Source organism: Microcebus murinus, chromosome 25, assembly GCF_040939455.1.
Source record: "Microcebus murinus isolate Inina chromosome 25, M.murinus_Inina_mat1.0, whole genome shotgun sequence".
Taxonomy (NCBI): Eukaryota; Metazoa; Chordata; class Mammalia; order Primates; family Cheirogaleidae; genus Microcebus; species Microcebus murinus.
Window position 1 is genome coordinate 6,308,614 of NC_134128.1, and position 144,179 is coordinate 6,452,792.

At 43.2% G+C, this 144,179-nt stretch overlaps 1 protein-coding gene and 1 pseudogene across 2 annotated transcripts; both read left to right on the forward strand.

Annotated features, from left to right (window-relative positions):
- Window positions 1–26,422: 26,422 nt before the first annotated feature.
- Window positions 26,423–112,314, forward strand: PRTFDC1 (phosphoribosyl transferase domain containing 1). Of its 2 annotated transcripts, none has more exons than XM_075997708.1 (9): window positions 26,423–26,560; window positions 36,607–36,713; window positions 40,942–41,125; window positions 93,127–93,192; window positions 103,829–103,846; window positions 106,298–106,380; window positions 106,793–106,839; window positions 109,733–109,809; window positions 111,030–112,314. In XM_075997708.1, exons 2-9 carry the CDS (start codon window positions 36,610–36,612, stop codon window positions 111,075–111,077), a joined length of 627 nt encoding a protein of 208 aa, XP_075853823.1. In that variant the 5' UTR covers window positions 26,423–26,560; window positions 36,607–36,609; the 3' UTR covers window positions 111,078–112,314. The 2 variants fall into 2 exon arrangements, with proteins under 2 accessions (XP_075853823.1, XP_075853824.1); XM_075997709.1 differs by lacking the exon at window positions 26,423–26,560 and adding an exon at window positions 26,802–26,933.
- Window positions 112,315–119,864: 7,550 nt separating this feature from the next.
- On the forward strand, window positions 119,865–119,983 carry LOC142864449 (uncharacterized; annotated as a pseudogene).
- Window positions 119,984–144,179: the final 24,196 nt, after the last annotated feature.

Consider the following 144,179-nt stretch of genomic DNA (forward strand, 5'->3'; position numbering starts at 1 on the left):
TACCCAGAGTTGGGGTCGGCATGTAAGAAATCGTGCACAGGCCGGGCGCTGTGGCTCACGCCTGTAATCCTAGCTCTTGGGAGGCCGAGGCGGGCGGATTGCTCAAGGTCAGGAGTTCAAAACCAGCCTGAGCGAGACCCTGTCTCTACTATAAATAGAAAGAAATTAATTGGCCAACTGATATATATATATATAAAAAAATTAGCCGGGCATGGTGGCGCATGCCTGTAGTCCCAGCTACCTGGGAGGCTGAGGCAGAAGGATCACTCGAGCCCAGGAGTTTGAGGTTGCTGTGAGCTAGGCTGACGCCACGGCACTCACTCTAGCCCGGGCAACAAAGTGAGACTCTGTCTCAAAAAAAAAAAAAAAAAAGAAAAAAAAAAAAAGAAATCGTGCACATGGTTCCCACTTGCATTCTCTAAGTAAGCAACTTTAGTTGCTTTAAGAAAGTAACTCCAGATTTGAGTTGCCTGATAAAATAAAGATAAATTTCTCATTTACATCCCCATCTGCTATGATGGGGGTGGGGGTATACTCCGTTCCATGCAGTCATTCAGGGACCCAGTCTTTTTTTGTCTAGTGGCTCTCCTGGTACAGCCAGCCCTTCTCTGCCACAGTTAAGGATAAGATGTTTAGCATTTTATTTGTGAGATGATTGCTATACATACTCATTTTAAAATAATTAAAAATCAGTAGCAATGCAAACATATTCAAATTACTCCAGCCTTCTAGATGTTATGCTTTGGAGTCATGAGTGGGAGTTGCCTTAAATGATACGATGATAACTTTGTGGGTTTCATGGATACTTCTTCTTTTGCTTTCTATATATGTTTACTAAAGGGTCCAGTCTTTTCTCCATGGCCTACAGTGTTCTGCTACATGGACTTTATTGCCTCTCTCTCATACAACTTCCCTGAGGAAACTTTCCCATTCATTGTTCCCACCAGGGATAACCCTACCATGGGATCCCAACCTTGGAACCCTGCAGTGCAACCTCCTCGAATACACACACACACACACACACACACACACACACACTTGTGTCATCCTATCAGAGGAGCGACAGACACCTGAGTCAGGCTGCTAGCCAATGACTGATCAGATTCTCTCCCCTTGAGAGCACGAATTAAGAGACGCAGAGACTGCAGTCACTTGTGGGTAGACACCTTAACCTGAAAGGTCAAGTCATGAATGTTACCCAAACTTGTGTTTTAATGACCCATCAGCATTATTACCAATCAGACTGGGAGGACAGGGAATTCAGGTACTAAACAGACCAGCTGATACCACACCAATCAGCTGACACGTGGTCAAGTCAGGAGGATGCAATTTCATGTCCTGCTTAAGCGCTCAGGTGGCAGATGGTCAGGCAGACTCAGGTTCACATCCCAGCTCAGCCACTTAGTCAATGATCCTACAAAAGCTTTCCAAGCCATGTTTTCCTGTCCTGTAAGATGAGGCTGCTAACCCATGACCATGCTTTGTAGAGTCATGATGAGAATAAATGAGCCTGTATGTGTGTAACAGCTTAGTCCCTGGCACGTAGAAAACAATGAACTTATTGTTAAGGTTTATGATTAAGAACCCTCTTTCCAATCTGTAGTCTTCTGTCCAGTTGGTGCCAGGCCCATCAACAAACTGGCAACAGAATATTCCAGGCCCATAACATCTGGCTGCAGAAGGGACCTGAGATTGGCCTGGCCTGCTTCATCTCCTCGGTGGCACACACAGGTGATAACAACTAAATCTGGTAACTTTTATCTTTAGTACCTGGCAATAATTTGGCAAGACTTCCTAAGTTACTCATGCAGACATTCCCAAAAGAAAGATGAGCTTACGTCGGTAATGATGCCAAGGCCACTGAGGGGAAAGGTCTGCAAGGTCACGCACAACGAAGCCTCATGGGTGATATTTCCTAGTGGATGAATGTGGCCCAGGACCTGACCTCAGGTCTGAGAGCCCACAGCTGACCGTTCCCAGGGCCCCAGAGACAGACGCACATGAATTAAAATCCACGTGAGCCCCAGTGATCGCTCAAACATCAATCTTCAAATTAAGAAACACTTCTGACCTCCATAAATCCTCACAATCAGTGTGTTCTGCCCCAGCTGTCCAGCTACATGGGAAGTTAAGTCATAATCACAAGGGCACTTTGGCTGGAACTGAGTCCAAAGGAAAAAGAAATTTAGATTATCTTCCAAAAATCCTCTCAGCTGATGTGGCTCCCTTGCCATTCAGCAAATATTGACTGCCTCCTGCATGCTAGGAACTGTTCTAGTTGCTGGGCAGTAGAGTGGTGAACAAAATAGCTATGTTGGGAAGGCAGAAATAGTCACACAAATGCATTTATAATTAGAAACTGAAATTGGTGTTTTGAAAGAAAAAAAAAATAGGACACTATGTGAGAGATTATCACGGGGATCCTAAATCAGATTTTGTAGGATCTGACATTTAAAACTAGATGGAAGAATTAGCAGATGCTGGGAGAAGTGGGGAAGGGAAGGGTTGTGACGGGAAAAGAATTCCAGGCAGAGAGAACAAAATGTGGGAAGGACATGGGCCAGGAAGCCCTCCACCTGTAGGAGGAAGGCAGCCACTGGGGCTGGAGTGTATTTAGAAAACGGGAGAAAGGTACAGGCTGAAGATGAAGAGGGAAGCAGAAGCCGCTGATGTTTTAAACAGAGAGAAGGCATGAGACAATAAGTATTTTATTTTAGTTTTTGTAGAGATGGGGTCTTGCTATACTGTCCAGTGTAGTCTCAAATTCCTGGCCTCAAGCCATCCTCCTGCCTTGGTGTCCCAAAGTGCTCTATTGCAGGTGTGCACCACTGTGCAGCTCAGTCAGTATTTTAAAATGATGACTCACTAAATGGATTGAAGTGGAGGAATGGATGAGTGTGGGGAGACTAGTTAGGATATCATCACTGTTGTCCAGGTAAGGAAGATAGCAGCACAGACCAAGGTTGTGGCAGTGAAGACAGAGAGTAGCCATTGGCCACAAGAAATATTTAGGAGGTCAAAATATGATGATGGATTGAAAGGGGAGAAAGAAGGAGGTTTCAAGTTTGACAACCAAATTCTGATTTGAGCAAGCAGGTGTGTGTGGGGGGTGCCATTTTCTGAGTTGGGGAAATTTAGGGGAGGGGCACGTTTGGGGAGGATGTGGTGAAGAGACCAAGAACACAATTCTAGACATGCCATGCTTATGCTCATCTTGTGACATCTAGTTGGAAATTTGGCTTGATAGATCCAGAGATAGAGCAAAAGATAGACAGAAAGAGAGAGAGATTTGGGTCAGAAAAGAGATCTGGGCTAGATCTCATGTTGGGAGTCATCAGTGTGAATTAGATCACGTTGGGACAGAGTGAGAAGGCAACGAATGAGCTCTCAGCAACTCTACCATTTAGAGGTCCCAGGGGAACAGCAGGAATTAGTAGATCAAAGACAGGTCAGTGGCCGGAGAAGCTAAAAGAAAACCAGGAAGCCAAGAAAATTCCAGGAAAGAGCACCCTAAAATCCTCAACACCTTGGCCAAGACTTCCTTGTCCCCTGCTCTGAGGGGGATACAGACCAACGTCTATACTGGCGCCCCTGGTCCTGTTTCATCTTTGCAGTCCAAACTCTCACATTCAAATCCTTTCTCTCTCTAGTATGCTAATGCCTCTGGCCAATGCCACACTTAGCATGTGACTCACCGCACCCATTAATACAGTTCACACTGATACAGTTTGGACGTCCAAGTGAAGGAAACTTCTCAACAGGTCAAAAAAAACGTTCCAGCAGTTAAGGACGCCAGTGTTGGTCAATATCATAATTAATTCCCAAGAGGACAATCGAATTTGTCTCATTTTCAAGTTCTTAGTAAACCTCAGAAGGTGATTTATTCATAAACGCTGTTTACTCCAAGTAAGAGACAAACATAGATAAGGGGGAAGAAAAGAGCAAGATCATTTTTCTGGAGGGTTAGTTTCTTTCTGCTGAAATATGCTACAGTTAAAAAAAAAAATCAGCAGCTTTGTCTCTGACAGTAAGTTATACGACTTTTGGAAAATCACTTAGTGGCCCCTAACCTTAATTCCCTCATCTATAAAACAAAAAAACCTGAACTAGATTTTGTCCAACCCTCCTTCCAAGTCTAGTGGCCCATAACTATAAAACTATATGAGGATTTCAACTTAGCTCAAACAAAAGTTGTGTCTCCAAACGGAACAGAATGCAGGAAAGTGCTGGTGGACCCAGAGCCATGATTTGCACCAAGGCTTACCAACCCCAAGCCATCATTTGACACACTGGGAAGAATGTTAAGTAAAGCAAAAACTGTCGCTTAATTTTTAGGTCTTTTTAGATGCAAACTTAATAACAGGCATTTGAGATTCTCAACCACAGGTTGTTCCTCACTCTAAGGATTTTACATGGTTGCTCTAGGAAACTCATGTTAAAAAGAAGAAGAAAGGAAGAGAGAACAGGAGAGAGAGAAGGGGAGGGGAGGGAGAGAGAGATGGGAAGGTAAAAAAAAATTAAACAATGAAATGGGATACGTTCTTTTCTAGAACAACTGGTTCCAAAGAGAGAAGAGCATGCTCTCTGATCATACCACAGCCTCTGTACTCTTAGGACAATGTCCGAAGCTCCCAACAAAAGAACCATGTCTGCATAATCAAAAATTGTTGAGTGAGGTTGGAGGTGGCAGCATTTTTTTCTTTGCACATAATGTGCTTGATGAAAAAGAACTGAAACTAGCAAAAGAGCAAGTGAATGCCAATTACACCTGCAAACTGGAAGATACTGTTTCGCAGGATTGGTGTACAAAGGCCATGCACTTATTAAGTTTTTAAACTGCACGTGCAGATATGGCCTTTGGGTACAGATTTTTAATTGTAAAGGATCTGTCTATATAGGAGACAAGACTGGATGGGTGATATATTTTTGTTCAAATTGCCTTAGCTTAAACAGCCAAGCGAGTGATCTTTATGAAGCAAGAACATAAACTTATCTAAATGATGCTGCTCATGTGGAAAACATCTGTATAATTCTTTGGGAATGAAAAACATCCATCCTAGCCCTGAACCTCTGCCACCAAGTCTCCTGTCCTGAGACAACCAATGCTATCAGTTCTTATGTAACTTTTCAGAAATACATTATAAAAACAAATGCATACACATACATATATATTAATATAACACTTATACACATAAATATATTCCTCTCACTTTTAAAAAAAATTTTAATGAGAACATGCAAGAACTTCTGCCTTTTTCAGTTAGTAATATTGTGCAGATCTTTTTAAAATAAATACATAATGTTCTTTATTCCTTTTTGTGGATGTGTAGTATCGTATTGTATTTAATATATTTCACCAGTGCCCTATTGATGGACATTTCATTTGTTTTCAGTATTTGCCATTAAAGCAATGTTGCAGTAAATGAGCTTGAAAAATATATCATTTCACACATTTGGGCATATTTGTAAGAAATCATTCCCAGGAGAGAAATAACTAGGTCAAAAGGTATGTGTACTTGTAATTTTATTAGGAACTATTTTTTATTTTGCTCTTTTTGCATGTGTGTGATTAGGTAATGTATGCACATGCTCCCAAATTTATAACTTACCCAAAGGTGAGCAGGGATGATAAATCTCTCTCATGTCCTTTTCCTACGCTATGGCCCACTGCTTGTGTATCTTTCCAAACAATATCCTATGCATGGGCGTATCTAGAATATCAAAGTGATCACATGTGTATCTATAGAAGAATTAAATGTATTTGACAGATACTTGGTTTTCTTCTGTCACTGTCTACAGGGGTCGGAAGACTTTTGCCAAGAGAGGTGTCATATATCAGCACGATATACATGTTAAGAGTAGCTTTTTTATCGTCTCATTCTTTCTCGGCCACACGCCATCAATATTGTGGATGTCATTAAGCAAGCAACGGTTCCGTGGACTTTCACTGCGTCTATGCTTTCATTCTAGATGAATGAGAGGCCACGACATGGGACCCTGCGCTGTCCTTGGCCACACCATGCTGAACTTTCCAATCTGGATTCACTGCAATCATCCCAGTGGTAGGGTCTCATTGGGTCTACTGCCTCCTGCGTGTTGTTTTTTCATTGCCTTTTCCAGCACTGGGAGTGCACCCATGAACTAACTTTAGATTGCAGGCTGCTCACAGAGAGAAGCTCCCTTAACACACAATAGAATCCCCTCTGTCCACTCTCATTTCTCTGTGCAAACTGCACGCTTCTTGCCCGAGCCCTTCCCTTTCATACTGTCTTGTTAAAAACAATAAGGAGTAGTCTACCTGACCCGACACAGTTTTCTGAGTTTTTCCAACCAGTTCCCCTGGAGTGGGTAGATAGGCTGGTGGCTTCCCTTCCCTGGCAGGGCAAGTGACAGTTTTACCAAATGTTTTGCTACAAAATAACAACAGACACCAGCTCTCCGGCCTGCCCAGCAGTCTTTCCTATTCCTCTGCCCCACCCAATTCAATGACTAGTCTGAGGAATGGATCCTTCCTCAGATACAGAAATCCACAAGCCTCACCTTCCACGGGATTGTGTTCCGAGGATGCAATGTGGCTACTTTGTCACCTAAGTAGACGTCATGACCACGGCTTGTGTGCTCAAGGCCCTTTCACCAATAGAGGTCATCAAGGCAAAGCGAACTGTCCAGTCCACAGTTTTTCGTTAGCAAGCCAAACAAAACACAGAGGGACCCAGCAGCTGTCTACTTTCTTCTCTATTCCCTGGCTTTTCTGAGGCCAAGACAGAAGACAAACTCGATCTTGTGCAATTCCCACCCATGAGCTGTGCTGTTTTGGACTTAATGCAGGGTTCTTTTATCTGTATTGGCTTTGAGGATACAGTCAATTTTTTTTTCTCTTCTGGATAAGCTCAGTGGCTCAGCACAGCCAGCAGGCTTAGGGTTTAGGCCCAGAGCTCCCTGGAGGCCACATGTGGTTTAATCTGGACAAATGCTTTAAAACAAATTCCCTGGCTTTTTTTTTTTTTTTTTTTTTTTGAGAATTATTGAGATGATGAGCAGCTGCCACCCAGGTAGTAAGATGAAGTTCAGCACTGACTAGCAAGAGTGTCTTATAGGTACAGATGGTATGAACAGCGAGATGGATGAGTCAGGCCTCAAATTATAATATTATTTTAGAATCTGGATCACCATGTTACTGTAGTTCTTTTGTAATGCACCCAAAGCTTTTTAAAAGATGGCTTCGGCACACCCTTGAGGGAATTAAAATGCACTAATAAATCCTAAAAGACTGTTTCTTCTAAGTATATTTTATAACATAAAAAATAAACTAAAGAATGTGCCAAGATTCTAAATCCTCAAAATTTCTAGTTATTTCAGTTTTAGCCAAACTGATGATAATTATTATACTTTTTTAAAAGTTAAAAAAAATTCTCAAAAAATGAAAATATAAGCGAAGTGCCTTAACTTAACCACAATAATCCTCTTTATAAAAGATACATGATTTTATCATCATTTAGTCTATGTTCCTGGTATGATCTCACAAGGTATATTTTAAGTATTATCCAGTATTGAGTCCTCATATGATATTTCCCTTTTTTAAAAAAAAGAACTATGGTATTTTTCATGTCAATAGGATTAAATTATAGTGAGTGAGTTTTCAGACTAACATTTTATCGTTATAATCCTTTTAATATATACATTAAGGCTAATTTTCTTCAAAAAGATTTTTAAACTATTTTTAAATTGTTAGATTCTTTTAAAAGTCACATTAGAATTCAAGTGTTCTGGACAGTTTATTCAAATGTTTAAAAGAAAACTAATTCTAAAATTATTACGTGTACTAACTAATATTTTTCTGGAGATCTTATAGTCTGATTTCTGTCCCTCCTCCACCCCACATATGGAATTTCTGCTCATATATCACGTGTTCCAAGATCATACTTTGCTTATTCATCTTTTTTTTGCGTGTCTGTATATTATTAAACCTAAAATGTCACCATAAAATTCTATCATTATGTTTACATACCGCTAAGAGAAAATAACCTCTGACAATTAAACTCTCACAATGCTTTCGTATCACTTAGAATTTTTGTTTTATACTTGTTGAAAGAGGCCTTTTCAACTAAGATACAATTTTTTTTATATTCTTATGTACATAAAAAGATTAAGGGTAAGGTACAGTAGCCCCCTCATCAGTGGTCATTTTCCAGTCAACTGATGTTTGAAATTATTAAATGGAAAATTCCAGAAATAAATAATCCGTAAGTTTTAAACAGCACTCGGTTCCAAGTAGCATGACGAAATCTCGCACCGTCTTGCTCCATCCCGCTGAGAAGTGAATCCTCCCTTTGGTCCCTTTGTTAGTTGATCCACACTGTCTACACTGCCCACCTGTCAGTCGCTTAGTTATCAGATCTCAGTAATTAGATGGGCTGTTGAAAGATCACAGTCCCTATGTTCAACTCACCCTTATTTTACTTCCCAGTGGCCCTAAAGTGCAAGGGAGGTGACGCTGGCGATTTGGATATGCCAAAGACAAGCTTCCTTTAAGTGAAATGGTGAAAGTTCTTGGCTTAATAAGGAAAGAAAAGAATTGCATGCTGAATCTGCTAAGCTCTATGGTTAAGAACAAACCTTCTATCCATGAAATTGTGTACTGTCTATTGTTATAACTGTTCTATTTTATTATTAGTTATTTTTGTTCATCTCTGATGTGCCTAATTTATAAATATTAATTAAACATTATCGCAGATATGTATATAAGTGCAGGAAAAATCATAACATACGTAGGATTCGATACTATCTGTGGTTTCAAGCATCCACCAGTCATCTTGGAACATACCCCTGCAGGAAAGGAAGGATCACCACAATCTACAATGTCTTTACATTCACAGCTGGACTTGTCTTTATCATTTTTCTACTCAGAATTTTTGGTGCCCATATCTTACCATATTTCTGTGCCATCAGGAGTGTTGGGGATATAACTTCTCTCTTACAAAAGGACTCCAACATTGTCTCTGGGATTTTATTCCAAGCTACTGACCCCTAGTCTGCCCTTTGATGACACTGTTCTTTCCTCCTATGACAACCACTTCATTCAACAGTAAGCAAATATTGCCACTCTGTGTCATTTCCACACCTTTCTGCATACACAAAATTTTCATTTCAAGGACAAATAGTAGTATAATCTTTTGTAAGATATTTTAAATGTCAGTTAAACCCAACATATGTATAGCCAACAATGGACAAAACTTGGTTGAACTGACAATGACCAAGTCTGTACCTGTGGGTACAATGTTACTCACATCACAACTGTCACCTCGTTTGTAATGACTGTGAGACACATTTCCTTATTAATTTTAAGCCAGTGGATTGCAGAGATGTTCAAATATGGACACTGTGCATCTTAAGATAAATGGAATGTGGTACTGGCTCTTCGACCAAAACACACCATTGCTTCCTAGATGTTACCTCTTCTTTTAAAAGCTAGCTCAGGACAGTAGTTGCGGCTCACGCCTGTAATCCTGGCACTCTGGGAGGCCAAGGTGGGGGGATCACTCAAAGTCAGGAGTTCGAAACCAGCCTGAGCAAGAGCGAGACCCCGTCTCTACTAAAACTAGAAAGAAATTAATTGGCCAAATAAAAATATATAGAAAAAATTAGCCGGGCATGGTGGCACATGCCTGTAGTCTCAGCTACTCGGGAGGCTGAGGCAGGAGGATTGCCTGAGCCCAGGAGTTTGAGGTTGCTGTGAGCTAGGCTGACGCCACGGCACTCTAGCCTGGGCAACAGAGCATGACTCTGTCTCAAAAAAAAAAAAAAAAAAAAAAAAACCTAGCTCAGACCCAGCTCATTGTGCCAACCTTCCATCGTTATAATCTCACTTAACACTTTGTATCGCTCACAGAATCCTACCTATGCATTCGTGTAGAGGTGTGTTACATTTGCTCTCTTCTTCAGGATAAATTCTTAAGAATAAGGCTGTAAGAATTCATTTTGAGGCCAAGAGTGGTGGCTCATGCCTGTAATCCCAACTCTGGGAGGTTGAGGCAGGAGGATTGCTTGAGGCCAGGAGTTGGGGGCTGTAGTAAGCTATGATTACGCCACTGCACTCCAGCCTGGGGACAGAGTGAGACCCTGTCTCTAAAAAAAGAGAGAATCTTTCCTTTTGCTTAGCAAGGCTTTCAGCTGAGAGCATGGATAATGTCATCCTAGGAAGTTAGAGATGAATAAAAAAAAAAGCAGTGGGCATCAAAGTACCCTCTTTGATGACTTGCTTAGTAAACTTATAGTTTGCTTGTTGGATGTGCAAACTTCTTGAAGGAAACATTTTTCCCATAGCTTCTTCCCATCTAACACTTGCTTATTTAAGAGAGCATTTAAATATGCAGCCAGTTGGATTTGATTCCCAACCGATGCTTAATTCGTGTAGCTTAGATATTTCTGTGAAAATTTACTGCAGTGATTATCCTTCCATTTAATGGGAAAAAAGTTTTGTTCCTATGGCAACTGTTTTCGGACAGCACATACTTACTATACTTCTAAAATATGCAGCACATCCTACGGGAGTACACATCATCTTGAAAGGATTCTTTTCCCCCTTCAATAAACATTGATTCTTTTTTCCTTTTCACCTGATTTCAGAATAAAATAAAACTTTGTTTGTAAGAATTGCTAAGGAAGAGCTGCAGGAAATGAGAACCATGAATGGGTCTGGCCCCTGCAGCTGTCATGAGAGCAACAATATCGTCCTCAAGTGGTTTCTGGTAACGCAAGCCCAGTCCCTCTATGGCTGTATTTCTCTCAGACTTTTTGTATTTTCCATGCATCACGATGCTTGCTGTGTTTGGGATGTTGCTATGCAAAATGATATAAAAGAGTGAGTTTGGTTTTTTTTTCCTAAGGCAATCAAGCTTAGCAGATGCAAGTTTAAGATGATGCAAAAGTTTCTTAGAAAAGTTTTAGAATTCCTTGGGGAATGGTATAAGAAATGTTCATGATAAGAAAGCATAAATGTTGACAAAGGCCTAAAATGTCATTGCACATGATAAAATTTATCACTTCCAGGGGCTTTGTAACTATTGACAGCACTTAAGTAGCAGTCTTCGAAAAATGCTGTTATTTCTATTTTTGCAAACAAAAAGTCCTCTTCAACTTTTTTCTTCAAATTCACTGGTCTCTATGATTTTTTTTCCTTTAAAAATTACATGCTACAATCTTATTAAAGCAAATAAATAAATACATCAAAACTACAACTTGTAGTATTTGTTAGAAAAGTTAACATCATGGTCTCCTTGTTCACTTTTTCTTTTTTTGGTATGAGTTTTTCTTTAGCGCTTGCTTACAGAAAGAGATCTATGGATTCTCTAGTTCCGTGATAGATATGTAGAAGAAGAGTTATGAAACATGTTCGTAATACCTTAAGCATATACCTGCCATCCTCAGCAAACATGACTTATAGCCTCTAAAACTGTGAGTCTTCATAACCAAAGGAATAGCATGGCCTTACTTAAGGACTGGAAGCATCCATCCATCTTGCTACCTATAAAGAAGCCAAATGCAAGGGTTGGGGAAGTAGAGAGAGAGTGAATGATCATATATGGTTCAACTTCTGTGTCTCCAAAGCTAGCAAGCTCTGTGTACAGGAGGGCCGTGGGTAAGACACAGGATACCTAGGTGAAATTATGGGTTTTTCAAATATCCTGCCTGTCTTTATCATCTTGCTACAAAGTCTGAAATTCTATCATTAAGTCTTACCAGTTACTGCTGAATTGGCTCATCCGAACACGATGAGGGTGGAGGAGTCCCAGCACATAAGGAAGTATGGGCTGAGTAAGGGACTGGGAAAAGTCGTGGGTGTGCAGTTATACTGAGCAAGGCGGGTCTGGTGGAGGGGGCTCCTTGGTGAGTTAGACAAGCAAGGATGCTATGGAAAGATGTTATCTCCTCGATGTGTGGGGGGGTGTCGGCACCTGGGAGAAGGAGCTTGGTTGAAGGCATTCAAGGCTTTCCTCCTTCTCAAGTTTACTTTCAAATCTGTGCCTTCTCAGACCCCATGGGCAGGAGCACCTCAGAATTGCTAGGCTTACACTTTGTTTTCCTTGCGCGTCAGCCCTGGAAAAGGATTGGCATCAGAGACGAAGGAAAAGAAAAACAGAAAGAGTTATCCCTGCCAAGCCTGGGGAAACTCTGCTCCCTATATCAGAATCGAAGACGCGAGAAGGAATGACAGCCTAAGATCTTACGCGCAGATAGGTCTTGAAAAATCTACCAGGTCACATTTTCCAGCAATATTTTGCATTCTTTGCAGCGGCCCAGGGATGATGTAGCTGATGACCAGAACTACCAAGCCTGGTCTGTGGGAGTCTGTTCAAATATTTAAACAAAGAAGTATTGCTTTCCTACATTTCCTTGTATTTTTAGGCTCTGGTTCATTTATTTCAGTCATAGGAGTGTTGAGCCATAATTATTTGTCCAGCCAATATATACATATATATATGAAATATACATTATATATGAATATACATATATACATATATATCATGTACACACGCATGCACACACACAAAGGTGTCACTGCTATCCATGTAAGGTCATAAAGGGTAAAAAGGAGGGTTGGGATCAGGATGAGACTGCTGAAAAATCTCTTGTAAAATTTGTTCAAAGAGCTAAATATAGAATTAAGCAAAGAGTAACACAATGAGAACGAGAAGGCAAGAAGGCAAGAAAGAAGGCAAGAAAGAAAGAAAGAAAGAAAGAAAGAAAGAAAGAAAGAAAGAAAGAAAGAAAGAAAGAAAGAAAGAAAGAAAGAAAGAAAGAAAGAAGCAAGGAAAGAAAGAAAGAAAGAAAGAGAAAAAAAGAAAGAAAAGAAAAGAGAAAAGAAAAGAAAAGAGAAAAGAAAAGAAAAAAAAGAAAAGAAAGAGCTAAAATTCATAATCTTTCCTGCCCCACCTTCGTGGTGAGCATTCAGCTCATTTGGAGGGACTTTCTCATTTGTAAAAGCCAAAGCCTTTCATCATTTCTGGGCATAGCATCCATTAAAGGCAGACCAGGTGGTACCAGCTGCACACGATGAAAGAAATCACACGGTTTCATTATGTAGAGTAATGACAGAAGAATGGGCAGTCCAGACCAGCTGGATCTGTCTCTGCCACTCTTTGGTGCATTCACACACACACACACACACACACACACACACACACACACACACACCCCAGAGAAAGAAGACTCAGAAACTCTGAATTTGTGGAAGCAGAAATTGAACCTGGTACCCATGGAATCTATAACCTTCCTTGCCTATTATAATGAGGAAAGCAGTGGGGCTTGCTCATAATTGACAGTAAATCTGCTTACTAAACTAGGTAAAAATAAATAAACTAAATTATTATGACTTTTCAAAGCCACGAACAGCCAATAAAATGAAAAACAGAGACATTGCCACATTTTCTCTTCTATAATAGTAATAACAGCAAGCACACCTAGTACTTAGTAGGATCTATGTTGTCCTGGGTGCTTAACCTAAATTAATGCACTTAGTCCTCATAATAACCCTATGATGTAAGTATGGTTATCATCCTCTTTTACTGATAGGGAAACTGAGGCCCAGAGAGGTTAGGTAATTGTCCAAGATCTCACCACTAATGCTTGGCAGAAGTGTCCATAAATAAAGGTATATACTCAGGCACTGGAGGGGTCCCTGAAGTACACCTTAATAGGATTTCACTTAATCTCTAGCATCTTTCTTGCACCATTTCCCGTCCACTTTAATCCCTATGAACATGGAGTGGTGCATTCTAACACAGCAAGGTCGCATAAGGGAACAACGGAAAGGATCTTGGGGAACCAGGCTGGTAGCCCAGGCTGTTCAATCAACGCTGGAAAGTGTCTCAGAGGAAAGGTGCTGCTAGTGACCAGAAAAAGGCCCGCAGCACTGGGAGAAAGGACTGGAGGAAACCAGAGGATGTTACATACAGTCCAGGAGAAAGTCAGTATTGCTTTCAAAGTTAATGAGAAAGTTGCACATACCACTCAACAGGGGCCCTCCTTTATTAGCCACTTTATTATTAAGGACTTTGCATGTATTCCATTTTTCTTCTTGAAATATGAAGGTGGCATAGATGTCAGAGTGGCAACTTGCATGACTGATATAGTCAATTTCTGTTTTCTGGACATACCAGGGAGGTTCCAATTCATACTCTTCTTGCAGTGTGTTTGAGATTTATTCTTGTGGAGGAAGGTGGTGAATCTGGATGTATTCTTGGCAGAGCATTCTTGTGGGCATCCTCCATCAGGTCAGTATCTCAATACTATTGCTGTATCCAAATACTAAGAACAAATGTAACTCTTTGTCTCTGCCAGTTAGATCTCTTAATTCTGAAATTTTAATGTTCACATCCATTGCACATCTTTTAACTGAGGGTTCAGCTCACCGGGAGTTCTGTAGCATTCCAATTTATACAACCTCCATTAAATGCAAGAAATGAGACCAGGTTTCAGGTGGTTGTGTGGCCGTGGAATCAGTTTCATTATTTTGTATTTGATGTAGTCACATATAAAGTCTCTAGATGCAGCAACTTCATAGGTCCATGACTTGTCAATAGCTCATTAGTGAACAAGGAAGGAGGTGCAACCAGTGTTCTTCCAGAAGAAAAACCAAAAGGGCAGAATCAGAGCTTTTTGATAATTACAATGGCTCAAAAATGAAATGGGGTACCTTGCCAAGGACTGAGTATGCATCAGTAAAAGTAATCCTTGCTCAGCTAGGTGACCTCTAGCATTCCTCCTGCCCCAACTCTAAGATGTTTCTGATTATTTTCACAGATAACTTAATTTTTCATAGCCATAGACATCTAAGCACTTAGACATGTAAAGAAATCATTTCAAGTAGCAAGAAATTTCATGATGAAGCATGTGTCAACTGAAGAAAATGATGAAGTTCACAAACTTGGAAAGGAGAGTTTTATTTCTCATGCAGGGTTGCAGCCTGCAGGGCGGCCATTCTTACAGGCTGGGAAAAAATAGCCTCGGGCAGAAGCCAAGAATCTGTACTTCACTGCAGAGACAATAGGAATAGGAATTTTTGCTGAGCAAGGTGGCCAAATATACATATTTAGCAAGCTATAGGAGGAGTTTTGAACATTTGTGAAACAAGAAACATAAGCACTTGCAATCAGGTTTTATGCAGCTTCATGGGATCCGTGTTCAGAAAGTGGCATCCTTAGCATGATTTGAGAGTAGAGTTCTCAGCCCTCTGATATCTGAAGATGAAGACAAGGACAAGAAAAATTCTTCAATGTATCCTCCATAGACTGGCCGTGGTCACTGGCCCATTATCCGGAAGGAATGCTGGTCGCTTGTGCCAAAACTGCAAATAGGGAGGAGTAGCATTGGGCAGTTGGCTGAAAACAGCAGCGGGGCAAGTCTTTGCAAAGGCTGGATCTGTTCAACCCTCATGGAAGAAAGCCCAATAGCACTTCATCAGGGAGGGGGTGTAATGAGGCGTGTCTGACTTACCATCCTATCATGGGCAGGAACTCAGTCTTAAGGTTTCTCTGGGGTCTCCTTGGCCAAGAGGAGGGTCTGTTCAGTCAGTTGGAGGGCTTCAGATTTTATTTTTGCTCACACATGTGAATTTTCTAAAAACACTGCAGAGGTGTTGGTGACCACTCTGCAGGGCTGGGACTCAGAATCGGGGCTGATCACATCAACAGGGGTCAACAAGGACTATGCCCCCCAGGGCCTGCCCGGGTGTGACAAGGAGCAGACACACATGGAGAGAAAGGAAGGGAGAGGGGGAAGAGTGGGATAAGGTGGGTGACGGTGATAATGACACTAACGTAATCATCAGAACAGTCACATCAATCAATTATGGTTGTTCTCATTTTTCACACGGAGGAGCTGAGTTGTGAGTTGTGAGTCCCAAGACTGCACAGTAAGTGACACAGGCAGGACACGGCAGACTTTGGTGTTGGTCTGCTCATTCTGGGTTTTCCCACAGTCCCAGGCTGGCCCCCCTGTACAATGACTTGCTCACCTTAGCCTGGATGGCTCGACTTTAAAGGCAGGTCTAAGAAGAGAAGCTCATTTCTGAATCCTGCTGTAAGCCTCATGGATTTAAAATATTATTACTGTGGGCAGCCTTAAGTATGGTGCTTAATCTCCCAGGGACTCACCTTTCTTTATAGGAAATGGAAATAATATTCATGAACCTTAGAGGTCTATTAATATTATAAACTCCAAATTCCCATTTGGAAGGACTAGGGGAAAATGGGAAATGATTGAATGCATATTAAAAAGAAAGTGCAGAGCCCAAACTTCAGTTCTACTTTTTGACTTGAACTTTGTTTGATTTATGTTTCAAACATAATCTATGTTTTCTTTGTGCTTGTATTTCTCTATTCTAGGATGCATGAAAGAAAGAAAACCCTCCCACAAGCTTTTCTCACATTATTCCCATATCCAAGAGAGCTACAGACCTATTTTCTACGGGTCTATCAGCTATGGGCCCAACATTTTCCTTCACCTCCTAAAGACAGAGTAGAAAACAGTCCAGGCCAGTGTAAGAGCTATTACTCTTGTAGATAGTGGATCTTTTGCACTCCCCTGTCCCACCCGCCCCCCAGGGACATTTGGCACTTTCTGAAGGCATTTTTGATGATCACAACTGGAGGTGCTCCTGGCTTGTAAAGGGAAAAAGAAGCCAAGGATGTTGATAAACAGCCTACAATACACAAGGCAGCCCCACAACAAAGAATTACACAGCTCCAAGTGCCAATATTGCAGATATCAAGAAACCCTGGTCTAAAACCAGGTAAAATGCATGAGAGTCTACCTGGGCACCCTCATTGGCAAAATCTTCCAAGCCTCCAAACCTAGAGAATGGCAGCGTCATGGAGCTGCCTACGGCTTCAACAACCCTCAGGATAGACTTCCCTGTGCTTTCCACCCATCATCGTGCTATGCCAGACGGAGAAGTGTTTCATAGATCATTATTTCCTCCATCCCCTTTATTTTTATCTAGGAAAAAGCAAATTAGCTTTTGGGAATTTCCAGTTGTCTGTCATGTTACATCATTTTTCAAGGTTTTTTTTTTTTAATGTAAGAGTTTCCCTTTTTATTTTTCTTTTATAAGCAGCACAAGAAAGTGTGGAAGGAAATTTGGAAAAAACTTTTAAAAAAAATGGTCTAACGTCTCTAAGAATAAGAACAATCACTGGAAATCTATGTTTCAGGTTTTCCAAACCAACTCCAAGAGGTTTCTGGATAACTACCCAGATGACAACTTCAGTAACCATTTTCAGTCTCTACTGTTTTTAAAAGTCTGCTGCTTTTAAAAATTCAATCCGGTTGATTAGACAACTGGACTGAACCCAAGAAGAATGCCTAAAGGAAGAACTCAGAAGCACAGACTAGTTTTAAGACTTGTTAAAAAAAAATGTTGGAAGGTATGCAGAAAGGTTACAGGTAACACCACACATACAAAAATCAGAATATAAAACATAATATGACTTGACTATCAAGGTGAAAAGGCAGTAAATGCAAAGTCCAGGTATGACTTTTACACTTTTTAAGGCAGTCTGCCCATAGCACTTAAGCTTTGGCAAAATGCCCAGCCTCACGGGGAGGCCTGAGTCACCCACCTCATTCCTTCGTTCTCTGTAAAAGGTGACCTGGGTGTGTCTGCTCTGTGACTCATTGTGCTGAACATGTGGAGGAACCTGAGAATGGAAAGCCGGCGACATCAATCTTGGAGTTAGAAATAAATTATATTCTGTCTTGGATCACCATTGGGCCTTACCAAGCAAGCTAGAATTTTCTGGTCTCCTAGTCCTTTGGCCTTAATTTTAAAGTGTGTTGAAAAGTTCTCACCTGTGTGCGTGACTCCTAGGGTTGTTTGCTATTTGTGGGTTTGGTATGAACCCAAGAGAATCTGAAGGTCCTTTCGCAAGCCAACAGACAAAAGTCAGATAATGACAGTGTTGGCCTGGGCTTCAGGTTCACAAGGATCGTGATAGTTTAGCTGGGCTGAGAAAGAATGAAGAATCTAAGGTAAAGTGAGTGCTAAAGCAAGAAAACCACCGACCACAGTAAGCGCATCTAAATGGCTTCTGGAAACAGAAAACTGCTTCAAACCAAATATCGAATTCAATGCCCACTTTTGCATCAAGAGACAACTTTTTGATATGTATAACACTTTCCCTAATCCTTTTTTATAGACATTTAGACCAACGTTAAGTGATTTTTTTATTTGATCCATTTATACTTGCCCCTTAAAAATAAACTATAAATATTGAGATTAAAGTCAAATTTCTGTTTCATATAGCTTATTTGAAGCATATTCATTGATTTTTGAAGTTAACTTTTATTGTTGCCCTTTATATTCCAAACATTAAGAGCATTAAATCAAGCTAATTTTTTCTTTCTAAGGTAAAATAAAAATAAAGCAATAATTTAAAAAAAAGGCCTCCTTCCATTTTCCAGGCCTGAGTAAAAAAAAAAAATAAATAAAAAAATAAATAAATAAAAAAAAAATAAAAAAGGCCTCTTAATTCAGAATTCATCACTATACTAATTAGACAAGAGTTTTGCTTTACGAGTTATTACATATTCATATTCACACACATAAAACATATAATATATATAAAATAAGCTGATAGCACAACAAATAAACATAATTTCATGGGAAAAATGTTAGCTCATTTCCATGAAGAAGCTTTTAAAGATTGCAGGTTTATTTTCTTAAATTATTCGACTGATGTGTATATTAACACAGAACTTCTAACTGACCAGGAATCCCATTTCAAATTATTCTATTTTAATACGAGATCAAATGTATTGAGTGCTTCTTAGGTACTCAGCACCCTGAACACGTTCTCTTATTTCAGCCTCACGATAACCCTAAGAAACAGGAACTGACATGGTCTGCATTGAACAGATGTAGAAAATAAAGCAAAGAAGTTAAGAAACTTGTCCAAGGTCAGGTGGTAGGTGGTGAAGTTTGGTTTTAAAGCTGAGTCTGCCAGAGTTGGGGCCACAAGCCTGAGACACAGCACCATAAACTTTTCATTAGTCTGGGTATTACTTTATGGACTGCAACAATAAAACCACATGGGTTTAAAGTAGTGTAGCGTGAAGAATTAATCACAAATTCAAACTGACTTTTCTTATTATTTCCAATTACTAAGCTTTTAACATATGTTAGCTAATATTCTTTTCCCTCTAAGCTCAAAGTGTTTTCACAGTAAAATTTTATTCACTGTGAGTTAAAAATCCTGTAAGATTTACTATCTTTTTCCATTAAGAAAGATCCTGATATTGTACGCTAAAGTTAGCCATAAATATCTAGAGCCTTAAAATATTTAAACCCTGTAACTTAGAAATTCTGTTTCTGGGGAATTTATTGTTCAGAAATAGTTAATATGCATATAAATGTTTTATTGCAAACATATTTATTTCTATATTTATAAAATAAAAATGTGGAAATAATATAAATATATTGGGGACTGGGTAAATAAATGATGGCATTGCTATTTCAAATAATGTTTATAAACAGTTTATTACACCATAGAAAAACACTTGGGTGAGATATTTATTTTACTTAGGGTGTGAAACAGAGAAGGGAAATATAGAGCTACAGTGAAAGCATGTAGTCACAACTATGTTAGACAAACTTTACAGAATTACAAAACTGGAAAAAGACACAAAACCATGTTTAAAATTCTTTTATATTTTACTTCTGTTCTTTTATACTTTCCAGTTTAAAACAACTTACATGCGCTAATTTAAAATAGAAAGTATAGTTACATTTTTTTTTTTTTTAAGTTCTAAACAGAATGGCTAAAACTTAGCAAATTTGACCCTCTATGAGTCAGGCTCAACTTGCCATGAATCCTACAGGTACAACTGAAGGAGGGAGTGTGTAGTTACGTGATCCGTAGTTAGAAAATACAAAGAACTCTGTTTCTTTCAAGTACAAACCATGGGATTATTAATGTGGGCACTGCAAAAGATTCCCATTGTCCTAGATGTAACAGAACCATGAGGTCCTTGCAAAGAACCGTGAGCCCAATATGCCACGCCTTTGCATGACTTTTGATACCACCCCCCAGCTCTGCTTCCTGGTTCACTAGGATTGCAATTGCCTTTGCAAGCCACTGCATTGCCACTGAGAGAGACAAAAAGGAATTTCCACAACGAGATGGCTTTCAGCACTCTTGATACTTAGAAGGCTGAATTTGTTCCCACCTGGAAGGAGAGACGGCAAAAATGAGGATTGGGAGGGGGCTGGGGCTTGGAAATCAGTTCCTTGTCTTCTAGGTCAATACAAAGTTTCATACCAATTCGAAGGGTGACCCAAATTGCAAAGCCAGGACTTTCTGGAGGTTGAAAAAGACCTTAACCATGTCCATTTAAGCTCCTATTGCATATTAAAAAAAAAGAAAAAAACCTGTGCACAGTTTGAAAACAATGTTATACTTAAAATATTCAGTCTTTCAGAAAGTCAGATACCTAGACAGATGGGAAAAAAAAGAAAAGAAAAGAAAAATTAAGAATAAAAAGAAAATATTCAGTGCTTTTACTGTATCTTTAAGAACATTTAAACCCTCTTACTTGGAAATAACATTAAAAGCATAAATTTCAATATTTCATAATAATGCAATTTTTAAAAACCTTTATAAAACATCCCCTAAAAAAGTTTCCATGGTCAAAAACGTTTGGGAAACATTTGCATTGCATTTTGCAACAGTCTTCTCGAATATTGGCAGAGCGTATTGCCATATTAAAGGCTCCTAGAAGTTCTACAAATTAGAAGTCTGTTTCACTTGGCTTATCTCATTGTTTCTCAAACCTAATGAATCAAAACACCATCTTCTTCAAATATAAAGAAAAGTGGATCTAAACATTCTTTGGGAAGTGTTGCTCTAGGTAAATCAGTGTCCAGTCTCTTTTACTTTCTCTGTCTCTCCCGCCCTCAAGCCACATCTTCGACCCTCTTTCCCAGGCTCCCCGCCCTTAACTCTAAGATGCAACCAAGATCCTGGCAACAACTGGATCAGTCCTTGGGCTGTTGCCAGTGGGTGTTACACATCAGCTCTGATCTGAAGAGGATCCATGGACAGCTAAGAGAATAAACAGCTCCATCCCCATCCCAGCTGGTCCTTCGCCTCCCTAGGATACCAGCTAAAGTTGTTGTGATTAAGGTGGCCCCCTGTTTCCTATGTAGTCTTTTTTTTTTTTTAAGTGGACATCTTTCCGTTTGAAATTCAGCACTGGCTGAGGCTCCAATTAATTTTGCTTCAGCTGGTATAGCACCATGAGATGCTAATCCATTCATTCATAACCACAGAGTATTGCTTTAGGGTCATGTATGTAACTTCTGCCTCCAGCCCCGTGGATTTATTTACTGCTTAGTCCCGAGTTTCTGCAGCTGTGTCCTTTCAATGACTGCTTTACAGTGGCCAAGAGAGTTGAGGTCGGCTGCCAGGATTCTGAGATCTGGAGGAACACATGGACACATTATTCTTTTTATTCTGAAGCTATCCAATTCCTGTTCCGGTCAGATGGGGAGATAGTGGGAGGATATCTCTGAAGCTGCCCAGCACATACTGCTGATGATATTATTGCAAGAGAACAGGCTTATATCTCCCCTTAGTAAGTTCTTCAGTGGAAGGTTAATTGCTAACAAAAGTGTAATAATACAAAACATAATTCTGAGCATAGCTCCTGGCTTTATTTGTAAGAACTACTCTGGAGCCATTATTTTCTTTACTCTAAGTCTACACATTGGCTCCAATCTGCTCCAAACAAGAGGCCAGGAAAGACAGGTTCCTATGCTAATTGAATACTAATAAGGCTTTTGCTTAAGTTTCTGTTCATTATAATTATTTGCAACTACATTTCTTTTGTATTTATGTAGAGTGGGGGGAATACCTCAAAGGTAGAAAGATTCTTACTTAGCCTGAATATTTGCAGGAAAATATCTTGCCACTCTTTCTTTTGTACTTGTACCATTTGTAAAGTGTTTTGTTCAGCACTATGGAAAAGCAAAATATCATCATAATTATTACTGGCTCTTTGTCCACAGTGGATTTCATCCAGATTCTAGCCAGTGACTCTGTGACTAACAATCTGAGTCACTAAGTTTCAGATGTTTATGTATTTCAACACAATTCCCAGGCTGAAAGTTTTTAAAAATTTTTTCATGTTTCAGAACTCAAAATTAAATGCCCTTCTGTATTTCCAATCTAGTGGCATTGAGTGACTGCTAGGAACAACTCAGTGGACAGATTGAATTGCTCCTTTAATAACAGATTAATATTGGCAAAAAGTCAAAGATTTGCCAAAATGTCAAAGAGATGTCTGCACTTGTAGGACAAAAGTCTCCATACTGGCAGAGAATTCAGTTAATTATAAATATTTGTGTTTTCGCCATGGTAGTGGCACAAGATAATTTCAGAATTTAAAATGCAGAGAATTGTGGTGCTGAGAAAACTGGATAGCCACATGCAGAAGAAGAAAACTAGATCCTTATCTGTTGCCACTTATAAAAATAAACTCAAAATAAAGACTGAAATATAAGGCCTGAAACAATGAAACTACCAGAAGAAAACATAGTAGGAATGCTTCATGACATTGATCTAGATAAGCATTTTTTTTCCAAAAGCACAGGCAACAAAAGCAAAAATAAACAAGTGGGATTATATCAAACTAAGGCTTCTACACAGAAAAAGAAACAACCAACAGAGTGAAGAGACAACCTACAGAATGGGAGAAAATATTTGCAAAACATGCATCTGACAAGGGACTAATATCCAGAATATATAAAGAACTCAAACAACTCAATCACAAAAAATAAACAATTCAACTAAAAAAGACTCAAACAGACATTTCCCAAAAGAAGACCAATGGCCAACAGGTAAATGAAAAAAATGCTCAACATTACTAATCATCAGGGAAATGCAAATCAAAATCACAATGAGATATCATCTCATCCCAGTTAGAATGATCATTATCAAAAAGACAAAAAATAACAAGCACTAGTGAAGATGTGGAGAAAGGGGAACTCTTATACATTGCTGGTGGGAATGTAAATTAGTACAGCCATTAAGGAGAACAACATGAACGTTCCTCAAAAAATTAAAAATAGAACTACCATGTGATCCAGCAATCCCATTACCAGGTATATATCCAAAGGAATTAAAATTAGTATGGTAAAGAGATATCTGCACACCTATGTTTCTTGAAGCACTATTCATAATAGCCAAGAGATGGAATCAACCTAAGTCTCCATCAATGGATGAATGGATTTTAAAAATGTGATTTAGATATACAATGGAATACTATTATTGAGCCATTAAAAAGAATGAAGTCCTGTCATTTGCAATAACATGGATGAACCTGGAGAACATTATGTTAAATGAAATAAGCCAGGCACAGAAGGACAAATACCATGTGATCTCACTCATATATGGAATCTACAAAAGTTCATCTCATAAAAATAGAGAGTAGAATACTGGTTACCAGAGGCTGAAAAAGGTAGGGAGGAGGAGGAAGAGGGAGAAGTTGGTCAATGGGTACTATGTCATAGTTAGGAGGAATAAGTTCTGGTACTGTATCTCAGGGCACAGTAGGATGATAAACAGTAATGTGTTGCATATTTCAAAATAGCTAGAAGAAAGGATTTTGAATGTCCTCACCACAAAGAAATGATAAATGCTCGAAATGATGGATATACCACTTACACTGATTTGATCACTATACAATGTACATATGTATTGAAACATCACACTATACCCTATGAATATGTGCGATTATTACGTCAATTAAAAATAAAATAGGCTGGCTGTGGTGGTTCACACCTGTAATCCTAGCACTCTGGGAGCCCAAGGCAGGAGGATTGCCTGAGGTTAGGAATTCAAGACCAGCCTGAGTAAGAGCAAGACTCCATCTCTACTAAAAATAGAAAAATAAGCCAGGCATGGTGGCTCATGCCTGTAGTCCCTGCTACTTGGGAAGTTGAAGCAGGAGGATCACTTGAGCCCAGGAGTTTTAGGTTGCAGTGAGCTATGATGACACCACTACACTCTAGCCTGGTGACAGAGCAAGACTCTGTCTCAAAAATAAATAAAATAAAACCTAAAAAAGAAATCTGAGTAAACACAACTGAAACATTTATAACAATAACATGAGGAGAATCTACATCTAAATGGTATAAAGAGAATGACAGAAAAATGCAAATGTATTTACTAGTATTTAACTTTGCAAAGATGCACATCTTTATTCTTACAGCTCCTTCAAAGGATATTAGAAAATCCTTTGAAGATTTTCTAATATCTTAGATGTTAGATTTTGGATGGACAATTTTGAGCTAAAACATCCTTTTTTATGGAAAATCCCATTTTAGTAATTTTATCATTTTTCTGTATCCATTCTCATACCAGTCCCAGATTTTCCCTAAACTATAACTATCCTGGATTAGTCCCCTTTCATCGATCTTAAAGGGTAATTTCCTGACATTTTCACATGGCATGATTTTACAAATATTTGGTCATACATTTTCATAGCATCTCAGATTAGTAATAACTTACAGTTTTATAGCATTTTTCAAAGGATTCTCTTGCATGTTACTTCATGTAAATTACATAATCATATGTAGTAGATAAGAAATGTATTGCCCCTTTTACAGTGGGGTACCTGTGGCCTCAAGGCCACATGTGGCCCTTGGGATCCCCAAATGCAGCCTGTTGACTGAATCCAAGTTTTACAGAACAAATCCTTCTTTTAAAAGGCTGCACAAAAGGATCCAGAAGGCCACATGGTGAACCCAAGGCTGCAGGCTCCCCACTCCAAGGAAAAATTGGAATCCTAGTCCAAAGCTATTTCACTAGACATGTAGCAGAAAGTTGAGGTTTAGAAATAATTTTTGCCTCTAAATCCTTATAATGCAAGAATAAGAATAAAATCTGGACAGATGAGCTGTTACTCATGGATATTGGTCTTTGTAAATACTATTTGTGATATCAAATATTATATTGTATTACAGAACACTGGCCAAAGTATTGAGGTATAATCAGACCGCACAAAATGTTACCAAAATATACAAAGATAACAAAATGAATTAGATTTTTAAAAAAGTATTCATTCATCATTCTTTGGTTTTATAGGATGCCCTATATAGGTTCTTGAGCATGCATTTATAAGATTCCTATTGTCTTTCAAGCAAGTTACATTTTTTTCCACTCTGAACCTATTGGGTTTTATGTTTAAACTAATGGCCTTTCTAAGGGAAAAAGATTAATTTACCATTTTCCTTACCATTTCTTTCCATTAAAAGATTAATCTACCATATTCCGTATGCCAGGGCTGGGATCAAAGTTGTTGCTTTTTGACTTCTGTGTAACAACTACTTCTGTGACATATTTTGAAGTCTCTCGCGCCCGGTCTGGCCCCTGCACCCACACTGAGCCTTTTAAATGGCTACATTTGACATCGAAGCAGTGAGATCATCAAGTGGGCTCCTCAAAGCAGGGCTCCTGCACCCACCAGTCACACTCATCTGAGCGTCTCTGCACGTGCTGCATTCGCAGTGCCACCGCAGGTCTCCTCCCGCCCCTGGGGCGGCGCTCACCAGCTCCCCCAGAGCGTCTTACGAACTCTGAAGTTTGATCACCGCCACAATCACAGCACTTTTCAGTTCCTGGACATTTTAGTGGCATTGAATTGTGAGCACGGTTTCTGGGCCTGGTCTTTGAGAATGAAAACAGAACACGGTCCCTTATGTTTGGGAACAGAGGTGAGAGGCAGACCACAAAAGGGCTCAAAACAAGAACCCGTGACAGCTGCTGAGAGGAAACGTCTACCTGAGCACGGGGAACGGGTGGCCCATTGCTGAGAGCCGGGACAAGCAGGGCGCCCGGTCTTGGGGCCCCCTGAGCCGCCCCTCCGCGCCGGCCTTTAGGGGGGACGTTAACAGCCAGCGGCCTGGGCTCGCCAGGGCGCCACGTCTGAATGACTGATGTCTTTCAAACCCAGAGCGACAGGAACTGATTGATAACTATTTTCCCCTCGGTCCAGGCAAAATGAGCACTCCTCTCCCAGCCGTGGGCCAGAATCCGGAGACTTTTAACACAAGAGTCTTTCGGAGAGGCCTGAGTCGGGAGAACTTTGTTCGGTCAGGGCCTCGAACTCGGACGGCGCCGCGGGAGGACTGCGGCGACGCGCCGGGGACCGGGACACGAGCACCGCACGGGACAGCAGGGCGCGGAGCGAGGGCCAGAGAACCGGGACACGCGGCTGGGAAGCCGGACAGGCCGCGAAAGGGACGTGCGGCCGAGGAGACCCACCGCTGTCCCAGAGCTGCAGCCGGAAACGGCTGACACTGGGCCGCGCGTCTCCACAACGTCGGGAGGCGGAGGGCCGGCCCGGCCACGCAGCCGACACGGGCCCTGCTCAGGGCCCAGGCCCGTCGCCGGGCGCGGCGCCCTAAAGGCAGCCAGGAGCGCTTCTCCGGCCCGCCCGCGGCGACGGTTCGAGAACACGCGGCGGGGGGCGGGGCGGGCGCCGTCACGCCTTTGCTCGGGTAATCGGGCGCGCCGAGACGGGCAGCGGGAGGGACGAGACCTAGCCCGAGGCTGGGACGCCGGACCCAGGGAGGCCGGGGACAGGGCTCACTTCCCGCGCAGGCCGCACCGCCCCGCGGGCCGCCCCCGCTCGGGTCCCAGGGCGGCGGGGGCGCGCTCGGGGGCGGGGAGCTCCGCAGCTGCGCCCGGCCGCTTCCCGCCGGCCGCGGGGGGCGGGGCGACCCCTGCGCCGCCCGGCCCCGCCCCGCCCCCACGCCGCCCGCCGGATCCGTCCCGCGCGTCGCCCCTGCGCGCGTCGCCCCTGCCCGCGTCCCCGCGAGAAACATGGCCGGGAGCGGCGACCAGGCGCCGGACTTCGGGCGCGGCGTCGTGGTAAATGCGAACCTCGCGACCGCGCCGAGCCGTGCGCCCGCGCGCCCCTGCCCGGCGCCCCGTGTGCAGGCGCCACCCCACCTCGTTCTCCTCCGCCCGGCCTCCTCCCCCGCCCCAGCGGACGAAACCCCACCACGGCCCCTCGCCCCGCGTCCTCGGGCCCCGCCGCCCCGGCCGGGAACCGCCCCGCGGCGCCCGCGCCCAGCGAGTCCCGGCTGCGGGGAGCCCGCGGCGGCGGTGGCGCCCCCTCTCTGTGTGCGGCCGCCGCGCGGGCTCTGCGCTTTCCTCGAGGACACCGAGGCTGCCGGGCGGCGGGAAGGGAAGGCGCGCCCGCGGGGCCAGCTGGAGCGCGGGGCCGCGCTGGGGCGCCGGGCGCCCTGGGACGGGCGAGGGGCCCCGAGTGTCCCCTGCCTGGGCTGGGAAGGGAGGACGCGCGGGCTGCGCTGTCGAGAGGATGGGGGGCGTGTAAATGCCTCGTGGTGTGTCCGCGTGGGAGGATGTGGGGTGCGGCCCGGGTCTGAGCCTCCTGAAACCTTATGAGGGGTCCGTCAGAGGGTCCCCATAGCCCAGTGTCCCGGACCAAATCCGCTCCTTCCTTGCGTCACCAGCTCCCACGAGTGGTTTTCGTTGAAGGTGGTGGTTATGGTTTGTGTCAAGTTCAGTGTAAAGTGGTGATGAGGGTGGTGGGGAACTTGCCTAATATTAAGGTTCTGTTTTCCCCTAGCACTCTGGGAGGCTGAGGCGGGAGAATCCCTTGAGGTCAGGAGTTCGAGACCAGCCTGAGCAAGAGCTAGACCCCCGTCTCTACTAAAAATAGTAAAAAAAAAAAAAAATTAGCCGGGCATGGTGGCGCATGCCTGTAGTTCCAGCTATCCGGGAGGCTGAGGCAGGAGGATAGCCTGAGCCCAGGAGTTGGAGGTTGCTGTGAGCTAGGCTGACGCCACAGCATTCTAGCCGGGGGCGACAGAGTGAGACTCTGTCTCAACAACAGCAAAAAAAGATTCTGTTTTCAGAGATGAGTTTGTAGTTCACAGCTAATCTGTGTATGAATATGAATGGTCCCGACAGAGTAAGTGGGCTGTGCAGGTTGGCATGTGCGGTTGAGTTCTCATTTAACAGCCAGAGGATGAGGAGTGCACTTATTTATTCAGGCCACACGTGCTCACTGTCCTGCTGGGTTCCAGGAGGTGTTCTAGGCTCTGAGGCGACAGGGAACTAGACAAAGGCCCTGCCTTCATGAACTTGCACCCCAGGGGAGGAATACAGGCACTGCAGTTTGTAGGCAAATAAAGAAGATATTTTCAGATAGTGGCATGTGCAACTGGAAGAGAGTAGCAGGATAGTCGGAGGAGGGATGGGGAGCCATGCTTTTGCTCAGGTGGTCAGAACAGCCTGTCCGTGGTGACATTTGAGCCGAGATCGAAGGGTACACAAACAGGAGGCAGCCAAGGGAGGACTCCGGGACAGAGGGCTGTGTAGCAAGTGCAAAGGAATCGGGGCATCTGATTTATGCTTTTACAGGAATCACCCCAGTGGCCCTGGGAAGAGGGATAGACCTAGGGACGGGATGACAGTGTAAAAAGGGAAATCATTTAGTCCATTCTGGACAGATTAACTTAGTAGTTGCTGTGGAGCCCACAGATCAGGATGTACTGCAGGCAATTTGATACTCTTACTTAGAATTTGGGAGGGGGATTGGAAAGATTTGGAAATTACCAGCAGCAAGAATAATATTTAATGGTTGGGAGTGGACAAAGATGCCCAGTAAAAATGGAAACAAATTGGGAACAACTGCCAAGGACAGAAGCCCGGAAAGCCACAAATGTAAGAGACAAACTGTGGGGGAGAGGCCAGCTAAAGGGACCAAGAAAGAACAGTGAGGTTCGGGGGCAGGCAAGCTGGTGGGCACCTGGGGAATAGAATCTGGGGTGGGGGCGTCAGGAGGTCGGCAAGAGCATCAGATGCTACAGAAATAGCAAGGAAGATAAAGATGGAAAAGAGGCCATCGTATTTAACAATTACAAAGCCATTAGGAGTAAGAATCTTTTCAACAACCATCCCATCCGTGCAGTGGTTACTCTGTGGTACAAGGGAATACTCAACCTGTGCTACCATTCTTAAAAAAGAATGAGGTAAATCCAGATGCAATAATAGCATAGGCGGGTTGTTAACGCCTAAAAAACAAATTAGAAGTGTAAAAAACCTAATCTGTTAGTGTCAACAGAGGCGCCTTTGGAAGCAGCATGATTGTGTGAAAGATGCAGGACATAGTGAGAGGGGTATAGAGAGAGTAGAGACTGCACCGCTGCCTGGGGCTTGGGCGTGGTACACAGTTGCAAAGCTGCACGAGGGCCCAGAAAGGCTGGGCATAAGCCATGTATAATGGAGACAGTCCCTGCATGCATTTCATTTTCCCCAGCAGAACTTGGGATAGTTAGATTAACATCAAGATGCTTATAAGCAGTCAAGGCAAGTTCAGAGTGAATTCAAGGCACCGATAGAAGGAAGCTCATGGTATCAAGGGTAGGGAGGGAAAGAAAAGCTGGAGAGGATAAGACTGCTGGGAAAATAGAAAGCCCTCAAGGATGAGGTGTGAAAAATCAAAGGGAAGTTTCAGTACCAGTGAAAAAAATGGGGCAGGTGATAATGGCAAGCATTTACTGAGCACTTCCTATGTGCTTTTGCTGTATTATTCATTGCATCCTTGCACATCTCTGAGGTTAAGTCTATTATACTTCCCATTTTACAGAGGAAGAAACTGAGGCACTGGGAGAATTAGTAAATCATCCAGGTCACAGGACTAGCAAGTGGCGGAAGCAGGATTTGAACCAGCTTTCAGTCACTGTGCTCCATAGGAAGCTGCGATTCCAGGGCAGAAAGTCAGAGGTGGGCCGTGCTGGAGGACTGGGGCAGCTGCGTGAATGTTGCTAAAGTGCAGTAAAGATGTAGCTTGAGTTAAGGCAGGTGAAGGAGCCGCAAGGTTGGAAGGATCACCAAGGTTGGCATTGACCTTGATCCAGAAATGAGGTCCAGACATGAGGTGGAAAAGGAAATGCTAAGTTGGTAGAAATTTGGTGCTAAAGATGGCAAGGGAGTAGAACCCGATGATTTAAGCATGAAACAAGAAGTGGAGTTTGTGCAAGAGAAGGGAATATGAAGAGATTTAAGATGCCTCTTGCCTGCAGGTGGCTTTCAGTTGAATTGAGAGGCAGGACATTAGATTATGAACAGTAATCTGGTCATGCCACTGCACTACAGCTTGGGCGACTGTCTCAGAAAGAACAAGAAAGAGAGCAGGAGAGAGGGGGGAGACTGGGTTGGCGCCTCGTCATTACTTGTCAGGGAGCGATAAAGATCTCTACTCACCTGGGTTTTTGGAATTGGGTTATTAGACATGTTTTTTGTTGTTGTTGTTGTTTGGTTTGTTTTTAACCAAAGCATTATCAAAAGAGCCATAGTTAGTGCCTACGCACATGAGTTTGGTAGGAATAAGAAGAGAAAAATCTGAAATGATTGTGGTGTGTGTTGTGGTTGGCTTCCCCCGGTCCCCTGGTGCAAACATGTCACATCCGAGATAAGTCATCCATCTAAAGCATAGCTTCGCTAGGTCGGGACGAGTTTCACCTTCTGAGGGCCAAACCCACCGCGACAGAGGAAGGTATGTGGATACAAGATGTCATTTGGCCCGTTGTGCCTCCTGCATTCCTCTGCTAGCAGAAGTGGGAACCTTTCAGCAAACCATGTCTACCCACTGTTTCAAATGTGTGGTTCTCAGGTGGGACTGTACCTCCTGCTCTGCGGCAAGACCAGTGGATGTTCCCTTCTGGGATTCTTTGAATCAGAGCTAAGGGATGAGACTCCCTTCCTCTTTGCTTGTATGGACAGACGGGAACCTGCAAACTAGCAGCCAGGAGGCCAAATGTGTGCAGCTCAGCAGGAGAGAGAAGCAGAGATTAGCTGTTTATATGTGTTTCCAAATGATTTTTCTCCCTGGGACCGAAAAAAAACAAAACCAAAAAAAACCACCCTGGAAAATCATGCAAGAAATAGGCTAAGCAAAAAATATATATGTTTTTAATGACTTAGAAGATTTTCAATATATCTCCAATAAAGAAAAGAGAATCAGAATTGGTTCTGGGATTTGGATGTTGTATAAAATGACTCAGATAAAGTGTTCGTCATTTCTCCAGCTTGGTGACGTTTTGACTCTTTGAACAGAGAAAGCATTGTGCTGGATAAACTTAGAGCATATTATCTGTGATACTGAAACTATTTAAAGACTTCTTGTTTTGATTTTTTAAAAAGCAAGTGAATAACATAATTATCTACAGTTCCCAGCAAGCCCCATTCCTCCAGGTTTGGACTTACTGGCAGCACGATTTGCACGCACCATTTAGGATAACAAAGCATAAACCAGTAGTTTCATCATCTCTAATTGGCTTTTATCTCAACTGTGAAAACTCACTACTTCAGATTAACTGGAAATAATGGCCAATTTGGAGTGTAGAACAGTTTTAGAGAAATACATTTCTTTCCTTTTAAATGTATAGCTTTTACTAAGGTGAAAAGACTTTAGCAAATAGGTTTGGGGCCCTTCTTTAGATGAATTAAAGCATATAATTTGTAATTAAATGACTGATGTTTCAGTACATCTAAGTGGTAAACACTTATTGCAGAAGTACTGTAGACCAGATGCTGATACGAGTCTCATATCCATTCTCTCTCTTATTTAACGCTCACCATAGCCGTGTGAGACAGGCACTTAAAATGTAAAATGAATAATACACTGTCACTTAGAGAACCTAAGTTGCCCAAGGTCCCACGGCTGGCAAGCTGGCCCCAAGTGTGTCAGACTTCCAAGTATGTGCGCTTAACCACGGTTCCATGCTGCCTCTGCACTGCACATTGTTTTTATGGTTTGTTTTATTTGTCATTGTCTTATCATCTTTCCCCCCTTTTTTTAGCATTCATTTTTGGCATTCTTGTCACCTTTGCTTTTTTGGTCATCATTTATTAAGCACTTCCCATCACCAGATAGTGTGCTAGGGACTCTTAGTCCATTATCTGTTTTATCTCTTTTAATCCTCACAGCAACCCTGTTCTTAGGTTTTATTGTGTCTTATTTAAAGGAGAGGGAAACTGAGTCTCAGGGTAAATCATTTCCCTAACATCACAGTACTAGGTGTCAGAGCCAAACTCTTGAACATGGAGGAGAGAGAGTAGTCGCTGAGATTCGACCAGAATGGGAGACGGTGGTGGGTTTGCATGGTTGGCGGGATGAGCTCAGAAGACCACTGGTTAATGGTGCCACCCGTGGAGGGCTCCAGGAAGTGGAGTGGGCAGTGGGCGTGATCTGGAGGGCAGCTCGAAAGGGCTGTACATTTGGATGATCTCCCTGGGGCCTGGTGTTGGTCAGGGTTCTCCTTGCGTGGTCTTGGCCATGCCCTGCCAAAGACTGTCCCGGAAGTCCCAGCTCTGGCCAGCCTGTAGTGTTAGAGGTTATAGTGGCCCCCAGGAGTTCTCAGGGTGAGAGCCAGGGTATCTCGGTGTCAGTTCAGCAGTGCAACCACCCAATTTGCTGGTGGAGGTAGAGCAAATGCGATACTTTCCAAATACGCAGTTGACACACCCCATTCGGCCATCAGCTGGTCAATGGACATGACAGATACAAATCTCTAGAGCCTTGGGCAGTGACGCTCTTTATCCCAAGGAGATGAACTGAGAGTTGAGGCTGGAGTTCAGGCAGTCGGGTAGCTCATGAATGGAGATGGCCATTCATTTATTTCACATTTTTGAGCAACTACCATATTCCAGGTCAGCGTTCTGGAAGGTAAAGTCTGTGTCAGCAGGAGCTAACATTCCTGTGGGTGGAGACAAGACAAAACACACACATGCACATGCACACACGTCACGTGCAGTGGTAGAACATGCTACAAGGATAAGGGAAGGCCCCTCTGCGGAAATGGCATTGCATGGGGACTTGAAAGAAGCAAAGGACAGCCCCGTGAGCATCTGGAGGGAGAGTATGGCCGGCATAAGGCAGGTGCAACGGTCAGGAGCAGGAACGATGCTTGGCAGGTTGGAGGCTGAGGCAGAGCAGGAGGAGTGCCAGGGATGAGTAGGACAGGTAGACCCTGGTGGGTTTCACTCCGAGCAAAATGACAAGCCTCGAAAAAATGTGAGATGGTTGCCATGGCATGATGTATGGCTTTTTAAAATTTTTTGTTTTTAATTATTATGGCTACATAATAGTTGTATATCTTTATAGGGTGTGTGTGATGTTTTGATATAGGCATACAATGTGAATGAATCAAATCAGGGTAACTGGGGTGTCCATCACCTCAGGCATGTAACATTTCTTTGTATTAGGAACATTCCACTTCCACTCTTTTAGTTATTTTTGAAGTATAGTCCTAACTTATTGTTGATTATAGTTCTTTGTTGTGCTATCAAATATTGTTCATTCTATCTAATTACCTGACTTTATATTTGTACCCATTAACCATCCCCACTTTTTCCTCCACTACCCACTACCCTTCCCAGCCTCTGGTAACTGTCACTCTACTCTCTGTCTCCATGAGATCAATTGTTTTAAATATTTAGCGCTCACATATGAGTGAGAACATGCAAGAGTTGTCTTTCCGGGCTTGGCTCATTTCACTTAACATAATGTTCTCCAATTCCATCCATGTTGTTGCAAATGGCAGAATTTCATTTTTGTGGCTATATAATATTCCATTGTGTATATGTACCACAATTTCTTTATCCATTCATCTGCTGTTAGACACTTAGGGTGATTCCATAGTTTGGCTGTTGTGAATAGTGCTGCAGTAAACATGGGAGTGCAGATATCTCTTCAATGAACTCAATCCCATCCTTTGGATATATACCCAGCAGTGGGATTTCTGCGTCATATTGTAGTTCTATTTTTAGTTTTATGAGGAACCTTCATACTGTTCTCCATAGTGGTTGCACTAATTTACATTTATATGTCTTTTTGATAAAAGCCATTTTAACTGGGGTGAGACGATGTATCATTGCAGTTTTGATTTGCATTTCTCTGATGACTGATGGTGTTGAGCATTTTTTCATATACTGGTTGGCCATTTGAATGTCTTTTGAGAAATGTCTATTCAGATCTTTGCCCTTTTTTTTTTATCAGATTATTTGATTTTTTTCCTATTGAGTTGTTGGAGCTCCTAATATGCTCTAGTTATTAATCCCTTGTCAGATGGGTAGTTTGCACATATTTTCTCCCATTCTGTGGGTGTCTCTTCCCTTTATTGATTGTTTCATTTGCTGTGCAGAAGCTTTTTAGCTTGATGTGATCCCATTTGTCCAATTTTGCTTTGGTTGCCTGTGCTTTGGGGGTATTAATCAGGAAGTTCTTGCCTAGACCAATGTCCTGAAGCATTTCCCCAATGTTTTCTTTTGGTAGTTTCATAGTCTCGTGTCTTAGATTTAAGTCTTTAATCCATTTTGATTTGATTTTTGTATATGGTGAGAGATAAGGGTTTAGTTTCATTCTTCTGCATATGGAAACCCAGTTTTCCCAGCACCATTTACTGAAGAGACTGTCCTTTCCCTACTGTATGTTCTTGGCACCTTTGATGAAGATAAGTTCACTTCTGATGTCTGAGTTTGTTTCTGGGCTCTCTGTTCTGTTCCATTGCTCTAATGCATTTGTTTTTATGCCAGTACTATGTTGTTTTGGTGACTGCAGCTCTGTAGTATAATTCGAAGTCAGGTAATATGATTCTTCCAGTTTTGTTCTTTTTGCTCAGAATAGCTTTGACTATTCTGGGTCTTTTGTGGTTCCATGTAAATTTTAGGATTATTTTTTCCACTTCTGTGAAAAATGTCATTGGTATTTTAATGGGAATTGCATCAAATCTGTAGATTGCTTTGGGTAGTACAGACATTTTCACAATATTGATTCTTCCAATCCATAAGCATGGGGTATCTTTCCATGATGTATATTTTTAAAGGAGCACTCTAGCTGCCATGTATAGGGGCTGCAAAAATCGAAGCAAGGAGAGTAGGGTAGGCCAGGGAGAAATGATGGTGGCATGGACTGGCAGCAGCAGACAGTGGTGGAGATGCTGAGAGGTGTCCTGGCTAAAATTTTGAGGGAATCAAAGATAGAATTAACTAATGGGTTGCATGAGGAGGATGAAAGAAAGGCGTCAGTGACAACTCCAAGGTTTTGGTCTAAGCAACTGGAGCAATGAGTTGCCTTTTACTGAGACCGGGAAGGGATAAGTTTGGGGAGAAGTAGCATGAGTTGGTTTGGCTGGCATTCCAGAACCCAGAACCGGGATGGGGGTGAGTGGGGCTAGACCATAAGCTCCCCTTCCAGTACCTGAGCAAAGGGGAACTGGTTTTGAGCCCTGCATGAGGAGGGCGGAAGCAGGGAGTGCTGCCACGCCAAGTGGAGCATGACTGGGTTCTAAAACAGCAACAAATGGGTCGGACTGAAGGGCCAGGCGTCTTCCCAGGGAGCCTGAAGTGGAGCCTTTGGTGGAACAGAGAGCTGCAAGGGGGCACTGGGAATTTGGGAAAGAAGCTGAGAGGGCGGGAATCGTCTGCAAGGCCTCAAAGAAAAGTGGGATCTGAGCTGAGCTTCTGAACAGGGAGCCAAGTTTGTCATACTCAAGAAGTGGATGGGGAAAGAGGGGCAGGGGTGCAGGATGCACACAGACAAATGAACGGAACCTGGAGCTGGGAAAGATCGTGACTTGACTACAGACCACTCGGAGGGCCAGGAAGGGAGGGTGCTGGGAGTTTGGCTGGAAACTTAGGATGGGTCTGCCTTTTGAAAGGCCTGGGAAGCTCAAAGCTGGACGGAGGAGTTTGATGAAAGTGTGCAGGAGTGACTAAAGAATAGGAAGCTAGCATTCAGCTACAGTATGCTTTGAATGTGCATAAAAATATGCATTGGTGCATATTTCCTGGATGATCTGAAAGTGAAAGCAAGCAACTCAAACTTCACCTTCATTTTCTTCCCTGTTCCACTTTACTGCTCTACCCATAAAACTTGCAGGAGGAAGACTTGCTATCGGGCTAGGCATTATATGAATAGGCCAATTTTCTGGACCGTCAGTTTCCAATAGAACTGGCTTAAGTTTCTGCCATAGTACATCCTTTTAAAGACTATAATGACTGGATCACTCAAAAGTTTGGGTCTACTCTAATCCCAGGAGATATGTACTTTTAGTAGGTCGTTCTTTCCCAGGCAGATGAGGCATTTACAATGAATAGAATATATAATAGTATATATGTATAGTATATATAGTATATATGTAATAGTATATATAATACATTATATTAATGATACTGTATATATTATAAAATTACAAATATTTATTGTAACATAGTCATGATATTTATATAATTTAGCTGGAAGTTATATATTACACATATGCACTCTTATAAACAAACTGTCAAATTAGCTATAACACATTAACTTTTTACTTTTATCATATGATGTTAGGAATGCAGCACTCTGTTTATTTTAATAAGCCTTTTACCAGGTTACAATAAACAAATAACCTTGCCCCAATGAGCTTTTCAGAGAGACAGTTGTTTTTCACATGATACTTTGTTATTTATTTATGTTTTAAAAATCAATTTCCAATGAAAAGTACCGTAACCAAAGTACTTTGATTTACAGATTATGGATGACTGGCCAGGGTATGACTTGAATTTATTCACATACCCACAGCACTATTATGGAGATTTGGAATATGTCCTTATACCTCATGGCATCATTGTGGACAGGTGAGTGTGATTTCCTGTGTCAGTCTTGGTCCTGTGCTAGGCTGGCCCAGTCTTATGTGAATCCTATAAAATATGCTTTACGTTCCTTATTTCCTTCTTATAGAAGTAGAGAGAACTTTTATAGGGCAGTGAATTTGAAATAAAATGAATTTATGCTTTAAGTAAATGGTTTACCTGGACATTTGTTCACGGGGAATTGTAAGATGCATATCCATACATAAGCTATTATAAGTAGCAGCCTCAAAATAACAATGTCCTAAGATGGCTTTTTCAGGGAATACAAGGCTCATCTTTAGAGGGGAGGAAAGTTCTATGATAAAATAAATTTGGGGAAAATGTCCATTTCCCAAAATGCTAAATCTGACAATTGGCAGTTCAAAACAAACATTAGCGTGTTAAAGGCACTGAAATAATGGCAAAGAAAGAAAGATGGAAAGAAAAAAGAAAAAAAGAGAAAAAGAAAAATTAATTTGACTTTAACAATTAAATCAACTGTTTTTTGTGCAAAGAGAGACTTTGTTCTCTGTTCACCTCCTCATAACTCTTGGAAGAAATTTCCTTTAGCACCAATTTGGGAAGCCCCTCGTTTAAACAAATCCCTGCTTTTCTTACCTGGATTTTATGATTTAAATTGATTGCATCCTGATCTAAAACATGGTTGAGTCCCAGTTAAGGTTACTCTAATTTTTTTCTCTGTGTAGAAGAAATACCTAGTGAAATCATGAAAATTCATATTATTGAATTTTGTGTCTAGATTCTGAATCAGTGGTCTTGAGTAGGGCCAGGAATATCCATCCTTACCATTAAAATAAATTTATTAAGATGTAATTTACATACTACTGTGCAAAATTCACCCACTGTAAGCAAATGATTCAATGGCTTTTAGTAAATTTTTACAGTTGGGCAACCATCACCACAATCCAGTATTTATCATCCTAGAAAGTTTGTTTGCAGTCGTTTTCTGCTCTCACCCCCAGCGTCAGGCAGCCACTAATCTGCTTTATTTCTCTATAAATTTGTCTTTCTTGGACATTTCATATAAACAAGATCATACAATATCTAAGAATTGATTCACCAGTTGATAGACATTTGCTTTCTAATTTTTGGCTACTATGAAGAATGCTTCTGTCAATATTCACATGTAAGTCTTTGTGTGGACATATCTTTTCATTTCTTTTGGATGGATTTCTTGGAGTAGAATTCTGAGTTTTCTGGTAAGGTTAAGAAACTATCAATTATTTTCCAAAGTGGTTGCATCATTTTATATTCCCACCAGTAATGTATGAGGATTCTAGTTTCTCCACATACTTGCCAACATTTAGTATTGTCTGTCCTTTTGATTTCAGGCATTCGAGTGGTGTGTATTGGTATCTCACTGTAGTTTTAATTTGTATTTTCCTATTCATTAGTGTACTTATTAGCTATTCATATGTCTTCTTTGGAAAGATGTCTATTCAAGTCTTTTGCCAATTAAAAGACAGAGACTGTCAGAGGGGATTAAAAAAAAAAAAAAGACCTAACTATATGTTGCCTACACGGAACCCACTGTAAATATAAAGACACGGACAGATTAAAAGTAAAGGGACAAAGACATGCCTTGCTAACACTAATCAAAACAAAGCTGGGGTAGCTATATTAATTTCAGACAGAGCAGACTTCAGGATAGTGAAAATTATTAGGAATAAAGAGGATTCCTTTCAGTGATTGGTGGTCTTATTGAGTTGTAAGAGTTCTTTATAGATTTTGGGTACAAGTCCTTTATCAGATGTACGATTTGTAAATATTTCTCCCTAGTCTTTGGCTTGTCTTTTCATTTTCTTGTTGGTATCTCTTGAGAAGATTGTATTCTGCTGTTGTTGGGTGAAGTAGTCTATACACATGAGTGAGATTCAGTTGGTTGATGGTGCTGCTCAGTTCAGCTGTGTCCTCACTTATTTTCTGACTGTTGAATCTGTCAGTTACTGATGGTGGGGTTGTCTAAGTCTCCAAATGCAATAGGAGATTTGTTTATTTCTCCTTGCAGTTCTATCAGTTTTTTGGCACTCTGTTGTTAGGAACATATACATTAAAGGTTGTTATGTCTTCTTGGAGAATTGACCTCTTTATCATTATGTAACATCCCTCCTTATTCCTAATAATTTTCCCTACCCTGAAGTCAGCTCTGTCTGAAATTAATGTAGCTACTCCAGTTTTGTAGCACTTTGATTAGTGTTAGCATGGCATGTCTTTGTTTAATCCCTTTACTTTTAATCTATCTGTGTCTTTATATTTACAATGGGCTCCTTGCAGGTGACATATAATTAGGTCTTTTTTTAAATCGCCTCTGACAGTCTCTGTCTTTTAATTGGTGTATTTAGACCATTCATATTTAAAGTGATTATTGATATAATGATTTAGCATCTATCATGTTCATTCATTTCTATTCATTGCTATTGTTCTTTGTTTCTTTTTTGTCTTTTGCTCTGTGAAATGTGTCTTCCCCTCAATGTATGGCCTCTGATGACTGTGTAGTTTATTTTTCTTGTTTTTATTTTTAAACCTTACTTACTGGCATTCACACTGTGTCTGAATAGCTTAGTGTTCAGCTCACGATTGGTTAGATGTTGTGCGCAAACTCTTTGAGCCAGTAAAGCTTCTACTCTCTGCTGATGGACGTGTGTATGGGCTGGCAAACATATTCAAATTTCCAGCCTTTTTCAAGTCTTCTGGGTTTTTACTTTCCCTAGGCTCTCTTGTGTGTCCTCTGCACACGCATACAGCCTCATTGTCCAAGGACCTGTGGGTGGCTTGGGTTCACTCTCGTCTCTGCTGTGCATATGCACAGCCTCTGGTCAACTTGAGACATACAAAGAACTTATTGTATACCCCAGCTCTATGACTGTCAAAGCCCCCAAACTTCCTATTAAATCGCCAACTAGCCTGCCAGTGCATTACTCAAAGGAGATCGCACCTCAGGATAATTGAGCTGAGCTACTGAGATGGCCACTTCAGCTTACAGTGTTCCCAATCAAGGGAGCTCCCCTGGGCAGTGCCACAGGTGGGGGTGACAGGAGCACCCTCAAGCAAGAATACCACAGACGCGTGCTGTTTCTACGTGTTCATGTGTCCGTGATTAAATGCTTCTCCATTTGTTGCACGCCTTTGGTTGATTTCCAGAGTGCTGACATGGTTGTTTTTGATGTTTTCATCCTGATCTTTGGTTTTTTGCAGAGAGGATGTGCTGACCTCCTTACTCCACCATGCTGAAAACAAACAGTCGTTTTTAAGGAGCATGCCAGATATTCTGATATACATTTTTTGATGATCATATTTTGAAAAACATTGCCTGAAACCATGGCTACCATTCTGTGTGTGTGTGTGTATGTATACAAACACACATAAAATATATTATGTATATTCTATATATTACATATGTAGAATATATAATATCATATATATAATTCCTTTAATCTATTTTAGATCTAATTCTATTTGAAGTGCCAGTGGGGACTTTTTTTAAAGTATGTGCCTTAGATCCTATCTCCATTGAAGGTTTTGGTGTTGTATGGTATATGGGCAGTGGACTTACAGACATGAAACAATTGGAAAACAATACTGGGGCACTTCCAAATGAGGTATCAGGAGGCAGGGCTGCTTCGAGATCACATTGCACAACTCCAGGGGGCGTCCTTTTCCTGGCCTTCCATGGAAATGCTGCCTGCTGCCAGGGTGCTCTGGGGCAGCTTTCACACAGGCAGTGTGCTACCTTTGTTAAGTACAAGATACCTGTTATTCTTTCGGTAGTTACCACGGGTGTGACTTTTCCTCCAGTGTCCTATAATGTCGTAAGGTGGGTGAGTCACCTCCATTTCCTTTGTCTCTACTGTAAAATGAGCATAATATCACCAAATACTATCATACCATTGTTAAGGGTAACAGCCAGGCTTTGTAGTGATAAAATAATAGCAGTCATGATTTTTGACATTATGTTTTACACCTTAATAATTTTTGTGACATAGAGGAACAAGAATATACCATTGATGATGTGGCTATCAGAAGTATGTTTTGAACACCCTCTCTGTGTCCAACCCTAACAAAGCTTTTCTATCTGTAGGTTTCTGTTTCCTATGCTTTTCTCTACCTCCCCCTGAGTAATCTACTATGTATAATACGTCATGCATTTTTATTAAAGCAATAATAATATCCAGAACAGGTTGTGCTTTAATATATCTTGCATCCCTTCTTTCAGAATCGAGCGGCTGGCTAAGGATATTATGAAAGACATAGGATATAGTGATATCATGGTCCTGTGTGTGCTTAAAGGAGGTTACAAATTCTGTGCCGATCTCGTAGAGCACCTTAAGAACATCAGCCGAAATTCAGATCGATTTATCTCCATGAAGGTTGATTTCATCAGACTAAAAAGTTACCGGGTAAGTTGTTCCAAGTTCTATTTTTATTGCATGATGTTTCGATTTAACAGTGCTTCTCCTTAGTTTACCTGATCTTAAAAAAAAAAAAAAAAAAAAAAAAAAAAAGATTTAACAGTGCTTTAGCATAAAAGAATCAATAATGGCCGGGCGCGGTGGCTCACGCCTGTAATCCTAGCTCTCTGGGAGGCCCAGGCGGGCAGATTGCTCGAGGTCAGGAGTTCGAAACCAGCCTGAGCAAGAGCGAGACCCTGTCTCTACTATAAATAGAAAGAAATTAATTGGCCAACTAATATATATAGAAAAAATTAGCCGGGCATGGTGGCGCATGCCTGTAGTCCCAGCCACTTGGGAGGCTGAGGCAGAAGGATTGCTTGAGCCCAGGAGTTTGAGGTTGCTGTGAGCTAGGCTGATGCCACGGCACTCATTCTAGCCTAGGCAACAAAGCGAGACTCTGTCTCAAAAAAAAAAAAAAAATCAATAATGTTAATGAAAATGAAGAGTGCAATTTTTTTTAATTTGCAAGAATGCTACAACCTACTATAAGAATTCAAATAATATTCTTTGGGGAGTAGGAGGATCTTCTATTTTCACATATATAGAAAGACTCTTCAGGAATGATTCGTGCATTCTTTTATGGTGATACAGCAGAGTGGTTATTCCTGGTGCCCAGCCTCACAAATGAGTGTGGCCAGTGTGTGAACACGGATGTGTTTCTGTACTGGATGTCACTGTTGGGCCCGGAGACCCAACCTGTGGCAAGGTGTCCAGCCCAGAGAGGAGACTTAGTACTCAGGTGGCTGCAGTCATGGCCTGGAATTAGAAAAGGGAAGCTTTGTGATGCTTTTTGATTTAATGTACAGTGAATTATCAAAACTAACTTACTTTGGGGTGAGAAACTCTTGGGGTCAAACCATGAACATATATTCTCACTGACTAAACTAGCTTGACACATTTTAATTCATTAATCACTGTTGGAATTGGCTTTCTATTGCTGTGTGACAAAATCGCCTAAGGTTGGTGGCTGTAAACCAACCCACATTGATCATCTTATGGTTTCTGCAGGTCAGAAACCTGGGCAAGACATAGCTGGGTTTTCTGCTCAGAGTCTTATCAGGCTGAAATTGAAGTATTGGCTGGGGTTCTGATATCCTCTGAGGTTTGGGGTCCTCGTCCAAGATCACTAGCTGTTGGCAGGATTCGGTCCCTATTTCCTTGCGGGCTTCAGGCTGGAGACCACTCTCTGCTCCTAGAGCTGCCCTCAGCTGCTCTCTTTAGGTTCCTTTCATCTTGAATTAAATTCCTGTGCTTTCTTCTTACAAGATTTTTCTCAGTCACTTGCCTCTGATCCTTGTCGTATTTGTCCCTGGTTAATAGCTTTTAAAAAACCTTTTAAAATCTTTCGAATATTAAAGTCAGGTTTATTGAGGTATCGTTTACATGCAGTAGCACTCATCCCTTTTAGTTTACAGTTCTGTGAGTTTCAACAAATGCGTACGTCACATAAATCACCACAGTCAAGATATACAGCATTTCCTTACCACAAAAAAATGCCCTTGTGTCTTTTGCAGTCAACCTTCCCCAACCCCAGACCCTAGCAACCACTGCTGTGTTTTCCTAAAGGTTTGATTTTTCCAGAATGTCATCTAAATGTAATCATATACCATATAGCCTTAGTCAATCTGTAAATCTTAACATAATGCATTTGAATTCATCTGTATTGTGTGTGTCAGTAGCTCCTTTCTTATTAATGTTATATAGGATTCCATAACATGGATATGGCAGTTTTTTAATCCGTTCATCAGCTAAAGGATATTTGAGGTGTTTCCATTTTGGGGTGACCATGAGTAAAGCTGCTTTTGTATGTACTTATGTCTTCATTTCCCTTGAGTAAACACTTAGGGGTAAGATGGTCGTCATATGATAAGTGTGTATAAGACATTACCAAACTGAGTTCCAGAGTGATTGAATCACTTTGCATCCCACCAGCAATACGTGAGAGTCCCAGTTGCTCCACATTTTAGACAGCATTTGATATTATCGGTTTTTCTTTATTTTTTCTTTATCTTACCTATTTGAATAGGTATCTCATTGTGGTTTTAATTTGCATTTCCTCAGGGAATAATGATATTGAACATATTTTCATTTGTTTATTTGCTATTCATATAGTTTTTTAGATGAAGTGTTTGTTCAGATATCTTGCTCATTTTTTAAATTGGGTTGTTTTCTTATTATTGAGTTTTGAGAATTCTTTATATATTTTGGCCATGAATCCTTTATTAGATATGTATTTCAAATATGTTTTCCAGTCAATGAGTTGTTTTTTCATTTTCATACCAGTGCTTTTTTTTTTCAAAGAGCAGAATATTGTTTTTTTTCTTTTGATGTATCTAAGAAATCTTTCTCTAACTTAAGGTCACAAAGATTTTCTTTCTGTTTTTAAAGGAGAAGTTTCATAGTTTTAAATTTAAATTTATGTCTCTGAGCCATGTTGTGTTAATTTTTTAACGTGGTATAAGGGTCAAGAATATTTGGTAGCATTCACCAGTAAAACTGTTAATATCTTGGCCTGGAATTTTATCAGAGGTTTTTAACTAGGAATTCAATTTCTTTAGTAGATGTAGGAGTATTCAGGTTATTTTTCTTCTTGAGTAAATTTTAAAGGTTGTGTCTTTTAAGGCATTTATCCATTTTACCTTAGTTTTCACATTTCTGGGCATAAAGTTGTTTATAATCTTTCCTTATTATCTTTTATTGTCTGTAGGGTCTGTAGTGATAGCCTCTATTTCATTCCTAATATTATTAAATTTTATCTTCTATCTTTTTCTTCACCATTGTACGTAGAGGTTTGTCAGTTTTTTGATTCTTTCAAAGAATCTGTGGCTTTCTTAATGTTTCTCAGTGTCTTCCTGTTTTCAGTTCTATTGGCTTATGCTTTTATCTTTATTGTTTCTTTCCTTCTGTTTGCTTTGGGTTTAATTTGCTTTTATCTTCCTAGATTTATAATATGGAAATTGAGATCACAGATTTGATTTTTCTTGTTTTCTAACATAAACATGTAACGCTATACATTTTCCTTTAAGTATTTCTTTAGCTACATTCCACAAATGTTGATATATCATGTTCATTTTCACTCAATTCATACTATCTTCTAATTTCTCTTGTGACATCCTCTTTCCCTCTGGTTATTTCATGTTGTTTAATTTTCAAACATTTGGGGGATTTTCTGGATATATTTCTGAATTGTTTCTAGTTTAATTGTGTTGCAGGAACTACACTTTGAATGATTTCCATTCTTTTAAATTTGTTGAGGGCTGGTTCTATGGCCCAGAATTTAGTCAGATCTTGCTGAAACTAACACCATTGTAATTTTATGTCAAATTAAACTATACTGCTGTCTCCTTCTAATTTCTCATTCAATTTCTTTGTCTATTTCTCTAAGCAACCTCTCTTTATATTACTCAGGTTTTCCCCAAGAGGTACACATTCTAACACTTACATACCCTGTTAACTCATGTTTATGTCATATTAGTTCAGAACAGAGATTTGCATTTCTAAAACTCCAGTGACACTATGATCATTAGCACTTCACCAGACAGATATTTTCAAATTAACATATTTTTCCTGGGGATGGGGAAGTGGGAGTTCCTACCCAGGGTTCCAGTGGAGGTGGAGGGCTGTAGTTGACATCAAGTCTTCACCACCTCACCCCATCCAGTCTCTTGCATTGCGCATCTTAGCTTGGGTCCCACACCTTAAGTCCTGTAGGACCCAAGGATGGCAGTGGTGTCTTTTCCCTTCCCTTCTTACCAATGGTCCTCCTCTTGTACATTACCAAGGCGACACAGATCCTCTCCTGGGAGATTACTGCATGTGAAAGCCAGCCCGCTCGCTCGAGCCAGCTTTCCTCCTAATTGAACATCCTCAGAAGGGGGTGGAAAACCCATACACATGGTCCTGGGTATGGCGTGGACAGCTCCCACCCACGGCCCATGAGCTGTCCCCATCCAGAGACGAATGCATCGCTGTGTCCGTAGATTCGCTCTGACCGTCCCTTTACACACTCGAGCTCTTTCGTCATCCCTGAGAGCAGAGACCAATTAAAAAAACCCAACTAATAAACACCACCAAATAAGGGGCCCCGGCCCAGCTCGCTCTCCTCTGAGGGCGTCGGTGCTCCTGCGTTCCTCCCAACTTGCTCATGGGTGCAGGCATCTCACACCATCTCGGCAGAAACAACAGCCGCTGGAGCCTTCTGTTTGTTCCCGTGGAAGGTTCTGGTGGTGGTGGGTGCAGATCGGGGCTCTGTGTGCCGTTGTGCGTGCTGGTCAAAAGCATTGTGTAGCTGTGCTCCTTGCTCCCCTGTTGCCTGGTGATTCTTTTCAGATTTCTTTTTTGAGGAAAAAAAGAAGAAAGTTCATTTTACTGAGCGGCGAGGCTTCTCCCTATCTCAGCCCTCAGCATTCATAAGTTACTAATTTAGGAGCTTTGTCACAGAAAGGTCTCAGTGGCCTGGTGCCTGCCACAGGGACCTTCCTGAGGGACGGATGGCTGCAAACATCTCGGGGCTCTAGACAGTCTGACTTGCCTTTGTTGTTATATTAAACTTTCCAAAAGATATGAAATTAATTTGCGTGCGTGGTAGCAATGTAGACAAGGATTACTTTGAAATGAGCATTCGACTAATTTATTGAATGGCGTGACTAACATACTCCTGTTCTTCAATGAACTGAGGGATGCTGGCAGCCTGAATTCCTTAACATTTCAAGTTTTTCTTTCTCCCTTCCTTCCTTTTTTTCTTTCTCTCCTTCTATCCTTCCTTCTGCATTTCTATTTATGTTCAATCAGCACTTGCTAGATGAATTCATTATCTCATTTAATCTTGACTGCAACCATGCCGGGTGTTTCTCAGCTCTTCTTTTACCCTTGAGGAAATGGAGACTCAGAGAGGTTAATTAACTCACCTAATGTCACACAGCCAATAAATAGTAGAAAATGCATCAGAGGCCAGACCTATCTATCTCTCAAGCCTCTGTACTTTGCAGCACAGCATTTCCCATGGCATTTTCAAAGGTTTTCCACAAAACTTTACTGTTCCCTAAGATAGTACTAGATTTCCAAACATTTATAAAGGAGTTGGTTATATTTTTCTCCTAAAATATATGTAGGAGAAATATTAAGTACATTTATATGTATTATTATTATTATGCAACAATTTGCCTTTTACATATGGTGGTCTTACTTGAGAAAGTCTGGAATTTGCCTGAAAGAGAACTTATTACACATATGACATTCCACATGCACACAAGTGGCAACCTTAGTAGCTCGTCTTATAATAGCAACAAAATCTGTGTATCCAGTGTGTATTTTATTTAACAAAGCATTAAATAGCAATTATTTCTCATAAAAGTTTACTCACCCAGACGGCTTCATTTTCCAACTATTCTAATCCCAAAATACACATATTTCATGAGCACCTATTTGTGTTTCACCACTGCATGACATATTTTTATTTATTGATTTATTTAATAATTTATTAACATTTATTGATTTATTTAATATAACTTCCCAGCCAGCAGAGAAAATGAAAAGGAATAAAGAAAACTGAAAACTCAATTGATTTAATAGTAGACACAAATTAAGAAACAACCTAGTTAGCCTTATTATATTCATTTTACAGGTGAGGAAACTGAGGCCTGAGATGTTAAGTGACATGACCAACGTTAGACAGCTCGCAGGTGGTGGATCTAGTATTCAAATCTAAGTTCGTGACTCCAGAGCCCAAGATTGTGACCCTTAAAAACATCCTGCCTCCCTAGAGATGTGTTGAGATATATTAGGCTAAAAGGAGGGAAATTTCACCAAATGGATCAGCATCATTTTTTCCCGAGCTTCATTTTGACATTGACTAACCAGTGGTTAAGCAGCTTTTACAGTTGCTAAAAGAATAGTGATGTCTGTGAATGGACAATTACCTGGTTTTTTTGTTTTTTTTTTTCCTGAAATGTCTTCTATGTTGTGTTACTAAACTATGAAGAAGTACCCTCTACGAAAATGAATAATAAGGCCGGGCGCGGTGGCTCACGCCTGTAATCCTAGCACTCTGGGTAGCCGAGGCGGGCGGATTGCTCGAGGTTAGGAGTTCAGAACCAGCCTGAGCAAGAGCAAGACCCCGTCTCTACTATAAATAGAAAGAAATTAATTGGCCAACTAATATATACAGAAAAAATTAGCCGGGCATGGTGGCGCATGCCTGTAGTCCCAGCTACTCGGGAGGCTGAGGCAGCAGGATTGCTTGAGCCCAGGAGTTTGAGGTTGCTGTGAGCTAGGCTGACGCCACGGCACTCACTCTAGCCTGGGCAACAAGGAGAGACTCTGTCTCAAAAAAAAAAAAAAAAAGAAAGAAAGAAAATGAATAATAAAGATTCACAGTAAGTTTTCCTACAAACTATGGGAAGTTATGATTTTCTTTTCATCTTTCTCCCCTAATACCATGGAGATATTCCACAAGATGGGAACGTTGGCTACACCTGCTTGCTTCTGGAGTCACTCAAAGCTTGCTGGTCTTGGAAGCCAAATCCAGAAGGGCTGGGAAGGGTCCTGGAGCTTCAAGCTGCTTACCAACGCCCGAGTGTGAGAAACAGGCATAACTGAGCTGCCCCTTGAGGTGCCCAATCTAGTGTGTTGTAAGAAAGCTCTATCCGCGTGGAGGCGGGTGGCCCTTTGAAATAACTGTTCTAAGGGACTCAGAGTGGAGAAACATAGGATTTGAGAGAAGTTGGTGGAGAATATTATTAGGTGCCAGCAAGTGCCTTTTCAGCCAGCTTTTTGCATGTGGATGTATTATTTGCCAAGCTTTTTTTTCTTTATTCTTTCTTAAATGTTGCTGTGGTTTAAGGGTTCATTAATTTATATATAAGCCAATATGAGGATAAAAATGCAATTCAGGGTGCAACACTCTGATCTCTTTATTTCCAACCAATTTGGTTAGCTAACCTGGGAGCAAAAAGGAAAAAGTTCTTCAAACTTCAAGGCTTTAAAAATTGGGGAGGAATTTTATTTTACACTTAATTTTACACTGTATTTTACACTTACACTACGCAGTAGTTACACTAGCTCCCTCCCCCACGTTGTTTGAATGTGTGCTGCTCTGTATTAATTAATAATTCCTGCATGCTGGCAGCACCAAGAGAAAGTTTTTAGGAGCTAAAGTACAACTTGGCGGGTAACCACAGTAGAATGGGAGCTTTTCCACACAGGGACGTGGGCCCCTGGGGAAGCTGGCATGCGTATTAAAGAGGCTCATTAGGGTTAGCCACAAACCTAGTCCTACGAGGAGAGAGATGCTAAAAGACATTTTTTTCTCTCTCTCTCTCATTGCCAGAGTTCAGAACAATGGGGTTAAGTCAGGCCTTGGTTATGCATGCTGGTGGGAACGGGAACAGAATGGTTAAACCAAATCCAGCTCCTTAGTTGTAGTGAGTAGTTTTTACTTCATCCTATATCGGCCTTTTGCTGAACTGTGATCTTGTAATCAGGGTGCCTGGGGTTGAATGCCTTCTTTTCTTTTAGAAATAGGAAATCAGTCATTAGCAGACTTGGGCTTGGGGTGAGAAAAAAGACTCCAGTTCTTTGTAGATAGGAGAAGAGTTCCCCAGTTTGGGGCAGGTCCCAAGTTGAGTCCAAGGCACGTGTACAGGTACTTATACACAGGCACACACATACGTATATATTTTTAAGTGAAAATAGAGAAGAAAACTAATGGAATCAGAATTAGAGGAAAACAAAGGAATAGAAAATGAAGGACGAGAGACAAAAGAAATCCTAAAAACTTATATTTCATTAAATCTAAGACATCATAGATTGTTACTTTATGTGCCACTAAGAAAGAAAAAAATGCTGTAAATTATGCCACGCCATGACATGGATTGTAAGATGCACCTTGATTTAGGAGATATTAAAATGTGAAAAAGAATGTACAATTTGGAATGGATGAACATCGGTAGTTTCCCACCTTTCAGCAGTATTATTTGCAAGTGTTCAAATAGCTGAAATATAACAGAAGACATTATCTTTACCCACTGGTCATTTAAAAATCTTGGATCCTGTAATATCACCCCAATACTCTTTTGCAAGTGATGGGGTATTTCCTTTGAGGCTGCAGATTTTTTTCACCTTAGTATCTAAAATATTTTTGAACATCCTCAAAACATTTTTATGAATTTCAAAGGGAGAGCTATTAACTAAAGAATAAATCACTCATAGACCTGGGTGATTTGAATCAATCCACATAAACTCTTAAAAATTAATGAAAAGTATTTATGAACACCAGGACATGATTTCTTTGTGACCTCTGGCTAGAGATGCTGAAGTGCTCGTCATGTTCCTGGGTGTACCAAAACAAAGAATATTGACATACCAGGAAGCAAATGTCTAGTTTGGCCTAAACTATTGTTGGTCAACTATTGTGCTGAGTGCTTTGTGTGTATTATCTCATTAGACCCTCACAAGACCTGTGAAGTTGGCACCACTGAAATCCCATTTCAAGCATCAAGACAGGTGAAGACCTTGAGGCCAAAGAATTTAGTTGGATTCCCAAGGACACACAGCTAGGAAGTGGAGCTTTGTCTGACTCCCATACCAGGGCTTTTAACCACGGTACCACGGCCGTCTCTTGGATCTGTGGGAGAAGAAAAGGACTCCGGTCCCTAGGAGGTGGACCCATGAGAGATGGAAGCCCCCTATTTCTGTAGGTGGGTTGGACAAGCTTCCAAGAAAGGACTTGGGCACAGAAAACAGGACAAGGCACAGATCCAGAGCACATGGTGGGTACTAGATCTTGTGAACAAAACAGAAAGGCCAATGCCAGCATGGGGGACACATTACTGAATCATGGGCGTTGGGCTCTGGTTGTCTGCCTAGAGTTCTGAAAAGCTCCAATCCCAGCTAAGGTCAAGTTTCTTTCGCTAGAGGTTCCACGTCTGTTGATCATAGCACATGGCTCAGGGTTCCAGCTGTATTTTGTGTGATCTGCATTTCCTGTGCTAATCATTCCAAAGCTTGCTGGTCCCATGGAACTTAGGCATGCCACACACACACACACACACACACACACACACACACACACACAAAGAGTGCTGTTAATTAAGTTAACTTATTTGTATTTGATCTTTTCCAAAAAGGATATAATAATGCATTTTATTAATTATGCCCAGATAATTTCTAATTTTCTGCAGAAAAATAATTGCAGGCAGCAAAATAATTGCCCTTATTTTATGTTAGGCTGTTTTATCAACACTTTGTAGCTGATGTAGAGTGTAAAACTTAGCATCCAGACCGTAACAGTCTTTATAAAATTACATAGTCCATTATGTATTTTATAAAACACATGGACTTTGTATGCTAGAGAGTTAACAGGAAATAATTTGGATTTGGAAGGGGGAAAAATCAGTTTGATATACAATAAAATGGCTTGGAGAAAATATTTATGGGAAAATGACCTTTAAAAATCATTTATGATGATCATTGTATTATACTACAATTTGAATTTAAAGTTTCTATTCTCATTTTAGACTATAGTGTGTATTCCCTTATGGCGTGAGTTTGCCGTTATTAAACACATTTTTAACAACTCAGATAATGTCAACACATATTAAAATGTTTGGAATCCATAGCTTTCAAGGACAGGAATTATTTAATTTTCTACTTACTCGTTTGGTATTCATTTGCAGGACAGTTGGGGAAATTTTTTCTTGTTGTTTGCCTAGCATTTTTTTTTCTCCTGGAGAACAGAAATGGAATTCCTGCAGACGCTGACAAATTAGAGTGACACCATAAAAACAGGATGGCTCTCAGTGAGGAAAGGACACAACACTGCGTCAGGGCCGCATAGCTCATGCCACAGCGAGAAGTGACTAGGCAGGAATGCCTCAGACACAGGACGGGCAGTCACGGTGGCGGGAGTGGTGATGAGTCACAGTGCCTTTGCCAAACGTGCTCATCCGAGACGGTGGTGGGAAGCGTCGGCGGGCACCTGATGGTAGAAGCCTGGAGTCACTCCTTCCTCTCTGTGGCTCTCTCGGTCCCTGCCTGCCAAGGGACCGGGATGGGCTGTGGGCCCTGCAGAGCTCTGTGTGTCGTTTTGGGGGTACAGCCTCTTCTGATGAGGAAAGGCAGCTGGAAAGGAGGCTCAGAAGTTGCCCCAACTTACTATCCTGGTAAGCTTGCACTTCTGAAGTTCATCTCGGCCTCTGTCGAAGAGATCTCAGAAATGAAAATGTACAGTGTTTATCCCTCCTCCTCATATTATGATAATTTCCTAAAATGAAAATAGAGTTTTAAACACATCCTTTATTCCACCAATTCCTGAGCCCAGATCACTCACGAAGCGTTAATTTTTTTATTTCTTTAAATCGCTTGTAACTGTTTTGTTATAGACAGGAAATACTGAACTGGGAAAGAAGCATATTCTAGTTTTATTCCTCTATTTAAAGCAAAATCCACTCATTTTAAGTACAGATCAATTTGGACCTACAAAAAAGAATATTGTAGGTAGTGTTCTTGTAAGAATTAGAATTGTTAGTAATTTTAGAAGATTAGTGAAATATTTCATTTTGAAAGCCATTATGTAATTCCATGCTCGTTTCTTCTATTGGATAAATTTAAACATATATCAAATGGATGGATTAATGTAGACTTCTTCAGGGGTAGTCATTTTTCTCTGTCAGTAGTGTTGTTAGAATACTCCCTATATGCAGAACACATTTACTAGAGTAAATTATTACTAATATTTCTTAAATTAAGATACCTTTCTAGTATAATAGAATACATATAGGTTTGTTTTAAGTCGAGTTAGATTTATTTAAACTAATAATAGCCAGATGTGATGGCTCGCACCTGTAGTCCCAGCTACTAGGGAGGCTGAGGCAGGAGGATTACTTGAGGCCAAGAGTTCAAGACCAGCCTGGGCAACATGTGAGATCCCATCATTAAAACAATAATAACTATTATTATAAATATATTGATTGATTGCTATGTGAAAGCACTATTTTAAGCACTTCACAAATATTAATCCATTAGTGCCTACCACAACCTGATGAGTTAGGTAACTTCTATTATCCCCATTTTACATGTGAGGAAAGTGAGCCCCAGAGATTTTAAGAAACTGTTCCAAGATCACAGAGCTGGTTGAGAGTGGGGCTAAGATGCAAAATCAGGCAGCCTGGTTCAAGAGTTTGAAGACCATATAGTCTTTCTACTGCCTCCCAGAAGAAGGGCCCCATCACCATGGTTCACTTTGGCAAGGAACTCATTTTTCTGGGCTTTCCTTTATTTTGTAAAATGGTAAGGTTGGATTTTAAATTCTATAAGGTCTCTGACATTTGAATTTATATAATCCTTAAAGTCCTAGAATGTCTGTATAAAAATGACACATTGACCATACATGTTCGATTTGCATTTTCCACTAAAATGACATTAATACATAATATAACATCATATAATTTAACATGGATGACCTCAATGACAAACAGAACAAGAGAGGAGACAATAGGGCCAGAGATCACAGACCTAATGCTGTGGAGGTTAAGTTGGATTCAAGTGCCTACGGAGAATGACGCCAAAGAAGAGCCAGTTCAACAGAGACTCAGCATTCTGGAGGCGTCAGGGGCAGTAAACGGGGGTGATGTCATTTAACAGGATATTGGGCCTCCCACTGCTGGGAGTCAACCGACTGTTCCCTTCCTCTCCCACTGTTGTAGGAAGCTAAAGCTTAATTTTTTAGAAAAATGAACCAAAGAGGCACCAAAAATGTGGACACCAAGTAAACAGAGGCCTGGGGAAATACAGCTGAACTTTCTATATGAGATTCTAGGACCATCAGTGCCCTCCTCAGCCGTCAGGCATGGGACCAACTCCGGACCCCACCAGTGAATGTTCTCAGAAGAAACGGGATGGTTCTAAAGAAAAGACCTCCACATGTTGTATTTGGGAATCCCCCACTGAAAAGGACACTTCTCCCCCGGGAACCAGCTAATAAATTCATCTGTCATCATTATCTGCCCCTGATGGACACACAGCTCTGTCCAATCAACTCTGTGGGGTCTCACTTTTAAATATGAAAAGACAAACCAGGAGAGAAGTCTCTAACATGAAAGACCACACAAAACAAAACAAAAGACACATTTTAAAAAATGTAAAAAGGGAACCCCAAGAAAATAGAAATAAACGAAGGAACAGAAGAAAACGTCAAAGTATTATGTTTAACATTCCCATGGAAACAGAATAATAAAATACTGGTATCTCTAAAGCAAGAACAACTCTGTAACAGAATAAGAGAAGACAAATAGGAGAAGAAAAATATCTTGGAAGTTAAAAATATGTGCACTGCCGCAGGCACTGTTGCTGTCCTATCCCACAACCGCTCCTGCCACCCGATACTTTTCTGTGTCTCAGTACAGAGGCTGGTCACACCAGCAACTTGCTTTCCCAGCCTCCCTTGTACTTAAGAAATGGACATTTGGCACAGTAAAGGCAGCCTGCTGACAGCCTTCCCAGAGGGAATGGTTTGTTTTCCTAATGAAAAATAGACCATAGGAAGAAAACTCTCTCTCTTTTTTTTATATCATCATATTATGGGGGTACACATGTTTGGGTTACCTATGTTGCCCTTCCCCCCTAGAGTCAGAGCTTCAAGTGTGCCCATCCCCCAGAAGTTGCACATCACACTCATTATGTATGTACATAGCCATCCCCTCCCCCCTCCCATCTGCCCGACGCCTGATAAATGTTATGTCCACTTAGGTGTTGATCAGTGAAACTAATTTGCTGGTGAGTACATGTGGTGCTTATTTTTCCATTCTTGGGATACTTCACTTTGTAGAATGGGTTCCAGCTCTATCTAGGAAAATACAAGAGGTGCTAGATCACCATTGAAAAGCTCTCTTTTTAGCAAGATCTTATTTTGTCTTTAAGTGACCCCTGGAACTGTAGCATTCTTCTTAGGACCACAAAAAGGCAAGCATATGGACTCAGCTAATTAGTGAGGATGGCAGAAAGAAAAGGGAGATAGAGCCTGAGTCCTCAGTGGCACCACTGAGCCAAGGCTCTGTAGGGCAGCGGGATAACATGACTATATGGTAATTGGGCCATAGGTCTAAAGTCTAGGGAGAAGAGATAGCCTTGTCAGGACAGAGATGATGCTATTGGGTGTTCCAATTAGCACAAAATTGCATAGCCCATTTGTGCTGGGTGCTAGGGATATAGGAGTGAATAAGACAAATTTCTTACCATTTGGGGGTTTATATTCCAGGTAAAATAGAAAATGGAAAATAAAGCAAGAAAATATGATATGTGTCAAATAGTGAAAAACACTATGGAGAAAAATAATGCTGGTTGGAGAGAGAGGGTGGGCTGAGAGGGGGTTGTGTAGGGGCCGTTTGAAGCAGAGACTTGAGGAAGGAAGGGAGCAAACTGTGCACAGGGCAAGTTGGTTCTAGGAAGAGGAAATAGCAAGTGCAGTGGCTCTTAGTTGGGAATGTACTTGGGATGTCTGAAGAAAAGCAAAGGAGCCCAGAGATGAGTAGGTTAGCAGAAATTAGTAGGAGAGGACTCCCGGAAGGAATGGGAGGTGAAATCTCATACAGTCTGGCAGGTCATTGTATGGACTTGGCCTTCTGCTCTGAATAAATGGGAAGACTTTCATGGGTTTTGAGCAGGGTGGCACTATCTGACTTATGTTGTAAAGAATGAGTCTTTGTTGTGTTGAGAATAGAATGAAGAGGGTAAAGGTCAAAGCAGGGAGATGGTTGGGAAGCTACTGCAGTAATTGCAGTAACAGGTGATAGTGGCTTGAACGGAGATGGCCACAGAGCAGCCTGTGAGATGTGTTTGGATTCTGCATGTATCTTATAGGTACAAACAAAGCCATCACTCAGATTTGCTGATGAATTTGACATTGGTAGGCCGGGCACAGTGGCTCACGCCTGTAATCCTAGCATTCTGGGAGGCCGAGGTGGCCAGATCGCTCAAGGTCAGGAGTTCGAAACCAGCCTGAGCAAGATTGAGACCCCCGTCTCTACTATAAATAGAAAGAAATTAATCGGCCAACTAAAAGTATATATAGAAAAAGTTAGCCAGGCATGGTGACGCATGCCTGTAGTCCTACCTACTCGGGAAGCTGAGGCAGGAGGATTGCTTGAGCCCAGAGTTTGAGGTTGCTGTGAGTTAGGCTGCCACCTAGCACTCTAGCCCTGGCTACATAGAGAGACTGTCTCAAAAAAAAATTTATATAAAAAAAAGGAATTTGACATTGGTGGACATTCATGTGACTCTAAGATTTTTGGCCTGAGCAACAGTATGAACCGAGTTGCCATTTACTGAAGTGGGGAAATGTGTGAAAAAAAGAGTTTTGGAAGAGGAAACCAGGAGTATAGTTTTGGACTATTTTTCCTCTTAAACATCCAAGATGAGCAGGCAGTAGGATACACCAGTCTGGAATTCAGGGAAGAGGCTGAGGATGAAGATACGAGTTTAAAAGTTGTCAAGCTCCACCCTCGAGGACACGACGGTGTCCACACCAAGGCAGCGTGCGGGACAGCTGTCCATGCCCTCTGGAGGCCGGGCTCCCACCCCTACAGACCCCTCCTGCCGCCGCCTGGCACCCTCTCTAGCAGAGGAGCCAAGTGGCTAAGAGCTCAGGCTTCGGAGCCAAACAGACAGAAGCCAGATCCTGCCTCCATTTCCCTCTCCCCCATGGCCTTGGGTGAGTCACATCAGCTCCCAGTTCCTCCTCTGTAAACCAGAGCAAGTAAGAGAGCCTGCCTCGTAGGGCGAGTGGAGAATGCAGAGTTAGAGGCATGTACTGCATATGCCCTGGCATACAGCAAGTGCTCAATAAACAGGAGTTAGGATTCTCCGTTAGTCTTGGCCCCTAAGTAGATACCGTCCTCTCTTCACCTCTTTTTCCCAGAAACAACCGCCAGGTCTCGGCCCCAAGACACCGTCTCCCATTGGCACCTGCAGGCATCACCTGGCACGAGCCTCAGGAAACAACGGCGGCAGCTTAGGAACCATGAGATGTGTGACTGACTTCTGTGTCTTTTAAATACATTGAGCCCCAAACTCAGATCCATGATGATGGAGCATTCGTCTTAACTACTGTCATACCCTCAGCTCCTAGAATAGTGCCTGGCACATAGCAGACACTCAATAAATATCTGTTGACTAATGGAAAAAGAAAAATAAAATTGGTCAATGTGTAGAAGGGATTTAAAGCTGTGATAAAGAATGGGTCACCCAGGGAATGAGAGTAGATGGAGAAGATCTCTAAGGACCGAGCCCTGGGACTTACCCTACTATTTAGAAACTAGTAGGACAAGAAGAAACCAGTAAAGGGGTCTGAGGAGGAACAGTCAGGAATCATGTCCCAGAAGCCAAGTGAAGGAGGAACTGATCAACCAACAAATGGAACTTGTTGGAGACCTTGGTAAGGACTCAGGTGTCTTTGGGAACAAAGAGGGAAGGACAGGTTCCGCGGATGCTGGCATGTCGCCACACAGCATCTCTGGACAGCCAGTCGTAAGAAGTGGAGTCAGACATTGAAAATGACGCCTCACCTAGCACGTGTGCCCAAGAAATAATTTTTTGAGAGTATGTTATGACTTTCCTTTTATTTTCAAACCTAGGAGGTGTGTGCAGTTCTAACATCACCTACAGGGATTTGAAAACCAGATTTGGGAAAGAAAGGGTCGCAAAAAGGAAAATCAGAAGCTCTGGTTTTACCATTTCAGTGGAGTGGTTGTACACTTTGAAGCTGTTATTTATTTGGAAGTATATTCAAGGAAGCTAGATGACCCATTTCACTGTCCGAATGTCAGCAGTCTTTGAAAAGGCAAGCGTGATAAACAGGAACATGGGATCCATAAGCCCAAATCTTAGAAACAAGATGCTTCTGGTGCAAATTCCAATATCTCCTACTAATTTTTGGTACCAAGTTACTGAACCATTCTGAATCTTAGCATTCTCCTCTGTAAAACAAGGCTAACCACGTGTATCTCAGGATAGGATTCTTTTATGAGTAATACTTTGGATAGCATATAGAAGGCTCCTGTAGATCCAAAGAGGTGATCAATAAAAAACAACTATTATTATTCAGTAAGGCCTGTGGTAGAGGCTATTTGCTTTGATGTAGCCCAAGAGGAAGCATTTGTTGACATGAGCCTACTTGGAGAAGGGTTTGGCTAGAGCTGTAGTTTTAATGAAATTCTTTGAAAGGCATTTATTATGGCCTAGAACTTGTAAGAAGCAGAGCAGAGGTCTCAAGGCCGTATTTTCCTGATATATTCCAAAATAAATCTCACTGACTTCTCTTAAACTCTGCTCTTCAAGCAGATTGTAGGCTGTGTAAGGTTAAGATAATATCACACGTCTGGGGTTCCGAGGGCAAGAAGAACACCTTGCTGCCTGAGAATGTTGCCAGACCAAGAAGTACGTCTTTGTGAGGCACAAGATGGCCTTAAGCTCACCTTCCTTCCATGTTTTCTTTCTCACTCTTACGTATTTTTGCTTTAGAGCACTATGTACACATGGGTGTTGGTTTTATTCACACTGGTTCACAAAAAAGAAAGCAGATAGCACATGTACCCAAGATATAATTTTTTGAGAGTACATTATGACTTTTATTTTCATAGTAACTCAGACCAGATTGGAATCCTTCTAGTAGAAATAGTCACATTCCTCACTCTTGAATAAAATATTTAGACATTTAGCAAAGTGTTTCTATGCCCTAAAACAATGTTGACTTCTAGCTATGATGAACTTCATTTTCTTACTTAAATATAGAATTTTGAGTCCTGGTTCTACAATTGATTTTTTTCCTATCTGCCATGACATAAAATTTGATGACATTAAATAAAGCAGTTGGGCCGAGAGATTCACAGGACAGTATTAGTTTTGGATTTCAGTTCATGGTCATTCACTTTATCAACATAAAAAAATTCAAAACAATAGATAGTTTTTAGAAGTTAAGTCATTCTCCCAGAGGGAAAATAAAATTTCATTAGTCTCTGAATTAAATAATTGTGGAAATCCTGTTTCTTCACATGGGACCCAAAGAAAGATAAATGTATGTGCCTCATGAAGCCACAACTACTTTGTGTGTTCCGGGCCTTCCCTTATGTGAGTTCTAGTCCCTTTTAGCAGTAAATCCTAAAATTTGCTTTAAAAATCATTGCCCCAAGTGGCCTTATTCTTATTAGCACCTGCCTATGTAATCTGATTGAGAATGTATTTTAATAGGGACACTAAAATCAGTTAGACTAACTTGAAAGTGTTATTTCTGGCAGAAGCTACAATTTCTAAACAGTCATTAAGCCTGTCTTGATTCTAACCTCCCTTTCTTGTCATGGTCAGACTGGAACTTTGCTTCTCTAAATTTCTGGGCATGAAGAATTGTCCGCTTGGACCTGAAAGAGGAGTCACAGTAACAGGCATGTCAACGATAAGAGCTAACAGAGAACTTTATTACAACTAGAACCTGCACAATTAATCTTCTCATAAACCTTATAAACACACGTGCAGTTACTGAAAGAGTCAAGTGCAGAGAAACAGTGAGAACCCCAACATTGCTTGACCTTTCCCTGACAATAATCCCTTCTCCTCTCTTAGCTAACCTGACTTTGAACCAAGAAGGGGGCGCTAATTACAGGGCCATCTCTGTTTCAGCGTAGAGTCATTCCACTGTGACACTGCTTCGAAAGCAGGGCAGCCCTAGCAGAATTAGTGTTTTCTCCAGGAAGTGGCTGAATTTTTAATGGCAAATGGGATTAGAACTTTTAGATGCCATGCTTGACATCCTTTATATTTGATTCAGTAAAAACATTTTTCTTATACTGTATTGCCGAATCTGATTTCAAAAATTTGTAAATGGAATTTTCTCTATTTTTCTAACTGTCTGTAGCCTTTGACTTAGTAAAGGGAAGCCTTCGGAAGGTTTTGAGTGGGAAGGTGCCACAATCTGATCTCTGGTTTAAAAGGATCACTCAGGACGCTATGTTTAGGACACAGGGAGGGACAAGGGCAGAAATCAGGAAGACCAGGTGAGAGGTCACTGCGGTGGCCCAGGTGAGAGCTGAGGGACCAGGTTGGAGCAGAGGAGGTGTTGAGGAGTGTCAGAGTCTGGGTGCATTTTCAGGTAGAACCAGGAGGACTGGACATGAGACCTTATGATAAAGGTCTTAACTGATAAAGGTCTTGCACCTAGCTATATAAAGAGTTCTTGCAACTCATTAATAAGAAGACAATAACCCAATTGTTTAGAACAGGCAAAGGATTTGAATAGGCATTCCACCAAAAAAGATATATGAGTGGCAAACAAAAACATGGGAAGATTTTCAACATCAGATATCACTTCATGCCCATGGGCCATATCCCTGTAATTAAGAAGTCAGATAGTGACTGTCCTTGGTAAGAGAGGGAGAAGTTGGAACTCTCATACACTGCTGGTGGGAATGTAAAATGGCACAGCCACTTTGAAAAACTCTTTGGTAGTTTCTTAGAAAGTAAATCTACACGTATCATGTGACCCACAATCCTACTCTACCAAGTATTTAAGTGAAAGGAAAAAAATTTTTACACAAAGACTAGTATGCAAATAAATGTTCATAGCAATTTCACTCTTAATAACTCTAATTAGAAACATTCCAACTGCACATCAACTGGTGAAGGGATAAGCAAATGGGAGCACATCCATAGATAACATACGACTCAGCAATACAAAGGTGTGAACTGCACGCGGGGATGATACCAGCAACAGCACGGGCGAATCGCGGATGCATTACGCTAAGTATTAATGAAAGAGCCAGACCAGAAAGGCTACATTCTGTATGACTTCATTTAAATGAAACTCTAGAAAAAACAAAATCTTTGTAATAGAAAGCAGAACAATGTTTGCCGGTGGCAACAAGTGGAGAGAAGGAAGAAAAAAAAGTGTGGGGGGGCACACTGGAACATTTTGGGGTGATGGGAGTGTTATTAATATATATCATGATTGCAGTGATGGATACATACATAACTCATTGAATCATATACTCAAAACTGTTATATGTAATTATACCTCAAAAGAGATGACTTTTTAAAGGTGATTCTAAACATTACTATGTTTTTATTTTTGACGTCAGCACATTTTAATTTAGTAATTTAGATTTGATAAAGAAATACACATCTTAAGCAGTCTTGGGGAAAAAATTGCTAAACTCTCTAAGCATCTGTCTCCTCGGCAGTAAAATGGAGATCATAGTTCCCGATTCAGTGATTTTTTTTTTATATCTGGAAAGTCATGTATAATAGCTATTTTTGTAAATTGTATTGAATTTTAATTGCCTCAAGTTCAACTTTTATTTAATGGAATGTATTGGTGCTTCATTTTGTAAAGTATCCTTTTGTAGTAAAAAAAAAAAGTGGGCTTGAATTATTTTATAGGCTTATATTTTTGTATACTAGGTTTTATTAAAGCTGAATGAATTTATAATTACATATTTGCTCTCATACCGATAGCCAGAAAGTCTAGGCTTTTAGTTAATTTACACCCAACTAGGCGACTTCCGGGGCCCCGCTCTTGGGGCCCCAGAACCTCGTCCACGAGTGTATAATAAAGCCACGTGGTTTGGCCCCCCACTCTTTCTCTTTCTGTGTCTCTTTAAAAAAAAAAAAAAAAAATTTACACCCAACTAACATTGATTATGGTGTTTGCTGAGATCATACACTGCGTATTGCTGTACATGGTCTTAATCTTCCAGCAGTCTTTTGAGATAAGTATCATTATCTCCCCTATACAGAGAATGAGGTAAAAATTTATGAGTTGTTAGATGACTTGTTTGTGGTCGCCCAGCTTGTAAAACAAGAATTAAATCTTGGGTTTCCTGGCTTTGAATGCAGTGCCCTTTCCTCAGCCAAAGCCACCGTCTTCCCCTAGTCTTTAAAATGTATGTGATTGTCAAGGTTATGATTGTCCTTAAATTGCTGAATCCCCAGCTTCTCTGATCGCTCGGCTTATTGGTCAAGTTTATGTATTTTATTGGAATATGTCAGTGAGGCCTGGCCTGGGCCATTGAGGAAGGCCTTTGTACTGCTAAATTAGACCACCTGTTACTGAGGTGCTGAGGGTTTCGTGGACTTTCAGTAAGAGGTGAGACGAAGCCAAGCGGCATTTTTCAACATAGAGGACAAAATATGGAATGAGAACATTTGGAATCCAAATTTAGTGCCAGGTGTAGCAATTAGTCTTTCTCTATTGGAAGAAAGTGATTTTTCCCTATACAGAGCTATAACAATTAGGAAATACATGCAATATTTTAAAACCCACCCATTCAACTAACATTTGCCTATAGTCTGTGAATCAGTGATTCTGCCAGATCCCGTGAATTGGGGGGGAAAAAAAGCTATATATAATCCTTGTCCTTAAAGGGACCCATAGTTCAGTAAGGGAAGCCAAGGTGTGAATGAATGAATGAATGCGAGATAATGAGTAATGGATATTTTTATAATAAAACGATAGCATGCATACACGTACATATTAAAAGTCCTGCAATTTCTCTTTCTAATCTTTAAGGTAGATTTTTTAAATCTCTACTTAGTGTATGAGATAATGGAAGCCCAGAACGGTTGGATGCCCTGTTCGAGGTTGATCGTCCCAGGATGGGAGTTTATGTTTAAAATCGTGGCTCTCTTTCCTGCGTACTCACCCAGCCAGAGATCTCGTTTTTCTCAAAGTAGCTGGAATGGAAGGGGCTATGTGGAAGAGGGGTTAGCTCCAAGTGTTCATCGCCTGTTCCCACATCTGGTCTCCCTGTCCCAGGGCCAGAGCAGAGGGAGGTCCCACGTCCAGTGAGGCACACAGTGGCACGTGGGCAGGTCTGGGGCTCGGCCCTTTCAAACCCTGGGCTGTGCCAGAAGTCCTCAGGAAAAAAACCAGACGGTGTCTCTGCTTGCTAATTTCTTCTTGACTGAGATTCTGAAAAGCGTCAAAAGAAGTAAAGAAACATTGTTGGATAAAAATATTGCCTTGAAACACAGTATGGTCGTTTCCAATTCTTTATGCCATAAAAGATACAGGGCATGTTCAGTTAAATGCAGTGCAACAGAAACGGACTGCGGGTCTTCTGTGCCACAGTGGTGGGGACACAACAGTCAGATGTGGCCCTGGGCCTTGCGGGACTTTGTTGTGGATCTGGCAACACTCAGTGAAGCTCCATTATAAGAGGCCCTATTCAACATTCGTTTTAATGTCTTGGACCATATCCTAGAAAGCAGTGTTGCCCTCAAGTGAAATTTTCCCACATTTTGTGTTCCAAACACTTGGTTGCTAGAAAATTCTATAAAGAAATTTTACTGAAAATCAAATTCACAGGACAAAGGTCATGACATTTTGTTTCCTGACCCCAGAATGAAACAGTCTTTCATTCTGTGTTCTCTGTTTATACTGAGTTAGAATACTTCAGTTTGAAATGAATTTGAGTTTTAATATAAAAAGGAACAGAAAGAAAAAGAAAATGATCACTCTAAATATTATGTTTGTTGCTAAACATTACATTTGAAAGAATATCACTTCTTCAATGGTGTTGGCGATATATTCAGGCGAGGTATTCAGAACTCAAGCGAAACGTAATACCTCCAAAAGCAATTATGTTGCTATTTTCATAGAGATGATTTTTTTTGAAGAATTTGCCTTGAAGTGATTTAAGATGAATACTTTTACTCTGCAGAAATTCTAACTCCTACAGCTCACCATCTCACAGTCCCCATTTCCTGAGTAATTTTCTGTTTTTACACGTACCTACTCTATCCCATTGTTCCGTGCTGTGCTTGTATGGCTTTTATATTCAGGAGAGTGCAACGCAAGCTGCTTTCTGTGCTAAGTGGCTATAACTACGTGCCTGTTTTCGAAACATTTAAGGAAGGATGAGTTAGCAGCAAAACCGAGAAGGGTGCTCCTGACATCTTGTACCTTTCTCTGCCCCTTGGTCCCCGTGATTCTCTGGTGGGAGCCGGCAGCTCGGAGCCCTGCGGCCAGCTCTCGGGGGCAGCTACGGAAACCTCCTACGCGAGGCTTCGCCGTCACAGCCGCTCCCGTCAGATGAGGTCAGGTAGCAGTCTCCTTTTTACTTCCTTGATAAATAAAAATGTTCCAGTTAACTGGGCCCTTCGCAGAAATGCCAAGTGCATCAAGCAATTCAGGACAGGCTTTTGCTCTCTGTCTGTGTGATCTGTCTTCTCTCTTTTTATCAAGGGAGATCTTGTCTTTGTTCCACGTGGTTAAGACGCTTTCATTCATTTATACAAGTCATTTGGTCCAGGCCTCGGCACGCACCATCTGTGTATGGGCATGCGTGTGTGTGTGTGTGTGTGTGTGTGTGTGGTGTAAGCATTCAGATTACACCACACTTTTGTAAGTCTTAATATTTCTTCATATCCAGTAGATCAGTGCCCTCATAAGATGGGTGGCCCAGGCCTCGCCTGACGTCAGAGAGCGGCTGGCAGCTGCAGCGTGGTGGGGACGGCAGTGGGGAGTATGCGCCAGGCGTGAAGCATGTGGGATCGGCGAGGCTAAATCAACTGAGTCACGAATGCCACGTAGGGCTCTTCGTGCAGCCAGGGGACATGGGGACCGGGAGCTGAGAAAGCACACGTACAGCTGCGCAGGGACAGGAGGCAGCCGATCTGGGCTGGACAGAGCGCTGCGCGCGTGTGGCGTGGCCGGGAAGACCTGCACGGTGAGCCCGGTGTGGCTCCTAGCCGTCAGCCAGACCGTCGGGTCCAGGTGCTGGGAAGCCGGGCAAGGACGAGCAGGGACTTGATACGATCGGCTTGTCGCGGAAAGCCATGCTGGGGCTTCTCGGAGCTGTGGGGGCGGAAGAGTGTAAGGATGGGCAGAGCGGTGGGAATCCGTTGCTGTAGTCCGAGCAAGACACGCAGGGGGTCTGACGGAGGCAAAGATGGCAGGAAAGCAGACGGATGCGACAGACCTTGCTCGAGACTATGGAAATGCTTTGAAGCCAAATGGGCAAAGAATTTAATCTTTTTGAGCCTCAGATTTCTTGTCTGCAAACTGGGTATAGTTACACCCACTTTGAAAAATTATAATCAGGATGAAATGAGATCATGACCTGCACCAGTGAACCCTCCCTCTCCTGACTCCTCATGCTGGCACCCCAGCCTCCCGGGGTTCCCTTACAGGCTCCTGTGTCTGGCACTCCAAGCCACCGTGTCCTCTGCCCCTGTTCCCGCATCGATGCTTACCCTCCTGTCCTCAGGTTGCTTCTTAAGTGTCACCTTAACAGAGACAGTATTTCTGACTGCTCTGTCTAAAACAGCAGCCTCCTTTGTGCCCCTGTCCTGCCTTAATGGGATTTCATGACTGCATGATGTCTTATTTGTTTGTGTATTACATTTCTGCCTGTCTCTCCTCACTCAAATATTAATAGAAGGTCCATGAGAGCAGGGACTCTGTTTCATTCACTACAGTGTCCCAAGAACCTAGAAGAGTGTCTGGCACATTGTAGAAATATGTTTGAATGAATGAATAATGACTATAAAGTGCCAGATACACAAGTCCTATCATTCTATGTATCTATCTGTCTACTTACCTGTCTGCCTCTGTGTCTGTCCATCCGTCTGTCTGATCAAAGCAGCTATGGTAGTATTAATAGTAGCACTGCTGGGACTAATAACAGTGATTCATTTACTATTACTAACTAACTATTACTAGTAATAGTGACATTACTATTAGTAATTGTTATTACTAATAGTAATTAAACTATAAATAGTAATTAAACTATAAAACATAACTATTACTAGTAATAGTAACATTACTATTACTAACAGTGACATTTACTATTCAGGCACCATGTACGTGATTTACATGGACTTTCTCATTTAACTCTCAGAATATTATGAAATTAATCGGTAACTACTGGGTCCTCTGGGTGATTACATGAATAGAAAACTGATCAAATGTGGTTGATGAAAGGAAAATAAGACCTTGTTTTTCCATTCATGGGGGAGAATTTGTGTCAAACAATCTACCTGGTGTTTTAAGGTCTTATAATCAGCAGCTGTTGGTCAAAAGAACAAATGAATGAGCATCTAAGCCAACAATTATGTCAGAGTACCAAGACAATGAGGAAAAAAGAAATCTAACTGAGATTACAGTTAGACTGTTTTGTTCACTTTCTCCCGTTGGCCTGTTGCGTATGACGTTGTCACTGTGTGGTGAGACAGGAAAGCTCTCCAAGCTTCTGTCATTCTCTTTGGTCTAGGTGTAAAGAAAAATATGAAAGTCAGCTTTCTGTGGAGTGCCTAGGGGGAAAAATAATCTCCTTTCCTAAGATAGACAGTTTGCACTTGATTGGAATTTATGAGATTCTAGTCTTGGTTCTGATGTGACCTACCAAACCGCAAGGCCTGGGCAGAAGTTGACCGGACCTCTCATCTATGGAAGGTCAGACCCGGATAATTGCTAGGATTCTTTCCTGCACTAAGGTTCCAGTGGCACGCGCTTTTTCAAGATGGCCGGCTGTAGCGAAGGGTGCAGTCTGTGGCCATGGCGCAGATCAGAATAAGCCAGGGCCCCTTAGTGGCGAGCCGTTGGCATCGGTCCACAGCTCTGAGTTGGCCAATCAGACTAACCAGGCAGAGATTAATGCCTAACCCGAATGGGGATTGTTGCTTTGCAAAAGAGCAATTTAAAGATTAAAAAAAAAAGAAGAAATTCCTGGGCAATCATGTCCCTCCACCATCCAGCAAACTGGCAGCTTTGATGAGTAATCCCGCTGTTGCTCTGAGCCATTATCAGTTTTCCTCTTTCTGCCCCTTCACTGCAACAGAGTTCTCACTGCCAGTGGCAGCTCCAGCTGTGTGGGGACCGTCACCAGGACACACCCCTCCTCTGCCTCCCGCCAGTCACCCAGTCCACAGACAAACAGTGCAGGAATTGCAGTGGATATCTGTGACAAGTCACCGTGCCTTTAGACCATCTGCGGGTGGAGAGTTGTAATGCATACACCTTCAGGAAGAGAAATTCACCGCAAATGCAGAGTGACTAAGTGCAGCCCTGACAGCTTCCCCGGGTGACTGGTACAACGTGTGAAAGATTAGAAATGAAATCATTCTGTTTCGGCCTTTTTAAAATACATTTTAGAGTGTATTAGTGAAGTGAGACTGGGGTGGTCGTTTCTCTTTAAAAGCAACTCTCCGCCTGTAACTTCTATTTTTGTCACACTCTCTCACACTCACTGGTTTCCTTTACTCTTTTAATTGCTGACTTTCTGCCAGCAAAGAAACACCCATGTAGTTTCTTTCTTAGATAGCTGCAGGTTCCTTTTTTCTTATGGACTTGATGTCACTCTGCTTGGCCATCCAGGAAATAAGAAATAAGAGCCTGATGTGGCCGCCTGGGCAGTAGAGGAACTTTCATTGTGGCTTTGTGATACATACATACATAGAAGAGCTAAGATACAATTTTCTGTTAAATTTGTGATGAAGCCTGAGGCATATGATTCTGGAGAATTTTTGATTAGACACATTTCCAGTGCTAGAATACAATTTCCGATTTGTGATTATTTTGTACTTTGATAGTTTAAGCTTCAACGTTCAGACCACAGATTTCAAACTCTCATTTCAAACACCTGTTACTGACAAGTTGCTATGAAACAAATCTTTCTTAGGGACATGCACAGGAAACAGGGTTCTTCATTTTTAAATGCAGTCTTTATACATAGGTTTTATTTATATGAAATGCTTATCCTGAGTCTTTGTAAACAGCACCTACTCAGGTTATTTATTTTTTTAGTTCTAAAAATAAACATGTATAAAAGTGAGGAACTAAAATTTCTACACTAACTGGCTTGTAAGTAATATTTTATAGATTTGCTGATTTGGTTTGGAATTTTTTTTTATTCAGTGAATGTTGTTTTGTTGAATAAACTGATTCAGTGAATCAATTTGATGAAAATATTTAAAAGAATAAAGAGCTGTGTATCTCAAAGATCATATTATTTTTTACCAGGTTATTCTTCCACAAAATTAGTTGGCTCATTCCTTCTCTCTGTCTCTGCTCAAGATTCTAGAAGAGTCTGCACTGTTGCCTTACTGTTTGCTGGAGTTAGAATATAACTTCATGCAACTGCAGAAGTTAATGGAAAAAATTCACCTGCAAAAATTCTGAGATTCCCAAGGCTAGAATAGCAGCCACAGAGCAGCAGATCAGAGTTCTGGTTTCTGTGCCCCTTTAGGCCTGGGCGTGAGACAGCGTGTAAATGACACACGCAGGGCAAACAGGCTTGGAAGGAAACCAGTGCAATTGCTCCATTTCCACATCTCCTCAGTATTGGTTTGGGTTTTCTCAAGAATTTATATTTGGAAGAAAACTCTGTTGGGACCAAATCCTAAGTTCTCCCAGCCTAACAATATGGGAAATAATATCAAATAAAAAAAATAGGGCACTTTTCAAAGCAGAGAGGTTGCATCAATAAATTAGGTGAGCCGTGGAATTATGCTTATTGATGGGCAGTATGGAATAACTAAAGTTTTTTTAATCGACTTTTAAACTGTCCTCAGCTATTAGTCTCTACATATCTACTTCTCTCCTCATAAATCTGTGTGTTCTGTTTCCCATCTGTCTTCTACCAACTCCCTGAATCCCCTAATACCAGTAGATATCCACAGATATGTGTGTCTGTGTGATAAAGAAAATCCATAAGAGCAGCATTATTGTTTAATTCAGAATTCTTTCTGCAACATTCTTGGCTATTTTCTAACTGAATTAGAGCATTTCACAGTTATGGTAACTCGTTTAAAATGACCATCATTTGTCATGGTCATCTGCCTCTATTGTCTCAGACATTTAGATTTTAAAGAATTTTAAAGAGCCACGTTGTGTTTTTTTTTCCTTTGTCTCTAAAGTATATGGTTCAGATGTGGCATCTCTAATGATAACATGGTAGAGTCCACTTTCTGTTTAGTTGCAAATGAGTATGTTTTAGAAATGCTCTGCTAGATTTCTACGTAATGGGTAAATTGTTGTCTCCCCAAATCAGTTCCTACCCCGTAAGTTTCGCAGGGGATGGGAAATCTTTTGGCAGGGGTGGCAGCTTGTCCTGTCTGGTCCTGCTCAAACCACGTGGCCGGGAATGGTCGTGGGCAGCTCCAGGAGCATAAGGCCTGTCCAGTGGATCCCAGAGCACTTCCCAACCACGTGGTCACAGAGGAACCCTTCCCTTGCAATAGAGTAAGACACAGGAACACAAAATGACTAAGTCCAGCTATCGTGGGAAGAAGCACTGACAAATATTAAATAATATTGTCAACCAAAGTTGTGGGAGACGCAAATTGTGGTGTCTCCCCAGGTCTCAGCAGGTGCCCAAGTGGCCCTGACTGAGCTGTTCTGTCCACTGCACAGCTCCCACGGGTCCACGTGGCCCCCTCGGGTCACCGCAGTTGATGGAAGGGCGGATACCTGTTTTAGTCCATTTGGGCTGCTGTCACAAAGTACCACAGTCTGACTGACATGTAAACAATAGAAATCTATTTCTCACAGTTCATGGTCGGGTTCTGGTGAGGGCTTCCAGTTGCACACAGCTGACTTCCTGTGTCCTCACATGGAGGAGACATGGCTAGAGAGCATTCTGGAGTCTCTTCCCCACCTCCTTATAGCTCACAGTGGGGATGAGGATTGCAACGTATGAATATTGGGGGGATGCACTCGGTCCATAACAATATCTGGTACAAAGCAGGCTAATCCTTACAACTCACATATATCTGGCCACAGTAACTGGTCCCACGCGGAGAGGCGTGATCCAAGACAGACCAATCAACTCTCCCTTGAAACTCTCCACAACAAAGTTTGCAGGGAGAACCCCTTTCCTCTTGCGTGGTGAGGTGAGAATGTGAGCCTACATACAGAGGAGAAGTAGACACAAGAAGAGAGAGATCCGAAGTCATCTGGAACCCTGGTTCCAGAGTGTCACTGTAACTCAAACTGCCTTGTGTTCTGCCTTCCTAAGCTTGCTTGTTCAACTCCTACATTCAGTCAATCACCTTTCTGTTGAAATTAGTTCAGATGGGGTTCTTGTCACGTGCACTCTAGAAAATCCTGAGCTGGACATACAACAAAATAGTACTTGGCAGTATCACTTGTTGATGGCTGGTAAGCATCCCATTATATGCAGATATTTACAGATTTTTCAAGTATTCCTCTATTACAAGGCATTGAGATTGCTTTAAGTTTTTCTACATCACCACAATGCTGTGATAGACATCCTTATTCATAACATGTTGTGCACATGTCTGATTATTTCATTAGACTTGCTCCTAAAACCACATGTGCTCTGAAAGCTTTTGATACATCATGACCAGATTCCCTGCCAAACAGTTGTATTTAATGTATATTTCCAACAGCAGCTCATGAAAGTTGTTTGTTTTTTCATGTTATCAGCACCTCTAGACATTATCACTCTACTGCTTTGATATGTTTCTTAATTTTGAAGGCAAAAAGTGCTAACTCATTGGGTTTTTAGTTTGCAGTTCTTGGGAAAAACAGGTCATTCTTACAAAGAAGCCTGGATTCCCGTCAAGTTCAAGAGTGTCATGCTGGAGGCTCTTATCATTCCCCTGAGTGCGCCCATGGCTGGCTGACTCACCCTATCGAAATGCTAACAGGGTTTCCTGCCATCCAAGGGTTTTGTCAAAAGGCCACGTTGCTTAATTTCGATCCCAAATACCAACGAGCTTCTTCATGCCGAGGGAAGGTGAAAAGAAGCCATAGATAAACATCCTAAGAGATGACAGCAGGTAGAAGGAGTACTTTTGCTTTATTTTGTTCAGTTTTTGTTAAGTTTAGACTTAGTGAATGAAAAGGGATAGGGAAGACCTTTAACTGACTCTGAGGAAGAGACTTTCTTTTGACTCAGCAGTGCTCTCAATTTTTTTTTTTTAATTCACTCATTGGTATGTCCCTTTTTTTGTTTGTTTGAGGTTGGAATGGCCTTAGATTTCACACAGTGCTTTTCAGAACTTTTCCCTTTTCCAGTGAGTTTTCAATACTTGACCACCCAGTTCTCCTCACACAGACTGAATGGCACACTTTCTGTCTTCCTCTGTGGCGGCTCCAAGCGGGGGTGTTTGCTCATCAGTTTGTCCCTCTCGTTAGGGGACTAAAGCCAGCACTGCATTGTCAGCAGTTGAACCGAGAGAATTCTGGGATTCTCACGAGGGGGTTCCCAGTGAAGAGAGGCCATGTCTGTGATTAAAGACCAAGCATGCTCTAGAGCTGCAGACCAACCCCCGGGCGTGGACCAGAACCAGTCTGTGGCCTGTTAGGATATGGCCACACAGCGGGAGGTGAGCAGTGGGCCAGATCGCAAAGCCTCATCTGTATCTGCAGCTGCTCCCCGTAGCTCGCATCACCGCCTGAGCCCCGCCTCCGGTCAGATCAGCAGTGGCCTTAGATTCTCACAGGAGCTCCATCCGTACTGTAAACTGCGCATGCGAGGGATCCAGTTTGTGCTCCTTATGAGACCTTAATGCCTGATGATCCGATGTGGAGCCGAGGCGGTGATGCTAGCGCTGGGGAGCGGCTGCAAATACAGCATCATTAGAGAGGTCTGACTGCACAGTAAACGTGATGTGCTTGCATCGTCCCCAAACCGTCCCCCTCCTCCCAGCTCCAGGTCCATGGAAAAACTGTCTTCCATGAAACCCATTCCTGGTGGCAAAAAGGTTGGGGACCGCTGCTATAGAGCACCCACTATCAACTTCTGTGCCCCTCTTTCCCGGAAACAAAGCCCTTCCTCCCGTGTGCAGTATGAGCACCCTGTGGCCAGACAGGTGGCTGAGGCTGGAGCTTTTTCGCTGTGTCAGTGCAGCAAAAGAAAGAAGGGCAAGGGACTAGTTTTGTTTTAGTTTTACATTAAATACGTGTTGACTTAACTTCCAGTGGTCTTAAGATTATTATGTGAAAAAAATTTTAACATAGTAGGGTCTGTACTAATATTATTGTAATTAAAAATTGCATGGAGGGAGATTGATTTCCGTTTTTTTTTAATCCCTTCCTCCCTCCCTCCCCCCTCTCTCTTTCTCTCTCTGTCTCTCCTATATCCATATATATGTGGATACAGCTAACTCCAGCTGTGCCTGTCCCTGCTGGGTGTTTAGGTTTCCTTTCACGTCATCCCAGTCCTGTACCCCTAAGCTCACCCCAGCCCCGCCCCACGTACTCTGGCAAAAGCATGGAAAACTACTTTATTTATTTGAATAAGAAAGTTTAGAGATTTCCAAAAGAAAGAAAAAGTTCTGCACAGATACGGAAACAAATGTCTCGTAGGATACAGTTTTCTAATGGAAACTTGGCACAAGGCACGACTTCCCCAGACCCCAGTTTTCACTTTCTAGTAGTGAGAGGAAACTACCTTTTCTCATTTATGCTCTTAGGAGATACTGGCTGGTGTGACAGAGGTAAACCTCCCTTCTCTACTTCACACCTGTCTGGGGAGGAAGGCCCAGGTCTTGCTTTTACACCTGTCTGGGGAGGAAGGCCCAGGTCTTGCTTTCATGGATCACCAGGCATTTTCCTTGTCTTCCTGAATTTAACAGGAAGACTCTCCCCTAAGCTCATGGGAATCACAGATGGAGCCAGACGTGAGTGTGAGTCGCCGCCACTGCCTGGTGTGAGCCTGGCTGCATTTGTGGCCCAGGGTTCATTTGCCCAATGCACACAGCCCAGGAGTAGCAGAGGCTGGATTTGAACCTGGGTTGTCAAGTTCCAAAGCCACGATCTTAACCGCTATACTGTGCTGTCTCCTAGTAGGTGGGTTCAGACTTTTTAAGTGGTATCTTCCATAAAACCTCAAAAGTGGAGCTGCTCTGGGTAAAGCAGAACGGGAACCCGGGTGTCGGCCAGTTCGCCTCATCCGCAAGCCAGGCGGCTCCCAGGACCCTGAGCCACCTGTGGTGGGGAAAGGAGCCACTCCGCCCCCTGACTGCGCGTGCCCGGGACAGCCAGTCCCACCTCGCTCCTGTCCCGTCTCCGGCGAGGATCAGGCGGCCAGCGTCCACAGAGGCAGAGGCCCGCGAGCGTGACTCACGGGTAGGCGGCACTCCCGCGACCCCGGCGGCCTCATCCCAACGCCTCATTTGAGGACCCTGGAACGGGGTGGGGCTCCGGCACCTAATGGTGCACGTGACTGGCCGTCCTGTGGGTGCGCGGTGTTGAGACCGCAGCCGCCGCCCTGCCGGTGCGGTGCCGCCTGTGCCGTCCCCGGCGGTCCGCGTGGTGGCAGATGCGCGGTGTTCCCGGCGGTCCGCGTGGTGGCAGATGCGCGGCTGCGCTTGGGGCGGGCGGGTTCGCGGGCAGCCTCTGCCGCAGCGGAGGGCTGGGACCAGCATGCCTGTAGTCCCAGCTACTGGGGAGGCTGAGGCAGAAGGATCGCTTGAGCCCAGGAGTTTGAGGTTGCTATAAGCCGTGATGATGCCACTGCACTCTAGCCCGGGTGACAGAGGGAAACTATGTCTTAAAAACAAAAAACATAAAACCAGGAGGATTGTTTTCCTGTTTCTGTGAAGAATGTCCCTGCTGGACATACAAAAGGCCAACAAGTACATGAAAAGATGCTCAGCATTACTAATCATCGAGGAAATGCAAATCAAAACCACTAGGAGATGGTACCTCATACCCATTAGAAGGGCGAAGGACTGTTATCAAAAAACAAATTGCAGGCCGGTCGCGGTGGCTCACGCCTGTAATCCTAGCACTCTGGGAGGCCGAGGCAGGCTGATTGCTCGAGGTCAGGAGTTCGAAACCTGCCTGAGCAAGAGCGAGACCCTGTCTCTACTATTAATAGAAAGAAATTAATTGGTCAACTAATATATATATAGAAAAAGTTAGCCGGCATGGTGGCGCATGCCTGTAGTCCCAGCTTCTCGGGAGGCTGAGGCAGGAGGATTGCTTGAGCCCAGGAGTTTGAGGTTGCTGTGAGCTAGGCTGACACCACGGCACTCACTCTAGCCTGGGGAACAAAGCGAGACTCTGTCTCAAAAAAAAAAAAAATTAAAAAAAAAAAAATTGCAAATGCCAGTGGAAAATACGCTGTTGGTGGGAATGTAAATTGGTACAGCCATTATGGAAAGTAGTACGGGGGTTTCTCAAAAAAGTAACTATAGAGCTACCAAGCGATCCAGCAGTCTGACCACTGGGTATATATCCAGAGGAGATGAAATCAGTATGTCGAAGAGACATCTGCACTCCTATGTTTATTGCAGCACTATTCACAATAGCCAAGATATGGGATCAACCTAAGTGTCTAGCAACAGACAAATGGATAAAGAAAATGTGGTTATTTATACCCAATGGAATACTACTCAGCCATAAAAATGAATGAAATCCTATCATTTGTAGCAATGTGGACATCATGTTAAGTGAAATAAGCTGGGCACAGAAAGACAAATACTGTATGATCTCACTCATTTGTGGATCTAAAACAGCTGATCTCAAAGATCAGAGTAGACTGTTGGTTACCAGAGGCTGGGGAGGGGAGGAGAGAAGGGTAGGGGAAGAGATTGGTCAACAGACACAAAGTTACAGTTAGGAGGAATAAGTTATCCTGTTTTTTTGCACAGTATGGTGACTGTAGTTAACAATATTGTGTTGTATATTTCAAAACAATAGAAGAGAGCATTTTGAATGTTCTCACCACAAAGAAATGATAAATACATGAGATGATGGACATGCTAAATACCCTGATTTGATCACTAAACAATGTATCCCTGTATGGAAACGTCACACTGTACCCCACGAATATGTACGTTTATTATGTGCCAATTAAAAATTTTTTAAACTTTTTTAAAAAGAAAAATCGGAGGAGAAAGGGATTTATTTTGACAATAGGGGTAAAAATAATAGTGCATAGCCAGTTTGCGCAGATGAGAATAAGGATGCTCAGAACACTCAGAAGGAACAGATCGTAATGAGTAAATAGGAGGACGCTAGATACGAAGCAGCTTAATCAGAAAATTTGTATTCGAGAAATACAAATTAAACTGGTGACTTGAATTTAAAAGGTGCATCTGAAAGGAGTTTGACTTTTTGGTCTTTGAGCTGGAAAGGGTATTGAGAGAACTTGGAGCAAGTGGCTAGAACTGTTGGCTGTAATGTAAATGATTTAAAATGAATCAAACTTGTTGCTTTTTAAAAACTGAGCGTGCGTTTTTTTACATTTTCAAGTAATTAAAGCTCATGCAAAATCCTTTTTGGAAATGGCTAGTTAACCAGCGTTGTTAAGGGAACATGTGAGGACAGCACACTTAGCACATGTGTCTCATTCACCCGGTGGCCACTGTGGGATGTTCCCGTTTCCCTGTGAGGTCACCCCCTTGGTATCTGTTGCTGGACGTGTGGGTGGTTTCCAGTTTTTGGCTATTACAAATATAAGCACTATGAACATGCCTGTACAGGTCTTTTTATGGGCATGTGCTTTCTTTTCTCTAGTGTAAATACCTAGGAGTGAAGGGCTGGATTGTACAGTAGATGCATGTTTAACTTTCTAAGAAACTGTCCAGCTGTTTTCCGAAGTGGTTGTACCATTTTATATCCCCACCAGCAGTGTGTGTTCCTCCACGTCCTCACCAACAGTCGGTATGGTTTTCAGTGTTAGCCTTTCAGGGTGTAGAAATATCTCATTGTGGTTTTAGTTTGTATTTCTCTAATGAATACTAATGTTATATCTTTTTCTATTCTTTTTTCTTTTAACTAATTTGTTTCTTATTATGCAAATTGGTGTCTTGAAGGCAGCATATAATTGAGTGTTGTATTTTTCATCCAGTATGACAATGTCTGCCTTTTACTTGGGATGTTGAGACCATTTATACTTAACATGATAATTGATGTGGTTAAGTTTAATTCCATTACCTTCGTATTTGTTCTCTCTTTGTCCCATGTATTCTTTCCTACCTTTTTTTCCATTTTTATCTTCTTTCAGATTGTTTATTTTTTCTGATTTCATTTTATCTCTTCTGTTGGCTTGCTAGCTATAATTAAGTTTTAATTCAGTGGTTGCTGTAGGGTTTATAGAAACATCTTCAATTTTACACAGTCTAACTTTAAGTGATACCATACCATTTCACCTGTGTCCATGGGTTGGGAGTCTGGCATGCTGGAGCTAGGTCCTCTCTCAGGGTGTCAGAGGCTGAAATCAAACCAAGGCCATCAACTAGCTGCATCCACAGATGCTCACCTGCGGAAGTAAGTATCTGCTTGCTGTCCCCTTGAGTCTGTTGGCAGAATTCACTTGAGGTTGTACAGCTAAGGTCACACTTTCTTTCTGACTGTCAGCTGTGAGCAGTTAGCAACTGGGGCTGCCCCCCCCATTCCCTGCCACATGGCTCTCTCCACAGGACATGCTTGTTCGCTTCCCCAGAGCCAGGAGATTGTCCCCTCTTGCTGCTTGTTTCATCAAAGAGCCCCCCTGAGTTGTCAGGGCCACCTGGATAATCTCCTTTTGGTTAGCTAATGTCAACTGACTTGGGCCATTAATTCAATCTGCAAAGTCCCTTCTGCCATATAAGGTAATATAATCATGGGAGTGACATTCTGTCGTATTCCTAGTCCCTCTCACACCCAAGGATGTGTACAGCAAGGGGCAGGAACCTCGGGCTGGACCACCTTAGAATTCTGCCCATCACAGCAGCGTACTGTTTTTTATCTCAGACATTTTAGTTTTCATCTTTAGAAGTTCCATTTGTGTCCTTTTAAAATTTTATAATCTCCTTCTCCCTGCTTAACTTTTGAACATATAGAATATAATTCTAATAACTGTTTTTCAATGTCCTTGTCCTCTAATTCTAACATCTGGGTCAGTTCTGGGTCAGTTTTGATCCATCGATTATTCTCCTCCTTTTCTTGCCTCTTTGTGTGCCTAGTAACATTACATTACATTTGTGGGATGGATTTTTTAAATTATTATTAATTGTGGTAAAAACACATAAAATGTACCCTCTGCACCATTTGTATAAGTGCACAGTAGTATTTCACATTATTATGCAGTAGATCTCTAGAACTTTTTAATCATGTAAAACTGAAACTGTAAACTCACTGAATAACAACTCCCTATTTCCCCCTCTCTTCGTTCCTTGGAACCACCATTCCACCTTTTGTTTCTATGCAGTACCTACTTTGAAAACCTTACGTAAGTGGAGTCATACAGTATTGTCTTTTTGTGACTGGTTTGTTTCACTTAGCCTGATGCCCTCAAGGTCCATCCTACTGTGGCATATGACAGGATCTCCTTGTTTATTAAAGCGGAATAATATCCCATTGTATGTATGTACCACTTTTGTTTATCCATTCATCTGGCCATGGACACTGGGTCGCTTCCCCCTTCTGACGATTGTGCACGATGCTGCAGTGAGCGTGGGTGTTGGGTGTACAAACATCTCTTTGAGATGCTGCTTCCAAGTCTTTCACTATATGTCCAGAAGTGGGATTGCTGGATCATGTAGTCATTCTAGTTCTAATTTTGAGGAACCTCCATTCTGATTTGCACAGAGACGGCACCATTTTACATTCACACCAATGTACAAGAGTTCCTTTCTCTCCACATCTTCGCCAACAATTATGATTTTCTGATTTGTTTTTTTTTTTTTTTTGGTTTCTTTGTTTTTTAATTAATAGTTGCCATCTCAATGGGTGTGAGGGGATCTCTCATTGTGGTTTTGATTTGTGCTTCTCTAATGAATAGTGATGCTGAGCATCTTTTCATGTGCTTACTGATGGATTTTTTTTGTTTGCTTCTGTAAATATTTTTGACCTCATTTGTGATGCAATTAAGTTACTTGGAAGCAACTTGATCCTTTCAGATCTTGCTTTTGCAGTTTGTGCGGTAGATTGGGACAAATGATCACTGTACGGCTAATTATCCTTCATCACTGAGGCAAGACCATCCAGAGTGCTCTACCCAGTGCCCTGTCAGCCATAAGATTTTCCATCCCAGCGGTGGGAACAGACACTACTTGTGCTGGGCACTGTTTCCTCCAGTCCTTTCAAGTGGTGGTTCTTTCTTCGGCTTCAGGTCGTTTCCTCATAAGAATCTGCCAATCTGCTGAATTCTCTTTCTGTGCACTTCTCTTCTCTCCAGTACTCTAACCTGAGAACGCCAGCCACCTTGGTCCTTCCGACTCTGTTTCCTCTCTCAGAGAGTCTGCTGGAATCTGCCTGGGTTCTCCCTTCCCTGAGCTGTGGCCTGAACATTCTGTCAGGACAGTGAGCTGAAACAGTCGTGGGGCCACCTCATTCGTTTCTGTCTCTCCGGGATTGCCTATGCCAAGTATCTTCAAATTGTTGTTTCAAATACACACACACACACACACACACACACACACAATTTTTGAGGAACCTCCATTCTGATTTGCACAGAGGTTGCATCATTTTACATTCACACCAAGGTACAAGAGTTCCTTTTTCTCCACATCCTCGCCAACAATTATACACCTCGCCAACACATATACACACACTTTTTTTGAAAAGAAAAGATGGTAAATCTGGTCCTTGTTACTCCATCTTGGCAAGAAGCAGAAGTCACAGGGACTTATTCCAAAGGATAATGAAATTTTAAAACAACAACAATAAAAATCATTCCCTTCAAATTTTTTAAAATTAAAAAACAAGGTGCCATATTAGGAAATAGTTTCCCAAAACCCCATTGTGTTAAGGAATGTTACAGCAAATGAATTATACATAATCAAAAGAAAATTACATAAATACTGAATAAATTCCTGAAATTTCTGTTTTAGAAATGTCATTTTCTACCAGTCGGTAAATACAGGGTTGAGTCCATTTATGAGTATGCCCCAAGTATATTGAATTGAACTTTGAACTTTCCCCACCTTCCTAATTGAGAATTTATTCTCCAGTTATTTCTCGGAGTCCCCACATGGGTCCTCCCTTGTGTCCACAAATCAGTCTGTCGGCTCAGTTAGCACAGAGCATCTCCCATCTCCCACCCAGCCCGCTGCAGTTCCTGTGTCCGTTCATGGTTCTGCCTGAGAAGCTGCTTCTAGGGTCCTCAGTGACGCCTTTGCTCACGGCACCTGCTGTGGGTCTGCCCGTGTTTGTGCCGAGGACCCCAACAGCTCTGAACGTACCTGCTTCTGCCCTTTGGCCCCTCCCAGAATCCTACCGTCTCGGATGAAAGCAGTTCAATCGGTTTATGGTCCAAGGAGCCAGACGGGGAGCAGAGTTCACGTCACCGTCCACCCTGCTCTGTCCTCCCTGCCACCCTGACGCCATCACACTTCCTCTCCTGCCTCCCTGGCAAGCCAAGGCCCTCGTCCTCATCAGCCAGTGACAATAGATACTTGATGGGAGCAGAGGGGGAGAAGGGAGGAAGTTTTATGCTAGCAATGTCTGGAGACGAAAACGGGACACCCACGTGCTCTGTTCCGTAGCAAAGACCCTTGTTCGGCCACGACGGTGAGAGCACAGAGGTTGTCCAGTCTGGAGTCTCAGTTGAGTGTCTCCTTGAGGAGCTGTTCCTAGATCATCCTGGAAAACCAAGAGTGACGCCACCGTCCCCAGGTGATTTTGCAGTGCTCGTTGGCAGTCCTGAGCAGGGTACTTGGTAGGAGTCTCTGACAGCAAGCCCAGCGTTTCTCACGTTCAGAGAAGGCACAGCCTCGCTAAGCCAGACACAGCTGTGGCCTGCTTCCTTCTCCCACTCCTCTTCCCGGCTTCCGCCAACACATCGGGACGGCAGAGTCTCATTTCCTTTGGGGTCCTGGAACTTCCTTTCCACTGTGATTACAAAAACATTTATTAGAGAATAAATTTATTCCTCAGGCACATTAATGGAGTCCAGATTCTGCTTGGATACTATGGACAGACAGATGTGCAGTGTTCTGTGCTACTTTTAGATGAGCAATGCTGTTTACACAGAATTTTCCCAAGACCACCCAACTCATTTCTCATGTAGCCTTCAGCTTTCCAAGCGCTGGCCTCCAGAGGAAAAGAAAAAATTTAATAACTCAGCGCCCCACCCAGTTGTGAAGACATGACTTAATACTGCAGGAATTTGCAAGCCTGCACTGCCAATCAACATGCCTACATCAAATAAACCATCTTTTCTTATTTTGCAAAATGGAAGGTAGCTCTAGAAGCTTTCTGGTCTCTGACCTTCTTCCACGGTGTTCATGTCTCATTAGAGACTGGAGAAGTTTGAGCAAAGACCATAAATCTAAAAAATTAACAGTAGTTCATGAAACGTTTGATATTTGCCTCTCTCCAAGTCTTCCACTTTCTGTCTATTTCACATAAATTGCATTTGTTTCTTTAGCTCTGTATTATGCCTAAAGATATTGCTAATATATTTTTGCACGTAAAAAGTTTGTTACATCTTCCATAGCATTTGAATACATCGGTAATTTGCTCCTTGTATTAACTCTGAGAAGCAGGTAAGGCAGCGTCTTGGGCCATTCATGCTGCTATAACAAAATGCTATAGACTAGGTGGCTCATAAACAATGAGAAATTTATTTCTCACAGTTCTAGAGTCTGGGAATTCCCAGACCAAGGTACTGGCAGATTCCATGTCTGGTAAAGGCCTGCTTTCTGGTTCATAGGTGATACCTTCCTACTGGATCCTTATGTGGTGGAAGGGGAAAGCTAGCTCTCTGAGGTTTCTTTTTTTTTTTTTTTTTTTTGAGACAGAGTCTCACTCTGTTGCCCAGGCTAGAGTGCCATGGCATCAGCCTAGCTCACAATAACCTCAAACTCTTGGGCTCAAGCCATCCTCCTGCTTCAGCCTCCCAAGAAGCTGGGGCTATAGGCACGCACCACCATGCCCGGCTAATATTTTTCTATGTATTTTTAGTTGGCCAATTAATTTCTTTCTATTTTTAGTAGAGACGGGGTCTCACTCTGGCTCAGGCTGGTTTTGAACTCTTGATCTTGAGCGATCCGCCCGCCTCGGCCTCTCGGAGTGCTAGGATTACAGACGTGAGCCACTGCACCCAGCCTGAGGTCTCTTTTATAAGGGCACGAATCCTACTGATGAGGGGTCAACACACCTGACTTAATCACTTCGTGAAGGTCGTCCCTCCTCGTATCATCACATTGGTCACTAGTTTTCAACATTCGAATCTTGGGGGGATACAGACATTCAGACCATAGCAAGCAGGAGTGGCATTTTCCAGATGATGTAAATGAGGAATCAGGTGAATTTGCCAGGTATCCCAGAATGTTATTGGTTAAGTCAATCATTCTGGCTGATCATAATAATTTTTTTTCTTTTTTACATCTCACAAAAGAAATTTTTTTAATGTATTTATTTTTGAGACAGGGTCTCACTCTGTTGCCCAGGCTGGGGTGCAGTGGCACCATCATAGCTCACTGCAGCCCCGAACTTTTGAGCTCAAACGATCCTCTTGCCTCAGTCTCCCAAGTAGCTGGGACTACAGGCCTGTGCTACCACACCCGGCTAATTTTTTAATTTGTTTATATAGATTGGGGGTGGGAGGGTCTCACTATGTTTGCCCAAGTTGGTCTCAAACTCCTGGCCTCAAGTGATCCTCCTGCCTCTACCTCCCAGAGTGCTAGGCTTACAAATGTGAATCACTGCACCTAGCCCAATAATATCTTTTTTCCACATGAAGCCTGTTTTTAAGTTTGGTTGTTTTGAGTTACACAGACATATCGCTGCGTTATAGCTGTATGGCAGATGCATGTTATGTTACTTTGTAGTTTACCAAGATGTAAGGGTGCAGTGCTACATTTTATTTCTAAGCCTATCCGAATTTAGCCAGTGATTCATACAGAAAATGTGAAACCAGGAAATAATATTCTAGATATTCTAGAGGTTTTTAAATGTAAATACTGATAAATTTTAGTGACATGAACCGCTGGGGGTTACTCACAGAACTAAAATAAAGGGCAGCAGAGCTTTCTAGAGTGGAAAAGGCATTTGAATAAAAGTTAAGACACCCAGTGCTGGGTCTGGCTTTGTCCTTAATTCACTGCCTGTCCACCCTCTTCCCTTTAACGGATAATAAAAAAGGAAAATCCAATTCAATAAACATCAGGGGCCTACTGGGTGAAGCACTTTACATAGGACATTGATTGATTGATTCATAGATTGAGACAGGGTCTTGCTCTGTTGCCCCGGCTAGGGTACAGTGGCATCATCATAACTCACTGCAGCCTCCCACTCCTGGGCTCAAGTGATCCTCCTGCCTCAGCCTCCTGAGTGACTGTGACTACAGGTGCATGCCACCACAACTGGCTAATTGTTATTATTTTTTTAGAGTTGGGGTCTCACTATGTTGCCCAGACTAGTCTCAAACTCCTGGCCTCAAGCCATCCTCCTGCTTTGGCTTCCCAAATTACTGAGATTTCAGGCATGAGCCAAAGTGCCTAACCCATTATGACATTTAAATTAAACCTCACAACAACCCAAACAAGTGGGTGTCATTGTCCCTGCTTCCTAGGAGAGGGGACTAGCATCAGGGAGCTTAAGTTGGGGCCAGGGCAGAGTCTGGGCCCCTCTTCTGTTCCCACACCAGGTTCCGTTCTCCATCCAAGGCCCTGCTCAGGGCTAAGGAACCTATAAGGATGCAGGTATAAGGTCCCCGTCCTCAAGTTGCTTTCAGAACAGCATTGAACAAGGAGTGATGAGGAAGTGACAAGTGCCGCATGGGTGGGTGCTGAGCGTACAGGCAGCAGTTGGCGGGAGAGAGCGATTCTGGCTGTCGGGGTGATTTTCCTGTGGTCGTCCATGATGAAACAGACCTTAATTCAGATAATCTGAGGAGGAGGATTTTGACAGGCAGAGATGTGGCAGAGGGTGTTCTGGAATGTAAGGAAGACAGCACAGCGCTGGGCCCGGCTCCTCCTCGGGGCCTGTGGCCCTGCAGCCTCCCGTTGCCTGGGGCTGGTTAAAAATGCAGACTCTTAGTCCCCAGCCTGGGTTCAGGTGATCAGGCAGGTTTGGAAGCACGGGAGCAGGGAGACACAGTGGCCCCTCACACAGAAAGGGAGACGAGACCAGACCCAGAGAGAAGCTGCAGAACCTGTTGGTCAGGCAGAGGCTTTGGAGCACGATGGGGGAGAAAGTTAAATCTCTCCTCTGGCTCCAGCAACGCCACTCTCCAGCCCTGCGTCCCTGGGCAACATTACTTAACAGGGCTACTTAAATTGGGTGGTAACAGTACCTGCTACCTCATAAGATATTTTTAAAATAGACTGGCCAGACTCGGTGGCTCACACCTGTAATCCCAGCACACTGGGAGGCCAAGGAGGGAGGATCGCTCGAGACCAGCCTGGGAAACATAATGAGACCCCGTCTCTCCAAAAAATAGAAAAATTAGCCAGGTGTGGTGACATGCACCTGTAGTCCCAGCTACTCGGGAGGCTGAGGCAGGAGGCTGGCTTGAACCCAGGAGTTGGAGGCTGCAGTGAGCTGTGATGGTACAAATGCACTCCAGCCTGGGCAACTGAGTGAAACCCTGTCTCAATAAAATAGACTTTTCCAGAGCAGCTTTACATTCATAGCAAAATTGCCTGGAAGGTGCAGAAATTTCCCATATGGCTTTTGTCCCCGCGTGTGTGCACCTTATCAACACCCCCCGCTAGAGTGGTACATTTGTCACAATTGACAAACCTACAGTGACACGTCGTTATCATCGTTTATATTGGGGTTCACTCTTGGTGCTGTGCATTCTGTGGGTTTGGACGAATGTACGATGACATGTATCTGCCACTGCAGTATCATATGCAAATAGCCACACTGCCCCCAAACCCTCTGCGCTCTGCCTGGTCACCCCTCCCTCCCATCTAACCCCAGCAGCCACTGACCTTGTCACTGGCTCCATAGTTTTGCCTGTTCCAGAATGTCATTTAGTTAGAATCCTACAGTATGTAGCCTTTTCACATTGGCTTCTTTCACTTAGTAACATGCATTTGAGTTTTTTCATGTCTTTTCATGGCTTGGTAGCTCTTTTCTTATTAGCACTGAACAGCAGTCCACTGCCTGGATGGACCGCAGTTTGGTTATCCATTCAGTCCACTGCCTGGATGGACCGCAGTTTGGTTATCCATTCACCTACGGAAGGACGTTTTGGTTGTTGCTTCCACGTTTTAGCAAATATGCACAAAGCTGCTATAAACATCCATGTGCATTTTTTGCAGATGTAAGTTTTCACCTCATCTGGGTGACTATCAAGGAGCATGATTGCTGGATCATCCGCATAGGGTTTTGTTAGGATTCACCTAAGTGCTGTGCTTATTGTAGTGCCTGGCACTTAGTAAATGCTCAATAAATAACTCTCAGAGTCAGGCTTGCTCCTAAAATGTATGGGGTCCAGGGTAAGAGTACAGATGCAGATCCATAAACCATACGCTGAAATATTTAAGGTTTTTGAAACTTGACAGCTTTGTCCCTGGGCAAACTCCCGTTCTCACCGGCCCTGGAGTCTGAGGAAGGGGGCGGGCTCACCCCGCAGGCTGTGCGGAGCCGTGTCTGCTGGGCAGGGCCCGCACGAGCTGGAGACCAGCTCCCAGGAGGGCACAGGGCCCACCTGCACCCTGGCCAGGGCTGGCCCAGGAAGGCCCTCGGGGCGCTGGGGCAGTGGCTTCTCCTCCTCCATGCCCCTCTCTTCCCACTCAGGTGCCTCGCAGACTGCACCTTCCCTTCCGGGCCGGGGGCCAGAGGAGGCGCTGTTACCTGCGAGTCCGGCCTGCGGAGACGCCTGCCCTGGGTGATTGAGGGTGGCCAACCGGAAAACATCAGCTCCTCTGTGCCTGGTGTCCCCAGGCAGGCTGGTCTCTTCCCCACCGCCCCTCCCGCCACGCACTGGCCCGCAAGGAGGCGGCGAGGCCCGCGGCCGCACGCACGCCCCTCCTGCACGATGCCCACCAGCACGGTCTGTTACAGAACTTTCCAAAAAGAAAAAAGACTTTCTTGTAAGACCCAAAGGACAAAAACAAATGTCTTTGTGTTTTGGTATTTGTGATATGCAGGGCCCCTCTTGCCTGGCTCTATGGGTGGCTCTGCCCACTGTTATGACAACATCAGGCCTCAGTTTGCAGGCTTGAGAATCTTCAGGAACATTCTGAGCAGAGAAGGGACACACGGAGCTGAACTTTCTGATCCCAAACTATAGTCGGGTGGGAATGAAGGTAGGTCAAGTCGAATGCCAAAGGCCGGAGCGTGTTCTAGAAGTGTCCCCGGTGCAGGGTCTTGCCACCTGTTCTCCCCCTGGGCCCCTCCCTGTCACCGTCCTGTCCCCTGGCAAATCTTCAAGCAGGCTCGTGAGAGCTGGTTTAAGATTTCGTTACTGTTGAACAACAATTTTCATTTGATCGTTTTTTACATTTTTTATAAATCTTCCTTGGGTTATTATTAGTTTTTTAATTGTGTGGAGAAACTGGTCTTTTAGGGAATAGTCACGGCTGGGATGTGGCCACCCACATTTTAAAACATAGACTTTACTGAAGTCTCCGGGGTCATCCAGATGTGTCAGGAGGCTCAGTGTGTTTGTCCTGCTCTGCGGTTTCAAAACATAATTTAAACCAAAACAAGAAGTCCATACCACGGCTCAAAACAGAAGGATATCCTGCCTTAAGGTTTCAGACAAAGTTCATGTAAAGCAAAGTGGCTGAATCCATTTTTAAACTGAGTTTCCTCTTTTCTGGGGTCTTCTGTAACTCGAGTGAAGATCCGTTCCGTTCTCCTGTCCCCTTTTGCTTTCTCTTGGTGACCCGCAATTATTCTCGCTAGCCTGTCGCTTCTTCATGTCAGTGTGGTCCCTTCTTCTCACCCAGCATCCCTTTATTCCTCATAAAGAAAAGAGCCTTCTGACCAGCACCCTGTGGAAACTGGGTGGGGCAGAATACCGTTCACAATAGAGTAATAAATCATTGTCATTGGACAGAAAGCCATTTGGTCTTCGAAGAAAAAGTCACATCAGGTTTGCAGAGTCAGGCACACCAAACTCAGGAAATGCAGACTAGATGCATGCTTTCAAATGAATTAAATTATACATACTAACGTATATCTTTCCTATTCCTGGCTAAAATTGTTTGTTTGGCTTTAAATATGTATCCTGTGCTAATCATCAAATGAATTGCTGATATTAAGATATCAACATTCGTATTTTCATATTTTTAAGGGTCAGAATTCACATGGCTTTTGCATTTAAGTTTTTAAAATATTGAGGACGCCAGGTGCAGTGGCATGTGCCTGTCATCCCGGCTACTCCGGAAGCTGAAGCGGGAGGACTGCTTGAAGCAGTTCGAGACCAGCCTGGACAACACAGTGAGACCCTATCTCTGAAAAAGAAAAAAAATTAAAAAGGAAAACAATGTGAAGGAGGCTGTTTGGGAACTGAGATAATAAAATAATAGTAGTAAGAATAAATTTAAAAATATGGGCTGGGTGCGGTGGCTCACGCCTGTAATCCCAGCACTCTGGGAGGCCGAGGCAGGCAGATCATTTGAGGTCAGGAGTTTGAAACCAGCCTGAGCAAGAGCAAGATGCCATCTCTACTAAAAAAAAAAAAAAAAAATAGAAAGAAATTAGCTGGACAACTAAAAATATATAGAGAAAAAATTAGCCAGGCATGGTGGCGTGTTCCTGTTGGGGAAATATGATCGAGGAATTAATGAGATGTGGCTCATAAGATCATTATTTTATTGCATCGCCTGCAGTCCCAGCTACTCGGGAGACTGAGGCAAGAGGATTGCCTGAGCCCAGGAGTTTGAGGTTGCTGTGAGCTAGGCTGATGCCACAGCATTCTAGCCCAGGCAACAGAGTGAGACTCTGTCTCAAAAATAAATAAATAAATAAAAATATGGTTTCGATGGGAATCAGTCAAATATCACAGAGGAAGTGCTTCTTGCCAACATTTAATATCTAAAGTGGGAGAGGGAGAAGTATTACAAATACAGCTAACATGTGTCCTCAGAGGCTTCCGTCTGGCTCAACATATACTGAATGCCACCACGTGCCAGCCACCAGGGCACAATCAGGATGAACGTCAGCCCTGTTCCGGGAGAGCTTTCATGCCATCGGCAGTTGCCGCATTCTCGGAGAACTGCAGCTGGGCGGGTTTGTCGGCACCCGGACATGCACGCTGCGTCCCTGGGGCCCAGGTGCAGACTGGCTCCGGGAGAGCGTCCCAGGAGAGATGGCCCCGAACCCAGTCCTGAGGAGAGACTAAGAGCTGCCACGTGGGGGAAGATGGAGAGGGGTGGCGTGAGCAGCCCTGCGCCAGACCCGGGGGACGAGCAGCGCACGCGCCGGCAGTGCTGAGATGCCTCGCAACGATTGGTGGCTAACAGTACTCATCAGAATTCATGAATTCTGACTTTTCCTGTGAGCTACAGTATCTTACTTGAGATTCTTTCGTTTACAAGTAGTTATAAAGCTAGACTAAATTCACATAAGGTGGGCCGGGCATGGTGACTCACCCCTGTAATCCCAGCATTTTGGGAGGCTGAGGAAGGAGGATCACTTGAGGCCGAGAATTCAAGACCAGCCTGGGCAACATAGCAAGACCCCATCTCTACAAAAAATTTAAAAATTAGCGAAGTGTGGTGGCACGTGCCTGCAGTCCCAACTACTTGGGAGGCTGAAGCAGGAGGATCGCTTGAACCCAGGAATTTGAGGCTGCAGTTGGCTATGATCCCACCACTGCACTCTGTCTCCAAAAAATGGATAGATAAATAAATTCCCATAAGCTAAAATGTGGGTACAGAAAGGAGTTGAGGTGTCTCATGATTCTTAAGGTAAAAATGTAGCCAGGCCTAGAAAAACCACAGATCTGCCTCCGTCTTACAAAGCGTTTTCGAGATGACTTCGTGCTCTGCGGAATTGCCAACGTGGGCCCGAGGAGAGCCGCTAAGTGCAAAACTGGGCATGGTCTCCTGGTGGCTTCTGTCTACTGAGAAAAAGGGAGGAAACAGCAGAGTGCAGTGGTGGACACTATGCCACCGAACGGCCCACTGTAAAGCATCAGACACCACCACGTGGGAACCGCGGGTCACCGGGAGGCCCTGACGGACACACAGACAAGCATGTTTCAGCCACGGTGGTGGCCACGCTTCCGAGTGGCACAGGAGGGACTCAAGTCCTTCTTAACCACGTGCCCCGTGGGGAGCAGGCAGCCTCAGGAAACCCTAACCGCAGAGCACGTGGTCTGCACGCTGTGCTGCATGAACTGAACAATGAGCGAATCACAAAGCCGGGCTGGAAGCTCAAGCAGACAGGCACGTTTCCTAAGGCTGAACTTGGATGGCGAGAGGAAGGGGCAGACGCTCTGCGCCGTGTGCTGTGACATGCCAGGCGTGTTTCCAGGTGCTTCATGCATATTCGTCTACTCCGGCCTCCCAGTCATCCTATGAGGTAGGAACGATGAATATACTCTGTATATATGTAGGGAAACTGAGGCACTGAGAGGAGCCGTAGCTGGTGCTCCCCCCCACCTCGGCAGCCCGGCCCCAGAATTTGTGGGAGACCAGCTGCCTGTTCACATCTACCCCACAGAGACGGTAGGAATGAGTTTCTCAACACAAACGATCTCAGCAGCCAATGGATATTTAAATGAACAGGAAACTAGAAAGAAGGAAAGTCGATTTCAAGGGAAAAAAACGTTAACATGATTAGTTTTCAAACTTTTGGTGTTTGGGTAGTGGAATCCTCCTCCCAACCCCCACCCCAACGTCTGCCTTCGAATCGGTAAACAGAACAGAGCCAGTGTAGCTGCTCTGGTTGAAACGGGGCAGGAGGAGAGCCACACCTCGCTTTCCAGTTTGACCCCAGGCAGCTTAAAGGACTAAGGGACCACGTCCGTTAAGAACCACGTCCTCCATCAACCACTGATTGGAAAACTGGGGATTCTAGAGCCAATTCACCTGCCTTGATTATCCAACTTGCTATCACATGTTCAGAATTTTTAAAAATCAGTCTGAGCTCTTTGTACCATTTTAATTAGGAGCTCTCCTGCGGTTTGATCATGAAAGCTTCTCGTAATGAAATGTTGCTGTTTCTCTTTTGCATCTCTCTCCATTTGATAGTGACCTCGCTGGGCACAGGAGGGTAGCCGCGAGGAAGGGTCAGGACGAGAGGGGAGGAAGAGCAACGTGAAGGCATCCGCGCAGGCGGAGAACATTGCGACAGCTTCTGCGTGGATAGATTTGGAAGCAAGTCGCTCTGACTTCAGAATGAGCGGCTTAGAGAGTGGTTCTCTTGTTTATTTGTTTTCTTGACTTTTCTGATTCCTCAAAAGGACAGAACATTCAGGATATTTATTCTTCCTCAGTTGGTTTTTTTCCAAGCATTCTCTAAGCAGTTCAGATTCTTTGTGTGAGGAATCGCCTTGCTGCTGGGCTGTTCGGGCGGCTCTGTGTAGTACCTGGAGGTCAGGTCACCGAAACTAGTAATTTCCAAAATATTTCTTCCAAGGATGATGGGATCAGAGATTTCCTTTTTGATTTAAGTAAATCCACACGTCCTCCACCAAGAGGTTAACTTTAATTTATGACTCTGACTTCTCTAGTATGAATACAGCCATGCCCTTCTTCTCTCCATAGAACTTTCAAGATGCCCTCACTGCATGCCTCTTTCCTCCAGGACAGGGGGCAGAGCGGGGTTACACTAGAAGGGTACAGAGCCGGGCAAATCTCGGATGGAACTGGGCTGCTTCGCTTTCTAGCAGTGCCTCTTTGGGAAAGTTTCCTAAACTCTTATATCTTCGTTTCCTCAGTTGTAAATTGGAGATTAAATAATACCTATTCTGAGCTCCACTCAACCTAAGCAAAACAGATATATCCATTCATGTACAGAATCTTCTAGAAAATAGAAAAAGAGACAACCATCCACCCAACTTGTTATATGAAGCTAGTGTAACTTTGCTTTAAAAATCAACAAAGGAAGCAAAAGAAAACTATAAGCCACTCTTACTTATGAAGATAGACGAACAATCCCAAACAAAATGTCAAATTAAAACCAATGACATTCTTAAAAAAACAAACAAACATCAATCCAGGGAATATAGGATGGTTTTGAAACAATAGAAAAAAATTTGGATACATCTAATCGACTCCATTCCTTCCTGAAAACCCAGTAAAATGAGAGTAAACAAATAAAATATATACCCACAAGGACAAAAAAGGGGAGAGAGAAGACCTCTGTGGACAAGAGAGATCTGTGTTTTCCAGAAGGTGAAACTGATCAAGGAAGGGCATTGACAGTAAAATAGAGGAAGTGAAAATCAAAACAGCTTTGGAGGAAATTGTCAACGAGAAATAGCAGGTTCGTGCCACAGAATTCCTGAAAGGCTCAGGAGTGTAGTCACCAGCTTCTTGGAAGGTGGAGAAAGGGAGAAATGGAATGGAGAAAAAAAAAAAAAAACCAAAACTGTGGTTGAAAGCCTGTGAATGGGGAAGCCCACCCTCTAACTTCCCTTCCCTGTCCCAGTGGGAGAACAGGGGCTTATTTTTCTGGAGTCCTTAAACCACAGGAACTCCAGACTCCAGTGCACCAATGGAGAACCGAGACGTGGCCATTTCCTGGGGGGAGAACAGAAAGAAAGAAGAAAAATAAATTAATTATATCTAGCATTTACCAAGCGCTTACCCTGAGCCGGGCTCTGTTCTGAGTGTTTCACATATGTCCATTCATTTGATCTTCGTAACAAGCCACCAGACAGGAGAATAAATGCACAAAAGCAGCCAAGATAATTTTTAAAAAGAACTTAAAGCCAGGCGTGGTGGCTCACGCCTGTAATCCTAGCACTCTGGGAGGCCGAGGCGAGTGGTTTGCTTGAGGTCAGGAATTCGAAAAAGAACTTAAAAGTGGACTTGCCCTACCAGCTATTAAAACATATTAAAAAGCAATGATAATTACAACAGTATGGTCTGGGTATTGGAATAGACAGATTAGGTTACTCTATCTGACATGTCCAATTAATCTAACTTGTCTAGTGGCCATGTTAGACTAATTAATGATGAAATAGACAGATTAGAAGAATATAGAAAGTGACCCTTACATATGAGAATGAAAGGTATGATAAAAATGACATTTCAAACCAGTAGGGAAAAATAATGATTCAGGATTCAGTAAATAATGTTGGGACAGTTACTGTATACATGCTTGGAAGATAAAAATTTCAGATGGATTGTGGACAGACCTAATAGTAAAACATGTTTATGGCCAGGCGTGGTGGCTCATGCCTGTAATCCTAGCACGTTGGGAGATAAGAAGGGAGTATCACTTGACGCCAAGAGTTCAAAACTAGCTTGGGCAATATAGTGAAACCCCATCTCTACAAAAAATTAAAAAATTAGCCGGGCATGGTGGCTTGCACCTGTAGTCCTAGGTACTCGGGAGGCTGAGGCAGGAAGATCACTTGAGCCCAGAAGTTCGAGCCTACAAATGAGCTATGATCCTGCCACTGCACTCCAGCTTGGGTGATGGAGTGAGACCCTGTCTTTTAAAAAAAAATGCGCTGTATATTTCAAAAGAGCCAAAAGAGAGAATTTTAAATGTTCTAACCACAAAGAAATGATAAGTATCTGAGGCCATGGATATGCTAACTAGCCTGATTGATCACCCTGCAATGTATACATGTACCTAAACATCACACTGTACCCCATGAATGTGTACAACTATGACTTGTCAATTAAAAATAAAATAAAACCAAAATAGATGTTTATAGATGTGAACTAAGTAAAGCTTTCTTAAATAACACTTGGTTGCCAACATAATAACTGTGTGACTGTGAACACATTATTTAACTTTCCAATGTTTTGTGTTTTTTGTTTTTAATCAATAGAAAAGAGATGTAATAGAATTATTGTGAAATTTACTCTGACCTTGCAGAATATAAATCTCATTGGTTACATTACACTTTGTGGTTTAGTAGCTGTATCCAATTCTGTATCATCTAGTCCCCTGGGGGTACTGAAATTTTATTTTTCCTGCTGCTATTAGCAACATATTTGAGTCTAATATGCAGAAATTCTTCCCATGTGAACTCCTCTATCTCGGTACCTCTAGAAGTGACAAGAAAATGTTGTTCCTTGACATTTTTGACAGGTTCTTAATCATTGTCCTGACTGCTTGTGAATATATGATTATATATGCTGTACAAAAACAGCAAAAGATCAGTGAATTCTGGATAGTCTTTGATTTTTCTCCGTTGGAGATCAGTTCCCATAAGAAGAAAATGACTGGTTTCATCTATGAATAATTTAGTGGGCCACCGCTGGGCAGACTCCTGTGAAACCTCTCTTTGCCTTCGTGTATTCCCTCTCCATAGGAGCAAATGCTTTTCCAAGTGGAAGTAAAAACCTTTCAAGGTCTTTTTTTCCCCCTTTTGAACAGGAATATAAGAACACAAAAGGTGCTTTATTTGCAAAAGTGCCCTATTGGTAGTTTGGCTATTTTTTTCCCTTCCCAGGTGACCAATTCCTTGACAGAATATTATATATGTCTAGGCCACGCATGGTGGCTCACGCCTGTAATCTCAGCACTTTGGGAGGCCAAGGCAGGAGGATCGCTTGAGGCCAGGAGTTTGAGACCAGCCTGAGCAAAAGTGAGATGCCGTCTCTACAAAAACAGAAAAATCAGCAGGGCATGGTGGCATGCGTCTGCAGTCTCAGCTACCTGGGAGGCTGAGGCAGGAGGATCACCTGAGCCCAGGAGTTGGAGGTTGCAGTGAGCTATGATGATGCCACTGCACTCTAGCCTAGGTGACAGAGCAAAACCTTATCTTAAAAAAAGAAAAACTGTATGTTTATATAGAGACTCTCAGTTGCAAGTGACAGAATTCAGTTTAAACCAGCCGGAGAAAATTCCCGTGGGCATTGGCTTGAGTAGCTGGAAAGTGTAAGGCTGGATGTAGCTGCAGGTGCAGCTGGTGCCCCGCGCTGCTAAGGCCTGAGCTGCATGGAATGGACTCCCCTGGCCCCCGAAAGAGGGAGGGCCTCCTTGCTAGAATAAAGGAAGAAAGTGCTGAGCTGGCAAAAGCCGCAGCTGTCCACAGCAGTGACCGAGGTGATTCCCGGTTCAGCACGTCGCACAGAGGGTTGCAACATCACAGCCTTCCTGCCGGGTCGTGCAGCCGACTGCCTGAGGATACCTGCTTAGGTTCCTCGAGTGTGTCTGTAACGAGGCTAGAAGACAAGCTGCCAACTGTTTCCTGTCTTGCCTCATGCTGCTCTGTTGCGATGGTCACTCTAGGACAATCCATGTTCTGTTTGTACATGTTGCGAGGTTTCATTAGGACAAGATGCTGTACATACATAAACATTGTGAAAGTGAAGGATCATAAGCTCTACCAAGATTCGAATGCAAAGTCTCCTAAGCACGTGAGTTCTGGGTCTCCGATTCCCAGACCCACAGAAATCGCCTGGGGCCTCGTCGCTTGTGGCAGAAGGTCTGAGTGCAAGACTTCTTGGTCCCCGGCCTGTTAGCATTGCCCTTGGCTGGGTCTCCAGTGGGAGGGAGTAGAGGAGGCCTCCCGCCTCTCGGGGGGCCAGAAACCGATTGTTCTTCACTCTGGGCCCATAACTAGGTCTTGGTGGCAAAGCTGCCAAATGCCTGGCCCGCTCCCAGGCTCCCGTGTCCCCTGGTCCCCAGCAAAGTGCAGGAATATCACTGTCCTCCCCAGTTCCCTGTCTGCCTCGGGCGCCTTGCACAGCGTTTTGCTTCAGAATGAAGTCTGTTTATCCTCTCCGCAGCCTTCCATCCCCCCTGCACACTCGTCTCTCCTGCCAGCCATTAGAAGGCTTTGTCCCCTGTGCAGCCGCGGGAGAGTGGCTCTTGGTAACCATGGGCAACCGTGAATGGGTACCAGCTATTTGTGCTGTATTTGCAAGGCGCGATGCCGCCGCTAACAGGGTGGATGGGAACTGTGCTTTAAAGATTTGCTTGTGCAGTAAAGTACCATCTTCTTTTTTTTTTTTTTTGGTAGAATGACCAGTCCATGGGCGAGATGCAGATAATAGGAGGAGAGGATCTTTCGACGCTGGCTGGAAAGGTTTGTTAATGTAGCCTTGCTCGGTCTTCACTGATGTCTGGGGACATCTGTGACCTTCATTTCAGGTCAGCACTCGCAAGAGGTTTCAGACACTCTCCCGGGTTTGCTAATTCACGCAAATGGCTGAGCGAATTCTTTTAATGATTTCTCTCCTTTCTGCAACGCTCCCTTTAGAAGGCTTCCAGGACAGGATGCGGAGCAAATCTTTCTCTCCGAGCTTCCTTCCAAGCTTAGTGCAGACAACAAAGCCCCCCAGCCCTCCTCCTTCAGATCCTTTCTACTCCTCCTTTCACGAACCTTCTGGAAAGGAAGCCTTTCCCTTCGTTTGTCTGTTTCTTCTCTCATCTGCGCCTCCGCGCCTAGGCCCTTCGCTGCTGCATTTAAACAGGTTCGTCGAAATGTACAAAATCTGGGGAGGGAAGAAAGTAGGCCTTTGTGGGAGCACATTTTTCAGCCCTTTGCCTTTTTTTTTCTTTGTATTAAAAAGAATTTAACCTATTAGATTGTGAGAAGAACACCCCCAGTTTTAACTTGGAGTTCCAAATCTGCCAGTGATTAATGATGAAGTGGAAAGACTGTCTAGATGGATTCTGCCATAAATACAGGAATTGGAAGGAAAGGTTGTTTGCTACAGCAGGTGATCTTTCAGGAATGTGACCTGAAATGCAAGTTTGCTGTGAATAAAAGCAACCCAGAATTTGTTTGGGTTCAGCCATGCTGACCTATCTTGTATCCATTGTCCCTGAGCAGCTTCAGCTTTCTAAGTAAAACGGATCAGTCTAGTACACAGGCTTAATTTCTCATACTTGTAGTCATTATTGTTATGCAATGCCTGTGTAGGGGGAGGAATAACAGCCACATTTAAATAAAAATATGTATGATGATGTTAGGAGCGCCGCAGAGCCACAAGGACTCCGACTACAAAACAGGTTACTTCCCCCTCCTTTGAAGACAGCGTACTAGGATCCATGTGTTAAATTGCTCTCTAGCAGTAAATTATGTTCCATAAAAATTGGAATTAACTTGATGTTGATGCATCACGAAGCCACCATTTGATGCTATTACATCAGTGCATAAAGTAACATCCCAGAAAGCTAGAAGAGTCAAAGCAATTTCCAGAAATTCGTAACTTTGAACAACCTTGGAGTGGTCTTTAAATGATAAGTCACTTGCATTTTGTCTAGGACATTGCCCCACGGGTTCATTACACAGAGAAATATCTTACCTTGTGCTTTCACTATGGAGTCTGTCAAAGGGACAACTCCAAGATTCCCAAACAAATGCCAAAAAACATTTGTACATAGAATGGTGGTCTTTCTCCCGAATAAAATCATCTTCCATTCCTGGTTTTTGGTTTTTTGGGTTTTTTTGTTTTTTATGAGTGGGAGATAGGGTCTCACTCTGTTATCCAGGCTAGAGAGCAGTGGCATCATCATAGCTCACTGCAGCCTCAAATCCCTGGGCTCAAGCAATCCTCCTGCCTCAGCCTCCTGAGTAGCTGGGACTACAGGTATGAGCCACCACACCTGGTTAATTTTTCTATTTTTTGTAGAGACAGGGGTCTCATTCTGTTGCCAAGGCTGGCCTCAAATTTCTGGCCTCAACCAATCCTCCCACCTTAGCCTCCCAAAGTGCTAGGCTTACAGGTGTGAGCCACTGCACCTGCCCCCCTTTTGTTTTAAAGCAATTTCCTTCTAGGTGAGCACTGGATATTCCTTCTTTTAGAGCTAGGGAGGAGGTTGAGTAAAGGGTAGCACCTCACTAGGGGTGGAGTGAGCAGAAGGATGACAGCTCTGTGCCTCACTGTCCCCTCCTATAATTACAACTAAGACCCCCTGGGAAAGTAGAGATCTTGGAAGTTCAGGTAGCAGAGATAGAAAACTAGCCAGGAGTCTGCTTTAACTTTTTGTTAGCATGACAGATGATTTCTTCCAAGTTACCAGGTGCCACTTCGTGGTATCCTTACACTCTCTGTGTGTGCACAGATGTGTTTCTGTGTATGTTCAAACGTGTGCCAAGCAGAGCCCCTTTGGCTTAGCACACACTGGATAAATATTTCTAAGATGAGTCAACACCGATCAGCCAGGTTCTCAACTGTCACACCAATTTAAGCTTAAATATTCAGAGTGCCTAGACTCCCATCAGAAGGGAATGCCAGGCCAGGCACAGTAGTTCACACCTATAATCCCAGCAGTTTGGGAGGCTGAGGCAGGAGAATCCCTTATGGCTGGGTGTTCAAGACCAGCCTGGGCAACATAGACCTCTGCCTCTACAAAAAATTTTTTCAAAGTTAGCCGAGTGTGGTGGTGTGTGCCTGTAGTTTCAGTTACTCTGAAGGCTGAGGGGGGACAGTCACTTGAGCCCCGCAGTTTGAGGCTTCTGTTGCTCTCCAGCTGGGCAACAGAGCGAGACCAGGGCAGGTTACACCATAAAGTCATACTTTGAAATGCATCTTGAATCTGTCCACTTTTCTCCATTTCCCTAGCTGTCTCCCTAAGACTGTCCCTCAGTCTTAACCTTTGACCCAAAGCGTTATCTGGGTCACAGTTCAGCAAACTTTTTCTAAGAAGGACCAGACAATGGTATTTTAGACATTGTGGGCCACACAGTCTCTGTTGCAGATACTCAGCTCTGCTGTTGTCATGTGAAAGCAGCCATAGGCAATATGGAAACAAATGGACATGGCTGTGTTCCAATAAAACTTTATTTATAAAAATAGACAGCAGGCCAGATTTGGCCAGGGGGCCATAGTGCGCCAATCCTTGGTGTAGGAACCAGCAGATCGGCACCTAGGAGGCTATGAGAAATGCAGATTCCCAGGCCCCACTCCACATCTACTGAAATTCAGTCCTCATTTTAACAAGATGGTTTAAGACAATTCCTATGCATATTAAGGTGTGAGAAGCACTGGTTTTCTAAATGAGGCCACCGCTATCCGTTCTTGGGTCTGCTATGACAGTCTAACTAATCTCCCCGAACATCACCCTTCGCTCCACTTTGGCTCCCCTCCAAACCATTCTCCACGAAGCAGCCACAGGGATCCTCTTCCAGTACCAGCTCTAGCACATCACTTGCCAGCCGAGAACTTGTCAGTGGCCTCTCAGGGTTGTCAGACTCTGCAAAAACAAAAGAAAAAAGCACGTTCAGTTTGAGATTCAGATAAACCCAATGAATTAAATTGTAGTATAAGTATATCCCGTGTGTTTAGTATAAGTATGTCCCAGGTGATATTTGAGACATACGTATTCTAAAAAGTTATTTGTTGTCTGTCTGTCTGAAATTCACATGTAACTGGGTGTCCTGTATCTCTCCAAGGACGCGTCAGCTGGCTGATTTAGTCGAATTCAGAGGAGTAAAGTGCAGAGTGAAGGCGAGACCACTGTCTCTGCAGAGGCAGAAGGTTTCGGTCGCTAGAGACTCAAGAGGGGACTGAGGAAGTGCATGCTGCACAGCTGAGGGTTGGAGGAGTAAAAAAAAAAATTCACTTCACTTTTGGAATTTCCTTTTCCTTAAACAGATAAAGGCCTTCATGTGGCCTGCCCTGTCCACCCATTCTTCAGCCTTTTAGAGAAAGGCTATCTGTTAAGAATTTGAGAGAACTTTAAAAATAAACTGCAGAGGCCCTCTGGGATCTTTTCATCATGCAGAATATACATTCGCTGGAAAAAAAAATTTTTTAAAGGAAAAGACACCCAACAATCGGTAGGCATTTATTTCAAAGGTTGTAGAATAAAGTCTGAAACTGCAGTAAATACCTGCCTTGGATGGAAGGGCTATTCCAGGTCATCGTCTAACTTCTCCCTTCTCATGTACTCATCATACCGTTTGTCAGTCAACCAACAAGTTCACATTTAAGTTACACGCATCACCATGCTATTGGGCTGCCGGGAACGTGCACACACAGTCTCTTCTTTAATGCTCGGCGCCCTGAGAAAAGCTCCAGGGACAATTCACACAAGGCTCTTTCCTTGGGCTTAAGGAAGTCCAAAGAAGGGAGGGGTCCTTGGGACTGTAAGGGTCTTAGCAAGAGGAAGGTTAGCGTTTCCTTGGAACCAGAAAGATGGGGACTAACACAAAAGAGACGCGTGGAGTGTGGGGTGGGGGGTGAATGGGGACAGAATAGGATGGCCGGACACTAGTGAACCAGCGGGACCCAAGGAAACTAGTCCAAAACAAGGAAACGGTAAGAAACAAACTGAAAACGTGCATTGGATTTGGTTTGTAGAGAACATTGAAAGTCTCAGTAAAGAGCTGAACTTGCTCAGAACAGCAAGCGGCAGGCACAGAAGTGGCAGAGCGGTGGTGACATCTTGGAGCTGTGCGTTAGGCATGCGCTGGGACTACAAGAGCAAAGCAGGGCGGAAGAGAAGGACTCTCCCTGTGAAAAGGGGCGAGGACTGCGCTGAATGGAGGAGGGAGGGCTAGAAAGGATTTTTTTTTAATAATTTAAAATTTTTTCTTTTTAAAAATATTTAATTTTACTTTTCTGTTTGTGATGCAACTCAGGACAAGTCTGAAAATAGGAAGGATTTTTTAAATGAAATTTGTTTATGGAAGAACTTTATAAAATGTGTGGAAAGAGCTCACCTGCATCATGTTGCCAAGTTGAGGAAATAGAGACCGCATGAGCCCCATACTGGGTGCTGTGTAACTTCTGGAGCCTTCTGAACACATGGGAGTTAAAGTAGCTAGAAGAACAGAGACTCTAGACAGCCTTCCATATACAGCTTTCTCGTTTCTCCTCTTTTATGTTTTTGCTCTCTTTTCTTCCTTCTTTCTTTCTGTGAAGAGAAGGAAACTCACGAGGGAGGCTGGCTGAGTCATGGTTCTAAATAGGTCATTGCTGCTGAATAAAGGAAGCCCTCAAGATTAAGTTAAATGGCCTCTTCAGCTCACAGTGTTAAAAGCATTTTACTCGGTGTATTTAAGCTGTCTACACAGCGTGCTCTGCGGCAGCGTTTTTCAATGTTGATTTAATCCTGGCACTTCATAAACTGTGTGTAGCCATTAAAGCAAGAAGATTTTTATTCATGTGCAAGAGAAATCTCTGAAAGGGTGGAATAAAACCAAACCCACGGAAACACTCCCAAATCTGGCAGTGTGAAAACACAGATGTGCAGGTTTCAATGCAAGATTTCAGGAGACATGGCTCCCCCCGCCCACCCTGCCCCCAAATAAGTTTCTAATCAAATGCCAGAATGGAGCATCGGAACCTGCCAAAATTTCCCCCTTGGCTGCCTTCACTGTTTAAATCATTCTTTTTTATTGCAACTGACGAGGCTGAGAACAATAATGGAAATGCCCACTGACTGATGATTCTGGCAATTTTGTGAATTATCACATAAAATGAAATGCTGAGCCACATTCCTTTCTCCATGGGGTTTACATTCACACTCTCACCCAATCTCTGCATCCGCAGTGCAGCTCACGATCACCGCGGCCGTCCCTCCAGTGAGGGCGGCCACAGACGGAAAGTGACCCTCCTGCAGGTTAGACAGTGCGGCGTGCAAATCATCGTGCATGTAACAGACTAAAAGTAGGGATAGCCTATTTAAGAAAATCATTTAGATCTGTACAATTCTTTCCTTCTGTCTTCTTTCTCTCTTCGTCTTTCTTGCCTTCTTTTTCATTAGGAAACTCCGTGTGATGAGCTTTAATCAGAATCGTAGCAACAGCAACGAGAGAACACACTCCAGAGATTCCCTGTCGAGTTTGTTGCCTGCAGCCCCTGGGCTGCAGATTTTACTGGCTTTCTGGGAGGAAATGAGCTAGGTGTGATGAGATGACTAAGACAGTAACTGGCAAACATCTCAGCTTCAGTGATCAGAGTTATCAGATTGGAAGTGTTTGGGAGGCACATTGTGTACTGAAAAAATGTCCAAGGTTGCCCACTCAAAATATGGGAATTTTAGAAAATGGCTTGGCACAAAATTAAAAGCAGTCGACATTAACTGTAGCTCGGGTAAGGAGGAACTGCAGATCATTAAGGAAAAATGGCGGGGAGATATCAACAGTATAATGATCTAGAGAAAGTGAAAGAAAAGAGGTTGAAATTGTTGATTCAGTCCACAGGCATTTCTTGACCACTTCCTAGATGCCAGTCTCCATGTTACGTGCTGATCATATAGAGATGCATTAGTATTGGTCCCTTAACCCTTATAATTAATCCTGGTGTAGGCAGTACATTGGAGATGTTGCTGGTTTGGTTCCAGACCACTTCAGTAAAGCAAGCGACACAATTCTTTTGGTTTCCCAATGCAGATAAAAGTTACGTTTATACTATACTATAGTCCATTAAGTATGCACTAGCCTTATGTCTAAAAAAATGTACATGCCTTAATTAAAAACACTTTATTGCTAAAATGCTAATGATCAACTGAGCCTTCAGTAAGTCATCATCTCTTTGCTGGTGGAAGGTCTTGCCTCAGTGTTGACAGCTGCTCGCTGATGGGGTGGTGGCTGATGAAAGTTGGGATCACCATAGCAATGTCTCAAAATAAGACAACAGTGAAGTTTGCCACGTGGATTGACTCTTCCTTTCATGAAAGATTTCTCTGTAGTATGTGATGCTTTTAATACCATTTTACCCACCATAGAACTTTTTTCAACATTGGAGTCAATCATCTCAAACCCTACCGTTTATCAACTAAGTTTATGTACTATTCTAAATTCGTTGTCATTTCAACAATGTTCACAGCACCACCACCCCCGGGAGTAGTTTCCATCTCAAGAGATCACTTTTTTTGCTCATTCACAGGAAGCAACTCCTCATCTGTTTAAGTTTGATCATGAGGCTGCAGCAATTCAGCCACATCTTCGGGCTCCATGTCTAATCCTAGTTCTCTTGCTCTTTCTACCGCATCTGCAGTTACTCCCTCCTCCACTGAAGGTGTAAAGCCCTCAAAGTCATCCTTGAGTGTTGGAATCAAGGTCTTCCAAACTCCTGTTAATGTTGACATTTTGACCTCTTGCCATGAATCACAGATGTTCGTAATGGCATCTAGAATGGTGAACCCTTTCCAGAAGGTTTTCAGTTTACTTTGCCCAGATCCATCAGAGGAATCAGTATCTATGGCAGCTACAGCCTTACAAAAGGTGTTTCTTAAATAATTAGGGTTGAAAGTCAAAATGACTCCTTAATCTATGGGCTGAAAAATGGATGTTGAGTTAGCAGCATGAAAATAACATCAATGTTCCTGTACCTCTCCATCAGAGCTCTTGAGTGACTAGGTACGTTGTCAATGAGCAGTAACATTTTGAGAGAAATCTTTTTTTCTGAGCAGTAGGTCTCAAGAGTGGGCCTAAAATATTCAGCCAACCATGCTGTAAACAGGTGTGCTACAATCCAGCCCTTGGCGTGTCATGTACGGAGCACAGGCAGAATAGATTTAGTGTGATTCTTAAGGGCCCTAGGGTTTTCAGAATGATAAATGAGCACTGGCTTCAACCTAAAGTTACCAGCTGCATTAGCCCCTAATGAGAGTCAGTCTGTCCCTTGAAGCTTTGAAGCCAGGCATTGACTTCTCTTCTCTAGCTATCAAAGTCCTAGATGCATCTTCTTCCGATAGAACACTGTTTGCCTACATGGAAAATGTGTTGTTCAATGTAGCCACCTTCATCAGTGCTCTTAGCTAGATCTGGACAACTGGCTGCAGCTTCTCCGTCAGCACTGGCTGCTTCACCTTTCACTTTCATGTCATAGACAGATGACTTCTTTCCTTTAACCTCATGAACCAACCTCTGGTAGCTTCAGACTTTTCTTCTGCAGCTTCCTCACCTCTCTCAGCCTTCAAATAATTGAAGAGATGCCACTGGAAACTCCTAAGACCCTGTAAAAAAAGTAAATGAATGAATGAATAATTGAAGAGTGTTAGGGCCTTGCTCTGGATTAGGCTTTAGCTTAAGAGAATGTGGTGGCTGGTTTGATCTTCTATCCAGACCACTCAAACTTTCTTCATATCAGCAGTGAGGCTGTTTTGCCTGCTTTTTTTTAATTTTTTTTTTTTTGGCATATTATGGGGGTACAAATATTTAGGTTACATGTGTTGCCCTTGCCCCACCCAAGTCAGAACTTCAAGCGTGTCCATCCCCCAGACGGTGTGCACAGCACCCATTAGGTGTGTATATACCCATCCCCTCCTCCCCCTCCCACCTGCCCGACACCCGATGAATGTTATTACTATATGTGCACTTAAGTGTCGATAAGTTAATACCAATTTGATTGTGAGTACATGTGGTGCTTATTTTTCAATTCTTGGGATGCTTCACTTAGTAGAATGGGCTCCATTTCTGTCCAGGATAATACAAGAGGTGCTAGATCACCACTGTTTTTTGTGGCTGAGTAGCATTCCATGATATACATTTACCACATTTTATTAATCCACTCATTTATTGATGGGCACTTGGGTTGTTTCCACATCTTTGCGATTGTGAATTGTGCTGCCATAAACATTCGAGTGCAGATGTCTTTATTATAGAATGTCTTTTGTTCTTTTGGGTAGATGCCCAGTAGTGGAATTGCTGGATCAAATGGTAGATCTACTTGTATCTCTTTGAGGTATTTCCATATTGCTTTCCACAGAAGTGTTTTGCTCTCTTAGTCATGTGTTCACTGGAGTAGCACTTTTAATTTCCTTCAAGAACTTTTCCTTTGCATTCATAACTTTCTATAATAAAAATGAACATGCATATATACTAAACCTTTTTAAAAAACAAGCAACCTAAAAAAAATCAATAAATAACTTAAGTATGTTTTTTAAAATGGTAATAGCTATATGAAACATATTATTAGATATATTTTTAAGAAATATAGAAGCAACCAGAAAAACAGCTAAAAGAGTTAAAAGTGACTGTCTCTAGAGAACAAAATTGAGAGTAAGGAGAGGTGAAGTGGAAGGGAGGTGTTTTTCTTTAAAAACCTTCCAGTCTATTTGATTCTAAACATGTGGATGCATTACTTTGATTTTAAAATATGTTTGAGAAATTTTGACAATATCCAAGCCTCACATCCCACCCACCACTGTATCTGAGAGTTGAAGCTAATCTTTTCAAAGATGACTCTTTTGTTTTGCAAGGTTCTGAACTGTCAAAAAAAAAAAAAAAGGATTTAATTACATTCAGTGCACTCTACTTAATTAGGCAAGAATGCAGACGAACACATTTTAGAAAGCTTTTTCTTTATAAAGTTGAAACAAAAAGAGATTGTGAACCAGGAAATTAAATTAACCACAACATTCTCCAAGTATTCTGGTTTGTTCACAGGCCGGGTTGGTCAACCTCATTCAAACTAAAAATGCACATTCTAACCAACCACTGTGGCTTGATGGTTAAGATCATAGCAAATAGTGTTTAAAATGCCAACAGGACTCCCCTGTCAGTGTGATTCTTAGAGTAGAGGCTTTAATGGCACAACTTGCTTAAAAAATGGACAAAATAATCTTACATTTTCACGATAAAATTAAGATTTTTTTCAATGGATTTAATGAACGAAAATGCTATACTTGTGAAAAAAACACTTCCAGGAAGATATTTCCACCTAAGAATGCATTTGACATATGGTACAAAGTTAAAAGAGTTGTTGGTTGGTTCATTGGTTGGTTGGGTGGGTGCTTAACATTTTCATTAATTTTTAGTCTTGTATTAGACCTAAGTAAGTTTTCTAATATGTAATATTTATTTGATTTTTATAGTATTACATAAATTATAGGGATAAATGAAAGGTCATCTAAAGAAGTATGACAATGAAGAAGTATTCTCACCATTTAGTTAATGAGAATGTCATATTAACACATTCATATTTTAATTTGGTGGGACAGCATTGATAGGTAATTGCTAATCTAATTAATTGGTTGTTTTTCACTCATTAATAAGCTTAATCAGTTATTATTCCTTTATTCAACAAATAATTATTGAGCATCTACAGGCGGGCATTATGCTAGGGTCTGGAAATGCAATCGTAAGCAAAACAAACGTGATCCCCACCTCATGAAGTTCAGAGTCTAATAGGGTAGACAGGTATCAAACAAGAAATTAATATGAAACATAATCAGTGTATTTAGGGGAGAAGTAGAGGAATGCCCGGAGAGCATGTAGCGAGGGACCTAACCATCTCACTAAAAATACAGACCCGGCACCCCCAGCCCTTTCTCTAGCCACTGCCTTCCTCAAGGTTGACTCAATCTGGGAGTAAACGCTGAGTCCTCAGGGATTTTCGTGGCTATGCAGGAACAAGGCTGTCACAGCTGAATCCATCTCGATTAGTGATTCATTTCGTGTTGCCTTGTTTTGCTGGTACACTCTTAGCAAGCTTTGCATCCCAAAGGAATGCTGGCTGGGGGTGCTTGCAGAGTTATTGAAATGGGATGACTTTGTGGGTAGCTCTTCAGACAGGTAACGGGGTCTAAGGTAAGCCTGCTCCTGACCTGAATATAGATACTAATATTGTGCCACCAGGTAATTCCAGAGGAACTGTTCAAATGAATCTGGAATACCTAGATTGCCTCTAATCGTTTGGAGTAGATGGATGGGGCAGGACCAGCTAAGCAAATTGCAAAATTCTAACTGGAAGCAAAATGCGTGTTTATCTTGTGAGCCAGATCGGCATCATATTCTAAAGTACAGGTTTTGTTTCTTTCAGAATGTTCTCATTGTTGAGGTAAGCTGGCCTTTCCTTTTCCATATCGGAAGTTGAAAGACTCTAACGGTGAGTTTTAAAGTATAGAACGTGTCGTATTGTCCAAGGATTTCTTGAATCCCCACTGTGTACCTGGTTTTCCAGATTTGCAGAGCCACCTGGCATCCCTGGCTTCAAACAACTTAGTATAAAAGCTTTGCAGTCATAGTTGTGTGGCACTTGATCCTTTCTTTTTTTTTTTTTTTTTTTTTTTGAGACAGAGTCTCGCTTTGTTGTCCAGGCTAGAGTGAGTGCCGTGGCGTCAGCCTAGCTCACAGCAACCTCAAACTCCTGGGCTCGAGTGATCCTTCTGCCTCAGCCTCCCGAGTAGCTGGGACTACAGGCATGCGCCACTATGCCCGGCTAATTTTTTTTTTTATATATAAGTTGGCCAATTAATTTCTTTCTATTTATAGTAGAGACGGGGTCTCGCTCTTGCTCAGGCTGGTTTTGAACTCCTGACCTCGAGCAATCCACCCGCCTCGGCCTCCCAAGAGCTAGGATTACAGGCGTGAGCCACAGCGCCCGGCCTTGATCCTTTCTTTAGATGCAATTTCACATATCTCTAGATTGGTTCTTGTACCTATTTGTGAATCAGACATTTCCAGAGAAGGGGAAACTAGCCCACCACACCGAATGCATTTCATATAGTAAAACCGAGGTTAAAACTCTCTTTACCCTGAATGCATTGTTAATGACCCCTAATGACTTCGAGCAATTCCCAAATACCTTCGGCATCAAAATTGTCTATACAATCAATTAAAAAATAGCAATCTAGGGGAAGGCAATGCTTTGTTTTTAAATTCGTGTTCCTGTTTGAAAAGAAAAGACCAAGTGCAGGCCCTGTGGCAGTAATGGACTGCACAGCAAATGGCCACGCGTCTGTTCCGGGACACGCCTGTCTTATCAGCTGGCACAGAGTCGGGGGCTGTGTTCCAGCCGTTGTTACACAATGGCCCGTGTGTGCCATATGCATCTGCAGCCCTTCTGGCTCCACATAACCCGCGAAGGAGACCCTCGAACCTAATGAATCGCCCAACCCTTGCTAAATTAGACCTGTTGTCTTGACAATCAGCTCCGGACAGCTGATTTCTGTCCCAAGGACAATAAATCGCCACTGCCCATTCTCCTCTAATTGTGCAGCAGCTCACGAGCGGAGACGGGCCTGGGCTGGCTGTGGCCACGGACCCTCAGTACTTGGGGCTGTCACCAGCTGCTGCCCGGGCACGTCTCTCTTCCAGCCACAGAGCCCCCGTCGAGTGGGGACGAGCGGGGCGGTGTTTATCCATTCGGGGTATTCAGATGCTCACGCCCATGAAAATTCATGCGCCTCGTATTGTGTCACATAACCTCAGGGCCACATTCAGTCCTTGGGTGTGCGTGCACGAGTGCAGATCCGCTCAGCGAGGAGCCGCGGGCTCTTCAGAGCCTACATTCAGCCCTTCCACGCAGCTGAGGGATGCACGGAAGAAATACTCCCCAGCAGATTCCCCAAATCCAGCTTCTAGAAAGAAAGCGCCTGTCTAAAGGAGCATAGCCAGGTCTGCCGCCAGCTTGACTTCAGTTGGGTGGCATTTCTTTCTTCTTCTTCTTTTTATTTATTTATTTATTTTTTTTTTTGAGACAAAGTCTCACTCTGTTGCCCGGGCTAGAGTGCCGTGGCCTCAGCCTAGCTCACAGCAACCTCAGACTCCTGGTCTCTGGCGATCCTCCTGCCTCAGCCTCCCGAATAGCTGGGAATACAGGCATGTGCCACCATGCCTGGATAATATTTTCTATATATTTTTAGTTGGCCAATTAATTTCTTTCTATTTATAGTAGAGACGGGGTCTCGCTCTGGCTCAGGCTGGTTTTGAACTCCTGACCTTGAGTGATCCGCCCGCCTCGGCCTCCCAGAGTGCTAGGATTACAGGCGTGAGCCTCCACGCCTGGCCCAGTTGGGTGGCATTTCTAATTAGCATGCATTATTATTTTATTTTATTTTTTTTGAGACAGAGTCTTACTTTGTTGCCCAGGCTAGAATGAGTGCCGTGGCTTCAGCCTAGCTCACAGCAACCTCAAACTCCTGGGCTCAAGCGATCCTACTTCCTAAGCTTCCCGAGTGGCTGGGACTACAGGCATGCACCACCATGCCCGGCTGATTTTTTTATATATATATATATGTATATTAGTTGGCCAATTAATTTCTTTCTATTTATAGTAGAGACGGGGTCTTGCTCTTGCTCAGGCTGGTTTCGAACTCCTGACCTCAAGCAGTCCGCCTGCCTCAGCCTCCCAGAGTGCTAGGATTACAGGCGTGAGCCACCGCGCCCGGCCCAGTTGGGTGGCATTTCTAATTAGCGTGCATTATTAATAGGGAATCTCTCCCTGGGTGAAATATCTATTATGCTGTTCAAATGCACTCTGTTGAATTTGCCTGTCCTCTTTGCAAAGGATGTCGTTGGAACCGGGAGAACCATGAAAGCCCTGCTCAGCAGCATAGAGAAGTACAAGCCCAACATGATTAAGGTGGCCAGGTGAGTGGGACATCCACATGGCAAGGCAAGTTCTGGCCCTCCAGGTAAGCCCAAAGGGGGTGCTACCACAGGATGCTCTTTCCAAAGGATGTGATATATTCTAAACCAATGGCCCTCTGCCCTGGGATGTTATGGTTTGACCACGTGGAAAAATAGCCCATTTGCCTGCTAGCCGGAGAGAGGAGAGGGAAGAGACATGCTTTGCTGTGTTTCAAGCCCCTCCTTCCTGTGCCTCCCACGGCTGTTTCCAGAAGCAGCGGAGGAGCCCCGTGCAATGGCTCTGATCGGGCCTCTTAGCCAGAGCCACAGGAACAACTTCCGTCCTTAAGTACAGACTTGAATGATGTTTAATTGTATTTGCAATTCGCAGGGATTTCATTGGGATCACTAACACCTCTTTTTTTAATGATAGTTTGTTGGTGAAGCGAACATCCAGGAGCGATGGCTTCAGACCCGACTGTAAGTGTTTTTTGGGTTTTGGTCGGTGGGTGGGTGGGTGGGTGGGTGGGTGGGTTGGTTGGTTTTCAGGAGTGGTGTTTAAGAACCTTCAGTTTCCTCTTTGACAGCACTCCATGTGCTGTAGATCGTCCCACAGACTCCTCGTGGTCTTCCCTGCCTGGCTAGGGAGGGTAGAACCATTCACAATGAGTCTTAAATGTTCTTATTTGCATCTTTCACAGGAATGATGTTCTGTGAATTGCATAGTTTTAGGTTTTACCCAGCACCTTAACTCCAAAAGATTCAGCTGAAAAGTTTCAGGGGGTCTCGCTGGACTGATTCGGACACGTAGGTTCCTGCCTCGGCCAGGCGGGCTCGGAGAGGTGTGCCACAGAGGTCCAGAGCGAGCCTCCTGCCATCGTCAGGAACTGTCACCAGACAATGCACAACGGCGACCTTTAGCAAGCCTGAGTTTTAGTGCACAGAAGGGGAAATCTGAGACGTCCCCTCACCACCTCCAAACAGAAGTTCCCCAGCACAGAGAATTAGCAGAGCAGATAGCGCCAGATACCATCTTCACACCTGACTTCAGACGCGTGTTCCAGAAGGTTCCCTTCGTCTAGGGCACTCTGCTCGCTCCTCCCCGCGATGAGGCTAGGTCCAATGCCAGGAAGGATAAACAAGCAGCCAGATTATTTATTATTCTAACACTAGAAGTGATTTTTTTTTTTTACTTGCATAGGCAGAATTCAGCTTGATTTTTATAACTTACATTGCTCTAAAGCCCCTGGGATAATTTGGCTACAGTTCTCTTCAGCAAGCTGAACAAACATTGGAGAAAGAGAAGCGCAGTACGGATGGGTAACGTGCCAGTGACATCTCACCAGTGACACTTTATTCTATAAACAGGTCTCGATCCTGGCTGGATGTACAACGCTAACTCTAGACCATGTCACTTCTGCGCAGAGAGACCCAATAGCTATTCCTGTCGGTTACTGGCTTTGGGGATATAATTTAGATGAAGTGAAGATGGCACGAGGTTACTAAGCAGAAATTTTCTGAGGAAGGAGTGTAAGATACTAACTGTATAGATAAGATTTTAACTGAAGTTGAAAAACATTCACTTCAGACATACCCAATTCATTTCAGATGTCTCATATCACTTATAACAACATTAACAAAATAATAGCAAACACTAATAAGCGCTTAGGATGTGCCAGGCACTGTTCTAACAGGTATAGAAACATTAATTCATTTTATCCTCACAATAGCTCTCTAAATGTAGGTGCTGTTGCTGTACCCATTTTACAGATGAGGAAATTCAGTACAGCAAGGTTAAACAGTTTGCCATGGACACATAGCTGTAAGTGTAGGGTCAGTATTGAACCCAGGCAGCCTGGTTCCAGTCACTGCTGGGACGCTTGGGCTACATCTGCAAGTAGCTTCTGCAACTGCAAATAGAAGTGTAGGGGCTGCCCTCGTTTGCTGGCTGGTCATAGGTCACTCTGATTCCTGTCTGTCTTACTGCTCCATCACCCTTCTTGGATTCTTTGACTTCTCAAGGTGTGGCCTTTTAAACCAGCTTTGGGCTCTAATTTTCCCAGTCTGAGTTGCCACGGCTAACGGAGGGATCGCGTTGCTCATGGTAAAATCATGATTGCTACAACCCTGGTTACAATCAGGGTCGCCTGGGACTTACTCATATGCGTTTCGCTAGCTCAGAATTGCTGTTTCTGCTTTCTATCTGGACTTCCCTTCTCCTGTCTCATGATTGACTCTTTCTTTTATTTTCAATGTATAACCGCTGACATCTTTTCTTCTCTCACTTCTCCTCTTTGGTTATTTTATTTTTTCAAGAAACTCTGCAGTTTGGAAGAATCAAATGGGCTTCTGAACAAGTGGCCCTATTATGCAATCCCCTAGAATATAAGTCCCTCACCTCTGGCACTTTCCGTGAGCAGGAACCAGTTGGTCTCTCCATGTGAAAACACCTTGAGTCACAGTCACCATGGAGATGACCTTGTCCATGCTGTAAGTCCACCGGCTGTGCCAAAGAACAGTTTCATAGAAGTAAGCAGGTATCTCTCTTATCCGCAATACTGTGATGCACAAACTTAGATTCCAAAACACTGGAAAAAGTTTGAAAATCACTGGACCAAGACACATTTATTCTGTTTCAAGACTTCTGGAGAAGGAGAGCTCTTGCCTGTTCTTAACAATCACCTCCAATAAAAATCATCTTCTTTTCAATAAATTCTGCTTTTGCTTAACCTGAGTACCCTGCACTGCATTGAAATCCATTTCCTCTCATTCTGTCCCCAATAAAGAGCTAATTGATTTCCTCTGTATTGTGGGCCCAAAGGTCAGCATTAAACTAAACCTTCCGCATTCTCTTCCTCAAGCTGAACAAGCCCATCTGCTTTCATCTTGTCTCCCAGCCTTCACCTTCCAGTCCTTTAACCAGCTGAGATGCTGGGACAGGAGGAGAACTGCTTCCTGGTTGCCACAGCCCGAGCACCTGTTCACGTGTTGCAGTATTGGGAAGCCTTTTGCTGGAACTTCCCTTTGTGCTATTCGGCGTGTTTGCTTTGGCGTCTTATCATTATGTAGCGCTTGCTCTGGAACGCCAGGGCCACGTGACCAACTCATACATACTTGTTATCTGCTGGGCTTCCTGAGCCCAGCTCCGCCTGCTGGGAGTTGCGTCGCTCACCGCACGCTGGCTTGTCTCTTTCTCCCTGAGTGGTCACCTGGTTCAGGACCCACCCGTCCCGCACGCCGCTCACTTTTCTCACGTCCTTCTGCCTAAATGAAAGGTCCTCCGAGTTTGAGAGCCAACAGCAGCATATGGTAGCTTTGTACTTACATAATCTAAATTATTTCTTTTTTTTTCCTCCTCTCTCTCTCTGCTAAGATGCTGGATTTGAGATTCCAAACTTATTCGTGGTGGGATATGCCTTAGATTACAATGAATACTTCAGAGATCTGAATGTAAGTCTTGCATGCAAATCCCCAGCCTCCTTTTCAAAAGAACTTAATGGTAACTTATCAATTTAACAAATCATTGAAAGAGTAATGATGATGACTGCTGTTTATTGAATATCTCCTGTGTTGGGAATATGGTGGGCACTTTGCATCCATCCTCCCAGTCAGTTCCCACCACTGTTCTGCAAAGTAGGCATCAGGATGATGCAAGTGAATGATGACTGTCTCTGTCTACTTTGTACTAAAGGAATAGGAAGCTACATGCAGAACTGTGGCTTGGTGCTCATTCTCTCCCATGGTCACTGATGTGCCCAGCCAACCATAACAACATCCAATATTCTATACACTGTTCTGTGTCAGGCCTGGAAATCTAGCAGGTTCCAATTACAGTGGCATGCAGCTCTCGCAAGTGTTCCCCTGCAGGGGAAATGTCCCAACACACAGCCGTGGAGCCCCAGCTGTGTGGCCCTGACTGACACTGAATGATCTAGAGATAGACATCTGACCCAGAGTGGACCAATCAGTCTCTTTTCCTGGGAATTAGAAACTTAAACCAAAAATCACAGAGACCAATGGTTTGAGGGCCTCAATCACTATAATAGCAGTGCTTTAGAACATTTGCAAGCACCATGGGCTAAAGCCTCTGGCACTGCCCTTGTTCCTACCTTCTGGTTGCTTCATGGCTTACTTCTTCCTTGGATTCCAGGAGCTGCCCCAGTATACTTTCAAAAAATCCCTCCTTTTTTGCTTACATTATTAGCCTGACTCTATTTCTGTTGTTTGCCATCAAAATATTCCTAACACATCTCTTGCTACCCAAAAAGGGTCAAATAAGAGCTCATGTTGTGTTAATCATTCTTATTTCTCCCTTTACAGAAGGAGTTGTTCTTTTCCCATTAGGAGACTTCTGTTCCCACCAGGGCTAAACGCACTGCTCCTTGGCCATCTCTGGGTTTTAGAGACCCAGGGAGCCGCGTTCAAAATAGGGCTCAAAACCAAAACAACAAAGAACCATTTGTCAAGCATCTGAATGGGTCTATTTAGATTTTACGCATACCTGTAACACATACACACACACACACACACACACACACACACACACGCACATATATATTTAAAGGAACAATAACCAATTACAGGATGGTATTCTGTTATGACTACCTCGCATTATCTGTGCCTCCTACTTTGTTAAGAAACTGACGGGTTTAAATGCTTTATTGTTTCAGCACATATGCGTGATCAATGAACACGGTAAAGAAAAATACCGAGTCTAAAGATGTCAGTTCTCACCATCGGATTCCCAGACAGCAGCACTTGTGACCGTACTCGGGAAGCCAGCTGGAAACTGTGTCTCTCCAAACGTCTTCGCTCAGCAGGATGTAAAAGAAAAAAAAAATGTTTGAATGAGAGCCCTGTCTTTTCTGAGATTATAATAGAAAGAGTACCAAAGGTTCTTAAGGAAAAGAAAGCAATGCTTTTATTTGACTTGTTGCAAATTAAACACTCCGCCTTATGACTCACCAGCACTATCTACCTTCACACTCCTGCGCTACACCTTCCATTGTTGTCATACGGTCATTAAGCTGGATTGCCACTCCTGAGATACCCCCACCTAGTTACTCAAATATTTTTCACTTAACATTTTTTTAATACTCTATTTTGGTAATATTCTTACAGTGTTAAAAACCTGGGAATCCTTCCACTTAAGCCCTGAGTGCCATATATTAGGAATGCAACTAGGTTCCCATACTAAAAAAAGAGGGTGGAAAAGGACAATTTAATATAAATTTTTGTTTGCGCTTATCTGACAGGCCATTATTATCTGCTTTGACAAAGCCTTTCTGGAACGCGGCGCACAATGAATCTTAATGATGTTATGAAATGAGCCTTTGCTTAGCGCTGAGGATTGGAGCTTCCGGCGTGTCGTGACGGCATGTCATGAATGCATGGACGTACTCAACTGTGTTTAATACTCTGAATTTTAATTAGCAAAAACACAATGGCAGCACGGCTCTGGTTTCTAAGCTGCATCCTTTTATTCACGTGGGACACGAACAAATGGCAGAATTGGGGGGGAGTGTTTTCAGTGCTCAAAACTAAGCGAGCATAAATTTTTCCTCTTATTTGCATCGAAGGACAAGACAGTTACGTACTCTCTTAAACATGAAAACAGAGATCGAATTATTTTTTAAGTGTCCTTATAAGACTGATCACAAAATCCAAGGTACTATAAGAAACAAGCATACTTAAGAAAGTTTTTTCTGAATAACAGGGTTTTTTTTTTCCATTTCCCCATTGTATGAGACATTTTCTAATTTATGGGGATTTTAATTGAAAATAAACTTGAGTGTCAATAGAGCTGTTTTTTTTTCTCACTTCCTAAAAAAAGCAAATGCAAAATAAATAACTAAGCAGCCTTTGTTTGCTTCTGAACCGTATGTGGCATATTGTTATTAGGTTCTAGCTTCCTTTAAACTAATAAAGAATAAGAAAACTTGTTATGTTTTATAACTGCTTACTGTTTTGCTTCCGCCTTCATATTTTTTATATACTTTCAGCCATTAAAATGTACTCAAGCCAACAGCTTAAATATACTACTCCATATACCTATACTGTAGCTTTATTTTTATTAACCTGGATTAAATCCAATATATGCACTAATATAAGCAAACAATTAAGCCAGGCTAGTCTGATTTTTTTTTCCTCCTTAAGCTTGTTTGTAACAACAAGGAATTTTAGTTGTAAAGGATTTTCCTACAGATCTTTGTTTTAGTCCGAGAAGAAAACAAACCACACCCAGATATCCCCAGGGGTAAACCAGCAAGGGGAATCCCTTCTAGCTTTGTTTCATAGAAGAATTGGTACCCAGGCTGTAGATTTATAATTCTGTGCAAATGGACAATTTCTGAAAATATCAAAATTAATATTCTAAGCATAGTTTTCCACCATGCCACATTTATATAGAAAAATCCAGACACACATTTGATTTTAAACATAAAGTTATCCATAAAATATATAGTATTAAAATGATTTCTTAAAAATGCTGAATTTTAGTAAGCATCAGTATCGTTTTTTGAAGACTATGTTTATTCAAATTAGAAAGGAAATTGATCTACTTCATGAGACAGGACTTGTATAGTTAATGCTGAAAAAGGAAAGCTCACTAAATACACAAGAAGTTTAATTACACATGCAATTTTTTCCTACCAGACAATATTTTGACAGTGATATCCAAGAAAGTCATCCTGGGAAATACTATGTTTCATTTTCTCTTGCAAAAATCTAGTCTGTTTAATATCACTGAGTTTACTGACTCTAAATCAAAAATGTAAAAGCTTATTACCTGATTAACAACAAATCCATTATTAATTTAGTGTTCCAGAGCTCATTAGCAGAGGGAGTAAAAGCGTGTGTGTGTGTGTGTGTGTGTGTGTGTGTGTGTTTCATTGGGAAATTTGGATTCATTTATAATCAACGAAACGAGTAATATTTTGTGATTTTTCAAACAAATTAGAACCGCTTATTATAAATTGGCCCTTTCAAAATGCAAATTAAAACCCCAATGAGATACCACCTTACCCTTGTCAGAAGGGCCATTATTAAAAAGTCAAAAAAACAATAGATGTTGGCGTGGATGCGGTTAAAAGGGAATGCTTATACACTGTTGGTGGGAATGCAAATTACCTCTGTGGAAAACAGTATGGAAATTCCTCAAAGAACTAAAAGTCAACCTACCATTCCATCCAGCAATACCACTACTGGGTTTCTGCTCAAAGGAAAAAGAAGTCATATCAAGAAGATTATTGCAGCACAATTCACAATCACAAAGATACAAAATCAACCTAAGTGCCCATCAACAATGAGTGCATAAAGAAAATGTGGTGTGTATATATACCACACACAAGCCATGGAGTAATATTCAGCCATAAAAAGGAATGAAATATTATCTTTTGCAGCAAATTGGATGAAAGTGGAGGCCATTATCCTAAGTGAAATAATATCTCAGGTATGGAAAACCAAATACCACATGGTCTCACAAGTGGGAGCTGAGCAATGGGTACACCAGGTCACACAGAGTGACATAAGGACATTGGAGACTCAGAAGGGAGAGGATAGAAGGGGGTTGAGGAATGAAAAATTACCTGTTGGGTACAATGCACACTGTTCAGGTGACGGGTATGCTAAAAGCCCAGACTTTACCAGTGTATGATTTGTCCATTTGTACCCCCCAAATCTAGTGAAAGAAAAAAAATTTTAAAAAATCAGTTCCCCTTTTCTTACATGAACTGGAATGTACCACGTGCTGAACCACGTACCCCCAAACGTGAACTGGAAATAGTGAAATCTCAACGTACCTTGTTTCATTTTTGCATATGAAGATGGTTTGCCATGTTTCAGACTTCTGAGCCTGTGACAACAGCCTGTCACAGTCAGGCAATTTGCTCAGCCTCCTGTGGGATCAACTTGTGCTTCCTCAATGGAGAGAAAAAGCAACGTAGCCCACATCTGGAGACTGGTATGGAAATAATGGCCTCCCTTTCGTAAGGGAGGTAGTCCGTTCTAGGGGACTGAAACCCTCAACCACGCTCTCCACATGGTTAATTTGGGCAGACTTAGCATTTGGGAGTTACTCGGCAATCATGACGTTTCTCTGGATCCCAAGGTGACACTTCGGGGCTGGTGGACAGGCCAGCATCAGATGGTAGGAAGGGGGTCCCCAAAGGAGCATTTGTGGGCTGGTGCAGGGAGATGCTTGGAGCCAGGAAGAGGGCATAGGTGGCGAGCTTTGGTTCTAGAAGAAGCAGGGAAGCAGCTCGAAGCTGGGAACGAAGAACTGTGCAGTTCTAAGCATTTCAGGCTGGAAAGGGTCTCCACTCCAGGGCACGTCACAAAATGCCACCCTGCAGAGGCTTCCTGGGCCCCAGACATCTGCAAGGAGACCAGAGCCTGCATGAGAGGAAAGCCGACGGACACGTTCGAGAAAGCTCGGAGCACTCTGGAGACACAGCTACCGCCAGGGTTTGTGCGGCCAGCACTGCAGGTGCCGCTCGAGGACACTGGGCGACGGGAGCCCACTGGCCAAGCCGCAGACCCGGGAGGCGGCTGCACCAGCCCCCGGGAAAGGGCGCCTTTTCCTAGAATGGGTGTCTTTTTCTAGTTAAGTCAGAAAAGGTAGTTTTGTGGGTTTTTTTGCAATTTCTCAGCCAGGAGGGGGTGGCTTTTTCTGCCAGGGCAGGATTTTTCCCAGAAATACGTAGGGGAGAACGTGAAGACAGGGTGGGCTGCTGGAGTCCTGTGTTTCCCAAGTGGGAGAAAAAATGAACTGACATTACGGTGACCTCGTTCATATCCAGAGCCTGGTGACTGGAGCAGCGAATGAGCTGGGAGCGAGGAAGGTAAACGTCAAGGACTCGCTCAGGAAGCCCGGCTGTGAGGGGAGGAGGAGACATACAACAGCTAGAGAGACTTTAAAAGATGGGAGAGGCTGGGCATGGTGGCTCACACCTGTAATCCTAACACTTTGAGCGACAGAGGTGGAATGATTGCTTGAGGACAGGAGTTCGAAACCAGCCTGGGCAACATAGTGAGACCCCGTCTCTACAAAAACTTAAAAATTAGCTGAGCATGAGGGGCTGAGGCAGGAGGATGGCTTGAGCCCAGGAATTCGAGGCTGCAGTGAGCTATGATTGTACCATTGTACTACAACCTGGGTGACAGAGAAAGACCCTGTCTCAAAAAAAAAGAAAAGAAAGATGAGAGAGACTTACACATTTTTATTGCTTAGAGAACAACAACAAAGACCAGAAAGGAAGAGTGCATTAGTTGTATTGATTGCTTTGTAACAAATCATTCCAAAACTGAGTAGATTAAACCAACCATGACTGTTCATTATCTCTCCTGGCTTGGGAAAGTTAGGAATACAGACAAGGCACATGGGGTTAGGGGGTTGCTTCTGCTCTGTGACGTCTGGTGCTTTTGCTGGAAGACTGAAAGGCTGACGGCTGCAGCCAAGAGCAGCTCAACTGCACAGTGCAGCGCCCTCAGCCACACATGGCTATTCAGATTTAAATCAAAGTCAAATAAAATTTAAAATCCCCTTCCTCATTCGTACTAGATATGTTATAATTACTCAATAGTCTCATGTGGTAGTAAGTTACCGTACCAGACAGCGTGGACACAGAACATTTCCACTGTCACAGAACATTCTGTGGATAGCTCCAATCTGAAAGCATGTTTAATCACACATGTCTGTGGTTGACGTTGGCTGTCAGCTGGAACCTCGGCTGAGGTGTCATTTGGAACCTTTACCCGTGGCCTCTCCGTGTGGTTAGGGCTTCCTCACAACATGGTGGCCGGGTTCCAAAGGGGAGTGGAGGGAGAGAGAGCAAAAGAGAAGACAGTAGAAACCGTATTGCCTGGTACATGGCAGGCTCACTTCTACCACATCCTGTCAGTCAAGGCAGTTACAAAGACGTGCCTGGGTTCAAGGGGAGGGAACGCAGACTGCCACCACTTGATGGAAGAACAGCAGCATCATATTATAATCTAGTGTCATGGGATGTACATTGGTGCGGCCATCTTCAGAAAATGCGATCTGCCCCAGAAAAGTTATGTGCCCTGCACATTTCCTATTAGTAAGATTAGTGAAGGAATTGATTATTTGGTGGTCATTGTATATAATTATGAAAACACCCCTGCTTGCATAGGTTTTTAAGAATTTCAGAATACTGCCCGACCACATGGGAAAATCTGAGATGATAAAAAGAGAATACCAGACGGCATGCACACCTGCACGTCTGCCTGCTCAGAGCGTTTGCAATAGATCGTGAAGACTTTGAAAGAGCAGTTTTATTTCTAAGTGGCTTAAATTTGCAATATAAAAAAATATAATAAAATCATTTTTGCTTGCCAAGCATTCTATAAGTGTGAACTCATAGTGAAATGTTAGAAGGAGTTCTATTTTTATATAAAGAAATTGCATAATAATTTGGCCAAGAAACTAACCCAGGGTGGGAGCTCCTTAGAACACAATAAATGTAACTGCATGAACTGGACCCTAGATAAAGTCCTATACCTGGAAATAGTAATCACCAAATCAATAAAGATTTTTAAAACAACAGACTATGAAGTACTGACCAACATGGTTTTATAATGCAAATTGCTCTATCTGATGATATCTAAACTCCTAATATATACAGAGGAGTTGGTTGACTGAAAAAAGAGATATCATCTGTCTTGTCTTTATTTTAACAAGGCTTTTGGTTCTTCTATGTGAAGAATATTTGTCAGTAGCCTGAGAAAATGACTTGCAGAACGTAACTCCTGGGTGCCCTCACAAATCCTTACAGTTGTACTCAGAAGAGATGACAAAGCATATGGTGACAGATTCAAGCCCAGACCCTCAAGCTTGTTGACATTTCATGATTTGGCTGCAACTTCTGTGGTTCGTGCACGGTGCAAAAACGTGACAGTAACTCTTAATACTTAGCACAAAACTTGGAGGGAGGAATTGGCATCTTCATTTTAGAGATAAGGAAACGAGTATCAGAGAGATTGAATCACTTCATTCTAAGCCAGACATTGAACCAATGCTATTGGTCGCGGAGTAATCAGTTACTTGTGCTTACATAGACTTATAGATGACATTTTGATGAGGATGAGAAAAAAATGGTACGGTATGATAAGAAATATCTTTGGTCTTTGTCCTCAGTTCCTGGCACAGAGCTCCTAAAACTCTTGGAATGTCTTGAATGATGGGAGTGTCTTTTATTATTCTGAGGAGTTCCTTATGAGTTTATGCTAATGAGGTGACTTAGGGTGGGACTTAGAATAGCCTTAGGACGGGGCTGGTCACCAGGAAGACTAAGTGGTTAGAGGACTGGAACTTCCACCCACTGAGCTCCAGGGAGAGCGTGGGAGGGCTGGCGATGGAGCTTTATACAAACTCTTGGACAATGACCTTCAGAGAGCTGGTCACTGGGTGAACTCAGTGTAGTGCTGGGAGGGTGGAGTGCCTTCATTTTATATTTTATATTCAACCAGTAAACATAAGTAAAGTGTTTTCCTGGAAACTTAGGGCAGGTGGGAACCCTCAAATTTGTAGCCAAGTTGGACATAAACACGGGTAACCTGGACACCCAGTACTTGGGACTGGCCTCTGGTGAGGACCGTCTTAGGGAGCCGAGCCCTTGAACCCGTGGAGTCTGATGCCAACTCCAGGCAGTTAGTTTCAGAGTTGAATTAAATTGTTGGACACTCGGTTGGTATCCAGAAAATTGGAGAATTAATTGATGGGAAGGGGAAATACCCCAGAATGATTGCGCTTAGAACGGAATTCTCAAACTTTAAATGTTCATCAGTCACCTGGGAGTCATATAAATATAAATTGCTGGGACCTGCCCTTAGAGGTGTTGATTCAGTAGAACTGGGTGAAAACTATGTTGTTATTAACAATTCCCTAACCTTCATCTCCCAAAGGACTTTGATGCAGATAATACTCCAGTCATTCAGCAATCTAAGGGAATGGAATCCAATTTCTCAATGACCCTTGTAAGAGTGGTGGCTCACACCTGTAATTCCAGCACTTGGGAGGTCAAGGCGGTAGGATTGCTGGAGGCCAGGAGTTTGAGACCAACCTGAGCAACGTAGTGAGACCCTGTTTCTACAAAAAACAGAAATTAGCCAGGTGTGCTGGCATGTGCCTGTAGTCCCAGATACTCAGGAGGCTGAGGCAGGAGGATTGTTTGAGCCCAGGAGTTTGAGGTTGTAGTGACCTATAATGACACCACTGCACTATAGCCTAGTGGACATCAGAGCAAGACTCTGTCTCAAAAAAAAAAAAAAAAAAAATGGACCCAGCACTGATGGGTGGATGTTAGAACTAACTGATATGATCATTTAAACCCCCAATCAGGAAAATCTACCTGCCTTGATGCCTGGTGCGAACCAAAAAACGAGAAATAGCTCCCTGAAAATTCAGACCAACTGGTAAATCTTACTTAACTTTGCAGGCGTAATTTACATACGGAGTAGAAGAGAGAGAATTGGACGATAAATCTGAGTAAATTATCCCAAATACAACAGAGAGACAAGTGGATGGAAAATATGAAACCAAGTTCAACACGCAGAAGAATAGAAACAAAAGATCCAATCTACATTTAATCAAAATTTCAGCAGTGACAGAGAAAGTGGGCATAGGCTTTATTTGAAAAGATAATGATTGTAAATATTCAGAACTGATGAATGATATCAACCTACCCATTAGGGAAGCCCAGGAAATCCTGCATAGGTGACAGAAAGAACTGTGTTGTTTCATTCTCTGTCCCCAATGCCTAGTGACAGGCATTTGATAAATGTTTGTTGATTGAATGAAGTGGGACTAACAAAGCTGTTTTGTCCTGTTGACCTAAGAACACACTTGATTTTCTAGAGCACCAGTACTAGTTCTGGGAATAACAAATTTAAAAAGCAATGTGGAGGATAAGGAGAAAGTAGAAAATTGCAAAGAAGAAAAGTGAAATGATCTCTAAAGAAACTTAGAGAGAAATCTAGGGCTATAGTGTTAGAGTTTAATTCTAATGTTTGCAGGAGAAGGGCTAAATCCGTACTCTCAAGAATCAAGTCCAAAGGTTCTAGATCTCCACTGGAAAGAAAGAGATGCTATGACCTGGGTTTATTCTGATATAAGGAGAATATTTTTATCAATTCTCTGTCTGGTCAGACACTATAATTCTAAATTTCAACATTTTAAAAATAAGATAAATTTCTCCCAAATGTGCCTTGAGTGGCAGAGGGAAGGTTGGGGGACATCTAGACCAGGCGTCCTCAAACTACGGCCCATGGGCCACATGCGGGCCGCCTAGCACATTTATCCGGCCCTGTGGGTGTTTTTGCCACCACTGCCTGTCTTGCTTAGCAGCCAACTCGTCCTGGGCCCACAGTGTGCACTCTCCAACGGTCTGAGGGACAGTGAACTGGCCCCCTGTTTAAAAAGTTTGAGGACCCCTGATCTAGACTTTCCAAAGTCCTTTTATCTATATTAAGCTATTAAGACTTTTCTAATCTACAGCCATACCACCCTGAAGGTACCTGATCTTGTCTGATCTTGGAAGCTAAGCAGGGTCAGGCCTGGTTAGTACTTGGATGGGAGACCGCCTGGGAATACCAGGTGCTGTAGTAGGGTTTTAAAAGTAAAAACAAACAAACAAACAAACAAAAAAAGATGTTCTAAATGATCAAGGGTCAAAGCATTTTTCTCTGGTATTTAAAATATACATACTGATGAACTTTTCCATGTCTGTACACACTTGAAAAACAAAGCTATCCTCAGGATTATCAACAACTAAATGTCTCCCAAGATAATTTTAGATTTATTGGCCCTGATGTAGGGTTGTTTTTTTTTTATCACACACTATGTATGGAACCAGTGTTCACTTAAATGTTATCTATTTTCAATATCATTCAGATTTATGGCTTAAATAGTATCTTGAATACTTACATTCTGTTTGGTACAGAATCTGCATCTTCTGATTTTGTGAAATTGTTTATTGCACGCACCACAACGTGCTTCAATTAAAAGAGTTGCTAAACTTTGCTCAACTACGGCTGCACCCTATGACTCATCAACTTTTTCTCTCTTCCTTTTTAAAATTCAATTCAACAACATCTGGTAGCTTATATAAGGAGAGAGGATGTACTTTACAATCAGTGATTTTTCTGGACAACATGTTTCTGCAATTGGCAGGCTTCCATTTCTCTCTGCGTCGTTGTTCGCTTCGTGTAGTCTAACACTGGCATCTTTATTTTTTTTCCTAGAGATAAACATGGGCAGGAATTTGGTCTAATATTGCACCATAAACTTTACGGATGATTAATTCCTAAATCTCTTCTATTAATTTGTTCTGAGTTGGTCCAACCTTGAAAAAAGAAAACTAGATATAGTTGTGAACGAATTAGAAGAAACCAAATGTGTATCTTATGCACTTCACACTCAGGCTGGTACTTTTTTTTTTAGGGGATTTTATGTTATGAAATCCCTGTGGTCTTTTGATAACCACTGAAAAAGAAGATAGTGATCAGATATTGCAAAACATATCTCTAGAAACACTTTTGTCTGCCCAGATGTTTTTTACATACTTTCTGACTCAGAGTTCTTCAGATAGACATAAACTATGCATAATACTCACACTACTAAGGGTTCTTGAAACATGTTCCTGAATTTTTTTAATGTTCTTGCTTCAGTGTACCCTTTCATTAATCTTTGAAATGAGAGTGGGAAAAACAGGCCTGTTGTCTGCAAAGGAATTACATACACTTAGAAATCCTTTTAAAAATTTCTACTGTTGTTTCTTCAGGCAGAAAAAGAATAATGTTAGCTCAAGCTACTTATTCTCCATGCATTTGCATTTCCATTTTGCTGGGAAAAAATACTCCAGGAGTTAAAAAATACACTGTACTCCAACTGCCTGACAATGAGATAATAAATAAATGATTCTAGATATTTAAAAGCATCAAAATGAATTTTAGAAAAAAGATGTTGACATCCAGTATAGGATGACTATCAATTAATTAATCAATTAACAACTATTTTATTTTATTTTATTTTATTTTATTTTATTTTATTTTATTTGAGAGTCTCGCTTTGTTGTCCAGGCTAGAGTGAGTGCCGTGGTGTCAGCCTAGCTCACAGCAACCTCAAACTCCTGGGCTCAAGCAATCCTCCTGCCTCAGCCTCCCGAGTAGCTGGGACTACAGGCGTACGCCACCATGCCCGGCTAATTTTTTCTATATATATTAGTTGGCCAATTAAACAATTATTTTAAATAAAGTATTCAACAAGAGGTATTTTATACCTCTCAACCAGAGGTATTTTATACTTATCTTTGCATGAAACTATTGTAGCTTCCTAATAAACGGATGGTTCACTTGAATATTTGGTAGTCTGGAGGGCTTTGATAAATGTAATATTTCTATTAATACTTCCTCTTTCTATCTTTATTTCATTAAAGACTAAAAATTCTGTCATCAAGCCCAAGAAGAAAACACTTGGTTTAAAATAATTTCTTTTGAAGAGAAACTATATACACTTGAGAAGTTTCCAGCAAAATCCCCTGAGATCTCAAAATACAGTTTCTCAAGTTGGCAATTTTTCAAAGGGTCGCCAGTATTTCCCCTTCCTCATTTTCACCCTTCACTGAGAACTTAAATACACTCATTATTCTCTAGGCAACACAATAATACCCCAATTTAAGAAATTACTGTTACCTTACACATCTTTGTTTATAGCAACACTATTTATTCACAATAGCCAAGAGGTGGAAGCAACCCAATTGTCTATCAGTGGATGAATAGATAAGCAAGACATGGTATATCCATACAATGGAGTATTATTCAGCCTTAAAAAGGAAGAATTCCTACCATATGCTACAATGTGGATGAACCTTGAAGACATTATATTAGGTGAAATTAGCCAGTCACAAAAAGACAAATACCATATGATTCCACTTACATGAGGTATTTAAAGTAGGTAAACTCATAGAAACAGAAAATAGAAATGGTAGTTCCCAGGGGCTAAGGGGTGGGAGAAATGGGAAATTGTTCAACTGGTGTAGAGTTTCAGTTTTGCCAGATGAAAAAGTGCTAGAGGTCTGTAGCACAATGTGAAGTACTTAACACTTCTGAACTGCACACATAAAAATGGGTAAAATGACACTTTATGTTCTGTGGGGTTTTTTTTACCACATAATTATTGGTAAATAAATAAAAAATTATTATTTGCTCAGAAAGATTTAAAAATAGTTAAGATGATACATTTTATGTTCTGTGGGGGTTTTGCTACCATAATAATTGTAAGTAAATAAATAAGAAATTACTATTTGCTCAAAAACGTTTTAATTCCCAGGTTTATTTTACTTTGCAATTTCCCATTGTGGTGAGAACTCCTGACCGCGAGCTATCCTCCCGCCTTGGCCTCCCAGAGTGCTAGGATTACAGGCGTGAGCCACCGCGCCCGGCCCAGGATAATCCCTTGAGGTCAGGAGTTCGACACCAGCCAGAGCAAGAGTGAAACTCCATCTCTACTAAAAATAGAAAAAATTAGCGGGACATGGTGGTGCACACCTCTAGTCCCAGCTACTCGGGAGGCTGAGGCAGGAGGATTGTTTGAGCCCAGGAGTTTGAGGTTGCTGTGAGCTAGGGTGACGCCAAGGCACTCTAGTCTGGGCAACAGAGCAAGACTCTGTCTCAAAAAAAAACAAAAAAAAAACAGTATTCCTCCCCTTAACCACAGTTTCACTTTCTGAGGTTTCAAATATCCCCTGTCAACAGCAGTCGAAAAATATTACATGGAACATTCCGGAAATACACAATTCATAAATTTGAAGTTGTGAGCTGTTCTAAGAAGCGAAATGAAATCTTGAGCCTCTGTCCCCTGCCTGGACATGAATCATCCTGTTGTCCAGCACGTCCACGCTGTGGACATCACCCACCTGTTAGTCACTCAGGGCCCTTCTCGTTATCAGATCTACTGCCCTGTTGTCACAGCACGCTGTTCAAGTCACTCTTCTTTTACCTAATGACGGCCCCAAAGCCATCACACAAGAGCACAAGAGCAGTGATGCTGCCTATTGTTACAACTGTTCTATTTTATTATTAGTCGCTACTGTTCATGTCTTATGTGCCTAATTTATAAATTAAACTTTATCATAGGTAGGTGCCTATAGGAAAAATCATAGCATGTAAAGGGTTCAGGACTATCTGTGGTTTCAGGCATCCACCGTGTGTCTCGGAACATGTCCCTTGCAGATAAGGGGACATTACTGTGTAGACCTTCTCTTTGTGTCAACTCAGTTCCATTCATTCATCTGCCAAATATCTATTATTTAATATAAACTAGGACGTGGCCCTTTACAATACACCACGTGTCTATTTAGTGCAGCCCTTTAATATCCTACATCTTGGCCCTTTAAAAATCCGTAAAATATCTCAAGCATGACTCCCCATATTTAAATTAAAACAATGATCTTGACCATCTACTCAATACTAGATATATAATGAGACGTGTTCTTTAAAAGTGCCCAGGATTCTTGCCTCATTTACAGAATAAGCCAGCGATGTTTCCAAGTGTGCTAGTTCCCAAAGTACATATGGAGGCGCTCACACCTGGGGCCCAGCGCTGGCCCGGGGCTCCCACTCGGGCTGGGGTCAGGGCGGGAGCGGCACTCAAGGCCCCCAGCCTGGTCTGCCGAGTGCCAGGGCTCAGGGGCTGAGGGAGGTCTTGACTGGTGAGCTGGCTGCTGTCTGCTTTTCCCTGGCCCGTGCACCCCCCTGTCTGCTCTCCCGGCTCCCGGACCTGAGCTGACCCCACGGCCCCAGGCTCTGGGCATTCCCAGCCTGCGCCTGGCTTCTCGCCCTGTCTCCATGAGCCACGGCTGCCCGGGTGCAAGCTCGACAGCCGTGACCAATGGGGGCTCCAAGGTGACATCCCGTCCACCTCCCTCCAGCCTGTCTTCCTCAAACAGAAGCATTTTCTCCCCAGCCCCAGCAACCTCCGAGCAGCTCTAACTGCACGTCCACTTCCTAAAGCACGAAAGCTAACAGAGAAAACAAGTTTCCTCCACATTGCCCAGAAACAAATGCAATCGAATTTACTAGAAATCACTGCGGTCTCATCTAGACGCTTGCTGTCTGTTAGCGACACATCGTTTGACTCTCTGCAGCTCATACTGCAAGTGAAGGAGCAGAGCGAACCCATTTCTCCCCCCGCTCATAGCACAACGCTGGAATAGGAGGCAGGGGGTTCGAGGCAAAGGCTTTGGAGATACGAAGAGCTATGTTTGAGTCCAGGTTTCCAATTTACTAACTTTCAACCATGGACAAGTGGCTTCACCTCTCTGAACTTCAGTTAAACCGAGATAATACCTACACCATGATGTTGTTATGAGAATTAAGTGAGATAATATATACAAAGTTCTTACCACTTAGTATTAATCAACGCAATCATATACAATATACAAACATACAGTCGTATGTCAATACTAAATGCTGACATCTTCTTCTGTCATTCATCTCTGTATATACTCTTCATCTTCATCTTGATCTTTGCATCTCAGAACAGACTTCAAATAATCACTAAATATTTCTATGGCTGGGTAATAAATTTGCCCAAACATAGATTATGTTATGAGGGCACAAAACCTTAGTTTTTGAAGTTACCCTTATCCAAACTATGGTTAAAATAGTTGTGGAGCTGTTTTAATTTGATCAGATGGTTTTGTTTGGTTTTTTTTTAAGTACAAATTATTTTGGCAATCATTCTTTGAACTGATTATAATTAAAACTTTAAAAAAAAAAAACAAAAAACTTCTGGTTTTGAATCAGGAAGCCAGAGCAGGTAAATCATTTCCATGCCGAGGGAGGGAACCCACAAACAGGTGCTATGCCCCTACTAGCTTAGTGTCACAAGTTCTAGAACATTCTCTGAGGCCAGGCTGTTAGACGGCCAGCGTTTGGAAAGGCCCGTTGCAAGGCCAGATGTCCTTGGCATTCACGTAAGGTCCAGGGCAGAGTTGTTCAGCGCGAGACAAGCTGGGCAAAGCCACATGGCGAACAGAGGGTCTAGAAAGAAGTGCTAGTGTGCACACGCTGTTCGTTCATTCCTTCCGTGGTGGATAAAATAATGGTCCCCCCAACATGTCCACACCCTAATCCTCAGAATCTGTGACTATTTTGTTGCCTTTACCTGGCAAAAGGGACTTCGCAGATGTGACGCAGTTAAGGATCCTGAGATAGGAAGATCGTCGCGGGCTATTTCGGTGGCCGATACAGTCACAGGCTCCTTTTAAGAGGGAGACAGGACAGTCAGGCTCAGGGAAGGAGACGGGATGACAGAAGTGGGGCAGAGGTGTAGACAGAGGAATTTGAAGATGCCACACTACTGGCTGTGAAGACAGAGGGGGAAGACTTGAGCCAAGAAATGCAAGAGGTCTCTAGAGGCTGGTCCGATGGCAGTGGGTTATCAGAACTTATTAACATTAGTGTCACTAAAGTTGGTATTCAAACCCCAACTGCTACATTTGACTGGCTTAAAAAAAAATTTTTTTTAGAAAAAGAAGTCTCTAGAAACCGGCAAAGGGAAGGAAACAGAGTCTCCCCTGCACCCTCTACAAGGAATGCAGCTCTGCTCACACCTTGATTTTAGCTCAACAAGAGCTATTTTGGATTTCTGACTTTTAACACTATAAATTTGCATTGTTTTAAGTCACTAAATATGTGCTAATTTGTTACAGCAGCAATAGGAAACTAATACACCTCGGTGCCAGAGAGTCAAAGATAAGAAGACAATTTGTCTTACTTTGGACATTTGTTCCACAAACGTTTACCAGGTTGCTTAGAGTCACATGATGCTTGATGCTTATTAGCCGCCTGCTGTGTTTCAGGCAGTGTGTCGAGCACTTTGCATTCATTTCCCTGATCCTCAAACCCAGGGGTCCTCAAACTTCTTAAGCAGGGGGCCAGTTCACCGTCCCCAGACCGTTGGGGGGCCGTTGGAGAGGGTGGTGCACATTCCACACATGCGCACTGTGGGCCCGGGACAGGCAGCGGCGGCAAAAACACCCGGCAGGCGGGATAAATGTGCTAGGTGGCCCACATGTGGCCCGTGGGCTATAGTTTGAGGACGCCTGCTCAAACCCATTCTATCGTATCTGTTGCTGACATTTATTGAGCACCATGTGCTAGACATTGTCTCAAACGCTTAACATGCACTATCATATTTAATTCTTATAACTCTCTGAGATAATCTTTTTTTTATTTTTTCGGCATATTATGGGGGTACAGATTTTAAGGTTTCAATAAATGCCCATTTCCCCCCCTCCCCCCACAAGTCAGAGTCTCCATCATCTGAGATAATCTTTATTCCTCATTTTACACAAGAGGAAACTGAGGCTCAGGGAGATGGAAAGCAATGTCTCAGGATCAAATTGCTAGAAAGCAATACAAAATTGTATCCTGTCTATTGCCAAAACTTGCTCTGTATTCTTCCCATTTTCCAGATAAGTAAACTGAGGCTCCAAAAAGTGAAATAACTTAGCAAAGCCAAAACTGATGCATCACCCGCTGACTAGCACCGACTTTTCTGACTCTCCCTGCCAAAGCTTTCTGATTCGAGCCTGAAGTCGTTTCAGAAAACCTTGTGGAATGGAGTGACTAGATATTTCCTAGACTGATTAATGCGCAAGGTGACTAGTTCTTGGCACAGAAACTTGGGGGCAGGGTATCGCAGGCTGGGGGCCGAAGTCCCCCGTGCTGCCGTCAGCTCCCATTAGGCCGGGGTTAATTCAGCTGCTATCACATCACTTCGCTCCTTTGGAGGAGAAGCTGCTCCTCCAAGAAGCTCTTTTCTTGCTTTTTCCTCCACTTTTATCATAATCCTTTTAGGACCAAGAGCTTTCCGTGAAGAATTCCTCCTGCAAGTCCTAGAAAACAATGGTTTGCAGAACTGCGAGCTCCCAGATTAACACGAACTGCAGACTGTGAATCTGCGAAGTGCCACAGGGGTTGAACAGAGGGGAGGAAAGAGGCAGATGGGAAGGCTTGGGGGCCTAATGGCCTCCAGCACCCTCCAGCTGACAGTAGCCCCCCAAGGCTGGGTTCTGGCTGCTGGCACCATGGCAGGCCACAGAGCACATGCCCTACCCCCGCTAAGCCACTCCTCGGCTTCCCGTGGACGTTGGGAGAAAACAGGGTTAATGAAAACCTAAGGGACAAGAACAAAGAAGAAAAGGACTAAAAGCCTACATCAGTTTCTAAATATGTCAATTTCTAAAGTGCAGTTGTCTGATGGTAACAAATGCATTTTAGGAAAAGAAATATTAAAGTATTACCAAGATACTATAAATAATTCAGACACATACATGTTTCTTAAACTGAATCAGTTTATTTGAAATAAATTGATTTGCTAGCCTGGCCTATTTGAATCGAGACACGCCCTGTTCCCCACCAACCACCAGCTGCCTCTCGACAGGAGGCCTGTCCTTCGACAATGACAAGATATCTGTCTTATTAAAATTTAAATCTGGCCAGGTGAGGTGGCTCATGCCTGTAATCCTAGCACTCTGGGAGGCCGAGGCAGGAAGATCGCTCGAATTCAGGAGTTTGAAACCAGCCTGAGCAAGAGCGAGGCCCCGTCTCTACCAAAAATAGAAAGAAATTAACTGGACAACTAAAAATCTATATAGAAAAAATTAGCCGGGCATGGTGGTGCATGCCTGTAGTCCCAGCTACTCGGGAGGCTGAGGCAGGAGGATCGCTTGAGCCCAGGAGTTTGAGGTTGCTGTGAGCGAGGCTGACACCATGGCACTCTAGCCCGGAAAACAGAGCGAGACTCTGTCTCAAAAGAAAAAAGAAAAAATGTAAACCTTTCCCCTGTTCTACCTCCCCTTTCCAGCTACCTTAGATCCTCCCTGGCAGCCCTGGTTTAGAACTTTGAGTCCCCAACTGATCAAAACGATAATGCACAAATGACAAAGAACAGCCCAGGCTTCCCTGGCCGGGGTTCTGATGTCCCTCTGCCGCGGAGCCCTGGGTGTGACTGCCCCAGGGGGGTCCAGCCGAGGGTGGCCCCTGCGGTGGTCTTAAAGTGGCAGCCAGCAGCGTCCACACCGGGAACAGCCCAGTGATCATGGAGCGCCACTGCAACCCTGAGTGGCCAGGGCACGCTTAGAACCGGGAGAGAGGAAGGCAGCCGCGACACTCTACGGCAGAGGTCCTCAAACGTTTTAAACAGGGGACCAGTTCGCTGTCCCTCAGACTGTTGGAGAGTGCGCACTGTGGGCCCGGGACGAGTCGGCTGCTAAGCAGGACAGGCAGCGGCGGCAAAAACACCCAGAGGGCCAGATAAATGTGCCGGGCAGGTGGCATGTGGCCCGTGGGCTGCAGTTTGAGGACGCCTGGCCTAAGGGCTGCTGGCCAGCAGAGCAGGACAAGTAGCAGCAACATGCCTGTTTCTCTGCTCGAGTCACTGGCAGGGTAGAATTCATTCATCTAAACATCCACGACACATATATTGACTATTTACTGCTCCTGGGAATGGTTAAGCATTTTTATTTTTCTATGATATAAAAAGCGTTGGTTTCCTGCTGGAATTGTGATGACAAAATGCACCTGCAAAAAACACACACTCAGGGCAGGGCTGAGACGATCCTGTCATCATATCCCTGGAGCCCGTCACCACGCCTGGAATATAGTAAGAAGCTCCACGACAGCGTTTGTTGTTTGGGGACAGCTTTTTGATAAAAGCCATGCTCAGCAGAGTTAAGTGATATCTCCCCGTGGTTTTGATTTGCATTTCCCTGGTGATTAGAGACGTTTTTCACATGTTTGTTGGCCATTAGTCTGTCTTCTTTTGAAAAGTTTTCTGTTCATGTCCTTTGCCCACTTTTTTAATGGGGTTGATTTTTTTTCTTTTCTTACTGATTTCCCTGAGGTCTGTATAGATTCTAGTGATCAGCCCTTTATCAGATGTGTAGGATGTGAGTATTTTCTCTCGTTCTGTAGGAGGAGGGGAGGGAGGGGATGGGCAAATTCACACCTAATGGGTGGGGTGTCCCCTGTCTGGGGAGGGGCACATTTGTAGCTATGACTTGGACGGTGCAAAGGCAACAATATATGCAACCTCAACGTTTGTAACCTCATAGTATTTTGAAATTAAAAATAAAAAAGGGTCTCCATCACCATCAACTGATGTATTGAGCTCCCCTAGTAGCATTACGATTGCTAACGGTTGCTAACGTGGTCTGCTGGGAACCCGTGCAGGTAATTTCATTGTTTTTGCCTATAATTGGTTTTGTCCGTTAGCTATCAAACCAGGGCAGACTCTTCAAACAGGCAACTGGCTGCCTCAAGGCACGACGGGAATATTATTTTTTTTGAGACAGTCTTGCTTTGTTGCCCAGGCTAGAGTGAGTGCCGTGGCATCAGCCTAGCTCACAGCAACCTCAAACTCCTGGGCTCAAGCGATCCTCCTGTCTCAGCCTCCCGAGTAGCTGGGACTACAGGTATGCGCCACCATGCCCGGCTAATTTTTTCTATATATATTAGTTGGCCAATTAATTTCTTTCTATTTATAGTAGAGACGGGGTCTCGCTCTTGCTCAGGCTGGTCTCGAACTCCTGACCTCGAGCGATCCTCCCGCTTCGGCCTCCCAGCGACGGGAATATTTTTAAAATCACTTGCTCTTCACGCGGTCATTTCTCACGACTTGCTGGTGTTGACGCACAGTCTCTGTGCCAGCCGGACAGATGTGTCTGCTGTCACTCACGGCTGCTGTGTCCTTCCGCACAAATGCCATTGCCACATCGAATGTGTCAACCAGAGGGGAAAAAAATCACAAGCTTTTAAAGAATTAGAGACGACAGAGGCGTGACCACCAACCCCGGCAGACACTGTCGTGTGTGCAGGAACAGACGAGGACAGGGTCACTTATCTTTTAGGAAATGCGGTGACTCAGGCGGGGGCCGTGTGGGCCGGGTGCTCCGTCCCGTCTTGTCCTCAAGCCTCCCCCGAGGGCGGCCTGTCGTCACCGGGCCGGGGCTGTATGCCATCGCGCTGGCAACCAGAAAGCGGACGTGGCTTCTCACGTTTGCTACTTTGTGTCACAAACGCCTTTTCCTTTCTCTGCAGCGGTCGCCACCCCTTATCTCTAACCGCCCTGAATGGACCAGCCCTGAAGTCATGTCCCCTCCGTCCTCCCACACACGGTTCCCGGCCGCGTGTCTGCGTTCCAGCCACCGGCTTCATGGGTGCGGCGTGTGTCCCGGGAGTCACAGCGCCGGGTGGCAGGAACCGTGTCTTCCGTCTCGTCCCTGCCGCGTCCCTGCCAAGACAGGGCTGTCCTTACTGTGGGCGTCGGCAGCAGGGGTTCCGGCCCGGCTTCTTCTTTGAGAAAGGTGGCGAGAGCAGCCCTGGGCGTTGCCCCTGGCTCTGTCTTGAACCAGCTGAGTGACATCAGTGGTGGCACCTCCCCTCCTGCCCACCAGCCCCTCTGTCATACAATGAGGAGGCGGCCGAACGATCTCGAAAGGCCCTTTGGTCCCTGGGCTCCCTCCGTGTGTGCTCTCTGCTCTGGCCATGTCTCCTCCAGGCCGCCCGCCACTACTTGACCCTCTGAGACTCTCCCAGCGTCTCGAACATTCCTGAGCCAGATTACATTCTCAGGAGATGAGCTGGCCCCGGTGACAGCCTCGGTGACAGCCCAGCCAGTCAGCAGTGGCCCCGGTGCACAGGGTGTGGCTTCTCCCGAGCGGGTCCCCGGGAAGTGACCGCGTGTGTGTGACTGACCATCGTGCAGGTGAGGGGTCTTGTTGCTCCAAAGAACATTCCAGAGAACACCCGACCCCCTCTTCTCTCCCACCCCCCCCATCGTAGCCCCCAAGACTCTCAGTGGCCCCTGCAGGTGGGCCTGTCCTGCGGGCGGTGACAGGTCCCCCACGAGTCTCCACCGAGGAGGGAGGCGACCGCCCCCACGGGTGGCGTGCTGCCCAGCCAGGCGGGCTGGCGGGAGGGCTGGCACATGTTGGAGAAGGCTTATCAGTCGTGAGCGTGGCCAAGTGGCTTAAGCTCTTTCCGCCTCAGTTCCTCCCCCGGCACTAACAATGGCGCCCAGCTCGCGGGGCTGTGGTGGAGGGTTCCAGCAAGGCCACCCAGGCGGCCACATTGTCAGTGCTCAGCAGCTACAGCCATCGTCACTCTCTTCATCTCAGGGAGATCTCTGGAGCCAGCTTCCTTCCGCAGGCCTTTCGCCCAGGTGAGGACAGCGCTCGCCTTTGCGCCAGGTGGCGTGCTGGGGACAGAGAAGCCCGGCGCCTCGTGCCAGTATTTTTAGCAGCGATGGTGAATCACGAGCAGTTAGTGTCAGAGAGACTTAGAATTGAAATAGCTTCTAACACTTCGACAGTATTTTTACCACACTGTTTTATCTGGGCATAAAATATATATATATATAGTTGTAATTATATCTTGCTCTGCAGGGCAAAAAAAACCCAACCACTTGGGGAAAAAAAAAAAACACCAACCGCTTGCAATCTCTCTTCTTTCTAGTGTGTATTTTTTTTTTTTTTTTTTGAGACAGAGTTTTGCTCTGTGACCCCAGTTAGAATGCTGTGGCGTCAGCCTAGCTCACAGCAACCTCAAACTCCTGGGCTCAAGCAATCCTCCTGCTTCAGCCTCCGGAGTAGCTGGGACTACAGGCATGCGCCACCGTGCCCGGCTAATTTTTTCCTTTCCTTCCTTTCCTTCCTTCCTCTCTTCCTTTCTTTCTTTCTTCCTTTTCTTTCTTTCTGTAGATACTGGGTCGCTCTTGCTCAGGCTGTTCTCGAACTCCTGGCCTCAAGTGATCCTCCCTCCCACCTTGATCTCCCAGAGTGCTGGGATTGCAGGTGTGAGCCACCACGCCCGGCCTCGAGTGTGTCCTTCATTCTTGATGAACAGTGAACGGTCTCAAACAATGACATCAAGTGGCGTGTCCTTGGTCAGGTGGAGCCGGCCTCCTGGGCCGCGTCCAGCCCGCTGTTGTGACAGGAAATGCACGCATTGTATTGAGGGCTGCTGTGGCCCGCCGCTCCTCGGGGCAGGCCTGTGTGGGACTGTTTGTCCTCCTGCTCACACAGCAGCCATTGTGTCCCTGCGACGTCCTCCACGCAGCTGTGGACAGTTGTGCCCGAGCCAGCTCACCGTCAGAAAGGACTTGGGAACAACACCGAGAGCCGGGGCCGCCTCGTCTCCGGGAATGTCCTGCGCTCTCCAACATTCCTCTCGCTTGGCCAAGAAAAACAAGCACACAGAGGCCTGCTTTGATGCAGCACCTCCGAGCCACTCGGAGGTGGGGCTTTTGGGTAACGATTTCCGATCTCTACGTGGAATCTCCATTCACAACTTTCTGACCCGGACTGGGGAATGTCGCCCGGAGGCAGCAGAGGCTGCTGGCGCAAAGCCCTGTCCCTGCCACAGATCTCTGGGGCCCAGTGGGGGTCCCTGCCGTGAACAGAGAGAGTCCAGGGGGTGTCCAGCCTGGTCACTTCACACCACGACAGCCGTGACACTAATGTGTGCTGTGACTCTGTGACGGCCGGGTGGTCCTTCCAGGTTCCGTTTGGACTCCCTCCCATAGGACACATACTTAACTCACCAGAACATGGAATATTGGCTCCTGGGCCAGAAATGGGAGTCAAGGGAGGCCAAGGCAGGGAGCTCACGGATACTCATTTCAGGGCTCGGCAACTGTGTTTAGATGTGACAGTCGAAGCTTGGGTTGGCAAGAGCAGTCCCAGAAACACTGATCATTTTTTCCCAAGCACAGTGCCTACAACGTTGGTTGGTAAACGATGGTGTTTGAAGGCTTGGCGGTGTAAAGAACCAGCCATCTGGGCTTTTCCTGGGACTGGAGTGGCATGCGACAGAGCACTTTGCATGAGGAGCCGTGAACTTAAACACGCTCCATAAAATGTACTGCACATGCACATGTAACATATAAAACTGTGTGTATATACTTATCAGGATAAATCTCTAACACACACAATTTATCAACATTTGCCAATGAATTTTAGAGCAAATATAATTTAGAACGTGACTTAAATAAGTGCAAACAGGTAGATGTGTCCCTGATCGTTACATTTCCAGTTTTCACTGTTCAATGTGACTCCGGTGTTCATGGCCAGGCAGAAGGAGAGAACAAACCTACACTCGCTCTCAACTTTTTCTCCAGTCTGAAAGTCCGCTGGGGTTTATGCCCAACTTCTGCGCGACAGCTTTGGCATTAGAAGCCTTTAGGTAGTCTTCTCTCCTGCTGGAATAAATTGGTCTTCTGCAAACGCTAACAAAAGACACAGCAAAGAATGTTATCTTTGACCCCTGGACCTAAGGATCCAAATTCCCTGCAATTCCTTTGCTGAAGAAAACTCTCTGCTTTTTCTCCATTTCCATTCCCTGACTGCCGCTTCTCTTGGCACCAGCAGAGAATGTAATCATGTCTGCAGAAAGAGCATTTTTCCTGTGAGCCCCTTTTCCTGGGACAGTTACTCCCTCTCTGATTAGGAAAATGTTCTCTTGATAATCAAGGGATCGATTTATTCTCAAACTTTCCCCTCCCAGCTGATATTGGAGGCTTGGAGTGGCCATAAAAATAACTTCACATAGAAGGCTAATTATGTTCCCGTCCCACCCATCATCCCTGCCAAGTAATCTTGAGTTTTGCCAATTTTTTTTTTTTTTTTGGAACATTAGAAAACAGGCGGAGAAGGAGGCAGGAGAGAATGAGAACAGATTAGGGTTTAAAATAGAAGTGTTAAGGTGGTTCCCTACGGTATCTCCTCCTGATCTGAGTCGGTGATTTGAGATCCACTTGCTGTTATCCGTGTCTAGATAGCAGCAGATTGAACACTGGATTAAGGGTTCTTTTCTGGGTTTCCAGTGAAAATCAAATTTAAGCACACTTATCAAATATTTATAGGAACAAACAATATGAGAAAAAAAATTCATGAAAATCAGTTGTTCATATTTACAAAACAGAGCATATTTACAAAACACTCTAAATTAGAAGTCCTCAAACACTTTGCTCCTCCTAGCTACCCCACACCTCACAAAAGAATTTTGAAAAACTATGTCCTTTCTCACCCATTTTAAGGATAACATTCAAAATCAAACTTTTCCTACATAAGTTGAAATCGTTGCCAAGGATGTAATTTCTAGTAGACTGTAAATGTTAATATAATATTTTAAATTAAAAACATATCACTTTTAAAAGCATCTAATGGAATTTAAGTATCTTGGCAATTTAATTCTCATTTTCATCCATGAAAAAAATATGTGAAAATTATTGTTTAATATTTGGAAATGATATATCTTTTCATTCTCTCCTTATATCCATTCCACTTCTCCATATATGAATAATTTTATGGTAATGAAATTTATTTTTACTCTTGAAGGTCTTTTATTAATCCTATGGTCAGATTTCTCTGGAACAAAATAGGTTTACAGGCCTGGCTCGGTGGCTCACGCCTGTAATCCTAGCACTCTGGGAGGCCGAGGTGGGCGGATTGCTCAAGATCAGGAGTTCGAAACCAGCCTGAGCGAGACCCCCTCTCTACTAAAAATAGAAAGAAACAAACTAATTGACCAACTAAAAAATATATATATACAAAAAATTATCTGAGCATGGTGGCGCATGCCTATACTCCCAGCTACTCAGGAGTCTGAGGCAGGAGGATTGCTTGGGCCCAGGAGTTTGAGGTTGCTGTGAGCTAGGCTGACGCCACGGCACTCACTCTAGCCTGGGCAACAAAGTGAGACTGTTAAAAAAAAAAATAGGTTTACAAACCGTGTTGATGGCTAGAACTCGGAGGGAGGATTGGAGGTAGATTTATGGTGCAAGGGGCTGCAGCAACCCTGGGGAAGCACTTAACAGTGTGGACAGCACCATGTTCCATGTAACAGAAGAACACTGCCAGGTGTCCAGGACATAGATGTTCCCACAAGCTCCTCCCCAGTGAACAAGCATCAGAATCTTTTTTTGTTTTTTATAATAATTTTTTTTTTCTTTTAGAGACAGAGTCTCACTCTTGCTCAGGCTGGTCTCGAACTCCTGACCTCAAGCGATCCTCCTGCCTCGGCCTCCCACAGTGCTGGGATTAAAGGTGTGAGCCACCGTGACAAGCCAAAAATCAGAATCTTGCCCATCAATCCAAGAATGGATTAATAAAATGTGGTATATGTATACCATGGAGTACTATTCAGCTCTAAGAAACAACGGTGATATAGCACATCTCATATTTTCCTGGTTAGAGCTGGAACCCATACTATTAAGTGAAGTTTCCCAAGAATGGAAAAACAAGCACCACATATACTCACCAGCAAACTGGTATTGACTGAGCAGCACCTAAGTGGACACATAGGTACTACAGTAATAGGGTATTGGGCAGGGGGGAGGGGGCGGGTATATACATATATAATGAGTGAGATGTGCACCATCTGGGGGATGGTCATGCTGGAGACTCAGACTTGTGGGGGGAGGGGGGAATGGGCATTTATTGAAACCTTAAAATCTGTACCCCCATAATATGCTGAAATAATAAAAAAAAAAAAACAAGAAGAAACAAAACTAGCAAAGAAAAAAAAATCAGAATCTTGAAGGGCAAAACAAAGAAGGCGAGTGAATGTGAACGTGCTGCTGCCGTGCAAACTCTACTCTACGGGACGTTAGAAGTTCCAATAAGCGGAACCTCACCAAAGCAGCGCTGCTTGGGGCTGCCGTGTGAGGCCGTGCCCGGAAAGCAGTAGAAAAGGTCGATTGCTACTTCTGTAAGGTCACCTCTGCACAGGGCATCGGGGACACTGTGACACTGCAGCCCCAGGAAGGAGCATGCAGCATCAGCGTTTGTAGCCCCCAGGCGAGCACCCGCCCTGGTGGTGGCTGCCCCACAGGGGTGGCAGGATGCGCCCCAGAACCAGCACGAGGGCAATATCTACTGGCAGGCCCATCATAAAGGCACTGGCGGCCGGGCGCGGTGGCTCACGCCTGTAATCCTAGCACTCTGGGAGGCCGCTCAAGGAGAATTGCTCAAGGTCACGAGTTCGAAACCAGCCTGAGCAAGAGCAAGACCCCCGTCTCTACTAAAAATAGAAAGAAATTAATTGGCCAACTAATATATATATAGAAAAAAAATTAGCCGGGCATGGTGGTGCATGCCTGTAGTCCCAGCTACTCAGGAGGCTGAGGCAGGAGGATTGCTTGAGCCCAGGAGTTTGAGGTTGCTGTGAGCTAGGCTAATGCCACGGCACTCTAGCTTGGGCAACAGAGTGAGACCGTCTCAAAAAAATAAAAAAATAAATACAGGCGCTGGCCATCTCAACATGGTGTCCACAGGCTCAACCCAAAGCCAGCCACAGCAGCAATGGCTTCCGTGGTTGCCAGTGGCTTCGCAGCCGTCGGCAGCGCGGGCAGGTAGCAAGAGCACAGCTTCAGTACTTGGGGGCTTTGCTGACACTGCTGCGGTGACATTGCCTCTAGAAGCCGAAGTGGCAGAGAAAGCAAACGGCAACATCCAAAAAGCTCACTTGCAAACCCAAATAAATTTGAAACGCCAACTAGGCACCCCTCAAAAAGATCGGTTGGACTTTCAAGAGTCCTGAAGGGTCTGCAACAGCAGAGGGAAGCTAGAACCAAGAAAATCTTGCTTTTCTCCATGGGTCTGCCTTCACTTACCTGCAAGACATAATCTGGAATCTTCCAGTAGGGGAGACCACTCAATCAAATGAAGGAGAAACAGTGTTACTGTGGGTCGAATCGGGATGAAGGGTAGAAGTAGCAAAGAAAAGCAGAAGTTAGGGCCGGGCGGGGTGGCTCACGCCTGTAATCCTAGCACTCTGGGAGGCCGAGGCAGGAGGATCGATCAAGGTCAGGAGTTCGAAACCAGCCTGAGCAAGAGAGAGGCCCCATCTCTACTGAAAATAGAAAGAAATTAATTGGCCAACTAATATATATAGAAAAAATTAGCCGGGCATGGTGGCGCATGCCTATAGTCCCAGCTACTCGGGAGGCCAAGGCAGGAGGATCGCTTGAGGCCAGGAGTTTGAGGTTGCTGTGAGCGAGGCTGACACTATGGCACTCTAGCCAGGACAACAGAGTGAGACTCTGTCTCAAAAAAAAGAAAGAAAGAAAGAAAAGCAGAAGTTAGCATGGCAAGGCCTACCTTCTAATTCATACGCAAGAGGAGGGAAAAAAAATAGGAAAAAGGGATTTGCTGATTATTAACCTCTAATTCCAACAACCATAACTGCAATTAAAGGGCACTAAGTAGCAGAGTGTGGCTGTCCTTTCAGAGGCTTTGCCGCTCTGTGAATGGGAAGTGACACGGACGTGCCGAGTGTGCTACTGATGCCAGCAACAGAAATCGCTCGTCGTCTCCGAGCGAAATGGGGGGTGCAGGCAGGGAGAGAATCTGTGCTCTAGAGAAGACTTCACGCTAAAAAAAAAAAAAAAATTGAAGTCTTCTAGCAAATCACCAAAACATTAAAAATTGGTAGAGAGCTGAGCTTGGCACAGAACACGCTCTGGAAAGAACTTGCTGTCTCCACTCGCACCGTCCCTTTGGTTTCTTCCCAAGAAAATGAGAAAACAGCCCTGTTCTCAAACAGCTGAGCCGGGAAAGCGTTTTGGCTGCTGGGGACAAGTCAGCGCGTGCACACACTCCCAGAATGTGCAGCCCCCTCCCACGTGGGCATGCGGTTCCCCAGACCCCAGCGAGCACTGGAAGCAGGGAAGCCGTCTCTGCTGGACGTCAGGTTCTGTTGCACAGGTGGGCAAATGAGACCATCAAAGCCCAGGTCCCCCCACTCTGAACTGGAGCGAGTCTCCAGACCTCCCTCCATAGCCCGCTGTTTAGTTTAGGTCTGTCTTACCTAGTTCTTAGATTTCATTCACAGGTGTCCCCTGTACCACCCAGGACACTGGCAGGGCGTACTAAATACTGTTTAATTGATTAAACATGCACGGTTCAATTGCTGAGTAAAGTAGGCCATTATCAGAGATCATTTAGGATAGCTCTGAAAAACTTAACCTCTGCAGATCCTTTGAGATTAGTGATTGTCCTGGCCGGGCGCGGTGGCTCATCCCTGTAATCCTAGCACTCTGGGAGGCCGAGGCAGGAGGATCTCTCAAGGTCAAGAGTTCAAAACCAGCCTGAGCAAGAGCGAGACCCCGTCTCTACTAAAAATAGAAAGAAATCAATTGGCCAACTAAAAATATATAGAAAAATTTAGCCGGGCATGGTGGCGCATGCCTGTAGTCCCAGCTACCTGGGAGGCTGAAGCAGGAGGATCGCTTAAGCTCAGGAGTTTGAGGTTGCTGTGAGCTAGGCTGATGCCACGGCACTCTGGCCTGAGCAACACAGTGAGACTCTGTCTCAAAAAAAAAAAAAAAAAAAAAAGAATGAATGTCCTATAGCAGCAGTCCCCAAACTTTTTGGCACAAGGGACCGGTTTCATGGAAGACAATTTTTCCATGGAGTGGGGTGGGGGTGGGGACAGTTTCAGGATGATTCAAGCATGTTACATTTATTGTGTATTTTATTTCTATTATTATTATTATATTGTCACTTGCCACTCACTGATAGGGTTTTGATATGAGTCTGCAAGCAATTGACTTATTATGGTCTCTGTGCAGCCAAACCTCTCTGCTAATGACAATCTGTATTTGCAGCCGCTCCCCAACGCCGGCATCACCGCCTCAGCTCCACCTCGGATCATCAGGCATCAGATCCTCATAAGGAGCCAAAACCTAGACCCCGCGCATGAGAATCTAACGCAGCAGCTGATCCGACAGGAGGCGGAGCCCAGGCGGTGATGCGTGTGCTGGGGAGTGGCTGCAAACACAGACGAAGCTTCGCTGGCTTGTCCACTGCTCACCTCCCGCTGTGCGGCCCAGTTCCTAACAGGCCACCACTGGCACTGGGCTGCGGCTAGTGTGTCGGGGACCGCAGTCCCATGGTATAATCACAGCAGGGCACTGTGCATTCTGGTGTTGCCTGGCCCAGATCTTCTCTTGCAGTGGGGAGCTGAGAGACAGCTTGGACTGATGATCATGTGTAGGGGGAAAGGAGCAAAGAACAGGGGTCAAGGGAGTTCTAGGGTACGCCAAACTATTGCATGTGCTACCTCACTGAGAAGCGTTCAGATGAAATGCATCTTACAGATGAAAAAAGCAAAGTGCTTGTTCTTTGATAATTCTTGCTCAAATTTAATACAATTCAAAAAAAAAAAAGAAAAAAGCAAAGCTCATGAAGTTGTGAGAAATGGAAACAGGGATGAAACTAGATCCAAGTGCAACAGACTCTAGATTCTGGGGTCTTTCCGGCAAATCTTAGGTCCCCTTTGAGAGAGAAGTCACGGGTAGGGTGACTGTCTGTCTGTGTCCGCCGCCGCCGCCGGTGCTGGCCGAGGTCTAGTTCCTGTGTGGGTCCCGCCCCGCCAGCCTCTCACCTTCCCTCCGCTGTGGACAAGGGTTCAAGGTCGCAGGTCAGCCGAGTGTCCCACTTCTCACAGAAGCTTCCCGTCCAAATCCAGAGCTAGTCATGCCCTTCCGGGCATATTGCAGCTATTTCTGGAAAATGAATCAGACAAGAAAGGGGATTTCCTGAAGAGAGGGAAAGGGGAAATCTGAGGATGTCACGTGGACCCACGAGGAGACTGCCAGACTGACCCTTGGCACGTGTGCAATGCAATGCAGGGATTTGCTCAGCACACTTGAACTTCTGCCGTGGAAATACGGACAACTAACATGGAAAGGAATACGGTGGATCTTCCGAGAGGACGCTCTTGTATGTCATTTGAGGCTGGGTTGCTAAGGAATTAGCTCCACATCTTGTATTTGTTCAGCAGCTGTGACTCCAGACCATTCGGCTTTGTTTTTCCTCTAATGTGTTTCTTGAAAACCAAAGTAACACTCCCAACATCCTGTCATTTGCGATAACAACAGCAATAGTCATAGCAAACACTCGTGTGACATTTAAAGTGTATGAGGCATTGTTTTAATTTTATTTTCACAATTTGTCCTAGGAGCCAGTTACTACTGTATTCCCATTTCACAGATGAGGAGACTGAGGCACGTGAGATTAAGTATCTTGCCCAAGATCACGAGACTAATAAGGGGAGAGCCGGGATTCACATCTAGCAATTGGCTCCAGCGTGGGCTCCTATCCACTCTAGAGGGAGGTGCTATTCTTAGCTAGAAGGCTGTTCATGTCCCTAATACATCCTCTGGGATATAACTCAGCTTGGCGTGGCATCACAGTGTCAGCCCTTACTTTCCTCTTGTCTGTGCTGCAGTTGTCACAAAGAAAAAAAGAGGAATTCAAAGTGGTGCCCTAAAGATGAAGTGACACAAAGTCTCCTCTAATGAATCAGGAATGACTCAGATTTGCAGACTGGCATCCGGATGACTCCGAGCCCCGTGTGCACAGGTCAGTCCAGGCATGTGTAACAAAAGATGCTTTCATTGTTAGCAGCCCAGGAGGGGACGGTGAAGTCAGCCACAGAGAGGGCTCTGGCAAGCAGAAAAGGGTAGAGTCAATTGATGTCATTTGTTTCACTGGCTGTCAGGTGGCAAGGGGTTAAGTTTACTAAAGAAAGAAAAGAAAAACAGTGCATCCCTGTTCTTTGTCGTGTTCTGGAACATGTCCCCCAGTAACTCCATGGACTGCCAACTGTGACCCTTTCTGGCTTCAAGGACTCACTCTGACAGCTCTTCAGACTTTTGGTTGAAGATGGTGTGTTTAACGCAAACCTAATGAATCTAACAAAATGTCAGGAATAAAAAAGTAAAAAGTTGAAAAGACTAACTGAATGACATGTTAACATCTCTTTAGAAGAGAAGAAAAAATATTAGTGGATGAGACCTTATGTGGAACAGAGGGACCCAATCACCCAAATTCCTGCAAAGTGGGGACAACAAAGAAGAGTGAATAGTCAGGGTTTGGAACCACAAAGCAGTATGGAAGGTTGTGTGAGGCGTGGAGCTGAAAATGTGGATATTAGATGGAAAGACTTCCTGGTGTAGGTTCTCTCCTTTCCTCCTCGTAGCCAGACATGGCACCTACCCAACCCCACCTACCCCTGCCACACACACAGGGAACAAGAAATCATTTTCAATCTGAGTCTCTAGATTTAAAAGGGCAGATTGAGAACGTCCCACAAAGGACCGAAGCCACAAGCATCACTGGGAAATTTCAGAACACGAAAATAAAGAGGAGATCCTAAAAATTATTCTATAGAGGGAAAAAATACACAAGAGTTCATATAAAGAGTATCAATAATCAAAATGGCATTGGATCTTTTCATAACAATAGCAGAAGCTATAGGTCAATGGATCATTTCTTAAGCTTTGAAAAATCTGGGGGAACTTTATGTTTCTGACTTAGATTTCTATATCCAGCCAAATTATTAACCAAGTGCAAAGAGAATAAAAGATCTTTTTAGGTATTTAAGTCCACAGATGTTTTACCTTTTCTGCATGCTTTCTCAGAAAATGGAATGATGTTCTTTGGAAAAATAAGTGAGAAAACCAAGAAACAGAAATTACAGAAACCAAAGGACCCACCATAGGTGACAGTAGTAACAGAAGCTTAGAAAGCAACCAGTGCAGGTGGGAATAGAAGGAATTCTCCAGAAAGATGATCTCTTGTATTTAAAATATACATATGTGAATGTACGTGTGTAGAAAAACGAATCAGAAGGCACATTACACAGCTATTGGAGTATTTAGAATTAATTATTGATCAAATTAAGAAAATATATTAAAGAGTCAATAACTCTAGGAATGTTTTTAAAATTTGAATCAGGGAACATAATCATGCTATTCTTATCTCAGCAAAATTTTTTTTTAATTTGCATAGTCATAATAAATGGAATGTAAATTCCAAATATTGTTTTGCCCAAAAATTATGATATAAATTAGGAAGAATGGAAGTATGGAGAGGAGTGGTATAAGAAAGCCAAACCCTCATGTACTATAACAGATGGCTACATTTCAAAATTGACTAAGTCAAAAATGGCACAATAAACACATAATTTAGGATTATGGAGGAAAATGCCCTAGGAAAAAGTGTTGAAGTAGATGTCTTTGCAGAGCAGGACTCAGGCTGGGGCGGCCAGGAGAGGGGTCTTCTGCTTTTGTTAAAAGCATCTTGGTATTACTATTAGATTTCTAAAACTACATTTATGAGTTACTTTGATAAAAGTTAAAATCAATTCAGTTTAAGAGGCAGTGTGGACATGCCATTCCAGTATCTAGGATGGCAGATCCATGGTTTTGTGTTTGCTAAGTCTTGCAGAGATCACCACCCATAGTGGAGGAAACAAATATGTCTAAGAAACAAGTCTCTTGTGGTTAGCCAGTAAGAGAGTAACACTTAATTATGAGACAAAACACAGGAAAATGAGAAAAACCAAAAGGAATGCAAAGAAGAGAAAAGATAACCAGCAGTTTACGCTTGGTTTGATTTCTAAAACAATCAGATAGCCGTTCAAGAGGGAATTCAAGGGATAGTTAATGTAATTTGGAGTTTGTTCTTATTCCATGTATCTATGTATATTAAAGTAGCATATTATGCATATAGGTATATATATTTACGGTAAGTTACGTGTGTGTGTGTGTGTGTGTGTGTGTGCGTGTATACCATTGACCCTTGAACAACACGGGTTTGAACTGCACTGGTCCAATTATATGTGGATTTCCTTCCATCTCTGCTATCTCAGAGACAGCAAGACTGACCTCTCCTCTTCCTCCTCCTCTTCCTCAGCCTACTCAATGTGAAGACAATGAGGATCAAGACCTTCATGACAATCCGCTTTCAGCTAATGAATAGTAAGTACATTTTCTCTTCCTTATAATTTTCTTAATAACATTTTCTTTTCCCTAGCTTACTTTGTTGTAAGAATGCAGTACAGAATACATATAAGATACATAATATGTGTTAACTGTTTATGTCATTGGTAAGGCTTCCCATCAACAGTGGGTTATTAGTAGTTAAGTTTTGAGGAAGTCAAAAGGTACCCGAGGATTTTTGACTATGCAGGAGATTGGTACTCCTAACTTTCAAGGGTCAACTGTATATATGTACATTTTATGTATATTGCAAAATGTTAGCAGCAGTTAGTATTATAGTGATCGATATTGGTATTGCAAATGATCTTGGATTTCATCTCTGTGCTATTATTGTTATAATTAGAAAAAAACAGCTTTAAAATGCCCTCCTTTTATAATGACTGTGTGTTTTTTGTTTACTTTTCCTTTTGCATTTATAAAATTATAACATTTAGAATTGGGAGGGACAGAAGATTGAATTAAGACTGTTAACTGAGCACAGATGCCTAAAATTGACACAGAAGAGATTACATGTTTAAAGTAATATACCCATAACATAACTAAAGAACAGAAATAGAATTATTCTTGGTGGACCAGAAATAAGAAAGAATTCCTAAATAAAGCAGGCAGGGCCACATGTGGTGGCTCATGCCTATAAGCCCAGCACTATGGGAGGCCAAGGCAGGAGGATCACTTGAGGCCAGGAGTTTGAGACCAGCCTGAGCAATGTAGTGAGATCCCATCTCTGCAAAAATTTTTAAAAATTAGCTGGGTGTTGTGGCACATGCCTGTAATCCCAGCTACTCAGAAGGCTGAGGGAGACAGATCTATTGCTTGAGGCAAGGAATTTGAGGTTACAATGAGTTACAATAGCACCGCTGCACTCCAGACTGGGTGACAGAGCTAGACCACATCTCTAAAACAAAACAAAAAGAAAGAGAGAGAGAGAGCATGAAAGAAGGCAGGC

Coding starts and splice junctions, on each gene's coding strand:
- PRTFDC1 (XM_075997709.1), top strand. CDS start 26,886: ATGGCCGGGAGCGGCGACCAGGCGCCGGACTTCGGGCGCGGCGTCGTG. Junction 36,714..40,941: donor CATGGCATCATTGTGGACAG/GTGAGTGTGATT, acceptor CCCTTCTTTCAG/AATCGAGCGGCTGGCTAAGG. Junction 41,126..93,126: donor TCAGACTAAAAAGTTACCGG/GTAAGTTGTTCC, acceptor TTTTTTTGGTAG/AATGACCAGTCCATGGGCGA.